General features: G+C 30.1%; 9 protein-coding genes across 13 annotated transcripts; 4 read left to right on the top strand and 5 right to left on the bottom strand.

The window, feature by feature from the left end:
* The first annotated feature begins 6,180 nt into the window (after positions 1-6,180).
* LOC126846185 (uncharacterized) lies at positions 6,181-12,098 on the top strand. The gene is made up of 7 exons (XM_050585427.1): positions 6,181-6,189; positions 6,449-6,521; positions 6,908-7,082; positions 9,450-9,618; positions 10,539-10,773; positions 10,865-10,959; positions 12,084-12,098. Exons 1-7 carry the CDS (start codon positions 6,181-6,183, stop codon positions 12,096-12,098), a joined length of 771 nt encoding a protein of 256 aa, XP_050441384.1.
* A 3,250-nt stretch (positions 12,099-15,348) lies between these two features.
* On the bottom strand, positions 15,349-18,135 carry LOC126846798 (mitochondrial genome maintenance exonuclease 1-like). Its single transcript, XM_050586596.1, has 6 exons — positions 17,794-18,135; positions 16,764-17,033; positions 16,467-16,697; positions 16,194-16,407; positions 15,989-16,121; positions 15,349-15,786 (listed from the first exon to the last, which is right to left on the bottom strand). Exons 2-6 carry the CDS (start codon positions 17,008-17,010, stop codon positions 15,637-15,639), a joined length of 975 nt encoding a protein of 324 aa, XP_050442553.1. The 5' UTR covers positions 17,011-17,033; positions 17,794-18,135; the 3' UTR covers positions 15,349-15,636.
* A 999-nt stretch (positions 18,136-19,134) lies between these two features.
* LOC126846404 (uncharacterized) lies at positions 19,135-22,360 on the bottom strand. The gene is made up of 2 exons (XM_050585767.1): positions 22,097-22,360; positions 19,135-21,024 (listed from the first exon to the last, which is right to left on the bottom strand). The coding sequence occupies exon 2, from the start codon at positions 20,971-20,973 to the stop codon at positions 19,957-19,959; it is 1,017 nt and encodes a 338-aa protein (XP_050441724.1). The 5' UTR covers positions 20,974-21,024; positions 22,097-22,360; the 3' UTR covers positions 19,135-19,956.
* A 278-nt stretch (positions 22,361-22,638) lies between these two features.
* LOC126846621 (RNA exonuclease 4) lies at positions 22,639-24,118 on the top strand. Its single transcript, XM_050586313.1, has 2 exons — positions 22,639-22,925; positions 23,235-24,118. Exons 1-2 carry the CDS (start codon positions 22,641-22,643, stop codon positions 23,808-23,810), a joined length of 861 nt encoding a protein of 286 aa, XP_050442270.1. The 5' UTR covers positions 22,639-22,640; the 3' UTR covers positions 23,811-24,118.
* A 965-nt stretch (positions 24,119-25,083) lies between these two features.
* On the bottom strand, positions 25,084-28,228 carry LOC126846518 (fumarate hydratase, mitochondrial-like). The gene is made up of 7 exons (XM_050586003.1): positions 27,979-28,228; positions 27,774-27,914; positions 27,206-27,409; positions 26,888-27,133; positions 25,827-26,223; positions 25,462-25,754; positions 25,084-25,372 (listed from the first exon to the last, which is right to left on the bottom strand). Exons 1-7 carry the CDS (start codon positions 28,087-28,089, stop codon positions 25,241-25,243), a joined length of 1,524 nt encoding a protein of 507 aa, XP_050441960.1. The 5' UTR covers positions 28,090-28,228; the 3' UTR covers positions 25,084-25,240.
* Positions 28,229-28,324: 96 nt separating this feature from the next.
* On the top strand, positions 28,325-30,319 carry LOC126846519 (histone-lysine N-methyltransferase KMT5B-B). 3 transcript variants are annotated; one of them, XM_050586004.1, is made up of 2 exons: positions 28,325-28,431; positions 28,631-30,319. In XM_050586004.1, the coding sequence occupies exon 2, from the start codon at positions 28,642-28,644 to the stop codon at positions 29,620-29,622; it is 981 nt and encodes a 326-aa protein (XP_050441961.1). In that variant the 5' UTR covers positions 28,325-28,431; positions 28,631-28,641; the 3' UTR covers positions 29,623-30,319. The 3 variants fall into 3 exon arrangements, with proteins under 3 accessions (XP_050441961.1, XP_050441962.1, XP_050441963.1); XM_050586005.1 differs by having other exon boundaries at positions 28,395-28,466; XM_050586006.1 differs by having other exon boundaries at positions 28,420-28,534.
* Positions 30,320-31,865: 1,546 nt separating this feature from the next.
* LOC126846977 (RING finger protein 207-like) lies at positions 31,866-40,884 on the top strand. The gene is made up of 14 exons (XM_050586894.1): positions 31,866-32,239; positions 33,523-33,671; positions 34,216-34,322; positions 34,382-34,543; positions 34,619-34,791; positions 36,447-36,638; positions 36,721-36,991; positions 37,098-37,358; positions 37,431-37,594; positions 38,141-38,418; positions 38,499-38,608; positions 38,673-38,760; positions 38,846-39,095; positions 39,484-40,884. The coding sequence occupies exons 1-14, from the start codon at positions 32,028-32,030 to the stop codon at positions 39,800-39,802; spliced, it is 2,736 nt and encodes a 911-aa protein (XP_050442851.1). The 5' UTR covers positions 31,866-32,027; the 3' UTR covers positions 39,803-40,884.
* Positions 40,885-55,405: 14,521 nt separating this feature from the next.
* LOC126846769 (neuropeptide CCHamide-1 receptor-like) lies at positions 55,406-131,113 on the bottom strand. Of its 3 annotated transcripts, XR_007686927.1 has the most exons (6): positions 110,384-110,689; positions 85,196-85,285; positions 66,507-66,825; positions 65,207-65,674; positions 59,133-59,743; positions 55,406-57,404 (listed from the first exon to the last, which is right to left on the bottom strand). XR_007686927.1 is itself a non-coding variant. In XM_050586557.1 (5 exons), the coding sequence occupies exons 3-5, from the start codon at positions 66,783-66,785 to the stop codon at positions 59,267-59,269; spliced, it is 1,224 nt and encodes a 407-aa protein (XP_050442514.1). In that variant the 5' UTR covers positions 66,786-66,825; positions 85,196-85,285; positions 130,825-131,113; the 3' UTR covers positions 55,406-59,266. The 3 variants fall into 3 exon arrangements, 2 of the variants coding, with proteins under 2 accessions (XP_050442514.1, XP_050442513.1); XM_050586557.1 differs by lacking the exon at positions 110,384-110,689 and adding an exon at positions 130,825-131,113 and having other exon boundaries at positions 55,406-59,743; XM_050586556.1 differs by having other exon boundaries at positions 55,406-59,743.
* A 10,029-nt stretch (positions 131,114-141,142) lies between these two features.
* LOC126846684 (uncharacterized) lies at positions 141,143-143,091 on the bottom strand. Its single transcript, XM_050586406.1, has 2 exons — positions 142,279-143,091; positions 141,143-141,409 (listed from the first exon to the last, which is right to left on the bottom strand). The coding sequence occupies exons 1-2, from the start codon at positions 143,026-143,028 to the stop codon at positions 141,320-141,322; spliced, it is 840 nt and encodes a 279-aa protein (XP_050442363.1). The 5' UTR covers positions 143,029-143,091; the 3' UTR covers positions 141,143-141,319.
* Between the last annotated feature and the right edge of the window lie 1,088 nt (positions 143,092-144,179).

Below are 144,179 nucleotides of genomic sequence, written 5' to 3'. Positions count from 1 at the left end.
TAAATGCCTACTTAAAATATATGTTTATATAATTCAAATTACACAATATATTTATATTGAAAAAAATATATAAATATTATAGGTACGTATGTTTGTATAAAAAAATATATTATTATTATTTATATGATAAATAGTATTTTATAAGTGTAACATTATTATTATTGTTATTTATTGTTACTTGGCTATGTTTATTTGTATAATATATTAAACCGTAAAGTAAAAAAAAAAATCACGGACTATATAACTTAGCGGAGTCTAAACGATAATAATTGTTTATTCGATATACATATATATATAAATTTGTTTTTGTTTCGAGTTGTTTTTTTTTGTTTTTATCAATTTTATAATAGAAATCGTGTAGAAATGGCTTCGTTGAATTCATTACTTGAGCGTTTGGCTGCATTAGTCTCAAGTGAGAAAATTATAATATCAATGTAAACTTTTTTTTTTTTTTTCGTCGTATAATGTAAGATTATATTAAAAAAAAAAATTAAATCGAACTGAAGATTGTTAGTAAACTACGGTATTTAATAAGTCGAAACAAAAACATGAATAATAAATACATACATGTGTGTACATTGTATGCATATTGGATTGATACATTTTTTCTGTGTTTTCTTTTTGTTTTGTTATTTTAACAAACAAATCATTATATTTAATTCCCCCAGGTAACGAACACAACGAACTGTATACACAGTTTGGCAAAGAGTTGGACGAATTACAACAGAATGTGTATGAGATGGCCAAAATTGTGATGGTGATTAAAAATGATAATGACCATAATTGTGATAACCAAAGTAAGATTAAAAGCAAACATGACAGTTTAGTTTTTTTTTTTTATACTTTCGCCAATACATTTTTAAGTTCAAAACTACTCTTACATTTTATCAGCGAAAATATTAAAGTCTTTTAAGTATGAAGTCGTTAATACACACCTAAAAACCGTATCAGGTTGCATATCATAATATCAAAGGCACTGTCTGGGTGGTTTATATTGTGTTTAAATAAAACAGTTGTAACTGATAATGTGAAAAACGGTTCACTGTAGTTCATCAATTATGTCAATACGCACAAAAATTAACTTGAGAGATAAAATTGTTCAAAAACACAAAGTACCTGCATGGAATATTACCATACTGTATGGGTTAATAATACATTTTTTAGGTATCAAAAACATTTTGGTTTTCACGTCAAGACCTTGTTCGAGTCTTAAATTTTATATCTTAAGTACATTTCATACCACATGTTTTAGAACAAAAATAGCTTAACAACGACATTGTGCTAGTTGAAAAAGCAAATATTAAAATGATGTAACCCTCACTTTTTTTCGATTTTGAGGTTATGTTTGCAATCGATTACACAGATTATAGTTTATAAATAATTTTAAGTGATCAATTATTTTAAGCCTCTTTAGAAAAATGCACCAATTTTCAATGGTTTTAATTACAATGTTTGTTCAAATTAAAAAAACGTAAATTTTTTGTAAATTAATATTTAAACAATTAATCTTTTTTTCACTAGTTCGTTATCGTAGATATTTTTATTCGAGATAACAAGTGTTTGTGATTACAGTTTTCTATTGTCTTTTATTATAGTTATAGTAGTTAAACATTACAAATATTTTGAACTTGTTTTCGGTTTTAGTTTATTGGGTTTTGGAATTATTTCTACCGTATTGCCAATATTGCAGTAAACAACACTAGTCAATAACAATATTATCCCACAATAGTTTTTATTCTGACAAGTCAAGTACGTGTAACCAACGAGTAACTTCACTTTGGAGTAAAATAAAGTAGTTAAGCTTTCTATTTACTTTTGCAAGTTGTACATACAATTATAGTTAAACTATTTTTAAATCTATTAAAACAAAATTAACTGTTAGTCCATAAAATCAATATGCACATGCTATTTTAGTGTCTTCTGTAAAATTGAAGTTTTGAGGATTACGTCAATTGACTTATCAACCATCGAATTATAGATTCCTCGTTGGCAGGACTCGGTAGTTAAAGCATTTTTACATTTTTCTTGGTAGATCTGAGAACATTCCAGGTAAGATACACACTTGTTTCACGCTTCCCTGATGTCATAAATGAACATTTTTTTTTTTGTTGCCGACTTTTGCATAGTTACCTACATGCATTTCCTTGGAAATGTTATTTTGCATATTTTCCAATAATTAGATGCTATTTATTACGTATATAGTACTTTAAAGTGTACATATCAATAGGCGGTATAATGTATTTTTTTTTAGTTTTGCTAGTGCTCTTACACATATAATACATAAGCATATGACTATGCAAATTTTAGCTTTACATCAAGTACTATCGTCAGACTTTACATTTTAATAAATAGGTTATGCGAGACGTTCCCGTGAGTGCTAATGTAATAATTCTATTTTAATATTCGCGCGGTACAATACCTTTGAGTGCAAATTTGAATCGCACTTGGCCAGCTTCTTACCGTGCTTGGATTATTTTAAGCTGTTTATGCGATTTTATATTCTGTAGACATTTTAGTTCAGCGCGCGAATTTTGTCGACCTTAATTGTTGTCTAATTTTGTGAAACGACGAAAAGCACAACATTATTAATCGAGTTTAGCAAGAAAAAAAAACAGAACCCAGTTGCGATCAAGTCACCGAACACGCGCTTAAGGGTTAGAAAAATTAAATTATGAAATAATTCGGTACTCTTACAAAATGTAGGTTCGCTACGTGACATCCGAGACTAGGAGAACATTTAATTATTAACGTTAATTTTAAGAAGGGTGAACGTTTTTTTTTTCAGTGAGAAATTCCCAGTTTTACAAAGTCGAATAATTAGTGTTTTTACGTTCCACAAAATATATACATTAAATGAACACAAGAGAGAATATAATAACTGTCGTTAACTGGTCAAAATATCAGATCTACTCGATTAAAATCAATTTAAAAAAAAAAGTAAGGTATCACAATTTGATATCCGACAAAGAAGTAGGTCAGAAAGTGGTACTCTGGTTATAGATATCACACAATATATCTCAATCATTCTCGAGTGTAGTACAAAAAGAGCAGATGGATGCATCAAAATAATATATTTTCTTGTACTTAAAAGTGTTGATGACAATCCGCTACGAATCCATCGTTTGATCAACTGTATTATCGTCCAAGGGTTGTAGGCTTTTTTATATTATTCAGTCATACAAACAGTCACGCAGCTAAAGGATAACTTGAGTGGGTTCAGATAGCCCTTAAATTTCACCTCAGGCTTTCGGGGCCTACCCACTCAAAGGAGCTTTTCTTTTCACAAAAATTTACTAATTATAATATTCCCTGAAGGTATTGTAATTTTGTGAAGAGTCAAAACTGGTTATCGACAAAGCAAAACTATAAAGCAACCTATGCTTTAAAAACGGTTGTCTTGATAATATTAAATTTTTTTTAAAATAAAAAAAAAATTGTTGACACTCCTAAATGGTCTGACCTCTACCAAAACTGTAATGAATGGTGACTGATGAAAGAAGAGGAACGTTCCCTAAAATAGCCCCGTATCAGGAACCCTAGTGTTATCCCTAAAGAATCTTGTGGAGGAAATTCCTTAAGCTGATTAAAAAGTTTTAAAAAAACCAAACTTTTGGCGGTTTTTTTTAAATAGAAAAAAGATCATATGTTTGCATTTTTAACTCAAATTTAAAGTAAACACATAGAGCGTATGTAGGCCAATTTTATTTATAATAGACAACAATATATTATCATGTATATTTGTTTGATCAGTTGTGGATATTTTATATTGCTTTGTCATATATGTTAAAAATTGACGGGCTAATGTGAAGCGTTGAAATTTTGACTAAAAACAAATTGAAACTCTTTAATAAGATGAATTAAAACGCATTTTTTTTTACGTTATGCATTGTTATATATTTTTAAAATTTTACAAAAAAAATAATATTTCTTTGACAAAAAATAGAGCGTAACTTATGCCTAAGCCTAAGTTTGATTACAAGAAAATAGTTTTAATTAATTTCGACCATGTCAATTTATTTTCAGAATAATTTCTTTAAGCTTCAGATTATTATTATTATTAATTATACAGTTTTTTTTCTAAGATAAATATCCGTTTTGATGGTAAAAATCCTTTTGATTCGGTTAGGCTGTGGTTAAAATAGGGACGCAATAAATTTAGTTAAAATAAATAAATAAATAAATAGGCCAACTAAATGTGAAGATAAGCCAACAATAAATTGCCTTTTAAATTTGTTTTTTCTTTTAAATAGGTATGTGTTTTTATGTTTAAGACATCAGTTTTTCTAATATACCTATTATGTTACTGAAAAAATGATCAAAAATCTTCTTTCGATGGCCGTTCTTACCAGTTTGGTTTAAAATTTAAGGTAAGTTTCGACTATAATTATTTTAATATGTTAAATTACTGTTATACATTTTTAAGCTATACTGTTAAGAACGACCATTAGTACTTTTATTTATGTATTTGTGTTATGTCTATTATTTTTAAATAGTTAAGTAAAAAAGTTTATAAATATTTCCATTGAATTAAATGATTTATTGCTATGAGTTCAGCTATCAGTTGACAGTTAAAGACTTAAAAATGATTGGTTAAAACTTATGGAAACATGATTAGTCAGTTTTACATAAAAGTTCTTGGCAACAGTAGCAGACTGTGGGTCTGTGTAAATTCCCACGACATACTTTAAATACAAAATAGCCGAGGCTGTAAACACATACTCCTATAGCGTTAAGAGGGTTATGTGTACTTAGGGTTTAAGTATTGTCATAAAGTGGTTATAAGCGGTACAGGACTATTAGCATGACCTTCGTAAAAACTTTATTCACCTACTGGTCAACTTCAGACTTAGGTTCGAATAATGTAAAATAGAAGATACGTTTTCTGTTACTATGTAACTTATCTAAAATGTTTGCAAAAATGTTAATATGATCGTTTCGTTTAAAATCTATTTATTTTATAGAACAACCAGCTTATGTCAAAAGTGAACAAATAAAGTTTTCCACCGCGTCGCATTCAAATACTTCCAAGTTAAATTGGAAAAACACCATTTTAAAACCTGAAGTTCAGACGTTTGGACAACTTGAAGACACTAAAACCGGGTCAAAGTGCGTTTGTGGTGAAATTAATTTTACAATTTTAAACAACAACCGATACTATATTTTAGACCCAAAACGCAGAGAATTAGAAATCACATTGAAAACATATTGTGCGAGTGTTTTGAAAATCAATCTAATTTTAACGCCGCATGTAAAAATAAAAAAAACAAGAAAGAATTTAAAAAAAATTCCAAAGTGAGTTGGTTTGCTTACAATGACATTATATGAACACTTGTTTCACTTGTATTTTAGTATTACAATATATAAGTAGCTATTACATAATAATAGAAATGTTGTTAAACGCTATTTATTCTAACTGTTTCATATCGGTTAAAACTATGTTTACATTTGCAGTGGAATCTTTTAAGGGATTCTATGATTAATGTAGAAGATTTATTGGAAAATAAAAATCAATATTTTCGGCGAATTATTAACGAGTTAAATGACGAAATCGAAGCGGCTCACAAAACAAATCTCTTTACGTTTAATTCCTTAGCTCATCATTTAAGGTAGAAGATTTATAGCTTAGCGTTTATACTAGATTTTTAGATATACTAGATTATAAAGTAGTTTTGCTCTCTTGTATAAAAAACACTTGTACGAGCAATTCTTCTTTTGACGTTTCATTATGATATTAAAACAAACTGTTCTCAATTAAATAAGATTTATCATATTCATATATTACCTAATTTAATTTTACAAAAAAATATTTTAGCAAAACTATGAACTGTGAAATGAAATTTAACTATCTAGAAGGTCTTTACAAAAAGTGCACCGATATGTGCAGTAAAGAAATAAGACATTTAGAATTGCTTAAAGAAATTGAAAGCACTATAGAAGCTGGGCTCCTACACTATAGTTCAACTAAATCGCTAACAGAAGAGCAATGGTAATACAACTTGGCGTTTAATAATATTATCAAACAAATTAAGTTATAATAATATGTAGTTTGAAATAAAAAACACAATAATTTTAAATATTTGTTAGATTCATAATTATGTTATAGGGCGTCGTTAAAAAACGATTTAAACAATTTCGAATTTATTTACAACAATATTACAAAAGACATATTAAGCAAAATTGATGAGGCAAGTATACTTTTATAATATATTTATAGGATTTGTATACAAATTATTTATAAATTACTGTATTTAACGCCTAAAGAAGACACGGTGTTACATTTAAAAAACTAATTCGCATTGAACTTTGTCATTTTGTAAACAGTTTTCTTTTTTGATTTAATTTTATGTTCAAAAGATAATGAATGGTAGTTTAACCACGTAGACAATTTTGTTAAGTCCAGAAGTGCTTAGAATTTTTAATTTGAATTAATTATCTTATAATTCAACAGAGCGTTAGCCTGGAGAAACTATTAGATGAATTCATTCAGCAACGAACTGCGAGACATAATGACATAAAAGAAGGTAAATTATTTATATTCGCAAAACTATGATTGTTAATTCCAAATTCCAGACATATAGTATTTTTTTTCTTAAAATAAACAAGAGTTCAGCTGTTTTAGCCATTTTTTTTACTAATACCAAAAATAAAAAAATTCTACAGAAAGTCTTTATAATATCATCAACTCAATCTATGTTTGATAAAGATATTGTGATCTCAATTGTATGTATGTGCATTATGCACAAGTTCTATATGCTTCTATTGAAACCATGCAATACAAATGCCATAGTAAATAAACAAAATGATTAAACTAGAAGCAATTGTTTTTATGAATATAATATAAAATAGAGTTAGTTTTTACGAAGGGGAAGAAAACAATACCTATATTAGTTATACTTTGGTGTTTTAGAAATTAAAATATATGACCAGTTAAATCAAAACATTACACTCGGCTTGGAGTCTGGCAAAATCAAGTTATCGGAATTGAATTCAACGCTTTTAGTTATAATAAAGAACAAATCATCTTTAGATGATAAAATAGCTGAACAATATCAGAAGGAAAAAGCTATATCAACTGCTCTAAGGTAAAATATGTATAATATACGTTTGCGCATGGTTTAAACATTTTTAAAAAAGTTTTATAATTTAAATAATGCGTGAAAATTAAAAAAAAAACATGAAATTTCCAAGACAAAAACTAGAGAGTTATTAGATTATAAAAAATGAAGTACTGATGCAGACTAAATTTGTTATTTTGGCTATGAATTTCTCTGGGGAAAACATGGTAGTTGAGACAATTTGTATTGTTTTTATACTGTCTGCTTAGGTCACTATAGCCAGCATCTATTATTGATCAAAATTGGATAATATTTCAATAATAAACACCGTTGAACTGCAAAGCGATAAATTTTATACGAGTAAGAGAAGAATACTAGAAGATGTAAACTTATTTATTTGTTTAGACTTTAGAGCTCACTACGTGATAAATAAAAAGTAATAAACCTTTTGGGAAAAAAAAAGAATAAACTGATAAAAATCTCGTGAGTTATTTTACGACGGTTCTTTTTATATCGAGAAAAGTTTTTTTTTTTAATGCAAAAAGGTCCAAAAATTGTTGACAATAGCAAAGTTTTAAAAACTTTTCTCCTTTATATTTATTTATTACACGGGGTTTGGAAAACTGCGATTTTTATATTAAAGCGAACAATCTTAAGCAGAGTTGAACGTCAATACATTAATTTTCACAGAAATTAGTAATTAAACTAATCGTTAGTTACAAAGAAAGTAAAATATTGTAACAGGAGTATTTATTGTCAACATAAAAATTGTATTCAACTGAAAACAAACGTCAAATGCTTAAACGATAATTATGAAAACTAAAATTAAATACTTTACCATATGGACTAAGCCGTTAATAAAAATGTTTCTCAACACCCATAAATAATACCTATGACTAAGATTTAAATAATATTCTTGTGCAACCCAATTTTGGATCAAAACCACCACATTTTTTTTTTCGCTGAATCCGAATATTTTATTATACAACATAATCAATTGTGTACCAAACAATTATTTATCTATACAATAATATTCAAATATGTTTACAAAAATACTTGACATTTTTAAATCCCAAAGTTGTAAACAAAAAATCAGCATTTTATCATTATCAATCGTGTTGAAAAAATAAAACCAACTCAACTCATAACTTTGCAATAGTTTAAAGGAAATATAATTAAAAAAAAAAAAAAGATTATAAAATGTCTAATTTAATACTATTTAATATGATATCACAATACATTTTTACTAATTTTGTGTAAAACAGATTTTATATTTACACAGCATAGTATGGTTAAGTAAGTACTACCGCCAGGTTGTCAGTGTAGATAGGTTAATTTGATTGGCAAAGTTTCGAAAACTTTAAATCGTCCCCCGTATCTTTAACCATGTAAGATGAAAGGCTTCCGAAACGATGGTAATCAAGTCAATTACATCACAAGAAATGCTTTCTTGCATGCAGCCAGTTGTGTAGATAATTCAATATGTCATACCAACGAGTCTGGGGTTAATAAAATTGTTTATTTTATGCGTTTGAATACTAAACTATTATTGCTCTCATGTTGAACCGATATTGGTATTATTTCAACTACTAATTGTTAATAAATTACTTTTGAATATTAATAACAAATAAAAATAAATTCTTGGATTAAAGCGATATTGATTTTAGTGCGTCTTAGGATACCCTATAGTTCGCCGTAAACGTTTAAGAGACATCTATAATCAAAATTTAAATATTTAATCAGAAGGAAAACTGTTTGGTTATTTCGTATATTTTTTTTTTCTTATAATAAATACACGTTAATATTTTTAAATCGATATTCAACAATTTCTACCATCTCATAAAAATAAAGAGAAAATTCTTGAATCATTATTGCAAGACCAATAGTGCTCGACAAAGATTTGAATTTTTTCATTTATGTTTTTTTTTTATTTATCTCTGTTTGACTGTAGAATTTTTATTTTTTATTTAAAAAAAAAGAAGCAAATTTGTTAGGCAAATTCAGAACTAAAAAAAATACAGCAATTTGTATAAAGTTTTTGAAGTTGAAGAACTGAATTATTTCCCCCCCCCCCCAACGGGTGGTCACCAGGAGGGGCGGATTCTAAACACATTAAAACTTAAAATTAGTGCTACATTTATTTTTCGGTGAGAGATTTATTGAAATAGAAAAATAAATGTAGCACTAATTTTAAGTTTTAAGGTTTTGAGATTCTCAAGTCCCCCCTCCCATTCTTATACTAAATATTAACACATTGTCCGTCTCTAACAACACACGTCATACCTAACGTATAATATCATGTGTAGCGAATATTTATGTTTCATTGGCATTTTTTTTTTTAAGTTTTTTATTTGGCAAGTCAGTATTCAAATGATTGCTTTTTTATATTTTTAGTGCGGTAAACAAACAAATCGAACAATTTAAAAACGATACAGTTATTGAAGCAGAAAACCCCGAGTGTCAAAATGATGATGTTTGTACTGGTAATTCAACAACGATAAATATACAAACAAATTATGAACTTGAAAAAGCCGTTGAGTGGGCTGATCAAATACTACAAGAAGTAAATACAAATAATAGTAGTACAAAGAGCGATTGCCATTTCAAGTAGATAAATATTTAATATGTTGTACCTACCCAGAGTTTAAAAGTTTTATTATAATTACGTTTAACTATTTTAGAACATACAAGTTCCACCTCATAGTGTAATTCACAAGTGTGTTTTGAGTGTACAACCATAATGAGAACAATTACAACTCATTGATAAAAATCATATTTTTAAATTGTTTACTTTTTTTGACTAGCGTCACACATGTGCGATTTAAATTTGAATTTTTACTCTCATAAAACGTTTAAAATTATAATTGTTTTTTTTTTTTATAGCAAAACCCGGTATTAAATAAAACTATACAATAATATTAGGTAGATATTCGTCTGGAGTAGAAAATAAAAATAAACAAGTGGAAAGAGGCTTTGGATTTCCACTGGGTTTTTTACTAAAATTATCATTATACTAGTCATGGAAAAATAAAATAATTATACATTTAACGAATAAAAATTGCAACTAGACTAGCACTTAAAAACATCAAAGACATAATAAAACTAGTTTTTTATCTCGAAATTAAATGAAAATTATTCAGAGAATTATTATGCGAATAAACAAAAACTAGGTGGTTATTATTATTATTATTATTATTGTTAACTAATTATTTATGCGTCGTTGGCTACAAAAAAAAAAAATGATCGATTCCGACAACGGTAAAGTATTAATTGTATAAAACGGCGCCCGATATAGGCAAAACCATGTACACGGCTGTGCGTTATAATAACAAGATAGTTTGGAAACCCTACGAACAAAAACATCTCCATATTATGGTCTGCACGCATCTTTCTTAATTATTTTCGCACGACTACTGTTATCTGAAACCAACAAACTACAAAAGCATACAATAGTGAATAGAGTATTTTTTTTTTCTTCTTTAGATAGACGAGAAACGATTGAAAATAGACGAGTGGCCGCGAACACCACATCCGGTGAACTACGACAACCGTCTTGAAGCAGAAATTAACAACATGACTTTGGAAGTCGGTGCAAAGCAAAAACTAGCGGCGTTGGAGTTGAAAAAAGTGCAAAAAATCCAAAGTATCATACCCGATTACACACATTTCCAAGAGGAAGCCTTGCAAGTCAACAACAAAATTGATGATTGTCTCAACGGTATATTATGACAACGTCTTACATGCTCTATGTACGCCTGCCGTTAAATTCGAAATTATTTAACGATAAATTACATTTTTTTCCCCACCAGTTTTGACAACGATTTTTCACAACCTCATGATTGACAACTATGGCAAAACTTTGGAAAATGTATGCGACGACGGCAAAGAGTTATATTCAGTTTGTGTGAGTAATTTTTACTTTCTGCAGCTGCATACCTTGGCCGCACGTTTATGTACCCAACAAAAAAGACTTACCAGATTTATCAAAAAAATTGTTTTTTTTTTACCTTAAACCGCTAAAAAAAAAAGGATTTTTTAAAAATATTAATCATGTTAATTTCAATAAAAAATACAGGGAAATCGAAATTTTTGTTTTAAACTTTAACGAAGAGATAATATTGTAAAAAACTAGGTTTATCGATTTTTTTTAATTTAATTTACAAAAAGTGAAATGTGATTGGATTTTGTGAACTTTGTAATTTTTTTAGAATTTTTTAACTGTTCATAAAATTATGAATTTTACATTCACACTCTTATTCAACAGATAATTTCCATATTTATCAAAATAAGAAACTCAAATGTGTTTACACTAAGAATAATTTAAAAATTAAATAAAATTATTTTCCCATAATTGGGCAAGCCGCATGTCTAACGTTTAACGGTCAATAATACTTATACCTACAAGTTGGAAAAATCAACTGTTACATGCTTACATTGTACTTAGTAAAAATTACATGTTAAAAATATATACCTATATGTATTTATAATATATCTATAAATATAATAGTTCCTCAAATAGAAATGTGGTTAACAAACTATAAACAAAAATAACTAATAATAATATTAATTAAAATATAGAAAACTGTGACATGACCTCTAATTACATTTTAGATACAAATAATGTACATTTTAAACATCTAACATGCATACTTAATTTTGGAAAAAACCCTGAGCAGTGGACAGTGGTACGCCTAAAATTTTATTAAGGAGCTTAAGATTTAATAATTGACCCACTTTATAATAGTCGTGAACAAAGTTTTAGCTAATAATAATTTATATATATTATTTGAAAAGCAAATCTAAAATATCGCGGAAAATCTATAAAATAAATTACCAGTAAGTAATACCTGCTAAAAAAAAAACTTTTCTACAAAGCATCAGCAGACGGCACTCTATTTTATTAATCATAAATCATAACCCCATCCACCTCCATAACATCGATCATAGTTGTATTGCACAAGACAGTTGTCTAATTTAATTGTCCCGCTAATGCACACAACAGTCATTATATTGTGTATATGCTTTTAGGTCTTCACTCAATAAAACATGATATGCCAAGATTAATGGCTGTAATCGTTTAAAAAAATAAAACATAATATTTAAAAGTGTATCTTACTTATATTATGCGCATCACAATTATTACTTACAAATAGTTCACTAGGTACTTAATTTTATTCAACACTTTACTTATCTACATTTTAATAAATACAACTACCATACCGTCGCTTTTATATGAAGTTTAATATTATAAAATTAAATCTAATATTTCATCCCATTCCATTCAAAGGCCTTCGATACAACAGACACAGACTGTACTAATAGTCAAAACGCACCATTTCTTAGGTGTAATTTTATTCAAAATGTTATTTATTCATTTCCCATGAACAATTGATGTATTGATGTATTTATAATACAAAATGGGGTATTTACATAAATATTATGCTAAACGTTCCTTTTCCCAAAGGTTCTATTTTTTCATTCAACTGAACTTTTTTTTAAAAATTAACTTATTCCGAAAAAAAAGCGCCTTTTTACCGAAAACCAATTTTTCAAACTAAAAAAAAAAAGTTACAAAAAACGAATGGTTAAACTATTGAACTTTTATTTTAAAGTTTTTTTTTTAAACTTACTAACGTCTATTTTATTTCACTTTACCAGAAACCTCGCTCTACTAAAAAACTTTAAAAATGTAAATTATTCGGATTCCGATAATTCTATTTTCAGTGAAAACTTCAAACCAGTAGTAAAAGTACCCCTAAAAACGAAAAAAAAAAAAAAAGTTCTCACCCCATTTGGCTTAAAAGGGTTGTTGATACACTTTCTGTCTTCTGCAGATCGGTAGGAATATAGGATTAAAAGAATGTCCAAAGTAAATTTTGGATTAATTAGAATACCTAATTTTCAAGAAACTTTTTAAGCATACCGCGCTTATAAATATTATAATTGGTAGCGGTTTTATCGACTTTCAAAAAGAAAGTGTTCACTTAGCAATAATATTGTTTTCAATAATTGATTGACAGAAACTAAATGTCTTACAAAAACGACTTATAAAATATTGAAAATAATTAAATATTAACAAAAATACTTAGTATTTACATTATTTACACACCTTGCGGTTACTCCCATTTGTTTATCTTGACTGGCCTTAATATTTACTCAATACTTTATAAGTAATTTTTGTAAGACATTTAATTTCTGTCAATCAGTTATTGAATTATTTATGATTAATTATTGTACATAAAGTATTATAACATCCATACATAACAACAACAAAATGTTTTCCAATAGTTTGTTAATTCTCTAAAATCATGTTTTAGTATAGAAATATTATCATTATACTTAAAATATTAGTAAAACATTGGAAATATTTTTATAATATTTGAAAAACGTTTTTTGTAATTTGTAAGTTGTAACATTTTAGCTTCTGCCAAAACTAGAATTTAAAATACTTTTGACAACAAGTTGGAAATATTAATGTTTTGATTGCTGCAAAATTTTGAAAATATTTCCGAGACAATAATTTATAGATGTAAAACATATTAAGTCATCTGTCATTACATTAATTAAATAGAATTAAAAACATTCCAGTAAATATTATTTTACATGTTTATGCATAAATTATAAAGCTATCGTACGCCAATATAACATATTCCACTGTATACTATTACACAGATAAAATGTATTTTATACTGAACGAAAATTAAACAAGGTAATTAAAACGTTATTATTTTAATGGTTTTATCATATTGATTGATTGACGTCAGACATTATATTATTATAGTACAAAAACATGGCATTTTGTTTGCTCGTATAATTTGTCAATAAAATCATTTTGGACATTATTGTACCAAACACCGATAAAAGAGCATCTAACATTCTAACCTAACTACTAGTTATACATGCATTTCATTTTGCAAGGAACTTTTTAGTTTTTGACATTATCATGACGATATGGAAGTAATCATGCCGTTCAATATTTGTCAATTTTATTCAAATAACTAAGTCCGGATCAACCCTTTCAGACCCACAAGCTATTTGAATGAAATAAGCAAATCGTACTTGCTGATGTCCCACTCTGTACATCAGTCCTATCTTCAGTCAAATTTTCGGACCCCAAGTCTCAAAACTACACTCGAAAAAAAAAAGGAAAAGTTTCCTACCCTTCTAGGGGGCAAGGTTTTTTTCGGTCAAGGAGACACTATCGTGGGTCGAGACACACAGAATAAGAAAACTCATCATTTTACAATATACCTCCACAGTCCACGTCGAAGCTAAACACATCTCGAACACTGCTAATGGTAATAAAATTTTTTTTTTTAATTGTACAACGTGTGACTATACGTGTATAAGTATCACAGGGTATTGTTATGTCCGATAGCCTCATTTACTACCGTACACAAAACTCAAACCATATATAAACTTTTTTCTGGCACTAGTCCAACACCGTAGAAGTAATTATAGCCCATGCCTCATTATAAAAACGTATCTTCGTCGAGGTACGTGCATATTTGTATTTTTTTATTTTTTTTTATTTGTATTTTTACACAGAGCACATACGAAAACGAGCTCGATAACTTGTACGACGAATCTAGAAAAATGGAAGCGCTATTGGAAGAGAGGATACAGTTGTTACAGGAACGAATGAAATCGATATCGGCTCAGAGACAACAAATCGAAGAAGCAAACCGAGGTTTGGAAGAAGAAATTAACAAGTTAGTATTTTGGAAAAAAAAAAAAAAATAAAACAATTGATATTAAATTACACATCACAAATTATAAATAAAAAAAAATATTCAAATTCTCAAAAAAGCCACAACGGCAACAGTATTGTAGTAGGTATTTTTTTGTACAAAAACACAAAGTACGCAAAGTACAAAATTAAGTTAATTATATTGTTAAAGTTTTTTTACTTTTTCTGAGCAGCTAAAATTACTTGCAAAACGTTTAACATTTTTAAACAATTTTCCTATAAGTATCTTGTTTGATAGTCTCAGGTTATCACTATGCCGAAGATAGTAATTAATATTATTCGACTAACAAATTACAAATAGTTAAAGCTATTAAGTTGTACAGTTTGATATATTTTTATCACCAAAAAAAAATCTAATCACAGAATAACCAAAACATTGTGCAGTCAGTCAAGGTATAATTATTTTATTCATTTTTAGGATTTGAAGTACACATTTGTATGTAACAAACGATTTAAGAAAACACAATTTTTTAGCTTTTAATTATTTATTTAAATTACATACTACGATATAAAATTAATTAACATAAACTATACTAGGAAATTACATTAATTATTTTATATTTACTTCCTTTTTGTAAACAATTACATAAATTGAATTATGTCATTCTCTGTAGTTAATACATACTACGTTTTTTACTATTGAAATCAGTACTATTAACTATCTGTAAGAAATTATCACATATATTTTTTTTTAACATTTAGACTCGGTAAAAAGTTTGTGGAAATGGCAGAGAAAGTCAAAGTACCCGAAGAGTCGGAAGAGAGCAAACCGGAATGATCGGTTTTCCTGTATACATTTATCTGTCTAAACTCACTACTACTATAATACAATCACAAAACATTATTACCACGACTTTGTTTGAATGTATTTAGTCGTTGTATCCAAGCGGACCAATAAGTAAGGCATAATTCTTTGGTCAGTTTAAATACATTGGCCGGATGACCGTCACTGTATGCGATAACGACTAAGCCTTCTTCAACCTACAGTAAAATAAAGTCGATTTAATACAATTTTAGTGTTTTTTTTTTTTTTATGTTTACTTCTTCCAATGACGTAAAACTTACTGAAAAATTGAACAAAAATAAAAATTGTATTAGCCTTTTGGAGGCTTCAAAGTCTCACTTGTTAACTATTACTATTACTACTACACCCAGTTAGTTGTTCCACTGATTTAGTACTTACTTTAAAACTATACGAAGGGTCGTTGTTCACGGCGCCCATGTACGCAGCTAATTGGATGGGAGCATCGAAGGTAGAGTACAAACTAGGTTTGGGCCGAGATGATTTTTTCCATTCTATTACCACTGGTGTGTTTCTATGTTTTTAAAAGCATATAATATATTGGAATCCAATATTATATTATTGTATATTAATACCAATTTGTTACCTATAAAACGCAACGCAATCGACTATACCCTTGTACTCGAGATCGTTGTGTACCACCATTTTTTCCACTAATACTGCTGATGAAATATTCGGAATGACGCATTCCAAACTTTTCCAACAGTTTTCAACTTCGGTATAACTACTAATAGAGGGTTCTTGGTCCAATAGGTATGACTGAATTTTACTATGCATCTGACTGCCCATGTCCATTTGTTCTGAAAACAATTTTTATATTCTAATATTCTAATTGTATTGTTAAGTTACGATTATGAACCTCTGTTAAATTTGATAAACCCTTCTTCTCCTAATTTTTCAATCATGCCCTTCTTCCAGTTTTCCAATGCAGCCCTCGACTTTTCTGACATTGTCTCATTAAGGATGTATGTAACGGAAGGAAATTTGTAGTTTGAAACATTTTCTCCTGTCGTATCACACAGCTGAGCAAAGCTGCAGCGGTCTTCTTCGATTAACAATTGCTTCGAATCATTTACGAAACTGCAATGGTCTAAAACACAATCATTTTTTTTTTTATACTGAAGTTAAAAAAACTAGCAAAGAAAAGTTACCTTACTTTTTAGATCGTTACTTTTCGAAATACTAATGTTTGACTGTATGTTCTTAAGGAAGTCGTCGTTTTTTTGTTTGTTATCGGTTTGTATACGACTTGTAGCATATATACGTTTCTTTTTTATTTTGCTAGTTTCCAAAAGATCTCCAAACATTAGCTTGCTATCTCTGTTCATTTTCTTAAACAGAACACCTAAATCGCTTTTGGATTCGGTAGACACTGGACGAAACAACACACGTACACTCTTCATGATGCATAGATATTTTTCAACACCTATAGGTATAATAATTATAAACTGTTAATCCTTAATAACTAATCCGGTAAAAATAAGCGTCAGGAATTTATATTCTTAATGCATGGTCGGACTGGCTCTTTAAAAGAAAATTGAGTTAATTCATTTTTTTTTTTTTTTAACGTTTAGTTGCCTTCAATTTTGGCCATATTTAGTCATACATTTATTTATTTATTTAGTACCTAACCTCAACAGAGTTGTTAAGTTTAATTCAATTAAAAATAAATTCCAAATTTTAAATGAATAGGTTAAATAGAATTTCCAGGGGAAATAAAAAAATTATGTAGTATACTTCAGTACTTGCGAGTGACTACTAGGACAGAGATGAGGTTCTAATTCCGGTGAGAATGTTGAAATTTAACTAAAACCATGATTGAAATATACAAGTTTGTTGCACATATGTATCCCCTCTTTATGGCAAATTATAATAATAATAAAAAGTCCTTATGAGGAATTTAAATATGTTTTCATAGTCCTTATCGCATTAGTAGATCAATCGGTAAACACATTAAAGTGTCTATGCGTAAGCTGGACAGAGGTAGAAATTACGGATTTTAAATCGCCTAATAATAATAATAGATTTGTCCATTCTGGATTTGAGAAACTCTTACTATTTCTTCGGAATTTTAATCATTCTGACGAAAGCAATTTAAACACAATCCAAATTATCAGAATAGAGAATCATAGATTGTACTTAGTAACGTTATTTAGTAGATATGAAAATACCAGTAAGATACTTACACAAAATTTAAATAATTATTGGGGAATAATTTTGACCACCGGAACTGAGTTGATTGAATTAATAATTTAAAAAAAAAAATTTCACATCCAGAAGGCTAATTAAATTAAAACGTATACTAAGCTAAATGGAAGGCATTCCTTGTTATTAATTTATTCAAGTCCGGTCTATGCAGAACAAATGTGAAAAATATACTCTGCGAATTATTATTATTTATCATATACTTCTGTCGTTACTTTTTAACATAAAAAACTTTGGAACTAAACAGTAAACTGCATTCAAATTTATTTGTAATTTGTATTGTAAACTACACGTGTCTAGTGTGATTTTCGCGCCCACAACAGTGAGCAGCTGTGATAAGAAACTGTGATAACAAGTTGGACAAATATTAGAAAATATTCGAACATTTAAGCGCTATGAAGGTTTGGTTTATAAACAAATAAAAAAAGGCCACATGAAAGAGATTTACAACGAAATTGTCAAATTGCGATTAAAAGTAAAGCGTATTTTACTGAACCAAACTTATGTTTAATTGAGATACATTTTTGAGAACTTTATATTATTAAATAACAAATTATTTATTATTTTTAAATTTGAATATTTTATTTTATAGCATTTCATGTAAGTAAATAAATTAACTAATTATTTACAGTTTCAATTATTTTTATTGTTCAAAATGAAATTTGTTGTAGACAAATATATATTTATTTGATTGTATGGTTTTAATAATTGTTTTTTACCTAATTATTATTTTAACTTGTATTTAAAGAAAAACAATATTGAAGTAAAAAAATGAAAAATGGATTTTTGTTGAAATTGTAAATAAAATTTTAAATGTTAAATATTATATTTTAAATTAACTTAAAAGATTTTATTTAAATATATTTTTACTTTTATAAATATTTGAATTTGTATTGTCCGGGTTTGCTCTTCCTTAAATAATAATTTGATAAAAATGTTCTTTATCGTGAAATGTAAAATTTTATTGGTAATGAATAGTAAAATAATATAAATGCAAAATGTCTTAAATTTTTTTTATATATTATGTAAAAATAAAACAATTACACCTTATTTTTTTTTAACAAATTTGTAGTCTTATCAAAAAAATATTTCCACAGCCACAGTTTGTAAGAACTAATGTATAAACCATTGATTATAACTATAGCAATATAGTATACGTATAATCAATGATGTTAACTAATATATATTAGTCTTTAAGCAGAGATCATTTAAAATAATAAATTTTTATTGATCAAATTAACGCTATTTTAGATACTCTAGTGGGAGGAAAAAATCAACACTGTATTTTTTATATATATATATAAAATATGTAAATATATTTGTATATAAAATATTTAACGTGAATGTGTCAAAAGTCATTACAAAGTCATAATCGTTATTTTAACGTAAGTTAGGTAAAAATCATTTATTTAGTTATGTTTTACAATCGATCGGATCGGCATCTGGCAACAATAATAAATAATACTGTAAATAATATTATAATAGTCTATAAAAAGGTAGTCTACTTGGAGTACATTTTAAGTACGTTTTAGAGTACTACTAAAAAGGTAGCAGCCTCGAAAATAAAATAATACTTTAAACAAAAAAAAGAATAAAAAGCTAATATTACAAGTGCGATTACGTACGGAAGTATAAATGCTCGAGCAAGGTTAGTACTGGCAAAAAATAATTTGATAATGTACATAACAAAAAGTATGTGAAACACATCTTATAAGTTTAAAATACAAATTATTTAAATATATGTATAACATAAAAATTAAAATGTTAATATCGCTTTTACTAATTATTGTGCTATCAACTTAAATGATTTGAATTTAAAGATTTTTTTTTAGTATTGTCTTAGTGTATAATATTTTTTTTAGTTTTTTTTTCTTTCGTTACAACGTTTAGTAATTGTATAAGTGCACTTGTTTTTAAAATTAAAAATATTTAACAGTAAAATTAATTTGCGTTTAAAAATTAATTTTAACTTCTATATAAAATTTGCATTTAGTTATAAAAATAATTTATCTTTTGCAATCACAGAAGTGACATGTACAAATAATTATACATTTTAAAAAAGTTAAAACAATTATAAATTAAAAACTATAATAATACTTTTAAACATGTAATAGTACAGTCTAGTGTTCATAAAAATATTTTTGTTAAAAAAATATAACATCTTCGCTTTTAGCGTTTTTCATCGCTTTTCGTTGTTCTTCAATTGCCTTTTTTCGAGCCGTGTCGTACTTAGAATTTGAAATTACTGGCTTTTTCACTTTCGTTTTTACTTTGACAACATTTATAGGTTTTACAATGTCTTCATCTTCAGGCCAACCCTTTTCACTGAGCTCTATAATTTTATTCATTTCTGTTTTTACCTGATCGATTTGGATTTTGACCATGTCCCAAAAACCCTCGAGATCATTGTCTTTAGGTCTTGAAACATCATCAAGCGCACACGATATATTGCTCTCACATAAACCCAGGAACTGTTTGATTTTCTGCGACATTAACAAATTTGATTTGCCAATGGCCGCTTGTATACGAGCTTGGCCGTATTCTGGAGCGATTGGTAATAAACAGTCTACTTGTAATATTAACTGTTTAATTAAGTCGCATTCTATATTCACTAAATTAATAAAGTAGTTGCCACCATAGACTACTTCGTTATCGATACTGTGTTGAATTACAGTGGGCTTTTGTTTCTTTGGCGACCCACATTTATTAATTGCTAATTTTGCCCGAAATTGAGGATTCAGAAGTTTCAACACAGGCAAATCAATATTTTCTGTTTGGCATACAACAGATGTTGGAATGTTATTTGATCTTATTTCTTTATTTGATATTTTTACAGTAGAACCATAAAGCCGTTGGATTGTATTAACAACAACCGAACTAGCTGATTCGTTTCTATAATCGACAGTGTCGGTTATCGTACATTTAGATACAAAGTTCTGTTCGTCCATATTGGTGTTGGCAGTGCGTAGGTTAATTGGACTACAGTCTCTCGAGCGGCTCTCTCTCTTTTTACTATCGTATTGTGTCAGTGAAGAAGTATAGCCATTTATGCACCTCGATATGTTTACATAAGACGGCGGTTTCACCTTGAACGATGGCTTTTTACCCGGTCGAATGGGATCGTCAATATAGCGGCTGTCGGTCGCTTCTCTGGTACTCATTACTGCAAGGTGACTCGATTGATAATTATTTGATCATCAGCTTCATAATTCCTGTTAAATGCACTTAATTAAAATATTATCTATATCTATTTTGTTAAGAATTTTTTTTAAATTTTGTTACTTTTTAATAATTAATATATAAACAAAGTATTCAAAAACAATGGTAACTACGGGATACTGATCAAACATTTTAGGAACAGTTGGACACTAAAACAATGTTGAAGTATTTGTGGGTCGTAACTATACATATAATTTATAATCAACAATATTAAATATTACTTTTTTTTTTTAAATTATTACTACACTTTTTTATTTGTTGTATTGTACCCAAAATATTAATAAAAACAATTTTCAAAAAAATGACAAAAAAAGGTCATAACTAATATCACATCAGATGTTTGAAAAATAGATACTTTTAAAAAACATTAAGCTGCAACTGTTCTATTTAGTTTATATTTTTACTTGAAAAAAAACAGCTATCGTTAGGATTATTAAAAACAGTAGACCTCCTGTGAGAAATATTAAAGGACACTAATATGACATAAACATTGACATTGAGCCAACAGACTGAGAAAAATAACGGGTTTTTATTTTTATTACTGGGCGTAAGGGCAGCTAATATGGTACATTTTTATAAAACGATTAAAAGGGGATATATTATTTAAAAAAAAACCAAGACACTATTGAATTTTCATAATTATCATTTGCTACGAGACAGGACAACACATTTTTGATCTGCAATATTTTACGGCATTCGGTGTTATCAATATCACATCTATGGCCACGGATCTAATAGTGATACTTATTTCGAAAATCATGTACTTTTAATAATATAAATTTAAATTTTTTGTTATGTAAAAACATAAACACCGATTTGTATGTCGAACAAAATGCCTACATCGTTTTGGTAACTGCGCCCACAGTTAAATACAAATGTTTTATAATTAAAATAAAGTAATATGCCTCCAGGCTAGGTATAGGTAATTCGAATTTCAAAACATTATTTAACATTAATATCAGTAAGGAAATTCTCGTAACGAGTTAACGGAACAAACTTTGACATAATTAAATCAAGCGAGGACACAACAGACGATTGTAAACAGAATGATATTGACCAACTTACCAGTAAAAGTGTCAATGCCCCACAGTATAATTTTGTTATACGTACACAGTGGGAATCTGTGGAGGAACAAACCCGGCGTTTCAATAAAACGTTTAAAAGGAAACTCGAAAACAAACACTACGTTGAGCAAATCTATTAAACTATGTCGGTATTGTTTAATTAAAATAATATATTATTATAATAGTAGCACCGTTTTGACGAAACGAACTACACTTAACACTTAAAATAGATTATGAAATTCCTATACATTTAAGCAGAATTGCTTTTTGGCCATCTCGATTGTCATTTCACATTGTAGGTTATGTTTTTATTGGTGTTTTCTTTTTTCCTCCAAGGAATTCCTCCATGACAAGAGAGACAGGTATACGCCGCCGACGTGTGATTGCCGCGGAAACCGGCAGAAAACCGGCGGCCATTTTTTGTAAGAAAAAAAAAACCCACAACACGAGTCCCCGGGCGTACCTGTCTGCTTTGCCGCGGTTACCACAACAGACGTTATCTGTTCTTATCAGAATCCGGAAGATAATAATATTATGTGATATCAATGTCCTGCTCGCAGTCTGCGCACGTGATGAACAGCCGCGATCTGAGGTGGTTTTCGACAGGTAAAAAATTACTAAACGAATTCATGGTATTCATATTCTTTCTCTGTCAATTATTCATGACGTACATGATCACGTCGTCGACCGCGGTTTCCGAGGAATTTTCCAAAATGAGCGTTAACGTCGCTTCGGCGGTGCACAAGAAAGCCAACGGGGCAAACAACTGGATGAAATTCACCAACAACACCACTCCATCGCCTGCCCTTCTCAACAAAACCGCCGTCCAGGTATGACAATAATATTTAACTTGGTACCTTAATATATTGCACGAGTCGTCCTTACAGCCTGATCGGTCACTTTGTTCTGGGCTTGGTTAGAAAATTAATACCGTGGACTACAAAGTCTAAGATCTTCTCTGAAATTGAATTCCATGGAAGTTCAGATGTTTTCAGCTATTTGAAATCTTGCGCATTCTGAATCTTTAATTCGCGCAGAATTTGCGATGTTAACATCATTTGTATTTATTGTGTAATTTGTTTAAAAGCAAAAAATTCTTGACATTGTTAAAAAACTGATGTTTTTATTTCTTTTTATAGAATCCGGAAAAGAAAGACATTGAGGTTGTGGCGATCGATTGTGAAATGGTCGGCATAAATCCTGACGGGCAAGGTAATATGTTGGCACGAGTTTCTATCGTCAACTCCAAAGGGGAAACCATCTATGACAAGTTTGTAAAACCTACACAAAATGTTACCGACTACCGTACCCCGGTTAGTGGTGTTCGACCAGAAGATATCGAGAATGGTGAAAATTTTATCAGAGTCAAAAAAGAAGTTACACAACTTCTGAAAAACAAATTGTTGGTTGGCCACGCTATAGGACACGATTTAAAGGTATTGAGGCTCACCCATCCTAAACACATGATCAGAGACACTTCGACTTATTGGAAGTTTAGACAGCTGACCGAAGGTCGCACCCCTGGATTAAAACGTCTCACGTTGCATTTTCTTGGTGCCAGTATACAGGATGGCGAACACAGTTCCGTGCAAGACGCTAAAGCAGCCTTACAATTGTACATGTTAGCCCGTAAAGATTGGGAGATTATCCTGAAAAAGAGGAGAAGTCGCCCAAGGAACGGAAATAAACCTCACGGCCAACAGCGTAGAAAATAGTAATAGTTGAATTAATTGGATTATTCGTTATTTTGCTAATTACGTTTAATAAGACTGCTACTATGTGTGGACAATGCCAATAAAGAATAAGAACATTTAAATTACATTGTACCGTTTGGTATTTCTGTCACAAACCCGATGAGAAACTATTTTTACTTCGTTCACTTTAAAATTTGTTTTTTTAAGTGATTTTCAATTAATACTGTGATTTATGTTAATCAATAACAGATATTTTGAAATGTTGTAAATTAAATTGTAATTTAATTTATTTGTAAATAAACAATGTTGGAGATTCTGGATTAATATTATTTACTATAGTTCATTTAATAACTACTAAATAGATATTGTAAAAATTAAAAAACTCACCAACTGATTTAGTATTGGTATATCCTTGTTTTTTTAGAAATTAATGTACAAATATTTTGTTTGTCAAACAATTTTAAGGAAAATCGTTGACCATATCACATGTATTAAAACAGCCGACTAATTGTTGGTGAAACAATTCTGTCTATTTTTGTTTTATCAATATTTTTAGTCCAAAAAGTATTAAGTAAACAAAATGTAAAATTATAATAAACATTTTTAAGTACAATATTGAAAGTGTGACCCCAAAACTTATAATTTAATTTTTTAAAAAGATAAAAATAAAAGACTATATTAATTTTTAAAATAAATATTATAACTTTATTTAAATTATCATTTTTCTCATCCAAGTCTGTATTTAATTCGTGTTAGGTAGTAGTTTTTCAAAATATTTTTGTAGGTTATTTTACATCATTCATTTTTAAATCGACCAGTCGACATTTTTAGTAGAATTATTCTCAACTTTTGAAGTTAAACATACATACGTTCTTTCTTTTTTTTTTTATTATAAAAATCTGTGGCAATGCTTTTTATTGACTAAACCCCAATAAATCAAATACACGATTATTAATAAATACATTTTTTACGAAAAGATTTGTATTTCATATTAATTGTTTTTAACATTCGGAGTTTTGCATCAGTGTTTATTTGAAACTTATTTTGACTATATCAATTTTATATATTATTAAATAATTACTATCAGTTAACATAATTATTTCATAATTCCCAAAAATGTGTAACCCTCCGTCCGTTATGTGTCCCGATCACATGTTGATTTTTTAAAGTTTTTATAAAAAAATATTTAAGATTTTAAATAAAATAAACTTATATGTAATTTTTTGGAAGACTTTTTTAATTGAATTGTAGGTGTTTTTGGTCATGTTGTGCTACATTGAAAACAAATTTTAAATAATAACAATGACAGCGTAACTGATTTAATGACTATATGAAAAATTATAATACAATATTTTGTTGTTTTCAAAATAAAAACACAAATATATAATTTTTAAATGAGTTAAACACACAAAGCTTAACTAATATTTAAAAAAAAAAGGACTTTTCTTAAATTATTTTGGTCCCAACATGTCTTCCGGTCGAACCCACTTGTCAAACTGTTCTTCGGTTAAGTATTCAAGTTTTAATGCTGCCTCTTTGAGAGTCGATCCGTCCTTGTGTGCGGTTTTGGCAATTTTAGCAGCCTAAACATAGTATATTATGTTATTCAAGTCATAATGGACATTTATCGTTTGATATAAGAAATTCAAACATAAACAAAAAAAATACTTGCCTTATCATAACCTATGTGTGGATTAAGTGCAGTGACCAACATGAGTGAGTTGTTTAGGAGATCCGAAATTCTCTCTTTGTTAGCTTCGATACCGACCACACAGTTATCAGTAAAAGAGACACAACTGTCGGCCAACAAACGAGCAGACCTCAATACGTTGGACACAATCAGCGGTTTGAATACATTCAACTCAAAGTGGCCGTTACTGCCTCCGACGGTCACAGCTACGTGATTGCCTATTACTTGAGCACAAACCATTGTTATGGCTTCGCATTGTGTAGGATTTACTTTGCCTTGATTAAAAAATTGTACAAATTAAAAATATGTTTTATAGATTATAGGTTTTAATTTTTTTTTTTTTTTACCCGGCATAATACTACTTCCGGGCTCGTTCTCTGGCAAGGATAATTCGCCAAGGCCGCTGCGTGGGCCAGACGCTAAAAATCTAATATCATTTGCAATCTTCATTAGACTGCAAGCTAGTACGTTCAGTGCACCCGACACTTCGACCATAGCGTCATGAGCAGCCAGAGATTCGAAGAAGTTTGGAGATTTTTTAAACGGCAAATTTGTCAGTTCACTGATTTTGACGGCACATTTTTCTGCAAATCCCACTCTTGTGTTTAAGCCCGTTCCAACGGCCGTACCGCCTAACGCCAACTCATACAGATGTGGTAGAGTGTTTTCGACTCGTTTAATACCATTCTGCAGTTGTTGTACGTAACCACTGAATTCTTGTTCCAACGTCAAAGGTGTGGCGTCCTATAATATACAAGTAGTAACATAATAGCGGAGAAAATATGTTCTTTTGACAAACAATATTTCTAAGTGTTTATGGCATGATAATGTCAAGTGTTAAGTTAAAGCAGCAAACTTTTCATAAATAATATTTAAACAATGATGTTTTTATTGCTATTTTTCTTAATACAATAATGCTTATCTTTAAAGAAATTAGATTTAGTGTGGATTAAATATCCTTATTAAGATAGATTAAGAATATTTAATTTATGGTTTTAAGTAAGACTTATTAAATTATAGATTCTTAATTATCTACTTATTAGTAGATAATTTTTATTAATTATTGATTTTTTTAATAATTGGGGTTTAAAGTTCATTTTTTTTAGTAATTAAGTGCATTTTATACATTATTTTAATTTTAAAAGCATTTTTCTTAGTTTGATAGAAAAATATGATTTTTTAAGACCTTTGGTAGTTTGGAATAATAACTATACAGGTTAACTAAAATCCAAAATACCTATAATAAGACTATGTTAGACTTTTTGACTTAGCACAAAAGATATGAATTGCTACCTTATTCATGAACTAATAGTTAAATTTGAATGAGTATAGTTTTTGCTTTTAAACTGAATATTGATTGCATGAATGTTCAAAAAAGGAACCTACAAAACGTTACCTACAAACTTACTTGTGTGTGAGTTCGTCCAATTTTAATTATGTTCGAAAACTCTTTAGCTTTCTTATCTAATGCACAATGTAGGTGTTTTAACGAAGGCAGTAATAAATTATTAAGCTCCAATGCGACAGCGATATGCATAGCGGTCGGAAATGTGTCGTTGGAACTCTGACTTTTATTTACATGGTCATTGGGATGAACCGGAGACTTTGATCCTAATACGCCACCCAAAATTTCAATAGCTCTGTTGCTTATCACCTAGGTGAAAAATAAACATCAAAAGATATACAATATGCTAAGTAATTAAAAAACAAAATTTAAATAAAATACTTCATTTGTATTCATGTTTGATTGAGTGCCAGAACCGGTTTGCCAAATAACTAATGGAAAATGACCCTCGTTGTAAAGTTTACCACTGATTACTTCATCGGCTGCTTGACTTATGGCATCCGCAATTTTGGCGTCTAAACCAAATTCTTTGTTCACTTCGGCTGCAGCTTTTTTCAGTATACCCATAGCGACAATCACAGGGTACTACACAAAAAAAACAAATTGTTAGGCACAGAACCCTTAAGGGTAGATTTAACGCCAATTTGACTTCTATGTCGATTAATGTTTCAGAGCAAATAATTCGTTCTGGAGCGTAATATAAATTATAAATTTAATATTTATTTTGTTCCAGAATGACAAAATGTTTGATTTTGGAACACCAAACAAGTACTTAAAATAGTCAAATAGGCTATAGTTCCGGAATTGACTCATGATCACAGCACAGAACTACATTGTTTAAGCAAAATTTACGGAATAATTTCACCATTATTTTATTGCTCAAATATATTCCATAATTTTGAATAATTTGTCTGGGAACTAGAAATACATTCATGCCAAATCTACTTACAGGCATTTGTTCTTTTTCGCCTCCAATACGGAAATTCATCGTAGACCTTACGGTTTGAGCACCGTAATAACGATCGTTCGGCACATCGAGTTCGCCAAACGTGTCCGATTCTTTGCGAATGCCGACTTCGGTGTTGGACGCCTGAAAAACAATTAGGAAAATATTTCAATTTGCACTATTGCAAACTTGTTTCCGAGTTACTTACCATACTTCTTATTGGAAACTTCAATTTTACAGAATTATTATTGTACTTAACGACGGTGGTCATTAAGGCCGGTTTGAACTGAAGCGTTCTGTACAACTGACACGCCCTCATGTTTCCGTTGATTATTAGGTACTTTCACTAATCGGAAATTTAGTATTTACTAATCCGTGTAGCGATGATAATATAATAATGGTATTTTGTATTATTATAAATGGAAAAACGGAAGGAAAAAAATGATATGAAAATAAAAAATTGTGCAACGGCCGCTGTGTTATCACATTTGATCAGCTGTTCGAAAATTGGTACACCGCCAGTTGATAACAGCTGCTATAGTATGCGTTACCACCGTACGGTTACCGCGACCGTGGTCGTGTTCTCGCTTGTTTTGTCTGTGAGGGGCCGTAACTTGAAAAAACGATTTTTATTTTTTACACACGAGAAGACGAAAAAAAGGTAAAATTTCCAATTATAATACTTTACAAATTAGAGTAAGTCAATTCTTTGTTTCACAAATTTTGTTTTACAAACTCAAGTGTTGGCCGGCAGCGAAACGCCGGTATTTTTTACTGTGTAGTGTAGTAGCTTTTTGTCTGTTGTAGCAATTAATAATCTAGAAACAATAAAAATTAATAGTAGAATTTTTATATTTTAGATAGACAAACAATGAAGCCCAGAGATCTGTGCGATATTGACGACTTAGCGACATCATTGGTCGTTGATGTTTATCTTGGATTCGTCACTCACAAAATGGACTTGAATTTTAAAGAAATGTACAAGAGTAAGTCGCGTCTAAAACCAGTAATTGACAATTTCATACAAAACCAAGACGTGAAAAAAGCCTTCGAGTCGTTATGGAACAAAGATTATATACCCGCTTCGTTGTACAAAGAATCGTGTAAAAAAATGGTTAAAGATCATTTAGAAAGATATATTGGAATGTTTTATTCAGATTCCGGCTTTCGAATCGAACCTTGCCATAGATACTCGTTGGAAAACAAAGTTGGCGCTAAGGTCTGTGCGACCAAACATTGGGACAAAGATGATGTTATTAAAAGGTTAGTGGGTTGCGTGGCCGAGCTCACTGAACAAGAAGAAGACGATATTTTGCAAGTCGGCAAAAATGATTTTTCTGTCATGTTTAGCTGTCGTAAAAAGTGTGCTCAGCTTTGGTTAGGGCCGGCGGCATATATTAACCACGACTGTCGAGCGAACTGTAGATTTGTTGCCAACGACAAAGGCACGGCCTGTGTTAAAGTCTTAAAAGATATAAAACCTGGTGAAGAAATCACATGTTTCTATAGTGCAAATTTTTTCGGTGAAAATAACGCCAATTGCGAATGTGTTTCTTGCGAAAAATTGTTCAAAGGAGCGTTCAAAAATATCAAACAACACATAAGGACGGGCCGGTACAATTTCAGACAAACTAACGATCGAATCAAGCAAACGTATCGGTCACCAGAGAAAGAAAAAGTGATCAAGGAACCGAAGACTCCAAAGAAAAAGAAAGACAAAGTCTTGGATCCGGTGACGCCTGAAAAACAACCTGAAGTCGATAGAGGCGAAGATCTACTCGGATCCCCATACACTAAAATTATTCAAAAGACTAGAGGCTTAGATTTATTATCTAAAACGCCAGAAAAATAATTTTGTTTTTTATTTTACAACGTAATGTATAACACTGCCAAATATTGTTCAATCTAATGTATATTGTATAGAAAAATTATATTTGTATCCCAAAGGCAATTTTTGTGGTAAAATCGGAACAGCCATCATTAGGTTTTACTCTTGATTTTTGGTAAACATAAAAATATATTTTCAGCGATTGAAAACTTTAACAAACATACACGGGAACCTAACGACGGTTGTTGTATTCCTCGTGTAAATTTGGTAAAGTTTTCAATCCCAAATAGAAAATATATTATAGTAAAAAATGTTTGGCTGTTTCGATATCAGCACTGTCATCTCAAGGGTACGTTATTTACTTGTCTACTTCATACACGATGATTATACTTAACAGTATTTTTGACCCGTATTTTAATACAAAGACTTATTTTTGTTTTTAGAAATTAGATAATTACTAGTAAAATTAATTTTGGAGTTATTTTTTTTAATTCAAAATGCGCAATGTTGTTTTTTTTTAATAGTGTCATGATATTTTCTCATAGTATTACAAACGTTTAATAATAATAAATGTTTTTTTTTTTTAATTTTAAATTTATACTTTATTACAAATTAATGTTTTTAAATAAGGTAAACAAAATGTGTGCACATAAAACAAATATGTAGTCTATTGGTATTTATATCGAATATAGGTTTATTGTCTGACTCTTTTTTCACCTAATATTGGTGTTGTTACTTTAATATTTTATAGAACACATCTTTCGCAAATAAAATATGTATAATATTTATCTATAAATTTAGTTTACACAAATCGACTGTTGGGCCATTATAAAAAAAATATTTGTGCATTATTCTAAACCAACACTAATCGCTAGTTATGTTTTAGTTTAAGTGTTGTTGTATAATTAGTTTGATCTTTTTTTTTCTATTAACAATCAACATTCAACTTGTCTTTAAGTCTGGCGGTACATTTAGAATTTCTGAAGCCTACGACGTTCAAGTTACATTTTGAATGGCTCAAACAAATCAAATTAGTCTTAATCAATCACCATTTAATATGATATTACTTTGAGAAGAAGTCTTCGGGTTGTTTGTTTATTTCAGTAATTACATTGATCAAACATTTATTTTAAAAACTATAGTACATGTATATGATTATAAATATCAAAAAAATAAAAGCACAAAAGTTTTTAATTATTAACAATTTATTTTTGAAAATGGGGGGAGGGGTGGAATGCCACAAACGGTAATTTTAAGTAAAGCAATATGTTTAAAAAATGTTTACATTATTCATGCAATTACTTTTAATAACACTAAAGTCGGTAAGTCTAAATTAAGATTTTTCAAAAATTGCCTATACTTTACTCCTTAATAAATGAATGGTGTAGCGTCCTCTACTAAGTTCTTAAGAATACTCAAATATTTCTAAAATCGTACTGTTCAAAGTAGAAGCGTATTATGTTTTTGTAAATACGAATAGAGCCTATATGCGTTATTAAAGTTGAGAAAAAAAATCAAAACAGACACCGATTTCTAGTGTTAATATAATATACAGGTAAGTAGGTAACGTGTTTACATTTTATCTGAATTGTTTGGTTTTAGTGGAAAATACTGTCTATACAATGCGCCCTAATAAACGTTAGTGTAGCGGAGCAGTGACGGTTCTAGCGTACGGGTAGGCTGGGCAGCTGCCCGTATCAAAATTTTGAACGAATTATAAAAATATAGTTTATATTACCTATAATTTATTATAACATTATATGTTTAACTACATTTTGCATAAAAAACAAAGAAATTGCCCGTACGAAATTTGAGTCCTAGAACCGCCCCTGTAGCGGAGGCCGCCCTTTTAGTATTATATTCGAAAAGTATTCGACAGTGTATATATAATTTAGTATGTAGTTATTACTTATTGATGTATTTTTACAACTTTGAACAATAATATATATTAATATCAAATTGGCATATCGCCATACCACAGAGTGGAGTAAATCAGAGCGGACACTTTACCCATTGGTTTCACTTATCACTTTCATTTAATCCGTGGCCATACCGATCACCAACCGGCTCGGATTTCGGATGATAAGAAAAAACCACGGACCTACAAAGATATTTCTTTATAGGTCTATGGAAAAAACCTTATCAGTTATCACAACAAATTGTAATATAAACTATTATTGTTTTTTTTTCTTCCACGGCCGAGACAGACATGCGCGCGTTTTTCCACAGCCCAATAATTTCTACGGGTCGATACAGATGCGCACCGTCCGTGTGCCTGGAGTCTGGACCTGCTAAGTTCAAACGCCTTACCGACGCTTTTATACACGCTGTAACCGCCGTACCCACCAAACTCCCAGAATATTATACATCCGATATTTGATCGGATTCGATCTATTGACTAACTATTTGTTTTTTATTTAAAAAAAATCATGGCCTCGTCGTCGAACAACGATCAGCAGCATTATAGCCTGGAGACGGAAATTGATGCGTGCACACTGGCGTCGAGTCGGAACCCGCTGTTGTGTTTTTTGTGCGAAGACTACTACAGCGACCCGGTAATATTGATATGCTTTCATTCTTTTTGCGCGAAATGCATCAAAGGCCGAAACCAGGAACACAAAATAAGCTGTCCGCTATGCGGGTAAGAGAATTTGTCATATTTTATTATTAAAAAACAAAACCAGTAAAATGTACCCACGATGGTAAAAAATTAATCAACGCGTGCCTGTAAGACGTATAAATTAAATTATAAACAATACAGAAATCGCGTTATGTTAATTTTTTTAATTAGTACTTACCTGTCAAAATAATTCATTAAAAGTTGAGCTCCACAACGTTGCTATTGTACATTTGTACTGATAGAAGGGGAAACATAATGAGATATTAAAAAAAAAAAACTACAAAATTACTCTTATTTTGGCGTCTCATGTACGTCCAGAGTTGTGGAAATTCTTATTTGAATAATTTTTCCACGATTTATTCGAAAAAAAAATTTGTTTTCCTATGGATACTGGGTTTATATAATTTGTAATACATATTCTAATATATTTTGCTATAAAAATATCATACATTAAATTTTATGTAACGTTTTTAGGCTATACTTTTAAGAGGACGTGATACCCCATATTTTTTAAGGAGTTAGGTGTAGGCAATTTTTTTGCAACATCCTAATTTAAAGCTTAAACTATAATGTTAAAAATTTTAAAGGTGTTGGTTAAAAGTTTGGTTTGCTGTTTGGGTTCGATCACTAAAAATCAATTTTAACTATTGGTAAACTACTGTTAAGATATTTGACTTTGGCTATTTTTTAATTGCAATTTATTAGATAGTTGAATAATTAAAAAACGAAATTTCAAGATCCTAGCGCGCTTTTTTTTTTTTTTGCACAGTTACTTTTTATAGAAAATTTTAATTAAGAAATACTGGAACTATGAGAGGTTTTCTCGAAAATAATTTATTTTATGGGGAAATCAATAAAATCATTTTTTTAATATATTTTAAAAAATCATTATAGGCAAATTACTGTCCAAATACCCTTGGGAAAATTAAAATATATTATAAGTACTTATAGGAATATTTTTGTCAAATAATTCCTACACAAAAGGTATTTAATATATAGGTGTACTTACTGTGCTCAAGTTAAAAAAAAACACATAATTGATTTACTAACCATATTTAGTATAACATTCCTTTTTGTTTTAAATATTTTCATTGTATGCACATATTTATGTAAATATATATAAGAGTGTAAAACTAAAGTAATAATTAATTTGTTTCGAGTTTAATACTGTCTACAAACTTTTGTTTTCACAAGTTTCAAATGGCATTTCCCTACTGATAACGTGTTAACTATTCGTATTTTAAAATTACAGCAGCTGCTGGTTTAAAGCTGTAATATTTATATTGTCCGTGTATGTAATTTAGAACCCAGACTGCATTAAAAGAAGGCGTTCAGTTGCCACCGCCGGATCATTTGATGGTGAAACTTATCGAAATGGTTAACGTGGAGAATCCACCTTGTGCTAATTGCGACAAACGCGATCCATCTTCAATGTACTTCTGCTCTACTTGTGGTAAGTTACAAAACAGTATGCAAATAAAAAGTAAATAATAACTATTAGTTTTTGGTTAAGTATTCAACACTTAAAGTATTTAAGTAGAACTTTTATGACGGCTTACATAATAATTTTGATTATATTATACAAACTGTTCAATGTTATTTAAATCTAACATTCGTATTGTAGTCATGTCATTTAAAAGAAAAATATATTTATGTGTATGAGAAGTAGGAAATAAATAAGAATAGTTGAAGGAGTTTTTGAATAAAAATAGCTTGAGCGGGTAAGAAATAGAAAAATGTCAAGTTAAAATTTTGTTATTAGAAGGCTTCGAACGGAAATAGGGAACCTGTTGTGTGGTAAACGGAGTAGAGAAATTTGAGTATTTAGGATCTGTTTTGCGAGAGAATGGTGGAATCTAAGGCGATACGGTAGGTAAGTGTGGTTGGATGACGTAGACAGAGTCAGCAGAGGTCATGCTATCTAACATGGGTTATAATATAATTAACTGATAGTAATAACATGATTAAAGTTGCCGTTATTGTGTTTTTGTTGTAAGGCCAAGCACTGTGCAAGCCGTGCCGAGAAAACACTCATCGGGCGAAAATGTTTTCAACCCACGATATCGTCCAAATGACTAAACGCCTAGCAGACAAAACCGAAATAGTAAAACATAATATTATTACTACACAAAAATGAACACCGTTTAATTTGTATTCTTTTAGTGTCCGAAGCACGACGAAAGGATTAATTATTTTTCAAACACTCAAAGGCACGTGATATGCACAAGCTGTGTACGAGAAAAGCCGTTAGAGAGTCGCAAAGCTTGCATGGACATTGACGAAGCGTACAGTCAAAACCTGAAGAAACTGGACAGAGCCTTGTTGGTATGTCTTTGTGCAAGCACAACGATAAGTCCGTTAAATGGACAACACCAATAATACAGCCTAATCATATTTTAGTCCGTGTACGATATGCAAAGCTCGATTCGCGAAGGCGTGGTCGCTTGTCACACACTTTTAGAAGAACTTAGGCAAAATACAGACACAGAAAAAATGACCATACACAATTTCGTGCAAACCCTACACGAAGCGATTAATAAAATACAAACGGACATGCATTTGGAAGTTCAGCGGTAAGTGCGCATTTTTAGAATATTATTATAACAACCGGGCATGGTCATGTCTTCTTGACTCTCGAACGACCTTCTGAATTCAGTTTCCAAATCCGTATTAGTGAAAATACTAAAGAATTTGCTGCAGCACAGATATATTGCCGCGACTTTATCATTTAAGAGGAAGTGTGAAAAGATATATATTTTTGTTTTAAAATTTGAATGCCAAACGGCTTACAGTTAAAACAACACAATAATAATTTTAATTTTTTAATAAAAATGTTTATAAAACAAGAAAAAATACGCGTAATAAAGAACACAGAAATGATCTACATACCTATTAAAAAAAAACACTGCTGTATTGCATTATCCTAGATAAAGGTGCATTATTTGCAAAATTAGTTGAAATTGATCAAGGACGCAACACCACCTATTTATTAAGAAGTAAAGCCTCGTTGACAAGAGTTGCTAACCTATCCTAATATGTTTTCATCTCTAAATATCCAAAATAGAAGCATTTCGACATGCAGGTCAGCTGACTATCTAAACATTCCGCACTTACGAGGAACACATAGGGAGAATTCTACTTCGTACTGAGTGTAAGCAAACCACTTATTTAATTTGTGTAGTCAGTAGTTTTAGCGGACAAGAGTAGACGTTGACAAACGAAAACAGCTATAGATATATTGGACATATTAAAGTAACAAAATAGATTAGTTTTAGATAGTTACGGAGTGCCTGTGTTATGATCAAAATAATCATGGAAGTATAACGGTTCAGTAAATGTTAAGATTTATAGGTAGCTTACTATTCTACTAGGTGAAATGAAATCACGAGCACGTTTATTAGATGTATAGTTGAAGAACTCCAGCAATATCAAGAACTAATTTGAATACAAAGGACTAATTTGGCAGGGTTTGCGAAAGAATAAGCAGTAAAATTGTTAAAGAAATAGAAAATTTTGGATTAAACGGAGTAGAAAGAAGCACAAGTATAAAAATAATAATATAATAAAAGGGCAGAAGGTATTGATCTATATGCTAGGCTGGACAAAAGATATATCTACTTTGGTTGTCGTACCAAAAACAATGTAAAATATTGTACAATAGTATTATATTTATATTATTATTAAGGAAATATTTTACACTAAAATTTGAGTGTTTCTTTTTAGATTTTCTGGATTTTTTAAAATTGTTTTCATTTGGAAGTAAAACTCACAAAACAAAAATGAAAAAAATCCTTTTGCTTAAAAAAAACATAAAATTCTACATAGACATTGGAATTCGCTTTGAACTCGGCAAGGAAAAAGTATTAAAAAATAATAAAATTAATAAAACGTTCATATCACGCTGAAAATGATGTAAAATGCTGTTTTATTTACATCTTTGGAAACGATCTTAAAAATTAACTATACCTATCTGTGTCAAAATTCAGATTCGGATAAAGTGCATGTATACTAATATCAGTCGCGCCCCACTGTACATTAAAACCCTAAAAATATGCCAGCCTTGTTAACTATACCGTCATTTTCTACTACAAAATACAATTAAAAGGTGAATTAATTAATACCTGCGAATTATTTAAGTCGTTTAACTATTGTATTTCAAAACTTAACCCATCCTTTATTATACTACCAATCGAACACAATACCCATGTATTTCCGTTTGTTTTTTCAGACAATATGAAATAAAAGAAAGGGCTTTTCGCAATCAGCTGTTGACATTGAGCGCAGTACTTCCAATTTTGCAACATCACATTCTCCTATGCAGAAACTTTGTGTCGAGTTCAAATAAATATTATTTTCTCGAAATCGTGTACCTGATGCTCGACCGTTTGAACACTATTGTGAAGATACCACAGCCAACAAAGTAAGAATCGTGCTTGGCATCTGCTGAAATGTAATAAATTGGAAAAAAAACCCTTACCCGAGTATGCGTTTTATTTGTTTAGGCCATTGTTGACCAGTACTATTAAGACCAATTACCGTTCGGAGTTTGCCCAGTGCTTAGAACCTTGGTTTGGCCGAATAGATACTATGGATTCTGGAATCTACGAGTCGTCGAGGAACTTGAGTAGCTTGACTGCTAAGTCGAAAGAAAATTTGAGCTTATCTCAGTCCTCGTTTCCATCCAAAAAACAACATTCCGCGTTGAAAGCCAAAGCGTTGGAAGGCGAAGGTCCTTTCTCGAACCACTGTAGAAGTTTCGATTCGCAAATCAAGGTGATTTTCATCCTCGACAATGTCTAGTAGCTAAATCGTTTTTGTTTATAGAAAAATGCAAGTGTCAGGCGTGAGCTTACATACAAATTGTATTATTATTCTTCAGGAACTGGGAACGCAATTGAGCTGCGTCAAAGACCGTCTGAACGAGCTGCAGAGGGAAGTGCGAGCCCTCCAAGGTACCAAGTCACCGGCCGTACCGCCTTTGATTCTGCGCCATCAAAATATAATCAGAGATTGCCTGCGCTTAAACGATACCTTGGAACGAAATCGCGTGGAACTAGAACGGTTGCGATCTGTGTTCCAGACAATTTGGCAAGAACAGTTGTACAGGATCCACGTGGAACAAGATATCTTCCATTCCCAAGTGAGTATTTAAGGACAACATAATGAACACCAAGACGTCTAATGTAAACATTTTGTCAACGTGTTGCTATAGATGTCCGATATAGTAAGCTTGCAAAGCGAAGTCAAACAATTAGCGACGCTTGCACAACAGTTGGATCCATACGTAAAGCGATTGACGGCTAAACCGAACAATAACGAAATGTCGGATTTGAAAAATTTGTTGGATCGATTGAGTTCCCTGCAACAGTCGCAAAGGTAATTTTTGTCCTCTGTCTCCGCCGATCATAGTTTTTAACATGCTAATGTAAAAACAGCTTAAACAAGCTGCGGTTAACTAAGAAAATTCGTAGGATTTTCTGCGAGACTATTTTTGTCATCTACGATTGGATCTTTGACTTACATAAAGGCATTAGTGCGAAATAGTATTTGTTCGTCATTACTAATCTAGGTTTTATTCCCGCATGTCTATTAGCGCATCACGTTTACCCGTAGGTATTAAAAATTGAAATTCGTCACTTGAAATGAATTACATGAAACTGCTTTGTCCCACCGCGATTATGTCTTGAAATCGGCATGTAATTCGTTTTGTTCTCATTTATTGATATACCAATTTTTTCCATCATATTGTTTGTAGTATTCTTTAGGTATTTTTTCTCTATTCTTCCTAATTTTTGCTTCTACACACACAGTCTTCATAACTGCCACAACGAATGGTCATCTCTCACCTGACTTTGATACTTCGTACACGTGCTCGAACAATTCGAATACAATACAATCTAACATGGGATATTTTAATACTAGATTTTCGATGGGATGTCACAAAATAGAGTCGCATTGTATGAGCAGCTCGTCGCCGTTGTCCGAAGCTTTTTATGCTAAAGACGCTCGTCCGGACACTCCAGTCAGGGAAAAAGATCAACAAATTGTCTACATTCAGAAAATGCAATCGACTAAAAGCGTACTGTCTCACATCGTGGACAAAGTATGCGTCCGGGACAAAACGTTCCAGGAATTCAGGGAAAGGAGCAAGTCCGAAGGGCGTATAAAAGATTGTCCGACAAGACCGAAATCCAAAAGCGGTAAATACATAATATAATTGCATAATTCCAAAACATTATGTTTCGACGACCAAGTATAATTATTACTTTGTTTACACCAGTCGGACCGGAATGTGTAAAGAACACAAGAGCATGTTCCTTGTACCAGATGGTAGATATCAGGGACATACGGAATTTAGCAGCTCAGTCCACTTCTAATATCCACGAAAAGGTGCCGATATAATTAGGCACAATCCAATGGAAGGGTATACTTAATATGTTTCGTTAATTTTTAGGATCTCAACATGGAAATGTGTGAAAAACTAAGAGAGTATATGAAAGAGCACCTGAAGAAAAAAGTGAACATTGAAATGTTTGATGACGGTAATTGTTATGAACTACCTAATTAACTAATTATTGATGTATGATTTTTATTTGCAATGAAAAACCGCCTTTGTTTTGTTTCAAGGGTTTTGCCGGGAAGATAGCAAACAGTTTGAATACGACGAAGGGATACTGGGAGAAGTTGAGACCGTTAGCTGTGATGGATCAAAAATGTATAAACCCCAAACGGTTAAGGTACACAAGAAGAAGTCATCGTCCGTCCAAGAGCCTGCAATCGTACCAGTAGCTGCTCCTAGAAAATATAAGCGGTATCCGCATTCAGATACTGAAGACGGTGCAATGGCCTCGGTGTGTCAAGAATCTATAACGTTCAGGTAACCGCCACAATGCCACAATTATTATTTAATGGTGGAACCAACGCTATTCAATTTTAAAATGTTTTTAAAACTTTGGATATTTATCATAAACATTGAAATAAGTATACTAAGATAAGTTTTCATTCCAATCTCGTTTGTCAACTTGACACTTTATCTCTGAAGCCCATAAAAAAAAATTGGTTTAGAGTTGAGACCGATCTTGTTTTAGTCTATGCTAGATTCCTTGCCTCGAGGCGTTTGATTGTGCTGAAATCACGTTCAGATTTTAAAATTTATTGCTTTGACCCAACTTTGCCGACTTCTTTTTTATACTCATTTTTACTTTAAGGTGTTTTATTGGCTCAATAAAAATTGCCCATTCCTAGAACATTCACTATTGTTCCAGGCGAATCTCCACTCCCGACGATAAGACAGCACGTACGTCCAACTCCGTTCGCTGTCGTTCCAAGAAAACCGGTCCGGTGCGCAAACAAAGGTCGTGGGAGACATTTCCAACTAGAAAGAAATCAGCGACTCCTGAGCCGAGCAAATTCTGCCACGATCCGGAATCGTTTCGCAGTCAATTCGACGTAAGCAATTTCCAAGACGGACTGAGGAAAGCCGACAGTTTCGAAGGGCACGAAGAAGCCGTTAGTTCCCTCGTCAGGGAATGTCAAAAAGTCCGGACGCTGGATAAAAAGTCAAAAAAGACAGATCAGGTGTAGAGCCGCGCCGTTTTAATTAAACTATAATCCTTATTTATGGGTAGTTACAGGTTAGGTTGGATTGGGTCATAAATCCCTTCAATATTAGTCCAGTTATGTAAAATAATAATCTAAGAACAAAATCATTTTTTAATGCTGTTTGTCAACAAACGTCAGACCTTAAAGGCAATTTGAACTTACGAGTGATGGCATACTTGCACTGCGTGTACATTATTTGCACAATATGAAGTAAACTTGATTTTTTGTTAAAACCGTCCACGAACACCGTCCGTCGTGATATTTTGTTATCTTTTTTGTTGTTGTAAAAAAAAAAATGTATAACCTATGTAAGATAGCGCATAGAACGTGTAAGCTGCAATTCGTCAAAAACGCTATAAGTTAATTCCAAGGTGATTCAAATTTCGTACTAGGGATCTACACCAACCGGATTCCTATCCAGTAATAATTGCACTCTTCTCCCTTATTCTTTTTCGTCTTATCTCACAAAAACGGATCCTATTTCTATTGGGTCGGTTAGCCCAATCTGTTTCATCTAAGGTCCACCCACTTCTCAATCGGTCCACTTATGTCCCACTACCGTGATCTCTCTAATTTGTTTTACTAACCCACTCATTTTTTCTGTTATTGACGCAGTTCCCAAATTTCCTCAATTATACTCATTCCTTATTCTGTCATTCATTTTTTCTCTGCTCTATTTAATCATAACCGGTTTTCTACTTCTTACTAAACTCTAAGTATTCCACTTCCAAGTATTTATTCTGCAGCCATTTTCCTCCAACTACTGTTTCAGTTACTCCTATGTATTTCCTAATGCTTCGGTACTCTCATGCACATGCCTAATACTTGAAATCACTTCGGAATTTTCTTTATCGCGAGTTTGACTAATTTCTAGTATTCATCGTTGGGTTCATTTTAATTCATCGCAATAACAAACGCTAACCGAACATAGGCAGTAAACTAGAATTAAAATAACTTTACCTTGTTTTTTTTTTATTAGTATATATGAATCTTAAATAAGTTGATTTTTGTATTTATAACTACCTTTTTGACAATGTGATCGAGTGTGATTTTCCAATGAAATATATCGTGTTGAATCAAACTATTTGTTTTGGTATTCCAGTATTGCACAATAGCAAATCACTAAATTGTATAAGAATTTTGCGTGTCTGTCCTTAATGTATGAGTGGTAAAACATATCATATTTTATGCTCCTTAAAATAATATGGTATTGGCAGCAAAACATACAGCAATTTGTTATCAAATTATTGCTGGCTAACTTCATACTGATAATAACAACTCATAATTTTCTTTTTTTAAAAGTACAACAGCATAATATCATTGTATTTAAACGAGTATGAAGTGTTAGTTTTACTTTTAACAAAGCGACAAACACACGGTTTTAGTTACATCCACGATTCGTGTAGTTAAACGTAAAATATAAACACATATTAATATTATTACTTATGGTTTGGATTTCTTAAGAATTGTGTCTGTAGGTATTTCAGTTTAAATATAATTTGGCAGTTCTAGTGACAATTTTCTATAATGGCAATATGAGTTACCGATTGTTCTTTTGCACCACTTATCTATTTTTATTTTTTAACCTATATTTTTTTTACCAATAAAAGATTGATGTCTTAATGTAAAAAATCGAAGCATTTTAATTGCCTTGAAATACATATGTGTATCCGAACACAACTTATTACTGATTTTTCAGTTTTGTTGTTATTGTAGGTATGTATACAAATACTCATGATATAGTTTTTGGTATGAAACCTGAATCAACAACTAGTAATTTCTAGTTGAAAAAAAAAAATAATTTATAAAATCGTGTCTGGCCAAAAGACACTATACTATTACTTTGGCTATACTATTAAATATTTACTGGTTAATAGTTTTATCCTTAAGGGGATTAAATCGCATAACAGACTTGTTCATTGACATATTTGCACCTACTAGGTTGGTTTTTAAAAGGTCATAACAGTTCATGGCGAAAATAAATTATGATCAATAATTGACCCTACAGCTACACTAGAAATTTAAGTAGGCTTAACCTATAGTTTAAGTATCGTCAAAACAAATGTTAGGCTAATTATCATGTAGACGAAAACATCCTTTGTATTGTGTGTGTAAAAAAATTAACACACAGCCTCGTGAAAATAAAATATTTAAAGTTCATTTGCCAACAAATACTGTGTCTGACCTCTTTTGATCCGAGGTGAGTTTTCCTATTTAGATTAGGTTAGCTTAGCGTTTAACTGGGATGGTATCACTTTCAAGTCTATTAATTGCCTCCAAATTTGATAACTTCTCACTGTACTGGGTTTAAACTGTGCTTGGTTTTTTATCTGTTTAGTTACTTAAAACATGCAATCAGTTTAAATATATATTTAAAAGTATAATATACCTACAGTTCGGTTCATACTAAACCTAACCTAATTTAGTCTACAATATGTTGACAACACCGTGTTGTATATATTTTATTATCATACTTCTAACGTTATTATAGTTCTCTAGTTGAAATGTGCTGTGTTAGTTACAGTTTTAACGAAACGACCGTCCTGTCGCACGTAAAAATCGAATTTGATGAAATTGACAAATGTCACTACGAAAGTCATTTAGACGTGGAGGAAACTCGGTGGTGGAATGATAGAAACCCCGACGACAGTACTGTTAAAGTACGGTCGTTTGTTTGTAACCCGTGCAACATTTCATTTGCCACCAAAAGCCAAATCATCAATCACTTATCAGAGTCCCACGAATGCAATTTAAACGTCGGACATGGCAAACAGAAAAACGCAATTGAAAATTCTCACAGGTTTGTTTTAAACGTATAGTCTACTATGCTTTAAGTGTTAAAGATGCATTGTGTATTTTTCATTATACGAGAGGAGTTAGGAGTGTTAGAATTAAAAATAATTTCAATATTATTGAAGTACATGGAGTGCTCCTCCGTTATGAAGTGCTTGTAAAACTGGGTGCCGTTATTTAGAAATAAGTAATGACTTTAATATAATGTTAACGGAATGGAAAGAAAAAAGATGACATCGGTTATGAAAGAGAAGAGCGTAGGAATGCGATAAAGTAGTCAAAGGTGATGCTTAGACCTTTTAGAAATTTCTACGATTGAGTCGATTATAAGGAGCCGTATCTAATCTTAAGACAGAACATAGTGTGTTCCTAAGATATGCGGCTTATTCTGAAATTTCCTTGTCCGTCGCATGACTTTATTGTCCGATTCTTTTAAAACTCTTAAAACTGCCCATTCTGTAGCATTCCCATAACGTTTACTCCTCTGTAATTTAATTTCCTAATAAATTGATTCATCTATTAACTACCTTAAAAATGAGCCTACCAATGTTATCTTTCGTCGTTTACTTGTAATTATTGGCGTCCATGATACCCTAAGGAGACTCGACGATCAAGTTTACTGTGCTCTTGATTGAGAGCACAGTAAACTAACTTCTTATTTCCCATGTTCCATATGGGTATCTCGTGGAAAAATGAGATCCTACCTGCACATTACAGGTACGAGAACTCGTAGCTTATAACACTTTGACGGTTAACCGAATAGGATGCTGTTTGGGAAAACACTATAGGCCTTCCAAGTGTAATTGGACGATTTCGTATGATTGTATTAATTTCCTGTATTGTAGTTTAATCGTTGGCTTGACTAGGTCAATCATTGTACTACATTGTTTTGTTGTAGTGTTGTAGTAAGAAATCTGTGTAAGGAGCAAAACGGTTCGAAATAAACTGTTATAACTGTCTGTTATATATTATACGCGATGTTATTGTTATTTTAGGCGTTAGAAAATAAATCTAAATGCGGTTGATTATTATGAGGAGGTGCTACTTTTTGTTTGGAACGCAAGAGAAAACCAACCACCATATATTATGTATAGCGTATACGTTACACAATCAACCACGCGTAAGTCGTTGACATCCAACATTTAAATAGTTTGAATACAAAAATGCCTTATTTTTTTCAATGGGTCCAAGTTCTGGAATTCTGTAATTTTTAAGTTATTATCTCTATCGCAGGCAAAGGCGAGCATTGATACTTTTTTTGATACAGCTATAAGATAAACGATACACGGACCGGGTTATGACTGTTTGAGATGCTTTATTTTCAGTTTAACGCAGACGTTAATTTCTAGGGAAATTATTGCATTTTTGTAGTTTTTATTAACGAATAATTAAATAGTTGAATGATTGTTTTTAGATCTATATTAGCGTTAGAACTTAGATTTAGACTTAGACTTAGACAGGAAGGGTGGTAGTGCGGTGTAGTATTATTTTAATATTCGTGCTTCAACCACTCTACCAATCTCGTCTAAATTTTCAACATTAATATAACTTGGATATGGAACCAATGTAAAAGGGATGTAAAATCGATAACATTAATAATAATAATATTAATACTATCGATAATAATTATTGATAACTGATAAGAGAGAAGATTTATCACTAAAAAAATATTCATATATTATTGTTTTTAGCTTTACCTAAAATGACTAAATAAGAAAACGGTATCCGTGTAAACCATCGCCGAGACCAACAGACACTGATCGAAAGCAAAGGCTAACAGCACACAGATGTGTATTGTACATACAAAGGCGTAGGCACACTATTCACTATGACAAAATCATATCTACAATAAATCATTCTCCGAAGCCGTTATACACAAAGCGGTACGTCCAAACGGATCGTTTTCACTGCAAAATTGTATTTCTTCTATATTTTTTTCCCCCAGGATTTAGTCATGTTTAATGTCTGTCTGCTTTCTCAAACGACGCCACGCTGTTATCATATATTAATTGTATACGTTTATTGATTTATTTCTTACCATAAATTATAAAAACCGTCGATTCATTTCCATCATAATATTATGAAACATTTGATGTTTGTTGATTTAGTTTTAGCTCCAAATGCGGTGCTCATAAGGTATTTTTTTCGTTTAAAATCGAGAAAAACACTCAGTTTATTTATATATTTTTTTTAAATCAAAAGCCACAGATTTGTATGGAATATTCTCTAGACATAGAATTATTAATAAACATTGACAAACACAATTACAATAACAATATTCTTTATCTCCAGAAGTTTTCTTTAGTTCACTTTTAAGGTGTAGTTTTAGGACTTAAGGTCTGGCAATTAAAATGGAAGTAGATCTATCTAAAGTAACATACGATGATCTAGAAAATTGTAGTCAATCCTTTTTTTTAACTATTAAAGAAATCCTACAAAAATTGAGAAAAAACACAGTGAATCAACTGTCAACAGGTATCTGAAGAATGTTGTTTTGTGTGGTCATTATGATGTATATGGGTAACAAATTTTAGTAGACAGACGATCAATCCTAATTGTATCCACCCTAATATTCGGAATACAATTTTATGCACGTTATAGCTTTTATCGACTTTTGTGTTTCTACCATACACAGATTTGCATCGAAGCGTTTATTCTAATGTGACTTTAGCGCATTCAGTTATAAAAATTCCTAAAGAACTATGACCTCATCCGTCCCACTATACTTGTCCTCGCTATGCTCCGATCCAACTGTGCTAGTTGTTTTCAACTTATACTGTCGTTCAATATAATATAATACAGAGTGGTCACTTTAACGTAAGACACTTATTTTTTTGGAAAATAATTTAAGAGCTTGGAGAAACAACCGAACAATTCCATTTTTTAATTGTTCAGGACGATCAAAATACAATTATTTGTCCAATCCACTACGATTGGTGGGAAAAATGAGTTTCGTATAATCTTTGAAAGTAATAGTCCAATTTTACTTATCGTTCCATCAAAATGTAGATCATTATCCCAAGAAAACCCAATTTTTTTGTTATAAAAATGGGCTTGTCTTGGTTGTTGTTCCAACAAGCTCTTCTATTATAACTATTATAGTTTTTCTTTGTGAAAACACTTTTTTTATGTTATTGTATAACTATGATAAAATAAAACAAATATTTACCTTTTTTTAATATTTTCCAGAATCGCTATCAAATTGATCACTCTGTATATTGTAATAATTTGTTTTTGAATTATTTCTAATACACAGCTGGAATGTCGAATGTGTGCATTTGTAAACAGCGCAACACATTATTATCGACACACTAACCGGTGTAGCGTAAATATTAAAACTGCAAAGCGACGGTAAGCAATAAAAAACATACCGGCAGATAGAGATTTATTAAATAAATATTACCTTACACCGTAAACATGAACAGTCTGCTCTATGCGCGAGGTGCACCACTTGGAAGGCTGTTATTGCATTTCTGGATTGTAGTTCAGAGTTAATAACCGCTGTGTCGGATATTGTTCGGTCGGTTTGCTTTTCAGTTTAAAAAAACGATTGTGGCGATGATGAACCTGACGTTTTTGTTAATCGTCGTCGTCGGGTTCGGGACGGCGGCCAAACCGTCTTTAAGAGAAATCGCTTCCGCAAAAGAATGGACGATGGTAAACAAGGAAGTGATTCTCACCGCCGGAGGCCAGATCATCACAGTCCGGGCAAACGTCACACAGGTACTGAAATCTCTGGAAGTGAACCCGACCCAAAGCAGCCGCGATGCGTACGACTGCTTTGTCTGGGGATACCGGAAGCGAGCCCAAAAGTACACGGCCCTGATCAGTGCATACGCCTACGAGATCATGTCGTGCAAGAACCAGGGAAGAACGAAGAACGAAGAAGAAGAAGTCTTGGACGTGGTCCAGGATTCGTTGGTGAAGTTCGACACGCGTCTCCGGATGCTCTCCGGCCACGACGACGTCAACGAGTTCCAGTTGTCTTGGACGGAGCTGCAGAGAGTCCGAACGGATCATGTGTCTTGTCATGAAAGTGTCTTGGAGTTTCTTTCCCAGACAAAAGACGGATTCCATCAAATCGTGGCCGACCAGTGCGTGCCCGAAGGCGGTGGTCGCGACATATTATCTCCGAAAACGCCCGTCAAACCGATTCAAGAGCCTCGCATTAAGAAAGCCGGTAATCTGACCATCATAGGTTCTACGCGGAAACCCCGAGAAAGTTATTACCCTAGCAGGTTAAGTAAATTTTTTCACGGAAATATATTTCATCGACTACGACACCGGAAGTCAAACCGGACATCTGCAAACAGCCAGTTAGACTCCAACGAAGGGCAAACGGTCACTCATGACGAACAAATATCAAAACCGGATTCGTGCCGAGGTGAAGTGTCAAAAGTAAGTTCAGGAACTTCGGAAGAGGTATCGGCTGCCGGTACCGACAAAACCATTGGAAATCGATGTGACTTAAGTGATATGTACGGGTTAGTTGCCGACAGTAACGTTTGGGACGTATTCTTAGAGAATAACAAAAAACCGTCGATTGATCTTAAACGGATTTTAGATGAACTCGAGCAGGCCTATTCAATCGAAGAAAACAATTATAGCGTTGCGTAGAGAAATTTCAACCAAGACGCACTACATGTGTACACATCGAATAAGGATTTTTCTGGTATTTAAAACTTTGTTTCAGTTAAAATTCCGTTTTACTTGGTATTTGTTTAGTAGTTAGTTAGATTAATAAGTCTTCGTCAGCAAAGATTTTTTTTAAATATATTTATTTTGAAAAATAAACGTCTATCATATGTATTCTTTATGTTGTCAACATCCCCTTTCATACTTAACCAAAATCGATAAAGGAGGTATTATTTTAAAGATTAAGCTCTTCGCTTCTGACTAGTTTTTAATGAGTGGTTTGGACAATTTTACGTTCATCCGCTGACCCACCAATATAATATACATTTTTTAAAACTTGCTTTTATGTTTTCGGTTTAGGCGTATACAAAAATATAAAATGTGGTATTGAAATATGGTAACTCTGACTTAAAATTAAACATTTCCTGTTGTAACATATATAAACGCAACAAAAAAACAAGAAGATTGTTAAGGGAAAGGTCAAAAGTTGAGAAAAAATGTGTAAATAATAATGTATTTTTGATTCCAAGTGCCTTTAAATTTTACATTCAATTTTTGATAGTTTGGTACCACCAGCAGAGAAAATAAAAGATAAAAGATTGAGAGGATTTGGTCTTGATGAAAGATGAAGGAAAAATTAAATTATACCTCTATTCAGAGGTAGACAGCTAAAAGCGTATAATTATAAGTATATAAAATACATGTATTAAATGATATATATATATATATATTTTTTTTTTTTGTTATCAATCCCACTAAAATAAATGATCATAATTACACTCTCATCACTTAGTAATGCGTTTGGGACTATCATACAAATTATTTTTCTCAGTTAGTTTTTGAAATACACACATTTTAAATACTAGCAGTTTTTTTTTTTTTTTATAAATGTATGTATAAAACGTAACGTAATTAGACATTTAAAACAAAAATTATAATAGTGTTTTGATATGGCGGAAAATATTGATTGAATATTTGTATAAAAAATGGCGATTTGTAATTAAATATATTTATAGGATAATTAGCACACAACTGAATGTGTATTATAATAATCTCCTAACATATTTTCTTGACCTTAATTCGTTTTGTTACATAATACACAACTCCATATTTTCATTATTTGTTTTATATAATATAAGTAGCCGAAAACGAAACAAACCAAGTGTTTTGTTTCTTTAAGCTTTTTTTTTTTTGCTTGTAAAAATAAATAGTAAATGCTCATATCAGCAGCGCACCGAAGCTAAAAAATTCATTTTAGTTTTTATACTTTTGATTCAGAATTATTAAAAAAAAAAAAACATTTTTTGTTGTTTTAAAAATGTTTCAGTTTTAAAAAAACCGAACGAATAAAGATCTAACATGAACCGTATTTTTTGGATACATATATTTTATTATATATACACCTATATGTATTATATTATTGTGATTATATTAAGTATTTACAATAAATTTGATTTTTTTCTTGTAAAAAGGTATGTTGTTTAATAAGATTTCATTCTAAGAATAAGAACATATTCGACAAACGTAAAAAACAGCATTTTTGACTGTACAACTTTTTTTTTTGAAAATTTGCGTTGTACCAAACAGTTAGTTTGACAAACTTCAGTCCCAAAAAAAAAAAAACATGGTTGCTATTTACTTAAACTACATACATTTGAAACCTAATTCTTTTCAATGTTTTCCATTTGCGGTCGCGTCGGTCTTATTTTATATTGCTTAATTTTTATGGTCTTGGTTTATTTTATTAAATAATCTGTTGCTTTTGACTGTTGTTAAACGACTGTTGCTTATCTTTGGCCATTCTTTTGATCTGAATTGTCCACTGCACCGATTAATCATTCCCTAAATTTTATATGTGCTCAGAACTTTTCTGTTTACACTAGCAGTTCATACCGACCAGTTTACAAAAGAAATTTCAATCTCAAACGTTCGGTTGTCGGTATTTTCAAATAACATGTTAAACAATAATAAATTTATTAATGTTTTAATCAAATATTTGTCCTATAAAAGACAAACTCAAAAATATTGATTTTCCAAAGAATTTGGTATAATATGTACTTTTTGACTACGACAGTTTTTTAAATATAAAATAAATAAAATATCTGGTTAGTATAATAATTGTTTTGTTTGGTCGTTTTAGATCAATCAACTTGATTGCTATTATATTTAAGCAACCAAATATTACTAAAATAAAATAATGGGAATATTTCAACCGTGTCCAGCGTACATAAGACAAGGGTCCAGACTCGATCGTCTAGAACCTGGAACGTCTCAGAAAATAGGCATTTACCGGCCCGGACCTGATGTTAATTTACTTGACGAATTTAGCGGTTACACCGATGGTCATGCTTACGGTTCGTTCAACTTATTGCAAAGTATCAAAATGAAAAACGTTTTGATTCCGTCGGGCCCAACCGATTTGTACAAGTGAATATCGCTTTATTTTTTTGTAAACAAAAAAATCACACTTTCCGTGGATATTATAGCGTCACGAAATCGGTCACGTTTGATAACAGACAGCAGCTGATAAGGGAATAGTGATAAGAGATAAGTGATAGGATATCAGATGTAATCCAGTTTTGACTATCCGGGAAGAAAAAGGTAAAGTAGATGTAAGGAGTGAAGGAGAAAAATGTGATGACAATTTGATGCTTACACTTAACTTGTTGAATTCATCAAACAACATGAATGTTGTTATTTTTTGCAGATTCCCACTGACAAGTAATATGGAGTACGGATGGAATATCGTGGAACCACCGTCGAGCAACTAACTATAATATCTACTAAATAAATTAAAAGTAGAACAAAAATCGGAGTGGGGCGTTAAAGAGAAACAAAATAAGATTATATTAATTAAAACGAATCGAACGGATACAATAAAGTGTAAAATTTTACAGGAGAGCAAAATCAAAATTGTATTTCCATTTTTCCAATTAAAAAAAAGCTCATTAGTTTTAACATTATCTACCTAAAAACTTCAAGAAAAATTGTCGTACAGGCAAGAGTGAATACATTTTTGTATTCACAAATGAGCAACAAATTTAAATCATCTTCAAAGAATGTACGCTTTCTTGATTTACTCATACAACTCGTATAGGACTCCCGTGCCACTTCTAAAAATAATGTATTCATTTTATGTTAAATCCAATTATTTAGTAGAAAAAAAATACCAAGCAAACTTTCTCAGCTTATATGTAGATGTTGTTTTTATCTTCCATAGGCATTTTTTCTCAAACGTTTCCGTAGGCCGTAGGCGGCATACTAAATACGTTTTAAGCAAAAACAAAAGCGCATAATCTATAGATATAAATTATGTATGTATCCCAGAGTATAGAAGCCATTGTTATCCGGTAAAATATTACTATGGTACGGTGTGACCCGTGAAGGTGTTCGCAATTCCGGTAAACAAAATATGATATGTGCTAAATATAAAATATATACCAAAAGTGAACAAAATAAACCAAAGAAAAGGATTACAAAATAACCTAAAATCTAGGTAAAATAAATAGAATATGAAATAGCATATCTGCTTCGCATCGAAGCTAATAATAAAATAAGCCTCCTTGTTTTAAAGAATACCTAATCGTTGACAAAATTTTCTTTTTAAAGTAGGCTGTAAAATTGTCAAAAATTAGACACAGGCTATGCTTATTGTTGATGAAAGTGATTACAAGCCAAATAAAGGACACGAGTGACGACTTTTCCTATAACTCGCTTTTGGTCACACATTATATTCATCGTACTTACATTTTCTTTATTTCGCAAATTTTTTGACTAGATATTTGAAAATTAAACCGATAGTAGATTTTGTCAAAAACACTTTCCATTCTAGTTTGTATAATTTTTTACTAAATATTTTAACTACGCTGAAATTAATGTCAAATGTTTTCACTTTTAAAATATAATAAAACCATTGCAATTACCTGAGACTAAGATATCAAGAAGTAAATAGTTATTTTTTAAGAATAGGTATATCAAAATTGTGGACCTCGTTTCAATGCTGGACAGAACAGAAGTTTACTATTTAGCTATGCCCAACTCAAATGGCCGCTTCATAGCGATTAGACGTTATGATAAGTAACCGCCATTACATAAATAACCTAAATAATAATACATTTATTTACACAAGATGTACACAGTCATGGGAATACTTAAGATTCAATGAAAAATATATTTACTTCGAATTATAATAACTAAATAAATATATATATTTTTTTTTTTTTGAAGAAAAAGCCCGGGGTTAGGATAGAGCCCCTGTTGCTGCTGCTGAGTGCCTTATCCCTAATGAATCTCTCTCCATTCAATTATTTTGGTGGGAATATTCGAAATGTTCACAACGTAAATCGGCACAAAGAGATGAGTTGTATGGAATTTAAATTCGATTATTGCGTATGACCTAAATTAAAATTAATTACGTTTGATTAACGGTAATCGAATAATCCCCAAGTCGTACAGTTATTGAGTTATGTATATTCAAAGTTCGAACTTTGGACAATTTGTATTGTTGACAGTCCATGCCTGTCAACAATAGTCTAGTCTGTCATCTGTCTGGTATAATATAGTAAATGATTAAACCCCAATTCATTGGTTTTGTGCACTGTACACTCAACAAGATAACTAGGTGACTTTTATTCTAGAATTTAAAATGGGGGGGGGGGGGTGTTCATACTTCTACTGGATAGGTCGTGCAACTATACCATGTTTTAATATTTACTACTTGCGATTTAGGACAAATGTCTTACACAAAAAGGGTGTTTTGGGCAGTTGGAAATAAAACGGTTTTATGTAATTAACCTATTCATTAATATCTTATACATATGTAATTTAAACAAGTTTTTTCAGACTATTCGATTGTTTTATTTTATCCGCTCTCTCTCTCTAACACTGATCGCTATTAATGTCTTCATCTACACACGTTCAAAAACAAGGATGGGCTAAAGCCGAAACTGGATGATCACGTTGTCTTACTGACACACTCTTAACACTGTTTTTCAATAAATATTTGATTTTTTGGCCATCCAAATAACCGTAGCGAAGCTAAACACTTTGAACTGAAAACAAGCCAATAAGTAGCTGACACAACACAATATGTTGGGGGCAAACGAAACACGCGCTACCGGTCACGTATTACACTGTTTTTGTTAAATGTAGCGTTATGTTTTTGACTAGAAATGAAAACGTTCTGAAAACTTGTGAACAGGATACCAGAAAATAAATTTGTTTGGTCCACAGTGTTAGTTTTTCATTTCAAATAATAAACACTCTGATTTGTGAAATCAACCCTAATTGTTTACAGCCATTAGGCTAAAATACAATTTAGAACACAATATTGTCGTTACAAAACTAATCGATATTTGTGTTTTTACCATGTACAGATTCGATTTGAAGCATTTGAAAGTGATTTTATCACTTTAAGTCATAATCATTTTCTGCAGACCGTTGTGACATTAGACATACTTCTCCCCAATATGATCCGTCCCCACTTAAAGACCTTCTCTCCATTTATCAATGGTTTTATTGTTTAGATAAATTTGGACATAACTTAAATTATTCACTTAAATTATTTTTATTATTTTGTTATAATAAACTGTAATACTATTTTTAATTAAAATTTAAAGTACTATGTATCGTTATTTAAAAGGGCTTGTTTTGTAGAAAATATAGGATATGCATATTTCTAAGAAATATGCATACTTATTAGATGAATGATGATTATCTGTACTTGTCTATTCTGGACGTTGAACTATGGGAAGCATTTCATCTCCTACGACTCCTCCAATAAATCTTCCTCTGTACTTAGGTGACAGGTTTGTGGTTATTAACATATTCCAAAAATCATCGTAGGCAGGTGTACTGAAACCAATAAATAATATAATGCGAAATGGTGATTACTATAATTTGTATACATTCTATGTATTAACAAAGATAAGTATTCATTAAAAAATGCATGTGGTCTAAAATTTTATTGAACGTTTAATAAAAAATAAATTTTATAGATAATTAGATACTACTATAGAGTACTTATCCAAATCTATCTGAAAAACCATTTGCTGACCGATTGATTTTTTTGTTTTAAGTACCATATAGTAGGTAGGCGTTATATTTTTGCTGTCAATTCCTAAAATAAAGTGGTGAAGATTTGACCCACAAAAATAACAGGTCAATCGTGTTTATATTATGTATACTGTGTAATATTAAAGTCATCAGGCACAACACAAAGTACAACATTGTAAAATTATAATAGGCTTATCTTGACATCAAAGCGTTGATAAGAATACTCACTTTCGTTTTATAACTCCAATCACATCTGTCAAACATAAACGTGTCTTACATAATAATATTAATATATGTATTTGTATTTATCTATTTACCTGATGGTCTTATACCCATTGGCTTAACTAATAATGGGTCTCTCCACAAATTGGTTCGAGGTTAAATTACAACTTGTTTTCACTTTGTACAAGTTAACTAAACAAATTTTTGTGCAGTCAAAGGATATTTGCCAAATTAAATAGGTTTAACTTTTAAATACCAAGTTTTCACTATCTAAGTTAAATTATTTTTTTTAGAAATTTTTATTTTGTGTAATCTGTTTAAAACCGTATTATTTTTTTAACTTTTTTTTTTTGTTCTTATAAATATACCTACAGAATTTTTTCTTTATCTTTGCAAAAAAACTGCAAAGGTCTACGATACTTTTGCAGCTTTTGTATATGTGTATATTACTTAAATCTAAATTTAAAAAAAGGCATAATACTTGAATTAGGGTTCGGATTCAATCCATCTGCAAGGGAAACTCTTAATTAGATTTTATCTGAGAACCTATACTATTATACTTTCACCTGAAGTCACTAACATCCAATAGGTATCGGTCGCTGAAATAATAAAAAAAAACATTTATAATTTATGTACTAACCAATCAACTACGATACTGATGATTAATACTAAAACTTGTTATCCGTCTTTGGTTTTAATGAAATACGTTAGATTGAAATTTCAAAAACTACCCACGACAAAAAGAAAAATTACCCTTTTTAAAAAAGGTTGATAATACTTGTTTTAACGCCGAGCGGTAAGGTACCGGTTATATTTATTCAAGTATAATTAAACTATACCAACATGTGTTATATTGACACGAGACACCTTATCGACTTTCGTTCAGTTAAAAAACGTATGGTTTACAATTTATAGTGTAGAGAATTTAAAATTAACAGTACTGAAAAAACACCATCATTTAAGCTAAATTGAAGAACGAGTCACTAATATAAAATCAATATTTGAACAACACCGAAACTGTCCTTGTTGTCGTTTCTTACTTTAATAAGACGGAAAAAAAATTGAAGCGTTTTTCAAAATTCGGTTGATTTGGTAAAATTTTATACATATATGTGTAAACAAAAATTGTTTTATAATGCTGACAAAAATATAATTACAATTCTCTTGTCCTTCTTTACATAAAACTATATCGTCTGTCTCCAAAATGCCTAAGAAAAAGGCATAGATTAAGTAGGTACACATGCATAATAATATAATCCATACATATTTGTGATGTAAATATTTTTTTTTGGTTATAATTTTCACAATACTATTAAATTACCAAATCGATCCGTCTACATTTTCAGCAGTAATCTAAATAGCTAATATTGAAATATAAATTTAAAAATTACAAGTTTAAAAACTGCTCTAATAAATATTAAAAAATAAAAACATTTTTAAATTTTTATCATCACAACAAATCTGTAGCTACCACCCTCTTTTTTTAAAAAACCCCACAAAAAAAAAATAATTTATCCTTTTTTGAAAAAAGAACATCAGATTATGGACATGTCTTAAGGCCTTGATCGCTTTGGTTCACTAATTTATTTATAACTGACCTATTGTTATCTACATTGAATTACTTATCGACCTCTAAGACCGTTACTATGTCACTCGTTTGTATTAAAATATTTGGTTTTCCCCTTAACATTTTTTTTATTAAATTTTTTTTACTGACCCCTAAACATATTTTTAAATTAAATAGTAAATAAAAATGTATTTTAAGTCATTAATTTTGGTAAATAAATTGTTTGTTAGTTCAATAATAACTGTCCAGGTATGCTGACTGCTCAATTGATTGTTTGGTAATCTAAAAGAAGTTGTATAATGTGATCCTATAAATGAACCTATATAAGGATGAATTTATTCAATATTTCATTTAGTTCAGTTTATAACAATTAATTGCCCCATGGCTTATATTCATGCATTACATGTTGACAAATTTACATTTCTTAAGTCTAAAATATACATTTGGAACATTGTAAATCAGCAACAACATTTAATATCATTTTTCTTAACTGCACGTAGGTACAGTTGTAGCAGTTCATATTATAATAATTAGGTATGTATAGGAATAGGTTGCTACATTTTATTTTCTATTGACACAACTTTCCTTTATTACAATTTACATTTTTAAAAAAATAAAATTAACAAATACCAATAATAGTAATTAACCATTAGTAACACTGGGGTTTTAAAAATAATTTTACAATCATTAAAAAAAAATATAATCACATGACAATATAAACTACACAGAATTTTTCCCAAAAGTTACCATAGTTTTCAGTTATATACAAAAAAATGTACTAAAAATAAATAAAGATTTAATTATAAATTATTACACACAATATTTTTGTTATAATATAATTTAAATAATATCTATATAGTCGTGTGTTTGAGGACACTTTCGTTGCAATCTAACTTAATAAAGGGTAATTTAGTGCTCATTATTTTATTGTATTTTACACACATCGTACTGAACATATTATGCGAAAAATTAAAACTAATTGAGCACTAAAACGATATTGAGAATTTTAGGGCTTCTCAAAATTTCATTACGAATTTTTTTTTAAACGTTTCATATTAAATATACATTTAAAACAATAATCTACAGTCAATTCAATTGACTGAAAATAACATTTAATATTCAATTTGAAAATGCTATTTTAAAGGAAAGCTTTGGAGGGTATATGACAAGAAGCCTTGTGTACAAACGGGTTAAACGGTTAACCGTTATCAGTTGGCACGAGGATAAAAATAATATTACTGTCTACCTTCCTCCCTTTATTGCCATCTCTCAAATTATTTTTAAACGCCAATCATTGATGATGTATTTTTTTTTCCAAAACAGGCTAATGGTTATTGCCATTACTGCGGTTGCAGTATAAACGCGGTAATTACATTCATCCCACACCATTGTCCCGTTTAAATTGAACTAATAAAATATGAATTCGAGATTTGAAATGTTTCACTCCAAATAATTGCCCTTTAAAATTTAATTTTCAGTGCAAACGTTAAAAATTATTTTAGTCAGTAATTATAATAAATCAACATTTTATACGAAACGATTTCGGTCGGAATAATTAATGAAAAATGCATAATATACATATATTATTAACGGTTAGGCTTACAATATTTACAGCCGTAAAATTGTACCAAAAAGCGCGTGGATGAAATTTCTCGTGGCTAAGTACCTAATAGGTTTTTATTTATCTTACTATTTTGGATCACTCGAAATCTATAACCGAATCTATATGTTTATTACACCTTTTTACAAAGATTATGTCCCAAGAATACAAAAAAAATAAAAATAATAAAACCACGAGAAATATAATTTGCTCACTTTTATATATGAAATGAAAAACACTAAAAATGTTAACCGCCATTAAAAACAAAATTACCTACAATAGTAAAATATAATACCAACGCAAATTTGAGCTAAATTTATGACTTTTTCAGCTTAGTAAAATTATATTTTCTAGAAAAATAATATTAAACTATAATGTTTCACTAGTGAATACTACTTTTTAATAAATTAAAAAGTTCAAATAAAACTCAATCGCCAAATGGTTTACCTATCAAAAGGCGTGTACACTATTATTATTTACAGTATAAGTTACAGTACACTTTTATTCGTAACAGCGTATAATATGTTCATACTTGTGTTTTGTCTACAAATTATTTCACACAATAATATAGTTAAGGACTTAGTATCAATAGAAAAAATAAAACAATGGAACTTTTCAACCATACAATACTTGAGTGGACCATTCATACTGGCGATCTCCAACGAAATTATACAGTTCTACACAATTTAACAATTACTTTCAGTAGGAATCCCCTGATACAAAAACATACACACAATAAATTAAAACATAATTTTTATTAATTAAAAATAACTAAAATATAGACTATTGTGGTGGACTAGGGTAATAATTAAATAAAACACTTTTAAACCTTAAAGGGGTAAGATGAGAGTAAAACAAAAGTGACTGAAACGAGAACGTCTTGGGCAATCTCAATACATCTAATGTGAGAGGCCAGATATAATTAGGAATGGTTATAAAGAAGTAGGGTTAAGTCAGGTTGGAGTTTTGGGGAGAAGAAATGTGAGAAACAGGTGTCTCTTCCTGGTTAGTATAAAATTTAAACGAAAAACAAGATAGGTTAGGTTATTCTTGAAATGTTTGTATAGTATGGCTTAAGTTCATGAACTTGAAATGAGTTAGATGAGGTTTCAGTAAAAATATTAGATAAGATCGAGAGAGACACAAAGTGAGAGTAACAAAAGGAATACAACACTCGTCTGGCCTTATATATTTGGAATGAAAAAGACCTTCTAACAAAATGTTTTAAGGAAACCCATAATTCGAAATTTAAAAATACTTATACATTATTACTGTAAAGGTAATATAAAGTAAAGGAATTTTCAACATGGAGTTTAATGTAAGAGTGAACAAATTTTTGGAGTGTTTCGTCATAAACTATAATAATAATTTTCCTAATTAAATTATTAGATCCCTTTCTGAGATGTTTTTAAATGAACCCCATCGGCTTGTTTATGTTAAATTAAAATCCAATGACTTTACTTGGTACTCAGATTTTAATAAACAAGTAATAATTGGTCGAAATTTCAAGATAAACATCAAACATGGCATACCAACGCACACAAGTACATTTTATTTTGTTTGGGTATCCTAGTAACTTGGTTGAGTGTAAATGAAATACTTGTAATAATTGAAAACTGTGTATTTCACGAGAATATACTTGTTGCAGTATCTTTGGAGATTCACCCAAGCCATTATTAAATTTTTATATTGTTAAAAATAACAGCCGCCGAACTCTTCGAATACTTTGATCAAATAGTTTTTCTTTTCAAATTTTTTTATTCGTCACTCGCATTATTTTATTTCCAGAGAACGATATTTGAACGTGCCGACAAGAAGAAGGTTCAGGACTAATTAGAACCACGAATGAATGGACAGGTGTTTGCCAATAAACAGTGAAGCGTGGAAGAACACTGTAGGATTAGGTTGACCAATGTTCGAAAATGGCCAATGTTCGATTTGGGGAAACACAATGAAATTGAATATTGCAATAATTTGTCAGATAATATACATATTTAGCATATTTCTACTTTACATTGAGAAGTATTGTTGTAACAGTGGTTGACCTCATTTGGTTGTAGTAATTTTGTTTTAAGCCATATTTTTACAGTAGTTATAGAAGACTATTTTATTTTTCTAAAATCGAAATAACGAAATAATATTTTATTTCGAGCTTATAAAACAGTTTTTTTTTTCCAACTAACAAATTTAGTTAACAACAAATAACGCAATTTAATAGAATGAAATTATTTTTTCTGCGCCCACGACTAGTGGTGTAAACGTTCCAAGATATGTTCCTTTCGGTTAACTACCAGACGTTTGATTCTTTTGGAATGCGACTTAAACGTTTATTTATTTTGAAACACGTTCCAGGAAACGTTTGAGGAATCCGTTTTTTCTCGACACCGAAAATCTCAGAGTCGAGCAGAAACCGAAAAAAAATACACCAAAAGTGCTCTCACCTGCGTTGTTGTGTAATTGATCGTACGTCTTAAGATGTATATAATTGTGTCGCGTCTAAACGTGTGGAATGTTTCGGCGGTGTTTCTGCGACAGTAATAATAATAATAGTAATAGTAATAACAAATATTGTCGTTTATATGCCGTTGACGGGGTCGTGCACCCCGCACGTGAGCACCGTTGTGGTGGTGTTGTACTCGGGCTGCCTCTTGAACGTGCTCATGAGAACGTTGGACGACGAACGTTCGTGTACCATCATGCGTTCCTTGGGCCGGGTGCCGTTTTTCCGGCGCATGTACCCGTTCTTGGACTCGACGACCGTGCCCGGCGACTTGACCAGCCACCAGAACAGCTGCCGGTCGAAGTGCTTGCGGAACGTGCCGCTGACCAGGTACAAGGCGATGGGGTTGATGCACGAGTTGCTGAAGCACAGGCAAAAGCCGACAATGCGGAGCACGTGCCAGAATGTGTTGTACTCGTCTTCCACCCGGGGGTTGTTGTAGAACCACAGCATGAACACGTGATGGGGCAGGAAGCAAACGGCGAACACCATGACGAACGCCAACACGGTCTTGGCCACTTTCTTCCGGGCTCGCACCTGCCGCAGTTGTCCCTGTAACACGCCCAAAGACGAACGGTGTTAAATGATAATACATTATGTTAAGAGTGTATTTAATAATATTTGGTGAAACCGGCTGGTGTATTAACATTGAAAATTTCCCCTGACCCAGGTGGCAGCCATTTTGTGTACCGATTTCATGGAAAGTAAAACGCTACGTTACTTTTCCATGGCATATATTATGAAAATGTTAGGTTAGGTGATGATAACACGATAGGCGTATTTATTACTAGATAGCCGACGTCAATTTTTCACAGAAGCTTGGCGGCCATTGCAGTGTGCTCAATGTTTATACTGTGTTAGCAATAATTCATTGTGGTAATGATATATAAGGTTTACTTAGTATAAGGTATATTGCTATACTAATTTTCGGTGTTGGTCGTTATCATATTTCTTATCATCTAAATCACACCAAAAACGTTTGTTTTTAAATACCACACCTCCATCACACCCTACCCATACACTTGACCCAGACACTACACTAATTAGTGTAAACTTTTTTTTTCAAAACGAACAAAGCTATAATGTAAACATTGACCACACTGAAATGTCTCCAAAAAGACAAATTACAAAATTGCAATAATTATTTTCCGAGGAAATGAGCGAGCAACGTTAAATTGACCACCCTATTTATTATATTCTATCATAAAAAAAATTATTTTTTTGTTTTTTGGAAAATTCAAAGACATGCACCAAGTCCCTTTTAGTATTAATCGATTCCAGTATTTTCTTATACTCAGGTGCGCAATCTGTATGGTGTTTATTTAATAACGGGTGTCCCGTTTAACCTAAGACTCAATTAACCTAATTTCACAGTGTCGCCTATACAATTATTTGTTATTTACCTTCTTGGTATTTTCCAGAGCGCTATCAACTTTTATAAATTAAACGAATAAATTTAAATTTAATTTTAAAAAAATCAGTAAATGTAATCGAAAATAATCCTATGTTTGATCAACTTGTTGAATCGTTTCATGAAAAACAGTAAACGTTAAAAAAAAATGTATTTAGTTTTATTTTTATTTAATTTCGCGTTTAGTATAATCATAAAATAGATAACACTTATATATTTTTTTAAACCATGTGTTTTAATTGTTAGTTTTGTACATCCGCTACATGGATTTTTTATTTTTGTAAGTTCAATCGATATTAGAAAACACTAAGCAATAAGCGCAGTTGTTTGTTTTCGAAATCCTGTTTTATAGGTCTTAATTAAAATCGTTGTGTTCACATAATATTATGTTTATCACAAACAAATGAATTATACTTTGATGAAAACTCGGAGTGCTCACAAGCCGGAACAATCGAATTTGATAAACGTCAACAATGATGTTGGTACAACAAAACGCAAGAGGCAAAGACTGTGTGTCAGATTTAATACATTTGAATCCGACAAATCTGCTAAATAATTATACAATAAAATCTAACAGACTCGACTTTTGAGCGTAAGCACCCTACCACTAGAGTAAATACAATTATTATCACATCAGCTAAAGATAATTTTCTTGATTGAAACAAAAATCTACATCACATTAAACATGTGGTAACCATTGGTACATTAAGTAAATGTGATGAAAACGAGCAAAACGGCAGTGAAAATAGCGTTTATGGGAAGACACTCAGCAGTACCTCCTGATTTAAATCAGTTAAATTAATGTAAAAAAAAAAAATCAACAAAACTTGCATTTCTAGATGGCATTTGAGATTTTTCCACGTTAATAGATTTGAGAAAAATTTCTTGAATTAAATTTGAGTTGTATATATTATGCAGCTGGATAAATTTTGATTAAGACATTTTTCATGAGTTTACCTTATTGTGGAACTTTTCTTATACAACTGACGTTTGCTTGATGTTCAATAAAATTGATTTTTACATGTTTAGTTTGCCTGAAACGGAATCCGAGATCTAAATAAAATTAATGTGTTATTGTGGACAATATTCGTCTTTAGTTTTGTTCAACATGTTTTCTAAAAATGTAAATACAAGTTAAAATCTTGAAATTTTTGAAAAAATATTCACCCGAAAAATCAAGTAAGTGTATGTTTTTTGGAAACTCCTATTTATCAAGTTTTCGGTTTTTAAGCAAAGGATATATAAAAACAATACCTCGACAAGAAATACAACAAGAGCCTATGTTATTTATTTCTTACAAATCACAAAGACTTGTGACAGTTAATTACGCTAATTACGATTTACCTGAAATCCAATTAAAAACTTAAAAAGTAATGTTGCTTTACAAATAAACGGTCTTCAATTAAAGATACGAATTAAATACAATTGTAGTTATGTTTTCTTTTAGATATAATATTTTTGAACATAACTCTTTTATTTTTTATTCTAATATTTACTTTGTAAAAGTTCTAACGACAATTAGTATGCTCAGACAATGCAAAAATGTTTATGACAGATTTTATTTAGACATAACCATACCTAACCTATTCCGAATTCTAGTGTGGGGCTAAACACCTAAAATTTTGCTAAAATTCTGTAGTCAAATAAGGTTAAACAGCTAAGTTTTCAATTAAAAAATTATACCGTTCGAATAATATTTATGATAAGTGGTGTATTCGTATAAATTGTTTCTGTTCACATTGGTCAACTGTGTTTTTTGGTAGTTATATTCACAATTTAATGCTGCCTATTATTCCTGCTCATGAATGTGATAACTTTTTCATGAATTGAAATTTTAAAATGTTTTATAATTAATTGCCGGATGTATCCATCTCTGAAGTTGATTTTACGCCGAAGACATCCGAAAACGATCCAATTGACATTAATAAAATATTAATTCGGTAAATAAACTCTGAACAAGGTCAGAGTAAATCATGTCAAACATTAGTATACCTAAAAAGTAACTTGTGTGTGCGAGGGTTCAAAGGTCCATTTATAGTTGGGAACTAACCGCGATTTTCCCGTTGGGACAGTACGTGCTCGTCATCAGTTTTCCTACCACAACTTAACGACAAACTACACTTACAACTGTGCGGTGTTTGCACTTGTTACTTTAATATCACAAATAACACAACCGAATGACTGAAATGTAATATAATCGAAAAATTATGCCTTTTAAAAATCCCAAAGAATATAAGCTTTGTTAAGATAATATAATATTTTGATACTGTACTTTTATTAAATAAAAATATTAATAATTAGTAAATTGTATTTTTTTTTTTATTCGTCAATTATACAATAATTGTATTTTATGTTATTCTTATCACCTTATCTCTTATCAGCTTACAATCCCTTATCAAACATTGTTGGTATCACTACAATATTCCTCATCAGTTGTTTTCCACTTATATCTTCTTATTCTAAATTTTTTTTTTTTTTTGAGGTAATTCGATTTTTGGATGTGTTTGTTAGAAAGTTGCCATTTCAAAAACAAATTATAATATATTAATATTAAATAACTATGCAAGTCTGATAATTTTACGCGGAGTCATTCTTTTTCTAATATTGTTTACTACCAAAATGGTTAAAACTAAAATAAAACGTACACCTACAAAAATATATCTTAAAGTTAATATAATAACATGAACATGACTTGAAATGATTGAAATTTATTTAAAAAAAAAAAAAATGATGTACCTCTTATTTTCTATATTTTGTTCCTTTGTAAATAAAACCACACGACTGGGACCCTTTTATAAATAAAATAATGTGTTTGGCAATAACATTTGCTTTTCAATTTACCATTTTAAACGCCAAGTCTCCCTAACAAGTGTACCCTAAAAACAGCCATTGTGAATAAAATAGTTCATAATTTTGTTATGACGACGTTGATAATATAATAATAGAAATTAATTGTAACGAAAAAATATTACAATGATCCAAACGGCTTTATATTTTCTAAAAACAAATACTAAAAGCAAATGAAATAAGTAGTAACAATGCGGAAAAGAACCTATTGAAAATTCACCGGATAAAATATGAAAGGCTAGCGAGACAGACAAAAGGCATAATATTATAGTTATTATATAAAAAAAATATATTATAGCACCCGACTAACATAATGTCGTATTGCTATGTATATTGAAAATTGATGTACATAAATTGTTATTATTATAAATAATAATATGCTTGCTAAGGGAATAGTTGATATTATTTATAGTTTTTGGAGGTTCGATTTATGATTTGTATCAAAATGTTTACCTTAGGACTACACTAACAATTTTGTGTAATCTGAGTCATGCTCGCAGTTTTTGAGTCCTAGGTCATCAAAATATTATTATTTGTCCCGTTCCAATATGACCTCTCTAACTGTTACATAATTGTTTATTTGCAAAAGCACAAAATAAATAAGAAGAAAATAAAAACATTAAACAATTTTTATTGATAGCATTTTCGTGTCAACATGGTAAAGTTGTATCGTTTATTAAACCAACCTAACCTGATTTAACTTATTTAACTAAGCAATTAAGTTGTCATATGTCTTCAGCTTTAATCATTTTGTCTAGTCGTTGGCACTTAATTTTGATTTATAATAAGCTAAAACTTAAAGTAAATAACGTCACTACTCATATCGTTTAACATCGAAATACATTTACTAGTAACATTCCTTTTTAATGCAACTGTAATGTATTAAAATTACATTTTAATTAAACAATTTTTTGAAGTTATTCAACCTTTTTTCAAAGAGTTATCGAGTATCCTACATTTTTGTTGAAGTAGGTTATATTACCTGTATACTTAATGAGTTCAATCATAAAAAGGAAATCATCACAAATAATCGGTCCGATGGTTAAATAAATAATGGTTCAGACACGAAGTTAAGACTAGTTAAAACAAATTAGTCTTATTAGAGACTTATCTAGAGTCTCTCAAATATTTAATCGATATAATAATTAATGTTTTGTTTAAGATCACTGGCACACATTACTTCAGTAAGATCAAAATATGTCCAGATGCGCCTCCTTATAACTCCTATTCACCTCTTATTATAATTAAGTGTTTTTAGAATATGTTCGGTGTGAAATGTTCAGTTAAGATCGGGAGCGGGTGGTTGTCATAAAACATACTCACGATTCGTTTCTTCTTGAAGAACTATTAAATAGTTATTTATACTTGATACAATATTTGGAAATGAATGTGTCTTATGACTGGGAGTCATTCAAAAATATGAGTCACGCGTCTGGATGCAAACCTAACCTATTCACACCTTCCCCATAGTGATAAGAAACAGCTTATAAAAGGTAAGTGATAACAGAATAGTGATAAGATACATCTGATAATGGCTTCTGATAAGAGATGAGTGACAAATGGATGGAAGGATAGGAGATTATAGATAGAAGAAGGAGGGAAGGGAAATGAACATAAACTTATAATTGACGTGACAGGGCGCGGTTCATCTGTTATATCCATCTTATACTTAGGTACCATAAGACATATGGCGTATGATCGAATGTTTTTCCCAGCTGTGACTTAAATAGAGAATAGAAGTCACAAACAATAAGTACCTTATGGCTGACTTGGACTTCGCCAGGCATGTTTTTCGTGCTTTGGATCAGATGTCTGGCCATCATGACGTAAAAGCAAGTGATGACGAACAGAGGCACGGCGTAGTAGACCAGGAACTTAACGAGCACCACCGTCTGCGGGTATATAGTCCCGAATTCCTCGGGATACGGATAGCAAGCTTCGAACAAGGTGACGTTGTTTTCCTGGAACGACCTGACGTAGGAGAACATGGCGGCCGGCAGGGCGCACACTATGGCCAGGCACCATATTGTAAGCGCTATGATGACGGTGAATCTGGTCGCTCTCCGCCCTCCGACGGACGAGTGAAGCTTTCGCATTGGATCCACAATGGCGAAAAATCTATCTGCGCTCAGAGCTGTCAACGTGAACACCGACACGCCGATGGATATGTCCTTGGTGGCTTCGGACACTTTGCAGATGATTTGACCGAACGGCCACGACGGCACCTGTAAACACAAAAAAAAACAATACATCTCAATGCTTCGATCGGTATAGCCACATAACCTGGGTAGAAATCCGAGTGTGGTAAGCCTTTACTAGTCACTTTTTATCAATTTTTTAAATGCTCTGGTCAGATTGACCCGACCTACCACGTTTTGGTTGTACAGTTCATTTCATTAATTTTGGTAATCGCAAATATTGGTGCTTTTTCAGCAGCTGATAAAAGCTGTTATCGTTAGACATTGACTTAGGACTATATTTTGGAGTTGACCTGTCATGTTAAAAAAAATATAGGAGACTCATGTTAAACAACTAATAGTTAGCTTTCAATTAAACTTGCACGAATAAATTCCTTTTTTTAAAGGTACTAGAATTTGAAATGAATTATTTTTTTCATAAAACAATATCCCAACACCGCCAAAATGGTCACACAACAATAAGTCTTCTTCAAATCCTTCATCCCCTCGTCATACAATCCATCCCGAATGGTTGAATTTCCATCTACTCTATTTACTACCCGCTCATCACTATAATGGATTCTCTAAATCTTTCTAAGCACCACTCATTACTAAACTAGTATACACTAATTATTTTTAACCAATGTAAAAAAAAATATCTATTGGTAATTGATTTGCACACGGATAGATGGCGTTGTGTAACAAATATACAATACTATTGCTCGCATTACGCTGTAGGAATTGCCTAGAAATATTCCGTTATTCCTATACCATTTCTATCCATCTCGTCCGACCGCATTTGCCACATTTTACCCACCACAAAGTACGTTGTTACTACAACATGGGCAGAACACAAAGATATAACGAATTGCATAATTACCGTGTAAACAATAGACGTAAAGGGAACACAGCTGACGATGACCAACAAATCGCCCAAAGCTAAACTGAGTATGTAAATGTTCGGCACGTTGATCATGTTTTTGTGTTTGAAGAAAATCATCACCAGCGATCCATTGCCGACGGTGCCGATGATGAAGATCAGAGCGAACAATATGGGCACGATATAGGTTTCCGGCCTCTCGACATAAGACGTGTAATCGTAAGTGTTGTTAGTGGGCATTGTGCTGTTGGCCGTGTCGTTGACGACATCTTGGATCATTTTTCTTCTAACCCGGCCTCTGCTAACAAGTGGAGAACATCTGAAACAAACCAATCATTTATAACGTACATACGTGGGTTACCAATATTGCAATATTATTTTCTTATATATTTTAAAAAATAGTCATATTCTACTTGACCAATTATTGTTATTGGGAGCTATTGAATTATACAAATTTTGGAAGCCAATTCAACAATCGAGGTGAGTTGATCTAAAATTTGGAACCAATTTAATGATCGCAGGGGAGGTGAGGGGAAAGAATAATGATGGAATAAGAAAGGATATATTTGGGATGCAGAGGGGAGTAATGTTAAAACCAAACCCTTGATTTAATGCTTTCGATCTTTGTGACTAATTTTAACTGTTTATATGTGTACACAATCGAAGCTGTGTAGACATCAAGATAAATGGGTTGGATTATAGTTTATAGTTTTTTATCAAAGGACTAATTTGTTAGATAGTAGTCTAACTGGAGGGCGGTTAAATAACACATGTAACATAAATAATGCGTTTGATCAAATGGTTGACTTTATTTTTGATATCATCTAATTGAATGTCAATTAATTATTTGTTTCGCAAGGAAATTACTTAAAAACGATACTGCTGTGCTTTCTCTGCTATGTAGCTGCTAACATTCATCCAGTTGACGTATTTCACAATTTTGTTTTTGTAGTTATAGCAGAAATTGACCAATTTAGATTTAAATCCGTTCTTGGAATTATATAGTACAAGTATCGTTTTTAATTTATATTTTTCATTTGCTTGATTTATTTAGAAGAGAAATCATTATTTGAAATATCCAAATTTGTGCACAATTTTTGTAATATTTTGGTATTTTTCTGTTATTTTATTTTTTACAATGGAAAAACAATTAAAGTATATTACATTTGTTGTTCGTTTTTTAAATTTTAAGAATAAAACTTTTAGATTTTTTAATAAAATATATTTTGTAAAACGTTCTTGTTAATTTGTATGATTTATAGCTATAACAAGTTGATTTCAGTAAAAGGAATTTTTATTAGAATTTTTTTACACGCTTTGGTCATATATCGACAAGAAATCGAGGAAGAAATTTTAAGACACATTTAAGTCATTTTATATCATTTATAACATTCGAAAGTAATCTTTATAACTATTTTCGGATCATCAATTACCAAGTCTTATCAACCGTGGCACAGGATTATAAACGCAATTGAAAGATGGTATAGTAAACTGAATAGAACTATTTTAAAACTTTCCCAAACATTTTTTTTCCTCTAAAAGAAGCAGTGTATGACGATGTGACGCAATCCGTTTAACTGCAACGAACTCACGTTTGTAAGGGGAAAAGATACATCTAATTAAAAGTATACTACTTCAATAATTTATTCTTAAAATACTAGAATTTATTTACACTGCAAATATTTAACTTTAGTTGGAATTAACATGTAACAAAAATGTACACATTGGACTTGAGAAAGGAAAAATGTGATGAAGATGAAATTTAATAACGTTCAGTTGTGTGAATTAAATCATTAACGGTTTTATTACAACAATTGCTTTTTAATTTGTCAACCTACAGAATACTTTTAAAACCATAATTTTAATAGTACGCCATAAAATTCTAAAAATACTTCAAGTAAAAACTCATTTTACCTTCAGACTAATTTACAAATGGAAGACAAAGCGCAGAATATTAACATAAAGAAATTCTATTAATTTCCAAAGGACTCGCTGGAAGTTATAAACAGTTTTACGGTTTCTGTAAAATTAAAACAATATATTAAAGTGATTGTCCGGTTTTAGGTTGCAATGAATACTGTAAATTAACACGCATTCATAATAAGGAAATTATAATTAGAAAAATAATAATATTGGTCTGAAAATATATTATAATTTAAGACGGAAGAACAACTTTCTTAGAAAATATAATTAAAAGGGAATTATTAAATCCAGATATTAATTTATAATCTCGAAAAGTATGTACGAATGCTCTTTTAGGTTAATCTGGGACAAAACGAGAACGAACCGTTGTGGATGTTTGTTGAAAAGGGATTAAACAGATTATGAGCTGCTATTAAGACGTCGTTATGACCGATGGGAAAAAGGCAGTAAACTTGGATATAAGTGTTTAGCAGTGATGATGATTGGGATACGCGCAGATTGGTAGAAAGCCATTCTCCGGATTCGGTTGAATAAAAAAAATAGGTACTTTCAGTGTTCGAAGCAACTAAGCTACCCGCGAACGGCCAGACTTGGAGTGCATTAAGAGGTGAACATAACATGTTATTTCGATGGGCGACCAATGCCTGATAAATTGGAAACGCACTAAGATATTGTAATTGCGATTCATTAGAGTATTTGACTGACATTGTACATAAATTCAAATGGTTTCCCATGACTGCTGACAGTCGGCCAAGTAAAATTCTAAGCTACAAGTAGTGTCAGCCAAAAGTCCGCCGATAAATTCATAGGAAGTAGCAGTAAATATAATTGCACCTCGAGGTTAGTTGGGGGAGTGTAGTGAATGCACATAGCCAGACGCAAAGCCCTTTTGATTGCGCTTGGATATGAAATTAACGAAAAAAAAAAAAAAAATCCAGCATACTTTTATAGTAAAACGGAGCGGAGAAAATTGCAGAAAAAAAAACTGCCGGTTACTTTGACCTTATAATAACGTCATTGAAAATTAAAGCGGAATAACAGTTGTCAAGTCACGTCTCAGCAAAGGTACGCGGTCAGTTTGATCATCCTAAAAATGTGACATAAGAGTTGATGAACCCAGAAGAGTTTAAGATAAAGCACAAATTTAAATTGCCATTTTTAGGGTAATTCCTGGTAAAATTGTTTTCCAAATTATTTAGGAGAGTTTTTACAGTAACCCAATACAATTTTAAGTAGGGGAAAGGTGGGTGTAATATATTTGTTTGTGAATTCCACAAAAAAAAAATACCTTGAAGGTAAGACATTAGACGATGAATATATCTTATAACCAGCTGATTTATCAATAATCGTTTAACAGTTATCTAGGTACTATCTATTTCTCCTTGTCGCCATTCCATTTCCCCCCTCTCTCCTATCCTGTTCTTCCCTACCACTTCCCGAATTTTGCCTTGCCGTCTACTTCAAATATACTTTGGTAAAAAAAAGTGTTTGACATTGTCCTCTAAACGTTTAGGAATTTAATAACGAAAAAAATTGTCCCCACATCTCCACTCCAGGTAAAACAATTTTAGGGACATTATAATACTATAGGTTTATCGCCTAAGGAAAGGAAACAGAATTATTACTTACATTCCTGTACTTGTTCATCTATTAAATGTTCAATACAACATTGATAGATTATTATTTTAATACCATTTGGCGATTACTGCAAATGATTAATGACCAACTAATATTGGAAATTATTGGCTTAGGACAATTTTCACTTAATCATTTCCACCCGAATTGCTTCCCGAATCTAAAAAGATGGACTATTGTTTTACTCAAAACCGCCTCGATAAGATTATAAGGACAAACCCACGATATAGACAGCTTAGAAATGATATATTAATATTACTAATTACATCAACAATACCAAACGAATATATTGAAATATCTTAGAAAACAAAAATAGTACCGTTCTTCATAGTTTCACGTCGAAATTAAAATAAATGAACTTAAAAAGGTAAATCAATTACAACATAATACAAATGTAACTCTAAATACTCATACGTAATGTTTTTTTTATTAATTTGTCATTACTTAATAATTTTGATAATGATTGGTGTATTTTAATTAGATGTTCTAGTAACTAGTTTTAATTTAATCCGCCCATCGATTAATATTCAGTTAAGGCCACGATCAGCTAAATAACAATTATTACCGCTAGAAATTATTATTGTTATCGTTACAAGCCGTGTACAAATATTTCAATGTAACACTTAAGAGTTTAGTCTTTATTAGTAATTGTACAATATGTACGATACTTATTAAAAACAAAATGGACGTTTCGCGGTCAGCATTATTTCGGTTATACAGGAAACGTTTTTTTTTTTTTTTTATGTACTCGGATAACTCACGAATAATTGCCTAGCCGGGTATAAACAAAATTACATTCTTTAATTATATTATATTCTTAAAATCTAAAGAACAAGACGTGATCATATTACAGCTACAACATTCCTTGTTTAGTCGGACCAGAATTTTAATTTTTTTTTAATAATATTTCACTCGAATTTTGACGGATTTTCATGTAAGGTTTGTGTGGCTTTTGTAATAATTATTATTGTAGTCCTTAAAACTATTTCTGAAATATATTTCTATCGAAGAGTGAACGCTATAAAACAGGCCTGCTGTATTATGTGGGGTTATAACGTACATGTACCGTGGATGTATAATATGTATGCCTTTACGACGGTGATTTGGGGGCTCTAAAAATGTAAGTCAGTAAATAAATCTCATTTTTTTCATTACATGTCCTTAAATATACAACGTATTTTATAAACCTGTTATTATAAATTATACTTCATATATTACAAAGAACCTGATACTAAAATATATATATATATATATTTTAGCTTCGGTGCGGAGCTGAGAAGTTATTGTTTACCTGATACTAAAATATATATATATTTTTTTTTGGCATTGAATCGATCATAAAAAAATTCACAAACGATTTATGTATGTTTTAAACAGTTGATATTCAGCGTTGAGTAGCATATTAAGTATACACATAGGTGGTAACTTCAAATTACTAGACAAAAATGAATAAAGATACTACTTACTGCTGTTATTCTAGCTAATGAATTTTGTTTATATAAAATATTTATTTAACTGCTAATTTGTAGTTATCGAGTTGATAAAAAAGGCCAATTTAAAAACAAATTAAAAATTTGTTTTCAGGTGATCGACAGGCAGATTAAAAAGAAATCGACTGGATAAGTATAATAATTCTGTCTACACATTATTATTATTACTTAGGACGTTTTTTACTACTATTACACCCACTCGAACAGCTGTTTGAACAATATGAAAATAAAAAAAATATACATAAACTAGCTGGCAGGTGGGAAGTGTAATCTATTATAGCATTTACTATCGTGTTATTCATCGGAGGCCCAAAATGTAATACAACGTGATTTTGAAGGGTCCGCCGAAATAACCAATACAAATAAGGGACGACATATTATTACAGTATGATTTATTATATAACGATGATGTAAACGATGTGGCGCACACTGACAATCTACAACAGCTATCCGTCTGCCACGAAAAACGCATTATTTTTTATTTATTTATATGCACGTATAGCAGTTCTATACATTACACACACACACACAGCTATTCTACTAAACAGTTGGCCAATATCAACACCCAAAAGGTATTCAATCAATCTGTAATTAAGTAAATAATGATATTCTGGAAGCGGATAGATATTTTGCAATTGAGTATATTGTGCGATAAGACCCATCATTTCCGAAATGCCTACCCCTTCCTCTCCCATTAAAAAAAAAATATATATACCAAAAAGATGGAAAACGCGATGCTTTTGCTTTATTTTTTTTAGCATTTTAATAGTATTCACAGAGTTTGAGCATTATTCTATTACAATTGTTACAATTATTCTATTACAATAAATCATCCGTATTGAATAAAATAGTTCAGGACTTGAGTTCCACAGCAAATGGAAAATTAATCCAACCATTTTTTTTTTTGAAAAAATATTATTACATTTTTAATAAAAATTTACTGACTATGTACAAGTATTGTAACAAAATTACTTTTTAATATTTAAATTTAAAAAAATACAATGTATTTTATTTGGGTGTTTTATAATTTAAAAACATTTTAACACTTCTTTGTTTATTTTTCATTCGTATTTTTTTAACCAAAAATTCTTACCTTTAAAAATTAACTAAAGAAATGTAAATGAAAAAATAAAAACAAAAATCGTTTATAATGAATATCTAGTTAAAAAAAAAAATTGAAACAAACATTTTGGCGTTGATATCACATTGGAATTTTTATCCCCTTTAGATGGTTTTTTTGTAGTAGTATTTAAAGAAAAGATGTTTACTCTAAAATAATAATATTTGAATTTATTCTATTATTTAGATAACTTGGTCAGTTTGTCTGCTTAAATACATTTTTGTGGTTTTTTTTTTGCAGGATATATTTGCACTAGATCTTTGATCTTTGGACATTCTTATATAGACATTCTTAAGTTTTTTTTGTGTGGCCACATTCAATCGCACGAAAAACTAATGAACAACATTCAGTTTTTTTTTCAGTTATTTATAAAGATCCCGTACTTGGTAGGACTTACAACGTGGACAATGTAAGTACTGACACAACAGAACAGTGTTTTTTTTTTGGCATATTATGCTGTACAAAAAATAGACAAACATCTAAGGATTGGGACGAACTTGAAAGTATACCGGATAAGTAACAACCCGACCTATATAATATTTTATTACGGTAAATATATTGCACAGCTTGGGTCAAGAGGATCTGTCAGATTTGTATACAAAATGTATGTAGATTTGTCAAATCCCCCTTGACTGACGTTGTATTGTTGTTTTGATGTTATGAATTTTCATAGTAGGTCTACCGTCGTCCAAGAAGTTTATTGTCTCTCAGAAAAGGGAGACACATTTTATTTTATTTTTTTTTATTGAAAATGTTTAAAACATAATGTTATATTGGGTTTCCGTTCAATACGGTGTACTGTGTTAACGGTCGATGATGGTAGAAAAAAATAAGCAGTGACAATAGTAGATTAGTTTGGGTTTGACTCTAAAACACATCACTTTTTCAAAATCAAAAACCTACACTATTACTTTCGGTCAGAGTGGGGCGTTTTGCGGATGACATACTATTGCACTGAAAAAATCCAGTTTGAATAATTGGAATTTGATACATTATTTGAATTATTATTTGTTCGAACGAACCGCATTAATAATATTATTCAAATGAAAATATGGAGCGTTATCAAAATTTTATACTACAGTGAATAATAATAAAAATAAAAAAAGGTTTCTACAAAATTATTTATTATTTTAGATATAAAAATTACATTTAATATTTAGTAAAAAAAAAAACACTTTTATTATCTTAAGAGCTGTTTTAAAGGGTAACTCTTAAAAGCCAAACAGCAACATGTATAGTTTAAGTGCCTTCCTATTAAGACCGTAATGGTGTACCTAATAAAAATAATGAAATCAGTTTTAAATGAAGACTTTAGGCTGTAACAATTTAAAGTTAAGGCAAGGATGCATACAAACAACATCACAGAGAGAGTATCCCTTATTTGGTCAATTATTATTTTCATTATATCATTCTGTTTTTCCTATTAGCTGCTATTTGACGTTTTAAAGTCACTCCTCAATATTACACTTTAAAATAATCTTTTTAATTTGAGTATTTTATACAACTTTTCATCGTTAAAATATATAAAGAGGATTTCATTGGACATTTCTTTTTTATCTAAAACAAATATTTTTTAGACAAAATTTCTTTACCGTGAAATTTAAACTACAATTAGTATTATATTCCACTAGTATATTGTTAGTTTATCCAAATACAATAATATTTATTTTGTGAGGCGTTTTTTTTTAATGAAACCTAACTAATTAAAAAAAAGTTTTCAACTTTGTAAAATATTAATATATAAAATTGTGGAGTGTTTATTTGAAAAGTTGTATATGTATTTTTTTTCCATGTAGTTTCGATTGAGCCACTTTATTTTTTATTTTCCCCCTCGAATTGGTATTTAAATTAATTATACATATTATGTATATAATATGAATGACTGTGGTGGCATTTGCATTAATTTCGTAAGTACATTATTAACAAAATGAAGTGTTATTGTTGTAAATAAATTATTGGCAAACGAAAATAACTTATTATAAAAAATACATTAATCAAAATAATCATTTTACTTGTACCACGGGTGAAAAAATAAAACGCCCTATAAGTAAGAAACAATGTTCTATTATGTGGTTTGACTATAACGTTATCCTTTTCAGATTGTGCCCTTCAAATTTGAAAATTAATTATTTTATACAGAATGGATGTCTCACGCTGTTCCAGCAACCTAACCAAAATAATTACTAATTAGTATTTATTATTAGGATACATTAGCAACGTCCATACAATAGAAATACCTAGAAATATTTTCCGAAATATCTATGCCCAAAATAATAATAACAACTTAAAAATTTGAATAAAAAAAAAAAATTACAAATTTACTAATCGCATACTTGGTTTGCTTTGAACAAACCTAAACAGGATTTAGGCAAAACTAAATTCACAATTTAACAACTACATTGAATGAAGTATTACTTGAAATAAGAAAGCTATTATTTTGTTGGAATAAACTAAGAATAACATTGGGTATTCGAATAGTTTCAAATTTTGCAATCAAACACTAATTTAGTTGTATAATTATTATTGCCAACTCTGACAGCTAAAACTACTTTTATTAAAGCTTTGATAATGTTTTTGAATTTTTGTTCGGTTCCGGTAAGACTTGTTTGGTGTTCTAGTACTTAGTTGCGCACTTAGACGTGTCAAGAAAATAAAAATCCAAAATCCGTTGAACCTGCGATTCGGAATAAATCCGACTTATATAATATAGAACTCCTTGTGGTTCAACGAGGGTCAAACAAGGTCGACCGAAGAAAATCGTAAATACATTTTTTATTTGATTGAAATGTAGGCACCTTAAGTTGCATTCTAAGTATAAATAGCTCTTGATATGACACAGATGGTTAGAAATCAGTGACAAATGGGGGGGAGGGAAAGAAAATGAAAATGAATACATATTTGAAGTGACATGGCGTGGTTTAGCTGTTATATTAAATTTCCTTCTTATATAGTCTTACCATAAGATTAATGATATAATGTTTTTCCTTCTAGGAAATTTGTTTTACCACTTTGTAGCTTAAAAATAGAATTAAAAAAAAACAAAATTGCACTCTTAATATGTATTTCTACAGTTCTTTTACAAAAGGTTTTCTGCGGTTGTTCCACACCAAGACTTTGTATAAAAGAGTTTGAAACGAAACGGAATATATTACTAAGAAAAATCACTGAAATTCCAAAAACCACAATAATCTCATACTCCCATTCCAATCAAACACCGAAGTCGGCCAAGTATGCAAAAACGAAGTTTTAAGAGAAAAAACAAAACTTTTACAAATATCTTCGCTGTAGAATTTTTCATACAGAAATGACTTTTAAAAAAAAAATATTTTAACTTTATTCCATTTGAAATATGTATAACGATTTATTGTACTTGTAACAATATCTTTTCATGATTCTCATAGTAGAGAATCATATTAATAACACATTAATATATTATTATACTTAAAGTATTTTCCGCCAAACCACCTTTTTTTGTGTGATTAGTAAAAAAACGCCAAATTTGTCTCGGTTTTACAGCAAAGTTAATTTGAATACGTTAATATTGTAATTCGCAATACTGTTAAGTATAAAAGTTAATACTGTTAAGAATCTCTTCACATAATTGTAATGGGACCTTCCTAAGTAGTCGAAATTTTGTCTCGCTTTTTGGTCTATAATAAACCAAAATGGCTTTTACTCATTAAAAAATTATTTAAATAAAAAATAATACCTTGAAGCTTATGCAAATTAACCGGTAAATTAATTGGCATCGTCGAAATGTATTAAAACCTTTTTTTTCTCTCAAATAGCACCTATACAAAACTCCTTCTAAACATGCAATCCTCTTAACACAATATTTATTGACACCTTACACCTCGAGCCGCAGGCGTGGTTCGGTTTAAGTAGGTGTTTCAGTCTTGATTAAAAAAAACATATATATACCTACACATTGGAATGTCGAAAATTATTCGTCTCTTCGATTTGATTTTTATTAGCTTTACACATTATTTTATCAAATTTAATTTTTGACCGGTCCAAAACCAGTCCGGTCGACAACGTTTGTGTGTTTTCGAGACACATTAGAAAAATACAAATATCAATATTTATTTCGTGAAAATTACTCAGAAAAAACTCCAATTAAGTACAAAACAAACGCGTTGGATAGTAATCGCTTTTGGTTGAAAAAAACATAAAATATAATTAATTTTTACACACACTGGGCAAAACTGGAAGCTGTCAACTGATGTGGGTAAAAATTAAAAATTGAAAAAAAAACAATTAAATTCGATGGCATATCTAATTACCTACTTCCATTAGTGTACACCACTGTGTTTGTTGACAGCTGTTTGGACCAATAAAAGAAACTCAACACGTTGTAAACGATATGCGATTCGGACAAATAGGTCTGACGTTTATAATAGCTTTCTGTATTGCATTGCTCGTCGGTACAATTGAACAAGTTCACACGGTAAGCACTGCTTCCACAAAGTACCACCGCGTTAAGAGTGGCCAAAAGTATATTTTCTCAAATTATAGGTTTTGAATAGGTATGATTATAAAATATATATCGAATCGTTGCACAAATCCAAACTATACGACTTAATGATGGAACTTTTCTTTTCACATACGTCTTAGGGTACTTGTAAAATGGCTCAATAATATATTTGTTTCGGTGAACATTCGTTAGATAGGCAATAGAAAATATTTACAAATTACTGTAGGAAGTAATATGAATATCTTGATTTGAAAAATGTTTTGTTTATCAACTCGAAAAAGTTCCAAGTAAGACAGTTGCGTCTAACTATCAAATATACAGGGTGATCCATTATTTGGGGAAAAGCCATAATTTTCACTTAAAATATCTACAATTTTAAAGTTATCCTTTTTTTAGAACTCAAATTTAATATGTTTTATACTTATTAGAATAGTAAATACTATAAAATATAAGTTAATAGTGTCAAAATGTTGTTTGGGTAAAAGAGGCTACTAAAAATTCTAGTCTTTTTGTATATATATATATGTATTATATACCTTAGGCTTTAGTCAAAATTCCAGCTTTCGAGTCCTAAACTTAAGCTTAATAATAAAATAAGAAATATAATTCCGCCTTCTTTAAAGTTTATCTAAATTTGGATTAAATCAATATCCGCTTCGCATCGAATCTAAAATATTTTAAATTTTAATTAATGTAATGAATCTTAAAACTTAATGGACTAAAAAAAAGCTGTTTTTTTTTTTTGGGCAACTTGTGTTATTTTTTATAGAATGGTTAAATATAACTGCCGGTTTTTATATACGAGCTTCGATACAGAAACACTATATTTTTTATGATCACCGGATTACCACTAGAGTAGATTAAAGTCAAAACATAAAGAAGACGTCTTATATTTTAAAGAAAAGCATGTTAATGTTTCTCTCGATTTTTGATGCGATAGCAGCAGACGTGCTTTCCATTTTCATTTGAGTGCTTTGGCAACTTAAAAACTATTTTTATTACGTATCGCAAAGTAGAATACAAAATTCGTAATAAACACATGAACTCGGATAAGTTTTCAACAATATTTGAAACTTATTTATTATATATATATTCGAAAATGGAGAAAAACCCACAATCTCCATAGCTGTTTGAATTGCACCTTGTGAATTATCACATCATTGATAATATATCAAACAATGCTACAGTCAAGTTTATGGAGATTTTTTTAAAACAAATTCTAACACACAACAACTCGCATTATAGACGTTGGTTCTTAGCTTCGACGCGTAGCTGAGAAGGTATTATTCTTACAATAATATGTTTTTATATTTTTTTTGCGTCTTAAGATGTAAGTCAATAGATCATAAAACAAATGTCTGCCTTCAAAATGCTCATGCTAATATTTAATACCATCAGTAGATTGGCATCGAAGCCAACTTTCTTTGAAAGCGATTTTGATTCGCTATTGGTTATTAATAATTCCTGGAACACCTGTGACTTTCCCAACTGCCGTGTGTCTTGGCCCGGATTAAAATTGTAAACAATGCGTTTGCTTGCTAATTGAACAAACAAGCTGCGATTTTCTAATCCCGGTTTGAAGTTTTGAGCCACAGCGTCTCCGAGGCACAATTACCGTAATGCCGTTTGGTTCATTGGCCGAATCGATGGAAACAACGCTTGTTTGCAACGTGGGTACTCACAAGAAGAACATTGTGGCAATTATATTATAACATGATTTCTATTCTAGGAACAGCTATCACGTGAGCAAGTCAACAGTGTTCTCAGTAAAGCTGCAAAAGCTGTCAGTGAACCGCTTAAGGCAGTCATATGTGCTAGTGATAAGTCCTATAGTTAAGAAGTCTGCTTTTGAGTACAGACTGTTTTGAATCGATCGAGCACAGAAATTGTGTCTTCTCCTTTGACCCTCCCCGTGACCGACTTGGGCTTTCTACAAACTCACTTGCGGCCAATACATCAGTCCTTTGGCAGGTCCTACCTATTGACTTCCACTGCACTCGGTATTATGGCTGAAGTTGATTTCCATGTTCCCATCAGTCCGTATCGTTCCTGGTTTCCCCTTTTTTGATATTAACAGAAATACACTGAGGGGAGGACAACACAGCAAGTGTTGTTATATAAATTAAAGGTTTTGTCAACTTTACCATTATAGCAAGATGTATATTTGTTAGAAGATAATATTTTCCTAGTCAGTAATGGTTTACTGGTGTTATTACTTCTTGCTGCCTTCGAGAATGAAAACTACAAATTGGGAAATTCACTTGAGTGCGAAAACAGCATTGTTTTGTCCAGGTGGTATATTAAATAATTTTGGAATTTTATCAATAAACAATTTTGACCAAGTTAATGAAAGGTCGACAATATTTCGATTAAAAACAATCCGACAATTGTTCATTCATATTTTATAGTCATACAGTATTTAATTTATACATCTTTAATACAATTAAAAATAAGTTTTTAATCATAAAGTATAATATATTTATGTCTATTTTTTTTTACGTTGATTTATCAAGGTGTATTAAAAAACAATGATGAACCTCACACATTAGCATAATATATATATATATATATATATATATTTATTTTTTTTTGATGGGTTAAAAGTTTGTTGAAAAATGTGAACCAGCTGAACTCGTGGACCTGTTTATGTAAACTTCTTACCACATTAAGATATCACTTTATTAATTACCTCATTACTACTATCGACGAACACATTGATCATGGGGTCACGTTATCATTTCTAATTTCACGTTTTGTAAGGTTGCCCTAATGGAACGGACTCGGGGTGTATTTGCGATAAACTAGAAAACGGATGCACCGATGTTAATGAGTAGTTTGCCCAAACCGTTTAGAACTTAAGTAATAGATGGGGACCTGTCCACTCCTTTGCGTCCCACGACCACCTCTAATGCAAAGCGACACGAGTGCTGCACAGTAAATACATTTTGGACGGTTTTTTGGTTTTACAACAAACAACTTTGTGACAGCTCTCCAATTGTCAAATAATACTTTTTTTCTAAGCTTGTACTAATAGATGTACTTCCAGTACAGTCCAAACCAAGCACAGTCCGAACCAGCACACTAAGAAAGTATTATAAGTAAGTGGGTAATAATAGTAAGTATGTAGTAGTAGTAGTAAATGATCTTTACTCTGTGCTCTTTGAATTTGTTTACCTTTTCAAAGGTCAGTCCCTTTTTTTATTGTTTACATTCTGCGTGTGATCTCTTCTAGGAGGAGTCGCAGGGGTTTATTTTTGTCAAATCCCAGGAATCGTAAGTTAGTCGGATATCAGATTGTTTTGGCCATTGAAAATACACCTCGGTGGCCGAGCGCACTTCAAAATGAATTATTCAAAATTAGTTGGTACAGTGCAAGACATAATAAAACGAGTGCGTTTAAAGGCCTGGCCGATTTTATGAAGTACCTTAAGTATAAAATTACATTTTTTTTTTGTTCAACAATCTTGATATTTTTTTTTATTAACGAAATAAGATTAATTTTTCGAGTCAGCAACAGACGTGGCGGCCGTAATGCGATCCATCACAATAACTATTGAAACGTTTCAAATGCATTTTGACAAAACATTTTTCGACTCGTTGAACACTTTTTTTCAGGCTTTTTATGTTATTGTCCTAACAATGCTATTATAGTTAAAGTGTTAGTTTCTGTAACCGGTAAACGTTTGTTACATTTGCGTACAAGCGGTATCTTTTTGATTGTACTTCTGATTGTATCTCATTGTATAATGAGATACAATTTAGAAATTGCATTATAAATTATAATACGATTATTACAAGTCTAAGGAAAGCAGTAACAGTTACAGAGCTGCGGTCGCATTGCTATTGCCATCGCGTCCAAGTAAAGTTAATTAATATCAATTACTTTATACCGACATTATAGTTTGAACCATTGTAACAGCATAGTTACCAGTTATAAAAAAATAAATAAAAGCATACCGTAAAGGGCAGTTTTAAAGTGTAATTTTTAAAAGTCAAATAGCAACATGCGTATTTTAATTACTTTTTTAGGAGCACTATGATTTAATAAAAATAATCACTGGTCGATAACCAGTTTCGAATGAAGACTTCATGAGTTACTATAATTATTATTTAACGTTAAAGCGAGAATAGAAAATAACGTTACAGTCTACTTTGCCCCTTTTCAATGCTAACAATTCAAGAAGTATTTATCCAAAATCGATTATCGATCAGTCATTATTTTTTTTTTACACCCTAATGCTTTTCATAGGCGAATTTAATGCACAGGTTGCTTTTGACTTTTAAAAGTCACTCACACAATGTTAAACTTTAAAATAATATTTTTTATTTAAATATTCAGTTTGGTTTTTTTTTTATTATTAACTAAAATACGGATTTTATTTGAAAATTGTGCAATAAATCGTGTAAATGAACTTACAATTCAATATCGATCTCATACTTGAATGTTTGAAATCAAACAATTAAAAACTAACTATTATGTTATAGCAAAATATGTGTTCTCAAAGAAGAAATTAATTTGAAAAAATTGAAAATTATTGTAAATAACAGCTGTAACATTTAAAACTCATTTTATCAGCAGTGAAACAGCCAAGGAATAACACGCCCACGTCAAACGTGGTATAAGAAGAAGAAGTCTTATACCACCAAAATGTAGTACGAATCCAATGAACTTACTTGATTTATTCAATTACTAAGTGCCCGAGGTGTGAAATGTATTTTAAATATACATTAAGACTCGTTTAAATAAGGCGGGGAGATCCGTAACATTTTTATTGCCTATCTTGTTTATGTATTTCCTCGGGTGAAAATTTAAAAACCATCAACAAGAACATTGGTTTCCATAGCAACACTTTGGACGGACGGACGGACACAAGTGAAGTGTGGGTAGGTACAAGGATTTTATGCAAACCAAAAATGAGATAAAATGTATACATTTTTTGTTTTAAGCTGATGTTTTGCCTGAAGGCAGTAATGATCTATCGTTGGACAAAGAACACAATACTGACTGAATTCAGACTGTATGAATATCACAGAATGGCATGTGACAATATTACAAGTGAGTATAATTAAGTACAAAATTAAAGTGAATTTCCATTGTAAAAGTGTTGCCAGCAATGAAGTCTTGTGCATAATCGATTATTTTAAAACGCTCTAGAAGAGTGTCCAGTTCCGAATTAACTGCTTAACTACATCACAAATCATGTAAACCAAATATAATCTTGTTCAAACAGAATTTTAGTTTAGATGTGTCTTAACATTCCACATGGAATCAGCTCCAGTTTTGTGTTATCAACGTTTCCGAAAATCTACTTTAAGTTATGTTACCCTCGTGGCTTAGATTGACCTTCATTTAGTACTTTTATAACCCCATTAAAATTACAGTGACTATAATATAGTTAACGAGATAGTAGAAAGTTAGACAGAGTTTTATCGTTAAGCACAGTTGGCGAAAGTCCAGTTACACCTCTCCACGTAATTAATAAACTAATGCATATTCTAGTCGCCTTTATTATTGTCAATTTTTTAGCTTCTTTCACCGTTTTTTTTTTTTGGTACACTATCTTTGTATGGTTTTCTCTCATTTTCAACTTAGTACCCAACCCTTTATCAATATAAGATGTAATCACAGATGTATATATAATAAACTAGATTGCTAACTAGCGATAAGAATTGAAGCCGACGGTCCGCCATTCTGGTGGGATTTATGTGTGTTATCAATGCATAATATATATATCTGTTATAAACATATATTATTCCCACGTGATAAGGTTCTAATTCCCACCAAGAGGGCGGAAAGTGGCTGCATCAATCTTCTCTATTGGTGGCATGTACAGTTAGCAATCTAGTTTATTGTATATATATATATATATATCTGTGGATGTAATCGATAAGAGATTACTGATAAGAAATTTGTGATAATGGAATGATGATAAGGGATCACTGATAAGAGATAAGTAATATCGAATAACTGATAAATATTAATTTTAATGGTTTCGGTTATGTACCATCGTTAGTACGACACGTGGTAAATATATTTTCTGATTTATATATTAAAAACTGTCCGGACCCGGCGTTGCCAGAGATTTAGTCTGCCAGGGCTGAGTAAAATAATTCCCAAAGTTTCAAGGCGATCGGATGAATGGTGTACTAATGCGTAAAGGACAAACGGATAGACAAGAATTCATTTATATATACATAGATTTCAGCTGAAGTGAGATTTTCCATAGATATTACCCCTTCAGAAAATCTGGCATTGATACCGTATTGTAGTCCTTTAATTCTAGTATTGTTGTAAATTGGGAAATATCGTGTAGTTCATGTACTTTTTTTTTTTTAACAAATTCCGGACCGGATAGGTCCTTCCGCTCTGGCAGTCTTTCTTTTGTTATTAATTTTGATTTGGTGTTCGTCACTCTTCGCTACACAGACCCTGTGTTGTTTTTGCTGTCTCAAAATGACATCCTATTGTTAACAAATTGATGTTGTCTAGAGTGTAAGACGGATGAAACGAGGTTTTGTACTATTGTTGCAACATCAAACAGCCTTATTTGCTCCTTTAGCGTTACTTACAGCGCCAAATATTTGGTAAAGGTGCCCGCATTAAACCTACGCTGTCGTCGTAACAATAATGCCGTTTTGGATATTATGTTGAATTCACCGCCTTTTACTTCCACCGACAACAAAAATTGATTAAACCCAAATATTTGAAGAATAGTGTGCATACAAGTAATGCTTTCAACTATATTTGATTATATTACCAAGTCTTATTCAAGTTAGCTGAGAACTTCCTGTAAATCTTGTGCTTAAACTTAGGAAAATATTGTTTTTCAAGATTTTGAAAATTCAAATTTTTTATTTTAAGATGTCTCAAAAAAAAAACCTAAACCCTATTGTTTTGAAACATTTTGGTTTGGATTTTCGAAATTATAATTCGACTAAAGATTTAGATTTTTGCAATTTTTTCTGCTGATAATGAATAAGGAGATACATTTTTATTTTTTTTTTTGTCAAATGTAACAAGTTACATAATATAGTAACAGTTTTAAATTACATAAAAATTAATAAAGTTGGTCACCTTAACGTCGCCATGGTTGGATTACCATAGTAGTGAGCACCATGTTAGGTTAGTTTAGGTTAGGCTAATTCTACCAGGATAATATTATGTATACTTAACTTTCCCCAAACTAAATAGGTATAGCTATTCTTCTCTGATTACTGTGAACAATTTACAATAATAATTCCAACACGAATACAATCGCAGAAACCTTGTCAAAACAAGTTTTGTTGGTCTCGAATCTTTTTGAAAGTCCGCTATAAGTAAATACTTGCGATTACCGATTTTGAATATTTCAAGTGTTGTAGTGTTGTACTTGCGGTTCCAAGGCCAAAAATGTTATGTGTGTTAGTTTTGGTAAAAAAAAACAAAAACACCCGCGATAAGAGAATGGCCGATAGGCTGGTTTTTATGGTCTATAAAATATCACTTTGCGGTTTGGCTGAAAGCCGAAAAGGTTAAGTGTTAAAACTCGGAATGTTTATCTTATTTCAGAATCAAAACGAATCAATAGCGCCCGTACAAGGTAGTTGTACAAATGCAAAACCAACCTTACATTTTTTTCAAAGCTTTCATTGTTACATATTATATTTGTTTTGCTCGGACAGACCAATATAATATTGTGGTAATATAATATTTCATTTTTATCAATACGTTTTTAATTCTGCTTTGCTATTATACTTGTTATTTGACGATAAAATATTAGTACACAATAAAAAAATCTATAGTTTTACAATATTGGTGGGGGGGGGAGCATATTAAATACATTCGATAGCAGCTTTTTGCGTTGTGGGAGTAAAAATTAGTCTAATTGATTGTAGTAAATCACTTTTGTAGCACGTCGATCATTGCGTATGACAACAAATATATAAAAGAATTATTCACATTTACCGTACATGTCATTTTGCGAATGGTCGTTTTAGTGGTTTGTTACAATTGATAATAATATTAAAAGTGTTCTCTGTATGTATTGAATATTATGTAGATACTTACTTTCCAGAAGAAGTACAAAACAAAATACACGTTTTTCAGGCCAATTTGATCTCGGCAATATTGTAATCCCGGCTTTGGTCGGGCTGCAATCTGAAATGAATAAAAACAATTGAATTGACATTTGTTGTTGTTGGTTTCGCGTTTAAAAGCTCATTAAACTTTTGGGGGGATCGTATTAAGACGTGTAATTACGATCCAAGTGTGTTCGCGTTGATTATTTTGTAGGCCAATTAAGGAGACCAATATTTGAACACCAAGATTAATAGTTTTGTTTTTCGTTTTACTATAATCTAATATGATTTGAGAAGTACAAAGACAGAGAGAGCGCAAGTAATAGCAATCGCCAGCCGAATTCTCATAAGCCGAGGTGTCAACAAAATATTATTTCACTGTTAGCAGTGTTAGCTCGGTTATTAGTCTTGAAGTGACTTACATATATATATATATATATATATTGACAATAATAGACGTTCCGTACTTAGGTGGTGGACAATATAAAGGCTGGCACATAAATGCTAGGGAGAAGCGGCTAAGGTATTAGCACTAAGCTTTGTTATAGGTTGTATTGCTATACGAACTGTCGTTTGCTATTAGCCAATATTTTGAATTTACATATTATTTTGTTTTATTTGCTTACAATCGTCCCCACTCGACTCTAATGGCGTCTATTAGGGTCAAGTAGTCTCCCCTCGACGGTGGAAAGTTAGAAAAATCGAAACTCATCAAATTGTACGACTAGTATGACATATGACTCGAAATCCAAAAAAACATATTTTATAAAATTCTATCATTAAACGAAGAGAGATGTCGTGTTATTTATATTTTTTATACATCTTGTACATACAATTAAAAGGGGTTATAAAAAAAAAATATATTAATAATGCGGTCATGTACATTTTAAAAAATGTATCGGATAGCGCTGAACTTCACTTTAAAAGAATCCCAACCGAAATTCCAAAACAACATTGTGTGAGCGTTATATGTTTACTGTATTACACATATAACCTATAAACTCACCACAAGCAAATAACCGAGCCGGTCATGTGTGTATTCAATAAAAAGTGTTGGAAAAAATAAAATAAAAATTCTAAAAATGTCCAAACACGTTTTACGGGCCTCGCAAGGCGATTGAGCCGAGAAAAGAAAAATTCTTAGATTTATTCGTTTATTGCTTAAGGGTTGATGTGTAGGAATTAGATACCTATACATATAATATATATTTTTGATATCGAATAAGTAAAAAACGAAATTTTGAAATTTCGTTCATGGTGTTCAATGCGTTTAATAAATCTTAAACAGGCAAAAAAAAAGTGTTTTTTAAAACTATTTTTTTCCAAATGTCTATAAGCTGCATAAAAAAAATTTAACAAGAACCATGATCGTATAAAATATTTTTTAGATTGCTTTTCTTGAACTAGAATCTGCTTTCTTAGTTTTAAGTCACTTAAAAGTCCAAGATTTGAAATTCAGATCAATATTTATTACACCGAACGTGTTCAGTTACCATCGTTATGGTTAATACAAATTTTAAAAAAAAAACCTGTTTTACATAAGACACGATCCGTTTCCGCGCCAATATTATTGAGTATTAAATTTAAATTTATTAATTTTTCTACATGCTGTCTGTAAAGTATAAAAATCGAGAACAATAAAAAAAACCCCAAATAGCTTTTGAGAGAACTCATTGTGACTTCTTATTACAACACAATTTTTAGCATCTTATTGAGCGGATTTTTTTTTAAATAAAGATTATATTGTGTTGCAATATAAAGTTGCAGCATCCCAGTGTACATATTTGTTCGAAAGACTTTTCGTGATACTAACATTTATTATTATCTTAAAGTTTCAATAATATTATAGTAACAACGTGTTTCTTTTGTCAGCGTTACAAACAATATAAGCAAATATAGCTCGATCAAAAGTGTAATGCGGTTTCAACCGATAGAAAATCCATATATAAGAAATACATTGGGGATGCGGTAACGTTTGGTAAACAATATACAATCATAAAACAAATTATATCACACAGATGTGTGTTATTGCAAGTAAAACAGGCCACAATTTATGCGACATTGTCTACAGTTGGTAACCGTCTTACCTGGTTCGAGACATTCAACATGACTTTGGCATTTTTCCAAAATACTCAACAAAAAAAAAAAATCGTTCTTTAGGTGTTTTTATTAGCGACTTAAAATTTCGGTATTATTGTTTCGTAAATGGTCTATTGTTTTATTTTAATGCTATTTTATGCAATCGTGTATTTTTTTTTAGTTAATTATAAATTATTCCATAATAAACTATATTAGATAGGTAAGTATCGCATAAATAAAAACGATAAAAAGTTTTAGACTTAAATACCTACTTAAAGTTTCAATATAAAAAAAAAAACAAACACACAATTTTTAAAATCAATACCTCATCTTAGTAGGCTTTGCATTGAAGCTAAAAAAAGATAATTGTTTGTATTTTTAATATAAATTATACAGTCGAGCTTAGTCGTCAATCCGCCAGCTTATTTTGGAACAAAAGAAAATAATCTAAAATTCATCAAATTTGGTTTGAATAGCTTTTACATTGAAATAATATAATCAATCAAGTGAGTAATGCAAATAACAAAAATAGATCGGTTTTACAATATTAATATTATAATTCTGAATTCAAACAACTATGGGTTAAATGAACAAATGAACAAAAATCCAAGCAACAAACAATTATTGAATGAATTGAAACGGTACAAGCGAAGCAAAATCAATCACATAATACAAATTATGGTATATTGTACTACTTTCAAGAACGATCCGTTATTGAGTCGGAAAATAGGTAAGTATCTATAGGCGATATTATAATAGGTAACATTGAGGATGTAAAAGTATTCATCACATTTTAACTTTAATATAGATTTCCGCATAATATAAAAAAAAACCTATTTTTCTTCGCAATAAGCTTTGAGATTTAAGTCCAGGGTTCCAAAAAGTCAATTTTATCAGCTCATAGCCAGTCTAGAAAACGTGAAAAATATAAGTTCCTGATGTGAAAAAGTGGAGGAACAACTTTTTTAATGTAAATTTTTTATTTAAAAAATTCTAGATGTGGTAGGAAAACAATAAGTTGGATTGATGGACGAAACCAAGGAACAGAAACAGAGGATACTTCGACAAGGCATAACAATCTTAGCTAGCATGAATACATTGTTGAATGTATAAAAAACAAATTGCATCGTTTTTTTTTATTCTAATAGTTTTGGCAAAACGACTAACAGGCATATAGTTTTGAATCATTTATAATATTACATTAAAGCCAGTCTTCAGAATAGGAGAAACGTAATTATTATATTTTTCTCATCCATTTGGAACGACACCCAAACGTAATGAGAGATTGAACATGGCAGATAAGGAAATGACCGTAACCAGATATTAGATAAGCCGTTGGAAATCAAGGTTATCGAGATCAAGAAAATTTTCTTCCACAGAACAATCATAAAGAAAAAAAACTGATAGATATATCGTAAAATTCAGATGGCTATTTAATATTTAGTGTAACACAAATTATATATGTCGATTCCTAGACGGTGCATTGTGTTCGCCAATAATGTGTTGCATACTAATGTGTTCAATAATACGCCTAAACGATAATGGTTAAAAAATAAATAATAAATAATTCATTATACTAAACTAGTACTACTGGTATTTAGTAAAAAAAACTTATATATATTACCATACTAATTGTGCGGTACAAAAGATAAACATGAAAAAAAAAAAAAAAGACAACAATAACATGCTGTATCTTATATTATATAACATTATTATAATATAGAAATTAACTCAAACCCACTTTATTTTTCCAACCATTACTTACTCAAGAATGAACCATTAAATTAAACATATATTATCTCGGCCATGTATTATTGTTTGCTATGTCTACACGAAACAATTTTATTATTATGCAAATTTAATAAATTACATCCTTTTTATTTGTTTTTAATGATTTTAACGCAGTTCAACGCCGATTACATTAACGTTTGAATATTTAATACAATTATGAAAAACAGAGGCTTTATCACACAGTTGAAGAAGCTCTCTCACTGTGTATGAAAACTGTAGTTGGCAAAGTGATTGAATTACATACCACACGGAACCAGATGAGTAAATTAACCAACAGTAGACCGAATGTCTGACTAGTTAGTAGTGTAATAATGTTACTTAAGTCATGCAAGCCATGAACATGATGTATACATTGTACAATATGGAAAACCCTTTCCACCGTCATGCTACGTTTAAATGATGCAAAAATAATAAATTTAATTTTGTGTACGAAGTCACGAGAACCAAAAGCATACAAGGGTAATATTTTTCAAAAACTCATTTTTAAACATTGTACCTAATCGAATATCGACTAATAGACTATAATATAATAACAATGAATAACATGAAAAAAAAAACTGTAATAACAACAAAGCTTCGACGAGAATGTATTGGTTTGTTTTTATGAACAAAACTTTTATAAAAACAATTTATTATTTCCGCTATTACTTTTTATTTTTAACGTTTTTGAAATAGTCGAGACATTTCTATTGTGGATTTTCAAAGCACTTGTACATATATGGATTGTTTAAAGCTGTATGGGGGTTGTTAGTAGTTTTTACATTATATACAAGAAAATAAATATGTTAAAAAATGGTTTAAACATGCATATTAATATAGTATTTTGGACATTTGAGTATTGAACGAGTTGAACATAACGTCAATTACACACCTTTATTTTTGTTCAGCTACTGGACAATTGATAGAGGCCGTGGAAATTTGTTAAAAACAAAAAAAAACCCGGATTTTTTTGAGAAAATATAAAACAGTATTTTTTCGGACTAATGTAAATGGTAAATCTTTGTCCGTCATAAAAAAAAACCAAATTCAGTAATTCCACTTCTTATTGCTGGTTAGCTTATTACATTCCGTTTCTGTGCAGTATCAGTTGAAATTATCAAAGGTCCTAACAAGTTAAAATTAACATTTATATTGAAAACGAGTGGTGTTTGTTTGCATACACTAGTGAATAGTATTTGCCGATGCCAAATTGGCCTTGGGCAAAATTGTTGTGAAAATTTTAAATTATTCATTTGTACGAAAATAACTGCCAATCGAAACAACCCGTTTTTCTAAACCAACATTTCGGCGGTTTTAAACGTTAAAATAATATGCCCTCACAGCGGGAAGAGTAGAAAACAAGATGAATAGCAAATGAGTTTGCACGGAATAAAAAATATTATTATTATTGCTCCAAATGGTTCGGTTCGGTTGCACAACCATCCTCCGTGTCGATACTTACAAGTACTCGTCTATAAAATACCTAATTAGCATTCCAAACTTATGTTCAACCTGTTATTATTTTATGTTAGTTAACCGCCAAATTCTTTATTTTCAATTTTATATAACTAGTTTGGCCGAAATAAAACTGTTTTTGTGTTTCAAGTTTGGCGGTCGTCATTTCGAACAATCTAAAAATTTAACATTTTTTTTTTTTTTCAAAACAGATTCTATATGAAGTAAACGCGATTCTGCGCACAATTATTTTTTAATTATTTCCCCGTTATTTTAATTATTAAATAACAAAAAAGAAGGTCACTATTTGGTGTATCTTAGTTTTTTTCAACTTGCCTAACTATTTAATGAGTTTCCGTTAAATTACAACAATAAACCATAATAAAAAAAAAAAAAAGCGTTTCTTTGAAAATATAATATTATCGAAAGGGTTCGAATAAGTTAGTTCATTATTGTATTTTGGAGTGTTGAACAATTTCCTGAAGGTATCATATTATATTATGAAACTCAAAGGTTTTATTACACATTAGTGTAAAATCAATATTCTACGTGCATCAAGGGACTTACATTAAATTATGGAAGCTGTTCGCAAAGCAATTGGGATTACTTCACTGACAAAGAGCGGTAATTAACTAATATTAATACTTAAATGTATTGTACAAAATTACATTATGGATTTTAGAATATAATATGAATTTGACATATTATATAACATTTATTAAACACTTTCTTCGAGTAGGAAGACTGGTAGGAAGATTGAATACTCGCATTACATAATATCATACTGCTTTGTACGGTGAACTTAAACCTACGGACTGTTCAAATTTAAACAATTAAAGACTAAGATACAAAAGCACTTTTTAAGAACATTTAACAAATATACATAAAAAAAAAATTTAACGTAAATCTCAACATCTCTACTAAGACTAAGGCTAAGAGATTGATTTTGAATTTTTTTTCAAAATTAAATTTAACTAATTAAAAAAATACTTTCATAATTTAAACTTTAAATTCTTAGATTTATATAGTATTTAAATAGAATGGTATTAAATACCCAGCTCTGGGATAGGTTAGTTTAGTATAGATCTAGTTGTGACATTTAAATTGTTAATAATAATCGATTAATACTCTTTTATTTTGTTTCACGTAGATCTTTATTGAAATAGACAGATTACAGCTATTTTTGTTTTACATAACTCTTATTTCTGACAATTTTCCCATTTTGTTTATAAGCCATTCTTTCGAGTGCGCTCTTCGGTGAACTCGAGTACACCGATTTCAAGCTCTTCCTGAAAAGTGCTATAAATCATAATAATAGACACATACTACTCAAATCGATTTTTTTTTTACCTTTTAGACCTTATACATAATGTATAATATTCATGTGCATAGAGATTGATAAAACCAATTTTGACACTTGATTGACGGACAGTTTATTTTGGTTAAACAATCCATTCTACAATGTTTTTAGGCGATAAAAATTTGCATTTTTTTAATTACAAGTGTCAGGTGTGTTATAATATATTGTTATTATCGAGGACATTAAGATCTTCAATTACCATTTGAAGGAAGTGACAAACTAAAGACGAGTATGTAAAAAATCGATCAAAAACTTAGTCAATAATATCATTTATTTAAAAAAAAAAAAATTGTGCAAATAAATTTTCGAGAATTTTTTTTGTTTGTATTAATAGCTGTGAAATTAATTCAAATAATCATCTGAATAAAAAATGAATCCAATCGATACCCATTTCAGACGGGAAACTGGTAAGTAGTTGAGGGAATGAAACTTAGAATCAGGAGATATTACCAATTTTAACTTTGACAAGTTAACTATTACTTTTTTTTGTAAAACGGTCGGATGAAGTGACTTGAACTTAATGCAAATCCACATATTTAATAGGTAGATAACAACTACAACTGTAAATGATTCAGGTGTCTTACAAAAAATATATAACATACACATTGGTTTTTAAAATATAAGTCTTAAGTGGTAACATTTTACCAATGTTTTGGGTTGCCGTGGATCGATTTCAAATGCTGTATGGCTTTTAAAGTGATTTTTAACGATGATATAATGTTGTACTCTCAAAGTTCAACTAAAAGCTATATGTTTCATTTTAACTAATGTATTTCATTCTTTGTTATTTTTATGAACTGCAATATTCGCCCAAATCATATTTTCCACTCATTCCAATCGTTCTCTGACATTTTTATTTTATTCACAACGATGAACAACAAACGGGCATTTCGCGTAAATGGTAATTATATCCATTATGTTGTATTATACTTTTTGACAACAATATAACGTTCAATTATTGTCTGCGAATTGCAAAGAATACGGTCGAATTACATTAGTTCTCTTAAAGAACGCTGTATTGAATCGAATGTCGACAGCAAACACCGAAACAACACAACCTTCCTTCTTAAACAAAGCACCAAAACCCCATTCAAGTGAAGTTTTTGACATCAGCTCAATCACACACCATGCCAAGTGGCAAGTGGCAAATTGTAAAGCTTGACAGATTGTGCGCTAACCCTTTTCAGCAGTAATCAACCAAATGCAGAAATCAAAGACCACGCAACACAACCCAGGCTTTCATAATAAGGAAACAATCGGCGATGTACCTTCAATTTATTTTTCTATAGGTTTTTAGATAAATAGAAAATAATTTTCTATTTGTCACTGTCATATGGTAAATATCGTAGATAACTATGGGTTTTTACCCGGGGGATTACTGCTGTTGTACTTATATTTTAATAACCGGTTTTTGTTAATCTATACAAAATCGTGATAAGAAGAATTCAACTGATAAGAATATATAAGGTGTAGTGCTTATGACATTGACTGGCCGGGCTGTTAAACACTTCTTCAATTGTAACTAATTCGAACATTGAACCAATATTGAAGAAGTTGCGTCGGTAACTTTCAAGTAACTCGTCACTCGTGTTATAAATAATTGGCCACTATTGTTTTCAATGTTTCAACCGGATTATTATAATATTATAGTCAGTCGAATATTTTGTTTACTAATTTCAAACGACGAGAATGTAACTGATAATTTGGTTTTCGTTTGCATTCGCCGACAGCAAAAATAATGTGTAATAAACTTTTGATTTGTAAGAAAATGATTAATGCGGCAAAGAAATACAATAGCATGTTTTCGCTCGGCGCTACCGTCCAAGATAAGGCAGTGATTTTGACAAATGAACCTACTGTACTAGCTTTTGCTTATTGCAACATTACCGGTGGCTTAGACACCACAAAGAAAAATAAGGCCTCGGATAAGCTCGAGGAACGGCCGGAAATACCTTTTGTGGGTTTTAATTTTTAATTTTTTTTTTTTTGTAAAATAAGTTTTCATTGAGAGAATTCCAACAAATCCGAAAAAACCTCGACCTTCCACACTCCCCTCCATCTATTTCTAGATTTTTTAAAAGGTGTACAATTATAAAAAAAAAATTGTAGCTGTTATTAAATGCGTGCAATTTATGCGTGTAGTTACTATGTAAAACACACTATAATGTTATTAAATGGTCAGCGAACTTCTTCCAGAGCCAAAGTAAAGTAAAAATATATTATAATGCAAAGAAATCATTTTTGAAAATATAACGAGGCACGACCGCCAGCAGTATATTTAATTTAAAAAGTTCTATTAATAAAATCATATAATTTGTTTTTAAACAATAAATAAAAAATACATAAATTAATGTTCTTTGAAATGGTCAAAAAATATGTATTACAATAACATATTACCTATTTAAAGTTATAAGTAGTGAAGTATTTCAAATAATTTTTTATATTATGAAACAGTTAAACAAAAATATATTGGATATAGTTAGTACATGCTCTAAATAAAAATAGATTTAAGGCTTGAGATTATTTTCAAATAATCGTATTTTATTTATTACATTTAAACGAAAAATATAATAATAAACCCAATAGTTTTGACTTGGACGTTGTTTCCTTTTTACAGCAACATAACGCCAAAAAAAACATAGAAGCCAAACAGAAGAAAAGATGCCTAACGAAACACATATTATTATTATATATCAAGACAAGTCACCTATTCGAAGATTGTCAATGCAAATAAATAATTTGACTACTAAAATTTGCATCGAAATTGTGAATCACACGTAGTAAGCGATAATAATTTTTAACGGTAATTATTTTTTTTTCATTCTTTTTAATAATATTATTATCAGCAAGTATTTAGGACCGCAAAAAAAAAAATAATAATAACCGGCGTGTCTGTCGGCATTTTCAGCGAAATGATTATACTGTACGAATTATTTGATCACATGCTGAATCGAGTTTTAATAAAGACTATTATTATTATTATATTATTATTATTCGTATAATAACGTCGCATAACCGCATGATTATTAAATACCTACAATTATTTATTCTCGTGTTATGATATATTACATTTTTTTTATTGTAAATGTCATAACTGTATTAATTAAACACGTTGTCACCTATGCGTGTGTGAACGTTATTTACTACCTTATATACGGACAGGGTACAAGTGTTGAACAATTTCTTCACCATAGACCCAGAAGTCAGAAGTAGTAGACAATCCGGTAATCTTCGGTCGACCGATTTTGTAACAATGTCACAAACACGATTATAACACGATTAAAAACTTGTAAAAAAAAAAAAAAAAAACACATATTTTTATATTCTCTCATTAATAGAATAGGCTTATTAAAATGTTCACAGTTTAAAGAGAAAAACCTTGCCAGTAATAATAATAATAATACTATCAAACTCGTTTGTTTTTTAAATTTATGTCTAGTTATATATATATAATAATAAAAAAATAATTAAAATAATAATAATTATCATAAAACTAGATATTATGTAAGTAGGCAATTGTGTAGGAATTCAAGTACTCGTGGGATGTTATTCTCGTGTTGTTGGTGTACACGCTCTGCTGAATTAATTAATTTAACAATAATTAACACGGCGTATGATCTGTTTTCAGGTGATAAGTATAATAATAATAATCATGATTTATGTGCACGCTACATATTTTTTATCTCTTGACAATAATTATTGTACAATTAAAAACAAAATCGGATAAAAACATAAATTGTTAATCATTTCAAATCAAGATAACTAACCCAATTATTCCGCTCTTGGAAAAGTAATAAACCTGGACGTTATTCAAACAAAACAACCATACAAATCCTATAGATTTTTAAACTTTTTTTTTTTTATAAATATGGTAACGTACGCTCTTAAGTTCTAAACGGCCTAATGAATATGTCGGCTAGTCGATTGTACTATTTATAATAATATTGTTAAAAAAAATACAAAATTACTATTCATCTACTGCCCCTCCCTTTATGTAATTAAAGTTGTATCTCTTTTAAAAACAAACAAAAATCAAAATAAGTAAATATCAACAGGTAGGTAACATTATTACATTTTAAAAGAATCATTGGGTTTGTAAGTTTTTTTTTTTAGTTTTTTCTTACTAAAAAAAAATGAACGACCAATCGCATGTAGGTTTATCCAAATTTCATGTTACAGTAACTTTCCAATAACATAATTATGTATGCTACATGAGTGTTTCTTAGAAAATTTTGTTATGTATATATTTAGTATACGTTAAAATATCATTTTCCTAAAGGGTAACTGTTGAAAGTCAAAATGCAACAAACATATTATAATAGGTAACCTATTAGTAGCATAATGATGTGTAATACAAATAATGACTAGTCGATAACAAGTTACAAATAAATATTTTTAGAATTATTAGGATTTAAAGTTTGGAAATGGAAGAAACTAGGAAGGAAGTCAATTAACATTACAGTCTTCTTCAACCCCAGTATGCTCACACTAGACCTAAGTTCAGTCTAATTTTCAGACCTTTTGCCCTAAAGTTACTGACATTAGTCTTGTATTTTTACTGAATTATTTTATATTTTCTACATTCGAAAATTTGTGATAATAAAATATACAAAAAGTTCTAATATATATTTCCATAGTATAACATTGTTCACTAAGCAATAATATCAAGTGTAAAAAAAAGTAAAACAAAAAAGACAAGTTTAATTATATTATTTGATTTTATCTTTCAATGTTTTAACTTTAAGTTAGTTGTATTGTAATTTTAAATTGCATTTGCAAGCGAACGCCCCGAATATAAACTAATTTAAGAAAAACAGCATTTGGAACATTCCTTTTATAAAAAGTAGGCATTCCGTGGAGAAAAAAAATCATTTTTACATTCATTTAAAAATAAAATACTATAATTGACAAAAATATATTTTTTTTTTGAGAAAAGAAATGATTTTTATTGTAATATTGTACAATTTATTAAAAATACAAATTATATTTTATTGCTACCATGCTCGCATATCGCCAGTGAAATCATAGATGTTTTATAAGAAAATTCTTAAAATATTTTTTTTAAAACTGTAAAAGTACTTTAAACACCTAATTTGACAGAAAGTCATATATTAAAAATATAAATGTTTAAAAAAAGAATCCTTAACATTATAGAACAGTTTTAATAATTATGAACTATCTTTTTTAAAACATTGGCGTTAATAATTTCCCGCCAAAATATGATTTAAAAATATGTATTCCAATTGCAAAAAAATAGAGCTTTTGTTTGTCACGACAAAGTCGAAATATGTTTGATTGAAGTTGTTCATTTAATTAAATTCCACAAATATATTTCTGTTCTTCGAAAGCATTGAATGACGCCAACTGTTCTAGAACTAGTACACCTTATGTGCTTCGTTAAACATCCCTTTTCTTTCTACTACAGTGAATACTTTTAAACGAGTTTATTGTATCGCTCTTCTAATCATATTATACTAGTTCTCAGACGAGTGGCATACATTTCATAATACACTACATTTTTGAAGTCATCTATATATATAGCAGCACATGAGTTACCTACACGCGTATCGTTCTTGACATAAGCTCCATGAAATATAAGTTTTTTTATGACATTGAAAAAATGCCTACCTACAATAAAATATAAGTAGGTAATACCGTGTTTAGTTTTCTAACAGGAAATGTCGATAGTTTGTTAATTGTTGGGTGATTATAAAAAAGAAAAATAATAATACTCATAATACTCTACTAATTAATTAAAACATGCTGCTGTTACTTTTTACAATGTTAGCTTATTAAATAGAAAATCGATAAGGACTGGAAGATAGATTTGGGCTCTATTGATTTTTTACCATTTATATTGATAACGATTCTAAACGAGGTCAATTATAATTGGTCATTTAATTTAATTTGATGTATAACAACGAATGCGGTTATCCGGCTATTATTCTTAAAAGTCAATTCCGTTTAAGAGTCCTTTTTTTTTCTTTCTATTTTTTCTATGACATTCTTCTGTTTCTGAATTATTCTCATTCCCATCACCTGTCAGCACGATAAAAAACTCTTGAATTTTGTTTAAATCTGCTGTCACGCAGCTTAATTGTATCTATACCTAATATTATCTCTTTAAAGTATATACCGTCAACACTCTATTCTAGCATAGTATATTATGTTAAATAAATAATATTTATACATTTTTTTTTTTTTGTATTTTTGCGGTTAACCATTTTTTAAATTGCAAAACCTAAACGAATAAGTGTATTTTTTTTTGTATAGAAATAAATCTCAAAGGGACGCGTTAAAAACTTTTTAAAAACAATTATATATTTTCACGCTAAATAAATAGCTCTCAAAATATTTTATCTGATATTTATTTTTTCGGATCATCGAAAAATCCCATTTGGTTAATTCGAAATAGCTTTTACAAACACAGAAACGATATTAAATAATTGACTAAATATGTGTACATATAATACATACAATACACTCGTTTGTCTTATTTAGACTAAACACAATTGTTGGGCTTTTCAACTTTTGTTGACATTTTTGATTTCAAATAGTTTATCATAATTTGTATTACCGTTTACACCTTATAAAATAATTCTGTTAAGAACAATTTTCCTTCAAGGACAACCATATGAATCGTAAAACTGTGTGTAATATTTTAATTGATTAAACGAACGTTAATGGAATGATTTATTAAACTCATTTAACGACTAAACGATTTCAACGAAATCATAATAAATTTAAACATCGTGATAATATTGTTAAGCTGCGAATATTTATTATTGAAGTTTATTAACATTCATTTCCACGTCGCAATAAACAGAAAAACAAAACAACACACATGACTGATTTTGATACTACCAAAATGTGTACTTTTGCAAGTTTTTGAACCGACCCAGCCACGAAACATGTTTATGTTAAATGGGAAAAATTAAATTGTGATACCAACAATTTGTATTATTTTCGTTTTTGTTTTTGACCATTTTCATAGCTGTTTTGCATCGAAGCGGTTCCTTGAAAGAGATTTTATTACATTCAGCCATAAACAGCATAGTGACCGCCCCAGGCCTATTGTGTGCTCCATCCCGGCAGCTGACCTTGCTTGTATTATACTTCATTTGATTTATGCGGGTAACTAATTTTTCAGTAATTTTGTTAACGATATTGCTGTCTTGTATTGCAAGAGCACCCAGGAGTATTGATTACTCAAATCGTGCACAGCGTGTAATAATTAATACAACCAATGTTTCTGACTACAGGAAAAATAAATTACAATATTCAATTTAAACATTATATTCGTTTATCCACCCTGGCCACTCTGAATAATTATTTAAAGCTTTGATCAGAAATTAAAAGTATATTTTTTCTCTCTACAGTTGGCCAATCAAAATGGAAAAAACTAATTTTGTTACATAAAATTGGATTTACTTGAAATTTCTTTTACGCTAAAACTTTGCTGTAGAAAAAATCGAAGAGGTTTATTTTTCACACGAGAACTATTTCGGCATATTTAAAAAACAGCATTTTAAGTAGATTTTTAGTTGTTATTAAAAAAATTGTTTAAAATTATTCCAAAGAAACGTTTTCCATGATTTTTTTCATAATAAAACTTATTGCATGATCGATAAATTGTATAAATATTTTTCATCACTCAATATATTAAAAATAAATGTTGTCTTTGAACATTTAACAGCGTTTTAGAAGTATTAATATATTAAATGAAATTCATTTTTGAAACATTTTTACGAGAATTGTTGGAAAATGTTATAAAGTTAATATTTATTTAAACTATTGTAATTAAAATAATGTAATTAATTCAAGTATAGTTTTCAAATTTATAACATTTAGAAAATAATTTTTTTCATGTCCAAATGTTTGATTTTCTGAACAATGTTTCCTATGCATCTAAAGTGATGTGTTATGCTTACCTATAACAATTTTCCAACAGACTTAAAGAAACATTGAAGAAAATGTATTAAATATTTCTGGATATTTCTAAATTGTGCATAATAATCCAAAAACGACAAACAAAATTATATGTTAGAATATTTTAGAAAAAATTCGCTGCACGTGAAAATTTGTTTTCCTCTTTCTTTTTTTTTACACTTTTGTTATTGTGTCAGTATTAAACGACCGAATGAAAACGGGGCAAAATGTATTTCTGTGGAATAATCATCAATTTTGTGAGATGAGAAAAAAATAAGAGTGACCACATAGGGTTTCAATGTCAACACATAACGTATTTGTTATTTACAAATTTTAATCAGACCGCACACTCGTGACCTCTTATTATTTTGACGCGAGCAACTGACATGGTGGGTAAAAAGAGAATAAGAAAACAAAAGTAATAAAGAAAAAAAAGAAGAAGAGTCAGATGAGGTCATCGGCTAACGTTTGAGTGATAAATTGAACTATGCGTTTATGCCAGACCGCGATTAATCGTTATTAGAACTGATCAACCGCAATAATTCCAAGGTCGTCCATTTACTTAACACAATTTTTTTTTTATGTAACACACACATTTCATATATTATATAAACTGCTATTGTCGCTGTCTTTAATGTTTACTACGACTTCTCGTCGTCATAGTCGACTCGACAGAATGGGAAAATACAATTGTACTAAAGTGGACAAATTTGAGAAAAACAAAACACAGGATGATATCTCAATATTGAGTATTGTGTATTAGAATAGTTAATTTTAGTAATATCACTTGGAAGAAATTGGTTTTTTGAATGTATACTCATCTACTCGATTGGACAAAAGGAAATTCATACATATACCAAATTAAAACATCTCATATAAATAATAAATGTTTGTTTAAGCTAAGTGAAAGTACATCACTTCAAAATATACCTAAACAGACTGTCAGGGTTACTTTGAAAACGTTTGTGGTCTGCTAAATTATACAGGTATTTATGCACCGTTTGCGTTAATAACCTATAAAAGGCCGGTCGATCATTATTAATGAAATATTCATTAAGTACAACGTTCTTGTAGAAGATTACATATATTAATCTGACCTCTAAAGACCATTGCAAAACTTTTCCGTACTTGAAATTATGTTTAAACCAAATAAACTTATTAGCAAATAAGAGCAAACAAGAAAAACAAAATAATTTATCTTTTTTTTAATTTTCTTTTTGTGTTAAATTCTACCGTTAACTGAAAGAAAAGAGAAAATTTAGCAAGAAAATATTTTAAAAAGCCAGATTTGGATTCAGCGACAAAAATAGATTTCTTTTTCGTCGAAAAACAAGATGTTATTATTCAAAATAAATGTTTTCGGTTATTATTATTTGTTATTTATTATTTTTGTGAAAATATAAAATGTCTGATAAAAATAATTTAAAGACACGTGGTCGTAGGTATACACAAGAAAAAGTTTCAGCGGCAATTAAACAATTGATAAATTGCATATTTTCGGTCGTGCAACTGTCCGCCTTGTAATGTTGATATTGTTCCCATAATATTTACAAGAATGCTTGTGAGATATTATTGTTCTCTATTTGTATAGAAATTATAATGTTTTTTTAGGTGTTTCGATTCCGTGCGGTTCCTATGATTATAGCCGGTAAAGTAATATATTTTATTGGTTTTTTTTTTTTTATTCTGAATATTTTCATGTTTATATGCCAATTGGATTTACATTGTACACAACCGGAATCGGCCTTGAAGCAGATCAAGGACCTTCGTCGAGAGGGAAACGTCGACAAAAAACTGTTACCTATTATTATACAGTACGCATAACTCACGAACAGACACTATATTGTCAAATTTGATATCGATTCGAGAAAAAAAATCGCTTCAAATAGGCAACCTTGTGATTATGCGGATTGTTGTACGATATGATAAAAGAAGCATATAAATCTGTTTTATAGATTCTGTACTACGTGCCACGGCGGTGTTACATAGGTATGTAATAAAAAATAATAATATAGTTGTCTGTTATTGTTTTTTTTTTTTTTTTGTACGATTATAAACGTACTAGTTTATGCTAATCGTTTGAATTCTATTTGTATATTATATTTTCTTATGATAATTTCGTACACGTCGTTTTTATTACATAAACTATAAATATTAATAACATCCCCCCCCACCCCTCGGACAAGGATAATCTTAAAATATAAAGAAAAAAAAAATGTATGTTTTATCTAAAATTAAGGGAAGCGAACATACTATTTTTGTTTACAACGTTTTTTTCTTAAGACGGTCAACGCCCAGCTACGCTTTTACAGTTAATTTACATTACAATATATTATTACGATAAAGGTCAATTTTATGTTTATGAATAGGATAGAAATAGAACAACTTTTATTGCAAAAAAAAAAAATCAGACTTTTTAGTTGCATAAGATAAAATCAATATGATCATTGCATAGTGTAGCTTAAACATTAATCATTGACCATATTATACAAATGTTTATAAACCATTTTTTTTTCTCTCATTATTTTCGAGTAATTTTTTATTAAAAACTTTCTTCGTAGGTTTTTATAAAAAAAAAAAAAAAATTAGAGTTAGAGAGGTTGTACCTCTAAAGCTCCAGACCATAAATCTTAAGACTCTTCGGTTTGTTTTTTTTTTGTATGTAAAACAATCTAATTTATACCTAGGTTTTTAACGATAAGTGATTATTTTTGTGAGTTAAGAACTAACCCGGTTGATTTCTATTGAATTTCTTCTAAAGTTGTAAGTCATAACAATAATTCCACCCACATTTACTTGTATTATCATTTATCGTGTAATTTAAAATTAGTTTTACTCTACTATTCGGGCAAAATGGCTGTTTTTAAACAAGTAATAAATAACGATTATATGTATTACTAAATCCATCAGTTTCCTTCAAAACCGCAGATACCTAATTTCTTCCAAGCTAGGTAGTGTGTGGGACTTTCTAAAAATACTTTTTAATATATTCGAATGAAGTAGAAACGACGATAATCCTCTGAGATTCGCTAACGTCATGTTATCATAACACCATTTATCATATTTTGGATTTTATGTTTTAAACGATATTATGTTGTTTTTTCCGTTTAAAAACAAGAAAAGATAACTTTACTATTTATTTTATAAATGTTTTGCAACTGAAACTTAAGAAAAATATTCAATTTTACCGTGTTTACCGGTTTGTAATATTTCGTATAATATATTTATTCACTTTATTTATTATTTAAATAAAAAATAACCACTCAATTCATAATAAAACCGATTCCGCATGTTTGTTCCTTAAATATTGAAACTTTACACAATATGAGAAACACCACATTTTCAGTAAAACTGTTCGAGTATCATTAATTTAAATTGAAAGACCGTTTGAAAGAAGTCACTATAATTAATTATTATACGCCGACAACTTGTCGTTTGCATGTGTACTGCGAGTAATGTTGGTTTAAAAATATTATTAAAAAGTCATACTGGTATATTATTTCTTGTGATTTCATCTAATGTCACGTGTCGCACGTTTTAACAATTCACTCATGACAACCAGCTATTATGGTAAGTCATTTTTGTAGTATGTAAAGTTTTAAATCCGAAACACATCCCTCACTTTAAAAAAAAACATTTACCAAAAGTCTTCAAGTTTGAAAACCGAATATAATATAAAAAAACATTTTGTCGTGTTCATTGCTAAGGATTTTATAGAAACCGCACAAATGATACAGCCACAAAAAAAACTCTCTAAAGTTGGATTTTGGAATACAATTTTAAAAAATATATTTGACATTATTGATTCTTGTTATAAAAAAAATGTATGTGCTAAAATATTTGTATCAACAACTATTACAAAACAGTAACCACATTGATTTTATATTTCTAAACATAACATTTACATATGAATAGGATTGGTTAACGGCACTTATGAGCTGGGTGTAATTTTTTTATTTGTTATTCTCAAAATAAATGTTATTCGAAAACACTGTCAGACCAACAACTATACGTCATGTAGGATTGAAAAATAAAAATAAATGTTTTCAAATTAAGTACTTTTATTTTTTATTTAATAAAATGCCCGTTTACGATAAACACGATCGTGGTAATATTGTTTATAGCGTCCATTTATTTATCATATTTACTAACAAAAAAATAAGCGATTAACACAGCTTAACTCTCTTAACATTATTAATTCTAAATTATAATCTTCGTTTTCTATGCACATACGATTTGTTTTAATCGCCAACACTATTTACGGAATCGACTTGTTAATAGCTATATATATTGCGATTCGCAATGAAAGGTCAACAAATAAGATAAATCTAAATCATATTAATTATGAAAAATATTAATAACAAAATAATTATAATAAAAAAATCCAATCGCACGTGTCAACCTGACTATCGGTTATAGCTGTTAATAGGCAATGAATCACTATGCCAAACGTTTATGTTCAAATATAATTTATTCAAATTAATTACACCGTTGGCCAAGATTAGATCATATGGCCGTTTTTTTGGCTTATGTTCTGTTGAGGCTAATGTAGTCAAATGCATAGTGAATTGGTTACTATTAAATTGTCATCATTAATACATTTTTTTTTTATATATAAATAAACATAAGTAATAGTATAATATCTATGTAATATCATATATGAGGCATATAGTTTCAAAACCAGCTAAAAGACATTTTGAAAACGTATTTAATTTTTTTGGTTTTTAAGTAGCCACACTGTATTACATGGTGTGTAAAACTAATATTGAATATCAAATAAAGATTACAACTAACTCAAACTGTGTTGGGAAAATCTTGGTTTGAAAATTGGTCATCTGAAAAAATTAATTGCTTTTTTGTGGTAATGTTCAAAAATGTATTTTAACTGGTTTTGAAACTAGATACCTCATTTTTATTTTCATTCTGATGAGAAATTATGTAATTATATAGTTTTTTGACCATTCGTTGGCCATTTGATCATTAATGCGATTAACACCGCAGAACATATTCACGGCCTAATGTTTTTCCCATCATGGGAAATAAACCAATGGGAAAATTGTTTTATTTAAATTTTAGTACTTGTAAAAAAACATGTTACAAAAAAAAAAAAAATGAGACGCTGGAACTGCACTTGAAGCACTCAAGGTTAAAGTAAATCACAGATAATATTTTAAAGTACTTTGAAAATAAGTATCTAACTAACCAATTAGTTGAACGATTCGGATATTACACTAGCAAATAAATTAAAAAATGATTATGTGTAACATATTCAATTATTAGTACATTATATCCAATTATAAACTAATCCGCAGCTCTTCATCGAACCGTTTAATTAATAGACTGATATATAAAGCCAATTAAAACGGTGTATATTTCGTCGCGTTATAAATTACTTTGAGATAAACTTGACTTTAGAATTTTTGGATTCATTTGTTTCGAAGAAGAAGATCAAATCGAGTTAGTTAATTAGGTAATTTATCGAGAAATTAACACGTTCGACAACTAAATTCTAACTTGTAATTTAATCGATAATGTGTGTATTATTTAACTGAACTCGATGAAGGTAATACGAGCCATTAACTTAATCTCATACTTGCGGATTAGTGTTTTGTAAGAGGTATAAAATCATTATGTTGCCGAGAAAAGTGGAACCCGTGGATAACTTAATATTATGTTATAAAGAATAACATAGTATGTATATTCAACCCGGAATTGGTTATTTTTCTTTTCTCAAAACCTAGACATTATAATTATTTTTTAATCTATGACCGACTCATCCAGCAGAATGATTAGTTTTTTTTCTATTCAGGATAACAGTGCGGGTAATAGTGTCGGCTATTAATGTCAATATAATGCCTAGAATTATAACTCGAATCGATTACACACACACACACGACCTAGGAAGACTTTAATTCCCAAATGTATTTACAGTAATAACACGTTTGGTAGGTCAGTTGTTATGGTAGTTATTCGAAAAAAACAAAAAACGGAACACCAAAGAATAACTAACAATTTATTGAACATAGTTTTTACAAAACCCAACCCAAGGTCACTCGGGTGATAAAAAACAATACAATTAGATAGACAATAATGTGTATGCCATAATTATGCAATTATTATTCCCTTTCATCTGCGCCTCATTCTAACTACACATATGTGGTCACTGACCACTTGTTGCCAGCCATCCTATAGATCTTCTCTCGCTTTTTATCTATAATAAACCGATTACACTATAGTATAATGATAATAATATATTATATAATAATAATTAACCGACTATACAGAGTGATTGGTTAACTATGGCCCAGTCAAGTTCTTTAAAGATATTTAACATTTTAAAATTTGTTTACCTTAACTTTTTTAAATAAAAAAAAATTCATACGGTTTTACCACAAAAGGGACGAGGTTATATTTTTTAAAAATATATTAAAATTGGCAAACGTTAATAATATATAAACTCTGTCTAGTCTTCCTGCTCGTTAAATTGCTTCGTTCGCTTCTTGCTCGGTCGGTTTTCACGCTAACGTGGAAACTTTCAAAGCTCTGATAAACTGAATCTAAATGTAAATCAAATATTCGCATTTATCTTTATGCTGATCATTATGTATTACTTTCACCGAATCCTTTCATTAATTTACCGGGACAGATTTCATTCAGCAAATCTCTAATCGTAGAAGATTATCTAAGACGTGAATACTACTCAAATATGTTTTCTTAATTAACTTTTTCCGTCTAACTTAACGGGTTCGCCTTCCAAAACACATAAGTACCCTTTTAATTATTATCATTCATTTCCCCCCCAAACACCTTTCTTAGAACTTATATTTATATTTTTTCTATACATATTATTAAGTTTTTTTGTCCCGAACAGTTTGATAGTTCACATGTGTATTATCTCATTCGCCAATATTGCCGTATTACAATTTAATTACATTATAATATTTTAATGATAAAACATTATTCAACATGTTGTAAATTATATATTCATATTGTTACAAGAACCACTGTAATATTATAGTATAGAGGTACGGCGCAAACACCAAATCTACAGCTGTTATTTTTGTGCCCCCTCTTATATGTAGACAAAACAATATATTTTTAATTACAAAATATGAAAAACATTATTCTTGAAAAAATATTTATCTCTAAATAATATGCTCAATAATTACTAACGAAAGTTACACACAATACGGTTCTTCTTCTCCTTAGCCTCCATCACAACTATTTGGAGTATCTCATTATTTGTTATTTCTAAAATAATTAATACTACTATCACTCTTAATAGACTTGTTGAAAAACATGGATTAAAGTGCAATATTCCATATACCTCATAAATTCATACTTTTTTAGATGTACCGTGTGCTGCTTGTGTGTAGGCCGTATGCTGATGCGATCAAAATAACAGATAAAAAAGATGATAATAATATTCTAATGTGAGAAAATTAATTTAAACGTTATCGAGTTGGTTTTAATTAATAACGTTTTATTTGCCCGTGAGATGTTGACTACAGTGCAAATCATTGCAATTCATTGTGTCTATACACAACAAAGTATAGGCCACAAACATCTCGTTTCATTATCGTCTGTTTGTAATTATACCGTAATTACTTTCAAGCGAAATTAAACGACAAATCTCAATAATTATTGTTACACGTTTGATTTTTAATCTGCGTAAAATTGTCGACTAAAGGATTGCGTTTAAATTAACATCAGTCGCATTACAAAAGTGATATACAATCAAGTACATAATATTTATTTTTGTTACAAGAATGTAATGGTTAATTAACACTTGAAGGGTGCCATTGGGGTAAAACCACTTTACAGCACAAATTTGAAAGTTCCCCAAGTGAATGAAAGGTTTGAATTCGAGGGTTTGATTATGCATAAATAGTAAAAACTAAACGTAGGAAAAAGTCAACGTTTAAAATATTATAATCATACATCTCATTGTGCCCAGCAAGTTTACAACAACATAAACCACTAAAAAAAAAAAATGACTAGATTACGGTTTGGGCCTAGGGAATTGTTTTTTGCCACAGTTAATTTCATTCTCCAAAGCACACGGGTTAGCCAGAAATATGCTTAGCAGTTCTGAACGATCGTGTTTACTCTTATTTGTATTCGTGCAATCAAATAAATTACATGCAATCCGTATGCGCCATTTTTAGTAAATTTTCTACTCTGTGTATATAAAAGCACATTTCTAAAACAAACACATTTTTAGTCCTCAGCTAAAATGTCCCGTCTTAAAAAGGGTGCTTAAGTACAAAAGGCCGCATTAAAACGTTACTTGGATGATAATAATTTTAACTTTGCAGTCACGTCGTACACGTGTAATTAAACATTTTAATGTAAGTATATATAAATGAGCAATATTTTTATAATTTATTCAAACAAATACTATTAAAAAATATGCCCTGAAGTAATTTTAAATCAATAAACCCATACAAATTATATATATCAAAATTACTCTCTAAGAATATTAATATAGGTGATTCAGTTCAGTTTATCTTTTCATTAAAACATTTTCAAAAGTTTTATATATTTCACTTCTTCTTATCCCCCCTTCAATAAACCTACATATTATTCCAATATGCTACAGATCAGGCCAGCATAATCGCATGCAAAAGAAGCTTTATAAGGCCAAAAATTGAACAAGTTCTATATACATATATACAAATCAAGAAAATCGCCCAAAAAAGATAAATCTTTCTATAAATATAAACCTTACCTGACCTTATCCTAAGGATTAAGTAACATCCGATCGTTCCAGCCTAGGTAATACATTTACACATAATTTAAATAATTAATAATTTTTTTTAACCGTTGTATAACTATAACAATTGTTTTTTGAACTATTTTAATTTTTTGTCAATTACACGATTTTGTAGAATCCATTTGAATTAATTTTCAATTATTAACTGTCAAAACTAATATCATTTCAACACTGCATTCAAGCAAAGACATATTAATGATTATTATTATTAGCTCTCTGTATTTGTATTCGTAAACAAGCGCTAAATGAAAATGTAAAATTAATATTTTTACCAGTCACCGTCGCTAAGGTAATTAACTAAAAATATCTAGAAACAATTAAAAAAATGAAGAGAATATGTCCAAATAAGATGATATCAAGATAACAAACTCAACCCGCCAAATATGCTAAAATATGCAAAATACTGTTTCTAAAATAGAAAAATTTTAAAATATTAATTTTTAAAACAGTTAACATTATAATTATAAGCCATTTATCAAAAATTCAATGACATATAATGAGACTTTTTGGTTTTTATCCAAAATTAGTAGAACATCTTATTTAATTTTCAAACATGTTTTTTATAATGTTTATAACATTATTACATTGATGTAGCTAAGCGATAATTTTTAAACTAAATAACTATCAAATTTGTGTTGAGTCAAAAAAAATATCATAGACATTCATATTATGACTCCTACAAAACTTAATATGGTTATTTTTTACTTGACCAAAAGCGAATATTTTAAAATTAAATTAGCTCAAATAAGATGCAATACACAATAATTAAATTTAATCCACTAATTACTGAAAATAATTAGTTGTTCTCGATTTAGTAATTTTATTTATTTAACTAATGCCTATATTATCACAATATCTTTTTAACTAAATACGTTTTCCAGTCGATGGTAACTTGTTACTACTTACACAAAATTGTAGTTTGACAGGATTTTTTTGCATACGATTTTACAAACAAAAATTATGAGAATTCTCATTAGCTGTCTTCAATATATCTTTATAAAACGACGAAACATTATAAATCAAATTTTAGTCGAAAAACGTCATTCTAGGTTATAATAATTTCATATTATGTTTAACAGTTGGAAGTATTATATTATCAAAGGTAAACAGACGTGGGCATTATTTTAATAAACAAAAAATCAAATAAATTTTGAAAATAAAAATGTAACTTTAAGAAATCTCGAATATTAAATATAATTTTATTTTTATTTGAATCACAAGATCCATGTAATAATAATTTTAGATACATTTTAAATTAGTAACTTAAATAAATCTGTGTTCACACAAAAATTGCCATAGTCAAATTTTAGAAACAAGTAGTAAGTTGATAATATTTTTTTTTTTTTAGTTTGTTTTTTATTCCAATCAAAACAACGTTAAACATTCGCCGTAGGTGTAAATAAGTAAGATTGTGTAACCAAACCATTCCTTGAATAATAATTTTTTTATTTATTTATTCAATTTTATAATAATCACACACAGCAAAAGATTTTTTTTTTTTCATTTTAAATATCAAACATATTTTAATTTACAAAATATTCATTTTAAAAATAAATTTATTATTTTTGAAACATTTAGTAAATTACGGTTTGAAGTGTATTTTTTTTTTTTTTAGTTTAACAGATATTTTGAAACAAATAACAAGTGTGTTTCTATTCAAAACTTTTATAAAATTAGGAACAAAAATGTATTTTAATAATTTACAAGCTATTTGCAATATTTAAATACAAATTGGAAGAGGCCAAAGCGGGTCTTCCCGTGTAGTTTTTTTTTCAAAATATAATTTTTTATTTTAGTCAGGTACTCACTTTTCAGGCGCTAACCGCGGTACGCCTAACACGACGGTATTCTAATAATAGGGTGGTCTTGCTGCGAAAGCGCGGACAGACGGCCCCGTCGGTAGAAGGAAAAAAATTTGCAGATTTCAAAAATTGCCGCACTATTTCTATCCACGTTCCAGGACGGCGGACGTCTTCGGACGATCTCGTTCGCACACCTTCAATATACGACGATAATAATAATAATAATAATATATTATTTCAAACCTATATTGAATCGGCAACGCGGTATAACCGAGCCGTGTAAACTGAGCATCGAAACTACCGCGTGTGTATTCTCCGGTTATCAGACAACTGACCGGAACGCGCCAAACGATTTCGCTTAGAAACGCCGGAGGCACATGGTACACCCTATATGCAGTTTTTTTAAACTCACTGTCGTCGTGGCTACCATTTGTTTAGGTTTAAACGCGGTGCGATCGCCAATCGAGACACCATTCCAACGAAAACGTACAAAAATTCAAATAATATTAACAATGTAGCAATGCCTACACGACCACGTTCGGTGTGATGTATACAGATGGCAAATTCATCCAAGCCAATTTGCCATTTTTGGCAAATCTCAGTTGAAGATCTAAACCAATGCATACAGGGCGATTCGCATTAGAAAACAAGACGCTCGTTTTCTAACGATTGCAATTGTTTGCGGTCTGACGTGACAATGATTTGCTGAAATTGTCAACTGCGGTCGATAACCAGTTTTAGATAATAATTATTCTTGAAGTCGTTGACATTATAAAAATGTACTCGGATGCTATTTCATTCAAACTCAACAACGTACAATTCATTTTAACAAATTAATTGTGTAAATATTGAAACTAATTATTGTTTCCTGCGAAATACAGCTAAAAAAAATAAATAAATAAAAACGTGACGTTGTAATGTGTTAAGCATTTGGTGCTAGCCTAATGTTGTCTGCCAGTAAAATGTGTTCGGCTTAGGTCTTAGATTTACGATGGCAAATCCTCATTACATTATAATAATGACCGGTAGTTTAAGGGGTTTCACGCCTCTTAATGTGTCCCAACCCTTCACACCACACGTACACATAATATATTAATTATGGTATCTTTTGTACACTCTGAACAAACAAAAATCGTAGTGTCAACTTTAATTTTCAATTAAAATAATTACAACTGGGGCTTACTTGATTAGTCTACTTTGAATGTCCGTCCCGATTAAAAATACCGTTAAAGTTACCTCTTCAACAGCGTTAGTCTTAAGTTAATAAAAATTAGCTATACATGATAAGTTATAATAAAATTAAAGCTATCGCCGAGATAATATTGATAAAATAACTATAGTATTTAGTTTTTTTTTTTTTTTTATTATCTAAAAATATATTTACAATCTATACAGTGAGTACATTATATCCAAATTCGAGGTATAATTAAGTTCACATTGCATACAATTAAGTTTATTAATAACTAATTTGAGATCATAGCGAAATATACTGAAATAATAAAATCGTTTTTAACCCTTTATGTGTTAAAGTGGCCTCTATGAAAACCACTTTTATTCGTACGGCAGACGCGCAGAATTATTTTAATGGTTCGGCTGTGGCATATATGAAGGCCACTTGTAAAAATACCCTAGATGGGCAGAATTATTTTTTTCATTAAAACGTTCTTTTAGAATACTATTACCATTCTACTACTTATTTTTAACATATTTGAACAACAGTGTAACTTTAAAATTAAGTCCTGTAGATGGTGGCTGAAGAAATAGATGCCACTAAACTATAAAGGGCTATGCATTTTCCTTGACTTAGATTGATTATGTACTTATTTTATACCTACATAATTGTAGAAGTGTCGATGTATCATTAAATGAAATTCAATCGCAACCATTCAATGAAAATTACTCTACTTAGCATAAAGTTCAGAGAAAATGAGTGTCTTACAGTTAGATGGATCACCCACATTTTTGGGATCTATAGATTTAAACCGTTTGTGCTCCTAAATCTTCTTTGCGCATAAAGTTACATTGATAAATAATATACTGCTAAAAACTACAGAATATAACGATTTCAATGATGTATAATTTAATAATTTTAATTTACTATAACATTTTATAAAGAACTAAACTGTGTAATTATTTGAATTGTTTTGCTTAGTAAAAACCGACAGTCATAAAATCACTGATATTAACATAAAACTTGAAATTACAACTATTTTTATGAATCAGTGGCACGTGTACAAGCCACTTTTGATAATCACGATTATAATACGGTTACATTGATAATATGTTATCGATATTGATAAACATAACCAAAAACAAATTAATTTTACAGCTGTTTTTATATTGATAAAAAAGTGGCTTTAATTTTAATTTAAGATCTGCGCGTTAAAGGGTAAAATGTTATTTTACATTTAATTTATACAATTTATAATTATAATAATTAACATAAAATATGTATAGTAAATAGTTAAAAAATGTTATTTTAGGTATTTAAAAAAAACTGCATAGCTAGATGCGTTAGGCATTAATTGCTAAATTTTAAATGAATTTATCATATCTATCAATAACTGATTAACCACACTAAATATTTCAATAATTATTGTAATATTTAATGTTATCGGCTCTACACTGTAATCGTTGTTTTGAATAATTATTATAATATTATGTATGTGTTGTATTTCATAATGTGAACAAATTTTCAACCTTCGTCATTAATGGACCGAAATGTAATCGGCTAAGTGTTTGATCATAATTCATCAATCGATTAGTCGAAACAAATCTATCAGCAATAATTGAATCAAAACTATTAGGTTTGTTAAAATTAATAAACTGCAATAAGCTCAAAGTGTATTGCGAGGTTTTTTTTTAATTCCACGTGTTATTTTGCCACGTTCCTGGATCTTAACTGTAATTAAATCCAATTAATTGCTAATATAGGTACACTAAAATCAAGATTATTAAAAAGATTAGTTTGAACAAAAATATAAAATCCATCAGCATAGTTAAAATTTATTAATGGTATTTAAAATTATTCTTATCCGTTGTTTATAACTAAAATAGTCCTAATATGTTGTATCATAAAGGCGAACAATAAAAAATGAATAAATAAATTGCGGTCGGATGAATTATTTTTAATTAAGTATTGTTGATTATTTCTTTGATCAAAGCTTAAAAGAAATTAATTTTGCCAAAGTTCTTTGATATTCTCGCACTTTTCAAAAGTGGGTATAATTCTGAAACGTTTACCAATAATTAGGTGACAAGTATCTTTTGTGTAAGCAATAATTGAAAGTACATAAATAGACAATTAACTAGTTGTAAAACTCATTATTTCTGGGTTGCAATGTGTGAGTGAATCAACAGTCAACAGATATTTGAAAAATATTTTTATTATATTGTTAATTCAGATCAACCTTAATCTTATCCACTCTTATAATTAAAATAATATAATATTAAGCATTCATTACAACACTTTTATCGATATTTAAGTTTTTTTTTTAAATACCGATAAATGCTGTTTTGCATTGATGTAAACCTAAAAATGTGTTGGCTTTAGATACACTCAAGTGCTTTTATTTATTTTTGTGTACCCAAAACAAGTCTATAGATCAGAAGTCATACCCAATAAGTACTTTTTAATGCAAAAAATTTTTAAACAAGATTTACAATGGCAATGGGGATCGGCTTTAAAATCAAGAAAAATATACACATATTTAAACTTAAAACTACTAATACTTTTGAAAAAAAGTAAATAATAATATGTTATCTAAAAAGTTCATTGAAGAAGGTCGATTTAAGTTGAAAGTTGGAACCGAAGAAAGTTTAGAACATACTAGATTTAGTCATCTTTTTTAGAAACAAAATTAGTTAAGCTATATTATACTTAAAAACAATTTTTTAACTAAAAAATAAATAGTCTCATTTCTTTCACTACCTAATGTCACACATATTTTTTTTGTGTACGATTGCATTGCCATTAAATAGTCAGTGTTTATTATAATTTTAGTTATTCATTTAGTTTTTAACTATTTACTATATATGTTAATTATTATTAGGTATTATAAAGTTTATAAATAAAACGTCTACCATAATTTTTTTTTTTTTTAAATACATTTAAAAATTATTTTGTTATTTCAGTATATTTCGCTATAATCTCAAATTAGTTGTTAATAAACTTAATTTTACCTTGAATCCATAATTAGGGAAGTAAGCAATAATGTCTTTGTGTAATTTGTATAATTTATCATACAATTATTTTAATTGAAAACATCATCAAGTCAAAATTTACTTTGTGTTAGAACTAACACAAATGTTGCTTAAAATTATTAATAATGTAAATCTTTATTATTTTAACCGAGTTTAAACTTAAAAAAAACTTCAACTAAAAATTGTTTTAAGTTAAGTTCTTTTATCACAATATAACATCAGGAACAATATTTTATATTGTACCAAAAGGCATAACTTAACTCTACTATTTAATTGTAATTAATGATAATTATAATCAGTACTATTTTAAACCTTATTTTGATTGTTGAAACCTTGTTTAGTTTTTAAGACTTGTAAAAAAAATCTGTAGAGCTTGTGACGAGTATAAAGTTTGGTGTCACTTTTTCTACCATAGCATTATTTTTTTTTAATATTAAAATGCATCCTTAAAAACTTTAAAAACCGTTATTCCTTACAACGAACTTGACTATCAAAAAAAAAAAAATATTTATTATATATATATATATCTGGTTTTTGATAATATAATGTTTGTAAGCACAAAACTTTGTGTTTTTAATTTACATAAAACATCATGTCTATTAAAATTTATATTTTTAGATTTACACGGTAATAGAACATGACAATTATAATGATGATTGATTATACTAACATAAACTATTTTAAAATCAAGTTAAGTTGTTAATATTACTCCAATTTAAGATATTATGCACATTAAAAAAATAACTCATACAAATTAGGGTATACCCATATTATAATAATATTATATTTGTGACAGCTACAGCCTATAAAAAAAAACTATTTTCTGCGCTTATAATTAATGCAGTACAAGAATACAGCAGTAGTTTTACATAAACGATCATATGAATTTATTTATAATAATTTAATCTTCATTCGAAAACGTCTTTCCATTATATAACTGAATTTAAATACATAAATTGATGTCTTTATACATCAATTGACAATTTATGTATAAACTAGTCTGGAAAATTGAAAGTGAACAAAATTAATAATAATAATAAGTATGATTTTCTAATGGATAAAAATTTCGTCGTTTGATTTTTTTTCCAATCAAGCGGTCGTTATAAATAAACGCAAGGTCATTTTTGTATAATATGTCTATTTTTAAGGAACCTATTAACCTACCTTACCTAGCTCATAAAAATGTATCTGTTAATAAATCGCCATAGTCGAAGTTTATTAAAACCCCTTTTTTCTTAAGCCTATATTGCCTATGTAAAACTCCTAAAAACCCGTCGGCTTTCATTCCCCTTGATAAAATATTTATTTAATAAGATATTTAACAAATTTTAATACAATTTTAAAAATTAATATAACCCGTTGTAATATAATATAGTAAGCTGTTTGCATTTGTCAAACAATAGCCGATATCTGTACCGTTAAGATAACAGTAAACAGTTTAGTTTAGTATTATTGGAAACACATACACATCACACTGCTCGATAAATAAAACGCGTATCCAGATTGAAAAATGTCCCGACTTGGGAGGCAGCCATTTTGTGTACCAATTTTATAGAAGGTAAAAATGTTACATTTCTTTTCCATGATGCATATTAAAAAGTTAGGTTAGGCGATGACACCATTATGGTAATATTAAAGAATAGCTGATGAAAGCAGAAAGGTCACTTTCAATGTAAACAAAAAAGTGACGGCATTTTTGTGACGACCTATTTAGTATTTTATGTATACACAACGAATAATACAAGTCTATAAATAAAAACTTCATTATAGTTGTGTTGTTTCAAGAAGATGGCCGACGCGTTTTCGTGTGATAAGTACCATTCCAGCGTTATCAGTGTCCGGGGCCTGATAACATGATGATAACACCGTCGTAAATTTGATAAATCGCGGAAGAAACAATAAATATCACGGATTTTTACAATAATTATTCACAAAATCACATAGCTACGATGGTATAAAGCTTATATATTGTCTACTTATTGTTTGTATATTATATTTTTCTATTCGGTCAAGATCAATTGTCGACGTAAGCGCGTCACCGTGTGTCGTTTAATAGAGTAAATATTGTTTTAGATTCGGTATAATGACAAGCCAAATGTGGTAGGTAAATTATTATCATTATCGTTATCGACGGATACAAACATGTTATTTGGGGGCTATAATTTGTCTTTTATACTCATACGTCTGTTGGACATTACTGGATGACGTAAATCGGTGGAATCGCGTGGGAAAAAAAAATAACTTTCAGAGCGTACCTACCCGAATTTATGTTAAAGTATGCTAATTCTGAATAATCACTTCATCTAGACGCACAAAAAGTCGTCTAGACCGGCATATATTATTGTTATTATTATAAAACGTTTCCGTTTCGATTTGGGTCAGTTTTGTTGGAAACACACACACACACACACAGATAATATTATTATTGTGAAAAAAATAACGCTTTGTTTATTTAACTTAAAAACACTATACTGGTCTCGTCGACCACAAACATTCGTCGCTTTGAGTGAATTATTATTATTATTATTATTATTATGCCGTACCGACGCTGTAAATTTAATGCACTTGTGTGTTGTTGTTGTATTTTTTTTTTTTTTGCCAACTAGCAGAAAAAAATTGGTCGTATTTCGTTTTGTATAGGTACTCTCAATAATGCACGTGGAAAAATGTATTTTGCATATTTTACCATAATCGAACCTTGGAGCTTTAGTTGTGGTTTTATTACATAATTGTATTAAGACGTTGTATTAGTTGTGTATAATTTCGATTCAGTCCGTCTCGCGGTATGGTTTTTTTTTTTTTTTTAAACAAATATTTTTCAATTATTGTTTTTTGCTTAGTAGCACAGCACTGTAGACAAAGACCAGACCAACAAATAATCGGTGTCAAAATGACCGATCTCGCGTAGTTAGCAACCGAGCAATATGAGCAATAAAGTTTTTGTTTTTCACAAGATAACCAGGTAGAATTACAGACTATTGTTTTAATTAGTTAATACGATTATTTCATGGGAAAAAAACCGGATCAAAAATGTTAACAACGAGTAATTTAACCCATTCTCACCTACTCCCTCCGTAAGACAAAATATTGATTCTTTCGGTATGTAAACAGTGTGTTCATTATTTGGAAAGTAAATAGATTTAAATAGTACATTAAAAAGATTACATAACATTATAAATCAAATTCCATATGAGCTTCATGGCAAATATATATTACAGCAATTATTACTAATGTTAAAATTATGAGAATATGTTTGTATTAAATTAAGATCTATTGTCACCCCATTTGGAAATTGGTCAAGGGTTTTTGGAGATGATTGAGACAGAAAATCAGTCGACATTCTTGCAAGGAAAAGATTGATTTTTTAATTTTCTAAATACGAATTAATTCAACCCCCAATTTAAAAACGCCTTTACAAAGTAGATACCAGCTTTGTAGACGACCTTGCCGTAAACGAAAAAGTCGAATTCAAATAAAATTACATTTTATGCATTAATAAAAGTACATAATTAATATTATATTGTATCTCAATACTTTGCTTTGCAGCTTAATTTTAATTTAAAATATATATATATATATATATCAATGACGGCTCGTTTTACAGTAGGTATAATCGTTTTTAAGTAATTTAAAACGGTTTCTTTATAGTTACATCCATTTGTGATTTTCACCAAGTAAAGAATGTTTGATTAAAAACCGTTTTCAGAACTTTTTTGGGCATTTTAATTATGACGCATTGTGTACACGAAAGTGTTTAACACAACCCACGCCCAAAGCATATTAATTAAACATACTTAAGAGTTGCTTTTGAAAACAAATCACACAAACAGAATTCAATTTAACCACACGCGCTGATGTATTTTGTACACCAAACTTTTATTTAACTTTAACTTTATTTTTTCATTAAGCAAATCGTTACAATTAAATAAAAAAAAAAAATTAGGTTCTTTTATAAGTTGATATTTAATAAGTGAAGCTAGCTGTATATGATACCATATTGTTTTTTGTGTGAGCTACATTGGTGTAATAAATACACCGCCAGTGTAATTATTGGGAAAAAAAACTTGTGGAGTTAAGGGTTAAGGACAAATAATTTACAAGAGTGTCTACTTTTACAGTATCTTGTACAAAAACAGCGTTCTTGCTTTTTTTTTTTAACTAAACAGTAAAAAAAAGCGAACATGTGACTTTTAGATGTAACTGAAAATAAACTATTAAACTGTTATTATTGAGATGTACAATCATTCAATTTTAAAAAGATAAAATAATATTATATATGTACATTGTACATATTTTTTTACTTATTTAATTTTTTTTTTTTTGAGGTTTCCTGTAAAGTACATTTTTGGAAACTATTCTAAGAAAAAAGGTCTATGTAAACTAAATATTAAAAACTGAATAATTGAAATAACTACCAGAAAAAGAATAGTTTATTATATAAGTTCCAATGTTTGACAGACCATTTTTAAAAAGATAAGACAGAACTCAGATGGTCATATTATTTTAAAAAAATACTCATTTATATAACCACTTGATAAACGAGTTGTTTGAACTGTGTAAAAAAATAAATTAAAACTATTTGGAATTCTGAGTTCATTTTCATTTGTTTGATTAAATTTAAGAACCTAATTTGTTTGATTAAAAAAAAAATTCCAATAGTGATTCATTGAACGTCTTGGCAAATGAAAATTACAACATTTATGCAAACAACGAAATTAAAAAAAAAAAAACATTTAAACGTGGAATTGACTTAAGTTCGTCTATAGAAATAGCCGTGATTTATGCGTGTTCGTCTTATTTAATATCATCTCCGTTTTGTTCAAGATACATAATAGTCATGCTATTAAAACAAACGGCTCTTCGGCAGAGTTAACAATACAAATTGAATATAATGGAACAAAGGAACTCGTGCTATATGTAGGCTTTATTGAAATTTGTAATTAATACAAAAAAAAAAGAACCAACTGGGAAGTTCGATTTCGCCGAAGTTCACCGACCCTTGTAATAATATAAACTTGCATATTTGATCATGATTGATTATAATAGCTTACAGTCACGTCACCGGTGATGTTAAATCGTAAACGGGTTTCAAACTTATTTACTTTACGGACATCCAGATTGCAAAAGCCGCTACAATCAGCATTTGCAGTGAAAAATTGTTAATTTTATTTTTAGCAACGTTATACTTGAAGCCAAATTACAGAGGGACATGCTTGCACGGATGGTTCATTCGAAAATACCTACATGCTAACAGAAACGCCTACATTATAACGTGTAATTCAATCAGGAACTTTTCAAATTCTTCGCTAATTGAAAAATTATATTTTAATGCCTGAAAATGTATAGATACACGTACACGATCTCGGTGGTGATAATTTTATAAATAATCGACGAAAAATTGATTTATGAAATTATCGGCAGACGGTGATTTTTTTTTTTTTTTTTTGTATAACAATAGTAGTTTTTAACAAGGCTTTGAACTCCGAACAACCAGATATCCGTTGCCATGAGAAAAAATAAATAAGAAAAATGGAAAAATCTTGAAACCTAATAACGCCGCTGACTATAATGTGAAAGCAGATAACTTAATCGGTCGCGAACGAACTACTCACGAAGATGATATCAGTGTAGCCGCATGAATATTTTACAATATCACTACATTTAAATCATTTACATATCTTACCAATCATAAGATTTAAATGATAACCGGCTATATTAACACAGCTATTAGAGCTAATTTCTATTTATCTAATCTGTGATGTATTATATGAAATTTTAAGCTTGAATCTGCGGTCACACTGATTTCATTTTGAGCCATGTGATGTCACACATATATATATATATAATAAACTAGATTGATAACTATTGATAAGAATTTAAGTCGACGTCCGCCATTATTGTGGGATTTGTGAGTGTATAAAATAATATATATGTACATATGTTTGTGATTCTGTATCATCGACTTAGGTATAATTGGTATAAACATACTTTCATGTGATATATGTAAGGTTCTAATTCCCACAAAGATGGCGGAAAATATTGTAACTCCAGTTGTCTCTATTGACGGCATGTGCACTTGGCAATCTAGTTTATTATATTTAGGTATCAGAGTGTGACGTCATGGTTTTTGTTTACATGCCGAATGAGCTATCTGTTTTTTAAAAGTATATAGTCGGTGATAATACGAAAAATATGAAAAACATAGCGACGTACACAGCTATCGTATACGATTATCTCATGTGATTTATTTGAAAACAATTTTATTGAAAAAAAAATTGAGAATTCACATTATTTTTCGTCATAATATATTATATCACGTGTTATGGATTTTTTTTTTAAGGAAGCGAATCTATATATACCTAAGAATGTAATGTGTATATGTATATATACACACATTACACTGACACGTTTCCTTTTTTTTTATGTGTAGGTACTGCAATACGATACAGCGTAAAATATTATTGTATCGTAAGTTGTTATTTTGTCCTGTTAAAAAATGCTCGATTCGTTTATATTTCAGACACGTTGTGATCGATGCTAACCTTCATGATAGTGTTGGAATAAGTTTTGAAATACGATTTCCATTGCTAGCAAAATGCATTTATTTCAATATTTATAGTTATTCCCGTGGACTGATGCCGGGCGTCATAAAATAACTTAGTAAAACTGTGTAGGTAAGTAAAAACGTACGGAAACTTGTTTTTCCACAAGTACAATCGATACGACCGATGAAAAAAATAAATAGTTTTTTAAGTTTACAACTTTTGATTAGTTTAATGCCTACCGGCTACTGTATTGCACACGCGATGGTTGATGTTGGTTTTCAAACTATTGTACAACCCAACAGGAATAATTATTCTGTTACCAATGATAAAAACTAAAATACTTTCATCAATTTTCACACAAAACAATTGCATTTCAAATAAGCCACTAAACGTATTATCACAGATTAAATAAAACCAGATAGTATAACAATATATTTTCTACTAACGATTTTTAATTGGTTTAACTTAATGCAGTAGGACCAAATTATAGTGCCGAAAATATTAATAATAACATTACCGATGTGTGGTCAAATTTCACAGAAGGATTTTTTTTTCATTTTTTGGTCACATTGACCTGAGGTTATTAAAGTATGTTTACATATTTTTAATTTTTTTAGAGTGCACTATCTGGTTTTATTTTATCTATATGATATTGTTCGGAACAATTTGGTCGTTAGTTCTTTGGAATAAATTTGTACTTAAATCAGTTTGTTTGTGATTTATTCGAATGAAAATATCGTACAATTTCATAACATGATTTCTAGTTTGTCGGATCTAAATGATTTAGGCTGCAATTCGAATCGGGCCGCAATGCCAGATGGGTTCTGTAATCGTGTTCAAAGGGCCTCAGATTTGTTGAATTAAGCCAATTTATAGGTCATCCGAGCGGATTAACACGGATGTCTCATAAATTGTATCCGATATTTATAAACCGGATGTGTTATGTAGATTTGTTCTGGCGACATACATTTGATTGATATTGACGGTTTTAACGTGGTTTTCAACTTGCCCAACATAAAATAGTTATACAATTATTATTCGTTAAATAAGAGAAAGTATAGTAGTTCAGTAAGAATAGTTTAAAAGAAAATGTATTTTTGTCCTTATACCAGGTAAGGTTATTGGTAATGAACGCTCGGGGTTCTTTACTAATTAAAAAAAAACCAACACCGCATTCTGCTATAACATTTGTTTTATAAAAACTCGAGACAACGTAAAAGCCAATTCGGGCTAGCGGATTCTAAATACTAATACAAGTAGGTTTCACTTCAAAAAAACTCAAACTACATTCTAATACTTAAGTGAAAAAAAAAAAATTTTAACTGTTAAAACATAATATTATCTTTAATCAAATTTTATTTATTTTAAATTTTGCACCTGGTTCCTCCTCAATTTTATTAGGTAATACCTTTAACAATTCGGATGCCTAATTTGCTCGCTGTAAAACTATTTCCCTTACCATTGCATTATTAGCCACATAAAAAAAGTATAAAAATCATGAAATAAATAAAATGCCTTTTATTATTAAATAAAAGGAAGAAAATGTATTCCCCTGATATAGCAATTCGAACGGATAAAATTAAAGCATTCAAAATCAGTTTTTATAATAATAATCTTTATTCGCCCAGGAAAAAAATTCGCCTATTTTTTTTTCCAAAGTCTTTATTAAATTTAATTTAATACTACATTTAATTTATTTCGGTTGCTAACCTTAATTACCATAAATATCAATGAAATATAAATATAACATTTAAATCAAATGAACCTAGAAATAGAAATTCAGGGTGAATTCTCTTAGGTATTTGGGTAAATAAAAATTGGGCATACCCGATTTATTAAAAGTAATAAAAATATTGTACCGGAACAAAACATTTTTTAAAAAAAGGTAAACCAAGGTTTTACTCTACATTACTTAGGAAGGTGAGAGCGAATGTTATACAATTTGACTATTTCTTTATTGATTCATATGCGGTACTCTATATGACTCCTTAGCAATACATGAACATAAAACCTAGTTATAACATAAGTTAGTTAAATTAAATATAGTTATAACATTGATAATATAGGTAAAAATTTAGGCGTTCTCTAGAACATATAGACATTTGATATGATAGCCATTTTTTAGCTTTCGTTTATGGTGTATTGTGAGAGTTGTAAAAAATACGCCTTTTAATTCAAAAGCAAAACGTCTAGCATGCTGTCACTTATGAAGTCCATAATATCACTTTTTGCAGGTACGGTATAATCAAAATCGACAAACCAAATTAAGTTATAATTAAAGAAAAACGATTTTGACGACGAAAGTGATAACTTTAAACTTTTTTCCAACAATATACGTTTACCGGACTCGATTTGCTTTTTAAAAGATAAAAGCATTTAGGAGTAATGACAGTAGGAGGTGTAGTGCCGGTGAATGGTGTCCGTAGTTAGGGATAATATTACACTCCACCTTTCCCACCTCCCAGTCTATAAGCTCTAAAAAACTTTTATCTCGAGCAATAATTGTTCAAAGCTGCGGTAATCGACTATAAAAAAAATATGTGGGTAGGTTTCCGTTTAAAATTGAAAATTAATCATTTTAATGCGTCAATACGACTACGCAAACAGAGGATATTCATTTTTAATAAACCCAGATCACAGTGTGCGCGAATTTTTAAAAATAGAAACCACTAAAGCCGCAGAAAGAATTTATTGGCTTGATGATAATAATATTATAATAGGCAACCGCCAGATTAATCACAAAATCCGTTCAGCGGTAAAACAAATATAATATTATTTTGTGTGTTCAGACCCAAGAGTAAAAATCGTCGCTTAACAAATTTAAAAAAAAACTGTACACATACAAATTGTCCAGCTCTTAAATTTGACACGCTTAAACTTTTTTTAAATTATAATACAACCAAAGTAATTCTTATTGATTGTTTTAAATTAGGTACCTAATCTTCAGAACACGATAGCTAAAAACAATGCATATAAATCGCCTATCTATTTCGCCGTATATTCCAAGTAACCGCGTTAAACATAAAACGAATTACCGATTGTTTACAACAAAACGGTACAATAATTTATATCTTTGAAATACAAAATACAAAATCTAAATTATTTTTCAGATAAGGCTAAATGGCGTTATTTTAAATAAACGGGGAAAACGAAATTCAAAATTATTGTGATTTATTTGACCATGTTATATACCTATTTAAATCTTACAATACTTAAGATTAAAATTAAAAATTGAAATTTATTTTGTTGTTCTACATTAGCTCTGTTTCTCCAAAAACGCCATTGTATTGTACGCTGTAATAACATATTTTTTATGTTTTTACTTGGAAGCAATAGGTCTTTCCGTTACACATAAATTCATTTACAAATAAAGCCTTCAGCATATTAGCTTTCGTTTACAGAACTACTAAAAGTGTTGAAAACATTATACTTCTTAGGCCTCACCTAGAATTTTGCTCAACAGTTTGGTCGCCAAATTATGCTTTATATATAAGTCGGATTGAAAATGTACAATATAAATTCCTGAAATTACTTTGTACTTTGTAGTAAGTTTAATATTATGTCTGTCGACAGAGACTCGTATAAAAATTGTAGGTTGCTCAATTATGGATGAATTTTTGCGAATTGAGGAAAATAGTTGCTGATTTGTTGTTTGATGAGCGACTTATTAAATGGTAATGTAGACTCCTCCGAATTACTTTCAATGACTGGTTTTAGTTTTCCCAACCATTGTACAAGGTTGAACAATTTGCTTTACGCTCCATTTTATAATAATAATTATAATCCCGCATCATTTTTTACCAGCGAGTACACTCTTTGGCAAACAAAATCAAAGATTATGTTGATTATTTTTTTTATGTCAAAGAAATATGTTTAAACACAATGTTTATGTGGCTTTCAGTTGATTTATGATTATTCTCTTTGTAAATAAATTGTTAGGACAATCATTTTTAGTGTACGTTTTCATAATTATTTAGCATTTTCGTTTTTTGGCCACTAGAAGAAGCTGTGTTTGACTGTAAGAAATCTAATTCGGTAATTCAAGTATTCGCAAGCAGCAGCGTTTTGCTTGTTAAGTATTATTTATGTGGTACAATTATACGTGATATATGTATATTTTCGCAGCATCAACACATTTATTAACTTGTATATTTCGAGCAAAGTTTTAAAATTATATTGTCTGCGCGCCCAGAACTTTAGATTGCTAAAAGAAGTTATGTAGTTTGAAAAAAAAAACATTTTACGTTTACTCGACCAATAAAATGTTGAATAAAATATAACAAACAACTTTGTTATAATATAACGTGTCATTGTTGCGGTTTTCCTTAATTAATTTAGCTGTGAAACTTAACTGACTTATACTAACTACTCTTGTAAGTATTTCTCATTGAAACAAAAATACCCATCGATGATTTCGTAACAATTATTATTTTATTCAATGTAATACTTTATTTTATAAATAACTAATTATCCCTGTCCCATTTTGTTGTGACTAATTAGTAATAAAAAAATTATGCAGATTATTTTTTTTTGTTCTAACCTTTACAAATTGCTGAATTGTTTAATTAAATAATCCGAAAAACGGTGTTATTGACAATAAAAAACAAAATAAAAACTATGTTGTATTGCCAAAAAAAAAAAAATTCTTCCAAATTGTAAACGTATTACATTTAAACTGCAAAAAGAACTCAACGAAGTACGATTTTTTATCTACTAACAGTTTTGAATGATGTACTCGTTTTTTTACTACTTTTTTTTAATAATACGTTTTGGGTTGTTTGTAATATGTAAAACTGAAAAAGTTCATCTTATTCCAATACTGTTTCCTAATCTGGTGTTATATAAAAATACAGTCAAGTTTCATGTCAATTAACTATTATTTTTTAATAAAAAATAATTCAACTTCAAAATGTGTTTTCACATAACTTATATATATATTGTATTAACTGATTACGCGCAATACAAAACGGTTTCATGATGATGCTTATCAAGTTCTATAGAATTCATAAAACACAACATCAAGGGGGAGGGGGATGGGGTTAAACATTCGTATCTGATTTAACAATAGAAATTCCCAAGTAGACAGGGTTTTAAAATTATTGTACCTACTAGGTGAACCAGTATTTTGTTTATTCGTTTTTGTTTTTTTACAAAAATCTTTTACCTGGCAACAAAAAAACTTTTGTATTCAAATTAAAAATGTTTTTTTAAAAATAAGTCCGGTATGAAAATAGGCCATTTCCAGTTGGCGTGCAATATATTATACGGCCTGGAAGTCTTAACTAAAATGGATTTTTTAAATTGTCTTTTTTTTTTAAGTACCTATGCAATGTTTGTCAAGATATTTTAACGAAACTATACGAGTAGGGTTTGCTAGCGCCCGTGTATGTGACAAAATTATATTAAAAAAGCATCACGTGTCAACTGTTAACCCACATCCGAAACCTGCCACTATATCATAATGTTTAGGAAAAAGAAAAGAGAAAAATTGCATACAAGCAAAAGTTTAAAAGCTTCTACAAACATCATTCGCTTTATTAAAAAAGTCACTACAACAAAATGGAACAAACTTGAATTTAAAAATAGCATTACAAGTAAAAATTATATATATATATATATTTAGTGATTTTACCTTTAAACGAATTGGCATAATTGAAATGCCTTTTAAGTACATTTCGATCAAATATTCTAACCTAACCTCATCCTTTATAAATAGAATGTCTCCTTCATTATAGTCCTTTAAGCATTTACACTAATGGAGTTGGATCCCGAACAACTTAAATAGTAAATACAGCTTTATTTACTTTCCTCTTTCGATTACATAGGTTCAAGAAATTATTCACAGGTACGAGCAAAGATTTATTTGTGTATACAAAAATAATAGGACTTGTTTAAGTATGAAAACTTGTTGTACATAGTTTGTTAAGGTGGATTGAATGAATTTACCGATTCCGTGGTATTTTGTACATGTTTTTCGGGGTTTGTGTTGAAACATAATATATAATTGGTACACTTTTTGAAGACAATAAAAAACGCCTTGACATTTTTGTCGACCAAACTGTATTTTTAAACTCGAATAGTGAGTGACACATACATTGATAAGAAACGGTAAAATAATAATGGAATTCTAACGCAATGTAAGACAGACGACAGTTGTATGATAATATGTACTTTTAAAGAAAACATTAGTCTCACAATGTTTAGAGTTTTTATATATTTTTTTTTATGCAATGTATCAAAACTCTTCACGAAATCAGCATAGATCATAAATTCTAAACAGTTTGTACTGAAATAGGTAAAAGATTTAAATAGACAAACGTTATTGTCTTATTAAATGCGTACCGAAGAGACAATTTAACATTTTTAAATTGCAACATAATGGAATTATTATTAAAGCGAAAAAATAAATTACTTTACTTTGACCAATACAGACGTTAAATTCTAGTTAATATGTTTGGAGGGTCTGATTAATTTTCGTTAAACCGAATTTGTTGAACATATGAAATGCATTACATTGTGCCAATTACAGTGGTAGACTTGTTTCTGGTTTATTTTCAGTTTTCACTGGATCAGCAGTCCAAAAATATACCGCTTTAAGGCTATTCGTTATACGTTGACAGTATGTTAAGCGAGAAAAATGTCATCTTGTCAGTGATTAATGTCACCGTTCACCTGGAAATCTGTTTCACTGCTTTCAATCACGCGAGTCCTAGTCTTTTTTTGTTATCTATATTGATGATGTTTAAAAAATGTTAACAAAAGTCTTTCTTTTTGTAATACAATTATGTATATTGCTACTTTTATACACCAAACAAAATGTGTTCGTTTTTATGAATACATATTGTTTTAATTTTATATATTTTATTGTCTTAATTGAATAGAGAGTTTTCTTTGATGATAAAAAAAAAATAGTTTGACCAACATTTTCAGCCCTAAAACTTTGCTTGAAAATAAGTTTATATAAAGAAAAATTGTCTATCCCTTCTAGAGAAGAGGGTTTACTTTATTTTTTTTGGTTTGTCAATGTTTATGGGCGGTACTATGTTAAAAAATAATTCTACACAAATTTGGAACTAATTCGAAAATTATTAAAAAAAGTTATAGAGCGTCGTAATTTGAAATTGAAAAATATGTAAGTTTTTTGGGTAGTTTTCTCGATTTTGAAAAAGAAGGTGTGAATTGTTTTAATTGTTGTCCCATTAAAGTACCTTTAGAGTACGAATTGTAACCTGTAAAGTTCCTAAAAAAAAAAATACATCATTGTAAATTAAACACTTTCTCAGCTCCGCATCGAAGCTAAAACATGTTTACTGGTTTTATAAGTAGGTAACTTAAGTATGATTGCATTTTGTAAACAAACCTCCAATTACTGCAACCAATGTATTAAAAATGATTTGATAGTTGAACATCCCTAACGATCTTCTTACAAATATTTGTATAAGACCACAATAATTACTGGTTATAATTTTAGATTAATCAATAAACTTACTTATTTTTTACTGTTTATCGTATTGGTTTACAAAAATTTGTTAAAACTTTTTCTTATAACAAAAAAAAAACCTAAATTGTAATTACAACGTGTATTATATACATAAAAAACATAATATTGATTACAGTTTACATCCTATCGATTATTGTGTTATTTTTCTAACATATAAATTAAGGAAATTGAACTTGTTCAACTAAAAAAAATCGAAATAAATGGCTACAACTATTTATTATTATATAGTAATGATTAGGTAAAAAGTATTAATGATATTATTATAAAATCATTAGAATGCCATTACGGTTTTTTTTAAACTACATTTAATGTTATTAAACATATTATTAAAACGATTACAATTATTATTAAAATATTCCAGTTTATGTGTATTCCTCAAGGACATAATATTCTTCAAAAACTATTAAATAAAAAAAAACGACAAGGATTTCGCCGAATTAAACTGCACGTGGCCATGGTTACTTCCTACTTACAGTTACAAGAAACGTTGCGTTCTTACTTCATGCTAATATAATATTTTATAGAGAAATCCGGTTTAGAGGAAAAGCGTTATTGCTTTCAGATGTCGTACCGTGTCTCTGCATTTTATTTGTGTGTTACATTTGAACTCTAAGCACAGTATTTGTTTTTACTGGAGATTTGAACATGATGTATTTATTATTTTGTGTTCAAAAAGAAACAAATTGGATTGCTAATTATTGTTATTAGGTTTTGTGCGCACCTGAGTCGCGATTAACGGTAAAATAACAATAGCATGTAAAGCGGTAGAGGTTAAAATAGACTCGACGGGGGGCGAAATCGGTCGGCGACAGTATTGCCACATAAAAACATTGAAAATTGCATACTTAAACGAAACAAAAATTCAACAAACGTAGGTAGGTGTATATTTCGTCGATAGCGGTTAAGGAAAAACCTAAAAAAATTATTAGCAAATCGATTATACAGAAATTCCAAGTCAATTATAATAAATTAAATTCTATGACAGATCCTAAAATAGCTGTTATTAGGCGGAAAACGGAAACGGCAAAGAGATTACTAATAGGCACGAAAACACGGCAAAAATACTTCAAATAGTTTGATATTATAATAAATTATGCGAAAAAAGCAACAAGTCATAAGAAAAAAAAATTTGAAAATCCCGCTACACATCTATTACATTATATTTAATTATGTAGAACGTTTTTCTTGTATAGGTTTTTTTTTTTTTTTTTAATAAACAACAACGCATAAATTAGTATTAATTATGTCATCGATTTTTTTGAAAATCAATAGTTAGGGCCGGATTAAAAAATAAAAACCGGTCGAATCTAAATATAGTCTTACGCAATCGAAATATTGGATACACACATATACAGGGTGTTCATTTTTTCGGGAACCACTCAATATCTCATTGGGTTTAATTAATAATTGAATTTTTTTTTTCACAATGTTTTTATATAATGTGATCTCAATATTCCACAAATTTGTATGTTTCGTAATTTTATAAGTTTTAAAAGTTGACATAAAAATAATTAGTCAAGGAGGAAGTACAAATTGATGAAAAATTGAGATTACACTGTATAAAAACTGTATGAAAAAAAAATGTAATGGTTCACGGTAAAACGATCTCCCTGTACTTACATATACATATAGAATATCTAGTAGAACAAGTAGTAATGTATAAATTAAATAGAAACAGTTTTTAGACTTTTTGTAGAACAACAATAATAATAATCATCATCATCATTAGCACTTGACCTAGACCAATTATTTCATTTGAGTAAAAATACTCAAATTAAAAAAAATAAAGCTGTTATTAACCTTGTCGGATCGACATTTTTTTAATGCTATTTCCTGGGGATAGAAAAACAGGGAATTTTCTTAATACATTTTTTGGACAGTTTTTTCTTGGAGTCTAAAAATTCGGCTAAAGTTTTTTAGTTAAGCAAAATATGTTTTCATTTACATAACTGTACCATGGCGGCGAACCGGATTTTTTTTGTCTAATTTATTTACAATGTTTTTTTTTTTTTTTTTTGTTCATTATTATTAATGTTATGTTACGAGTTTATATTATACAGTACACATATCATATAATAATATATTAAATGCAAATAATTTCATTGACATTGTACATTATACAAGACTGTATCGTGTAACACTCAAGAGGGTAAAACAACGTTTTGTTTGTAATTTTTAATTTTAATTTTTGAACTCACCTACCGATGTTCACGGTCGAATGCCACTGAAAATGTATATTAACTACTGTAAAAAAATATATTATATTATGTAAAGTATAAATAATTTATAAACGCACAAAACGCCGCACAGTCGGTGGAATAAATGATTTCTCGAAATGCAAATTATTCTTTTATTGAATTTTCTTCTTATGGAAATGCACCAAAATTATTTTATCAATAATATATCTATATTATTATAGTATATATTTCGAAAATACTAAAGCGCATCTACAACTTACTGTGATAACTTACAAATAGTGTTACCACCGTTAACACAGCGCACAAACTAAACACATATTTTCATAATTAAAATAATATACACTACCCGCCGCCCAGACAAGGTTAAGTCTATCAATTATTATTATTATAGCTTTGCCTTGTCTGTGCCATAATAACCTGTACACTCTCAAAAGTGTACACGTATAATATTATGAAGGTATTTATAATTATGTATTTTTTTTCCTATTAAAATCATATTTTTGTACATAACTCAATTCGACAATTAATTATATATTATAATGTCTTTACTACGGTTTCGATACTATTGATTATTGGTAATCGAATTTACCGCCGCACAGGCCTCAAACACATATATCCGGTTGTGTGTATGTATACTTGTTTGGCGTTTTGAACATATTTTTATTACTCTCCTATCTCACCGACTTAGCAGTGTGTTTCATACAATAATTACAATACCGGGTGATACCTTAAAACGCTACACGCTAGTTTACTCTTAAAATTATTGCAATTCTGTAGCGTCTCTTTTTGGACAAAAAGATGACAACAACTTGAATATTGTCTATTATTCTACTCTAACATATAATTAAAAATGTTTTCAAAAACAAATACTACAAAATAGCAATTGTTTTAAGAGTACACTGGTGTACTGTGTAGGGCATTAAAAGAATCATCCGGTACAACAATATAATGTTCATTCCAATTGGATGCCTAAAAAATTACAAAGTTCGACACTGCGCAAATTAATAATTACAACTAGCCAACCGAAACAACTTAATAATGTTGCGCAACTAAACGGAATGTTGTCGATAGCTATTGACAAAAATGTCTACCGGTGACTATCAAATAAAAAAAAAAAAAAAATACATTTATTACAGTAGGCATGAACAATTACAACAACAAACGACGAAAGTTAATTTAGGTGCTTCGCCACTGTGATAAAATTGGCAGTTAACAGACGCTTGGCATTTTCATCATGTGTCTATAGTTTGTTCAAAAATGTATGACCCTTTATGGGTTTATACAAGTTAAAAAATAATGGAAGAAAAAAAATTAAATATCAAAATAGCCCCTCTTTCCTGTGTTAATAAATATGTTGCCGAATTCTTAACGCCTCGCATTATATTATATCAAACGAAACAATTCATAACGACCTTCACCTTCTTACTGTTAGACAAACTGCTATCTGTAAGTGTAAACACTTTCACAGCCGTCTCGTAAATCATCCAAACCCTCTTATTAACAATCTGTACCTGCACGATCCCAGATAACCGTTCTCGTCGTCTAAAATGGTTCTGGTGTATAAATGTAATATATTCGTAACTGTTAAGTTACTAATTCAGAACGAGTTCCTTTTTTCAAAACAAAATTCATACCCCCATACAAATTGTTAAATTGACTAATTTCGACACTTTATTTTCTACAAATCCATTTGTATATAAAACTCAATTTTGAATTTTTTGCGATGGGTTTTTGTCGGTTTTAATAAAACATAATTGTTATATTATTGTCCGACACTGTTTTTAATTTGTTTGCAATATGTTATGGTTTAAACTAGAATTTTATATTGTGACTTGTGCACTTATTTGAGTTAAGACGATTGTAATATGTGATTACTGTAGTACTGATTTACATGGGAAAAATATATATTTTTCAGTGGGAAAAAAATTCAAGATAGGTTTTTATGTCAAATGTGAAAATAATTGTATTATTTATTCACCCGTGAACCGTATAATAAAGACTTTCCTGCAAAGCATTTTCCATGGCATCCTCAGTTGTATTATAATGTTAAAATGACATTTTTTTATTTCTGGCAGGAAGTCAAAATTGAAAAATTGATCAGCAAAAAGTGGAATTGCTATCATAGGGACTCCACTCGTTATTACCTCGTCGAGTCCCTTTGCTCCTCCATGCGTAATAATAACTCCTTTGATATTTTGATGCTCTCAAAGAAAAATAAAAAAAAAAAAATTAGTAGAAGTATCATAATGTAAAAGGATTTAATCGAACTACCTTTAAATTATGACAAAGATTTTGAAAAAAACCTTACACAAGAAGTGATGCATTCTTTTCCAATTCTCTGACACTTGGTGACTCTTGTCCAAAGTATTTTTAAGTGCGATATCTTAACCTATAGACTTGCTACATGAAGATATCACGGGTACCACGTGATAATAAAATCAATTCCTTCTCAGCTATAATTAAGTTCATAAACTTAATAACTTTTCATATTCAATGTTTACATTTTTTTTTTTAAAACTTCAAATACAATATAATAAAATGTATTATTTACATATTTCTGTGAAATTCAAATTTTTCCAACCATTATGATTATGATTATACATACAAACACGTTTTCTTATGTAATTATGAATCTTTAATAATGGTTTATACTATTCCCATCAAGGTGAGCAGACATGTCCGCTCACAGGTTTAACCACGACCACGATTATGAATATTTTTCCATAAAATTGTTTACTTTTTTTTTTTAGAAAAATGTACAGCTTCGATGCAAGCTGACAATGAGATTAATTTTTTAAATTTAGATTTATGCGTTTTCATTACGTTTTAGTTTTTATACACAAAAGAAAATTCTGATTTCTGTTGTCTGCAACTTTGAAAGTGTTTAAAAAAATAAATTGACATGCTAAAGGAATGGCTAAGGCCAGTTTGTTGATGTTCACAAAAACTTAATATTGTTAAATAAGATGAAGATATTATACAATATAATTTTGATTTCTTATTCTATAACACTAAAGAAGTTACTTTGCCGTCTGTGTCCGACCCCGTAATTAGTTATAATTAAATGTATAATTATTTTACACAATTTAAGCATCCATATAAAAGGAAACAGTCATCCGCAGACAAGGTGAGCCACGTGAAAATAAACAACCGAGAAACTAGTTGTCATCTTTAAAAGAAACTAAAAACTCTCCGATGGCGATTTATTAAATAGTCAGTACCTCCTATAGTAGCAAATAGTTTTTTTTTTTTTTAATTTTTAAACAAATGTATGAATTAAATTTAATCACTGAAAACGGCATTTATTGAAGACTCGACAATAAAAATAAATATATTATAGGCATGTCGATCAAATGTAGAGTTTAAGTGACAGGTCGTATAATTGACAAGTTAAATGCAATACTAAAAAGGATGCTAACGTTTGACTGACTGACATTTTATAGAAATGATGATATTTTCAAACGTAACAATCGTAGTTACATTTTGTGGCCTAAAACTGAATACTAATATGAAATATTTAATATGCTGCGTTGCAAAAGACTTCATTGGTTGGTCAAAATCTGGTTTGAAGGACCAATAAAGTTTTGTGCAAATCCGCGTTATAAATGTTGTTTTATTACAATATGTTAACAAGTTCGAGTAATTGTATAATAGTTAAGAAAATTATTTTATTGGGGTAAAATTGATATGCTTCTGAATAGTAAATACAATGGATCTTTGTACAATAATGACGGATACCAGCTAGATATCACATGGTAGAAACTGTCATATCATGTGGTATGTATAGCGGCCTCTAGCGGTAAGAAATACATTGTTGTTGACTCTATTTTGTTCTTGATGGCGGTATATGTACAATCGGTCTTGTACCAATGACCTGTGGAAGAATTGCAATTATTACTTTTCAACAGACAGCGAATTTATGTATCAATATCAATTGTTTGATATTATATTTGACACTCTTTAATATTATTATATGATGTATTAAATTGAAATATTTTTGTAATATTTGATAAATGCTAAACTTTGTTTTAATGAAAAATGTTTTGGAAGGTAGTGCAAGTGTGTGTAGTGTATAATAATGATAAAAATGGCAAATTTGGTTAGCTCACCTCTTGGCTTTTTTGTGTGGACAGAAAGGCAGATAAGAAAAGAGAATATCTTAAATCGTTTTGCCAAGTGGAATATTCTATTGGTTAAATAATAATGAATTAACTTGGAAAAGTTAAAGTCTTACGTTGATTTCTTAAAAAATTGTTATAATGTACATTTTATTACAAATTTTATGTTGATATAAGATATTGTTCTCTATATTGATTTAATATAAGATTTTTCGTATATTTATAGTACATACATTTGTTGCCATTTAAATGTTATATCAATATCACAATGTTCATAAATCAAGTTGTAAAATATGTAATAAAAGAAAAAATTAGTATCGAAAATAATTGCAATTTGTATGAACAATACATTGTTGTAGAATAAAATTGCAAAACAGAATTATTTACTTATGCTTTTAATACAATTTAACACTATGATAACGTTTATATTTAAGATTTAGATGCAGTTCGATTGAAAATGTACTACTTTTTTAATCTGTACCAAAAACTAGAATGCCCGAATGATCAAGCATAGTGGGGACGGCGAGGTCACAGGTCTATAGGAATTATTGTAAGGGTAATTCTTCCAAAAGTATCATTTACAGCCCAACAAAAACCCAAAAAAAAAAAAAAAATGAAAAATTGGAAGCTATTTACATTTATTAAAAAATATTGTATGAGGTTTGATTGATATATCATTATTTATATAACTATAATATTATTTCGTCATGGCTGGGAAGGATTTTAAATTTTAAGGATTTTATCGCGCATGAAAGAAATTGCCATGCCAGAGGAATGACGAATTGTACTTTTGATAAAAGAAAATTACATTTGCAAGGTTAATTTAACTTCACAAAGTATGGCAACATTTTTATACCCACAAGCTTTATTCCAGAACCTTCAACTTTTTTTATTTGATTATAAATGAAAAAAAATAATACTTGCCAGAGGAATGATGTTTTGTACTCTTAATAGGGAAAAATTACATTTTCAAGGTTATTTTAACTTCGAAAAGTATGATAACTTTTTTATATCTACAAGTGTTGTTCAAGAACCTACAAGTTTTTATTTTTTTTTTTTAAATGAAAAAAATAATACTTTCCAGAGGAATAACGCTACAGCTCGTACATAGATTTTTCGCTCAGAAGTTTAAAAAAAAAAAATACCAATTGATGAATAACCTGAGATAAATGATTCTGTAAGTCGATGAATCAGTTGTCGCTGGCACTACTGCAATACCTATTACTATTCCCACAGTCATTACTTCTGAAAAAATGTATTTTTTTTCAACGACCATAAAAAAGCGACATTTTTATTTCAGAGATATTTTTTCATATTAAAAAAATCTGTGCAATTAATTTTTTATTAAATTTCACCTGGCAATATAACCACTTACCGCAATGAAGGACTCTTAATAAATAAATTTAAAAAAATGTTTAAATATATTTTTAGCTCGTTACAAAATCCCATGTGTTGAACGTGCCAGAGGAATGACGTTTTGGGATCTAAAACCGCAAATAATTGTTTAAAAAGTTTTTAGTTTGAACATTTTTTTGTAAAATATGGGTTAATAATATATACTTAAAAAAAAAACCATAAAATTACAGTCGATATATGAGAAAAAGTTCATTTCATGCAGAATGAGTCTTTTGGAAGAACTACCCATATAAATGAAAATGATAAAACCACCGTCAGATAAATTCTGAAATTGAGGGTTATGATTTATAATGCACCGAAGTGTTTATTCGAAAGTGATTTTATCACTTTCAGTTTAATAACTATTGTAGACCTGTAACTTCCTCGTCCCCACTATACTCCGGCCTCACTTATAATAGAAAAACGTTGATTTATTAGTGTTTTTTGTTGTATAATATTTTATTTGTGTAATACTGTGTCTAATAAGTGTCTAGTACGTGCTCTTCTTACTTCTTATTTGAATATTTGTTATTAATTATTGCGATAGTGTATTTATAATAGTAATTAAGTTGTACAAAACTCAAGTATTTTTTAAAGGAAATTCTTTTGTATTTTTATAAAAAAAATCATCTGGAAAAAAACACAAGCCTTTTTTTATTTAAGGTTAGCCAGCCTGGTTTACACGTAATAGAAATTCTGAGCTTGCACATGTGTTCATCATGTAGCATTTTTGCTATTTGACAAAATATTTGAGTGACAATTTTTTAAAACTATTTAATTTAAGTACATAAAATAATAATATAGTATATACTGATTGTGTAGTGTACAGGTTTTTTTTTGTAAAATCGAGTATTGTCTAACAATATATTTTTAACAGTCTATTACACAATTTAAATATTAAAAATATTAACTATATAATTAGTTATATGAAATATACATTGCTAGTAGTCATTTGAGATGAATAATATACCAAGTTATTCGTAGTTATGGAACTTAAAGGGATAAAAGAATACAATAAAATGCAATGAAAGTTATTAAAAACATTCTATATGTTTGAAAAGCATAAAATCTATTGTTTTTGAAATGTTTAAACACTTTTCATGAAATACAATTTTTTTTTAATGTGAGAAAGTGGTTAGACTTTTACCTCTATGTTTGCGACTACTCGTCATCTTGTCATTACATTAGTCTCATCTGACGCCGGATCGTATGCAAACCCAAAAGATCCGTACGTTGTATCTATGAAACGATTTATGAATTCTTTGAATACATCTCGGCGATTTATTCTAGAATTTTCTGAGATGGTTCTTCTGGACAGCGGTGGATTCGTCCAGCAATTTTTACCGAAAAATTCGAACAAGGGACCAAACTTTTTTGTCAGCAACTCCGTTTTCCATGTTTTCAATCGCATCGATACAGCTGTTTTTGCAATCCAGTTTTCGGGCAGAACAACGGTATCGTAATAATTCTTAAGTTCTCCTAAGATTTCGTAAACACCTTTTTTGTACTCAATTTTTGAGGACAAGCTATAGAAATATAAAAGTGCCCCTTGCATGTGCAGCACCATCGGATCAATCTCCTTTACAATAATCCAAAATTGTCTCCAACATTCCAATGAAGCGGATACGCCATCTGTTTTATCGCACTCATTCGCTATACCTGTCAAATGATTGCAACAAGTCTTCATCTCGATAACATACTCACAGCTTAACATTAGGTGGACATGAGGAAGTTTTTCACCTACGTTTTTTTGGTTTAATATCGTTCCGTCCGGACTCTTTTTGAGCACTTCCGATGTATATAACCGACGGTTGTTACCAATTATTTCATCTGTGTCCATCTCTGACCAACCCGAAAACGATAAAAGATGATTAATTTGGTAAATGTGCGGCACCATGTCTGAGTCATAAACTATTCCGGTAGTGCTCAATTGCGAATTGTATTTAAAACCTAACAACTCATAATGCGCTTTTATGCAATCGTCTACAATTCTTCTGACTTCTGTTTTCCAAAAGTGCTGTTCGGAGGTAGGACGGTTCGAATTTTTGCCGCTTTCAACATTTTTCCTCGCTGTTGAAACGCCGTTATCTTCCGGGATAGGCCGGCAATAACTATTATAAAATGCGCTCAAGAGTTCTACAGTGTTCAACATGTGTCGTTCGATGGCGTGGCTTTGGGCAGCAACGGCCACAGAACCAGTTTCCGACGTCGATGCTTCATATTGTTTGGCGTTGTAATAATATGTAAAGTCTTCCAGTATTTTCGATACATCTTCGTTGTGCACAACATTGGGGGATAGTTCGTATAGGAACGAAAGAGCCCCTCGCATACGCGGCACTAATCGATTATTGTGCTCGATCAGTTCCCCCAAAGCGTTTATGAAGTACTCCAAAGATTTGGAACTATCTATTCTTCTGCACTGATACGCTATACCTCTTTCGTATTCACAGTACTTTTTCATGAAGTCGGCATATTTACAGCTCAAAAACCGATGAGCCATTTTGACCTTACAATCAACGTTTTCGTCGGTCACTATCTGTCCATTTGGACTAAGTTCAAGTAACTGGCGCATTTCAAACCACTGTTCAGTATTCGTCCACCGGTCTAGAACTCGAATGGCATCACAGTGGTTCGAGTTAAACGCGGGCCAACCGGGATACGAAAGCAGCTCGTTCATCGGGCCAACGGAGTCTGCGTCTGCTGAGTCCAATAGCATTACACTCGAGTAAAATATTATAAGACACAGGCAAAGGCGTGCCATTTTTTTTTTTACTTTTCACAAAACTTAAAAAATCACAAACAAGTTCTTGTCTACAACGCAGTAAAGAAAGTATTACACCGTTAAGATTATTTTAAACGCTCGAGGCGAAATAGTGTTTGACTAACGGCCAGAATAGTATCAACTGCTGGGTTTACTTAACAAAACAAACGTTGCGTTGTACGACATCGGATGGTAACGCACAATAGAAATTGGATTTTGCCAAGCCGTTTCGCTGTGTTTGAAGTACATTCATTTCAAGGTTATTCAAAATATTGATTTTCGTTCGTTCTTTTGTTATGTTGGATAAATATTATTTTTTTTTTTCTAAAATAAATGCGAATTCATTAATTTTGTGATTTGTATTTCTAGAAAGGAAAAACACGAAACCGATTAATTATTAACCAAAACAATTTTAATATATAATTGTTTTTATACTAAGTTATTAAATGTACAAAATTATTTCATTTTACCGTGAAATATAATCTGCATAAATGAACAGACAAAAATAAAAGCTACGATCAAAATTCCTAACATCCTAACATAACCAAACTAGCACTGGCGGTGATAAATATAAAAACATATAAAAACTACGTTTTTATAACGTCGGGCGCATCTTTCTACCAAGATATTAAAACCTAAGCTTTCATGCTCCTTTAAACATAATGCTGTACTCTCTCTAACGGACCGAATCAGAATGTTACAGCATGACTCTTAATTGGGAATTAAACTTAATAGACTTCCGGGCAACTAGCGGTAATTTTAAAAGCAATTTGAAAAGATATAATTGCTATCCTCTCAAAAGTTTGTTTTAGGTAGATAGCTTCAATTTTGTTGACTAAGAAAGTTATCAACGAAAAAAGAATTATTATTATCTATTATTTAATTATGTTTTTAAAATTATTTTACTGTTCATAAAAAGAATATTATTATTATTATCTATTAATTATTATCTATTGAAACGTGTTAAATAGTAAAGATGCGCCCCGCGTTTTTCGAGTTCACCTGTAAGAATGTATGTGTTGATGATGTGTGTTTGTCCTCTTGGGTAATCAAGAACCCCGGAGGGTTATTTTATTCTTTCTAAGGCGCATAAAACCGTGTTTTTTTAGATTTTTTAATCTAGCTTTTGCATTTTCCTTAATAAAATAAGTTAAGAAACTCTTCCATAATCCCTCTGTTATTCTCCATCATACTCCTCCGCCCTCCATAATTGTCCATAATCCCCTCGTACCTCAGAACTCCTCTATAATCTTCCATAATCCCCTCGTACTAAACCAAATCTCAAGTCATACCGATCCAAACCTAAACCAAGCCATAACTAAACCTAAACCAAACCTAAGTTTGGACAATGTTAAAAATCACTTTAAAAATTGTAATTTTAAAATTTTTAATTTAAATAGTCTGAATTATAATATGTTCTGGCCAAATAAACAATAATCTTGTTGCTTAGTTATTGCGCTACTTTAGTGTCGTTTTCGGGCTAGGGGACTAAGGCTAAAGTATGTTCCATGCTAAAAAAAAGGAAACTTCTTAGATATCGAGTGATTTACGGTTTTGTAGACTGCCATTTCATACCTTCAAACCTACTAAGTGGCCCCCAAATTTTATTTTATTTTTTCGCTATTAAGGAGTGAGTTGCAAATTTTTTCAAATTGGTTGCAATTAGTTGCAAATAGGCTGCTGAATATTAGCAAAAATCCGGAGTTGATCAGACAAAGTGGGGGGGGAGGGCAACTTCACGTACGTCAGGGGGCTCCGTGAATTTGGTCCCCCAAAACAGTAGGTATATTGGTTATAAAGCCGAAAAAAATGACAAAATTTTGACACCAGTTTGGAGTCGATGCGTTTAACTCGGGGGGCTCTGTGAATTTGGCTCCCTAAAAAATAATTTTGGAAAAACATGTAGGAAAAATTATTTAAAAATTCTGAAAACAAATTTACAATTAATTACAATTAATTTACAAAAGTTTGACACTAATTTGGAATTGATAGGATAATGTAGGGGGCCAACTTCATGTACATATATAGGTGTAATGCGATGATGCCCATTTTGGTATATTATTTATTTTGGTATAACTTTTATTATGTATTTTATAAAATCATTTAATGAAAAAAAAAAACAATTATTATTACACATAATAAAGTTATAACATATTAAACACGGAACAATTAAAAACATCTATTAAATGGTTACTATTTGTGTGTATAAAATCAAAATCCTCTACCAAATCCGCGTGTACATCAAGACTAATGTAATGTAAAGGTAATATTGTACTGGTGTTGCTGCAACGTCAATGTCATCGTGTCTATGCTAATATGTTAAATAAAATACTTTAGTTTGATAGCTTTTTTTTTTTTTTTTTTTTTTTTTTTTTTTTTTTATTATTTTTTAAAAACATTTACAATCTGTACATAAATATTATACAATAAGCAAATATGTTAACAAAGTAAATATGTAACTTGGAGACTTTGGGTAGGGAACCTATCCAGTGATAGGACCCTATGACATGTTACGGCTAGAAATTAAACGGTAGCATTACAAGTTAGGAGGTCCCGACACCAACGTCTTTTAAGACGACGAGGGGGGTTGTCCGGGATAGTAGCTGTGTGCTGGCTTGCTATTAAAGGATTTGAGTGGAGCAGTAATCTAGAGTGGAATTTTTTATAATGAGTCTTAACTAAATTTTCAACTGATTCGATGTGTAAGTCATTGTGAAGGGTGAGGTTGGAAACATACCATGGAGCGGACGTGATTGTACGGAGGGAAATCGATTGGAAAGCTTCTATTCTTTTTAGTTGGGATGGTTTGGCACAACCCCATATTTGAGCTCCGTATGACCAAATTGGTCTTAACATTGACTTATAAATAAGAATTTTGTTATGAAGCGGGAGTTTGGATTTCAGTATAGGACGTAGTAAGTGCGAGCGAGTATTTAGAGACTTCCTTTTTGATTTTAGGTGGGGGCCCCAGGTTAGTCTTTTATCTAAAATAATACCTAAATATTTGACTTGAGACAAGGAAGGGATAGGAACTTCTTGGAGGGTGAGAATAGGCGTATTTTTTTTATTGAGTGTGAAAGAAACATGTACAGAGTTTGATAGCTACGATGAACAAATAAACGTAACTCGGCCCGTATCCACGTCTTCGCGGAAACCCATATTGAACAAATGAACGCTTACTTCTTTCAAGTAGTATTCCATGTTGTGGGCATAGTAATCGTACCTGTTGGCTAGGGGAAATCGCGTTTGATGTTCGTTCGTTGATTCGTCGATGTTCAACGGCGGGTGCTCCGGTCGGCAGCCAGAAGACAAGAACGTCTCCAAGTTAGCGATAAGTGTTTCCACCAGCTGGAAGTAATTGAGGCCGTCCGGCAGCACGACAGTGCATTCCGCGACGCTATGTTGGCCGAGGAAATTTCTGATCGTCGACAAATGTGCGTAAAACCCATCCAAGTCGGTATCGTAACCGATAGTGGCATAGATGTACGCCAACGAGCGCATCACGTACAAAACAGTATCGGAACATTTCCGCAGACATTGCCCGAGTGTGTTCCAACAATGGCCGGTGCTGTCATGATGGTGTTGCGACAAACGCGTACACTCGTCAATAACGCGGATGGCCAGCGACAGAAACCAATGCAGTTTTGCCCCGTACATGCATCCCATTATCCGAGGCATCAAGCGCAGCTTCTTCCACGGTCCGGGTCTACACGCCGGGTTGGACAAACGACTTACGACCTCCCATTCTTCGCCGTCGTACACCGAGCTAAACCACAAATCGCGCCAATGCTCTTTTTGATAAACACCGACGATCAGCTGTAATTGGTGCCGTGTCAGCGGCACAGACGTCGCCGGTGGCATGGCCCTTGCCCTCGGTCCATTGTGTACAGTCACAATTATTGAAATTGCAAATATTAAATGGCCGTACATTGTGTTGACGGTTACTACGATTAAAGATGTACAATTTCAACGAGAATCGTACTACTCTGCGTGTGATCTGTACCGAAATGTGTCAATGTATATTTGTAACGTGCAACGCAAACAATTGTTTACTAAATGTCTAGACATAAGAATAAATACGATTTTTTTTTCTTGATTCTTTTTTAAAAATATTTTTTATAAATTGTCTTGATCCTAAGATTCCATTGGTATATGTTGACAAATCGACTGCAGATTAAAAAAATAATAATAAAAAAACAAAAGCCAGCACAGTGGGGTTGGGGCATGGTGGGGGAAAATCATACACCTACTACCCATAAATACTATGCAAGCTGTTAAAAATGTATATTACAACATATTATTTATGGGATATATCATGGCATAATTAATTCGATTGTGTATAATAATGAACAATACAATAACACTTTATTTTTTAATTTGGTTATAAACGAAACATAATTTTTTTGAATTAATATTTTCGTTGAACATTTTTTTAAATCTTTTTCTATAATTAACACATTATTTTCAAATAATGATATAAGTCATCCTCTTTTGTTTTTATAAAATAAGTCGGGGATAATAATAATTTGATATCTTAAATTTATTCATGAATAGTGAAATTCAAATTGAATTTCTTGTTTAAATATAAAAAAATAATAATACAAAATTCTATAAACAAGACTACGAACACAATACTAACGTACTTGTATATATAATTGTTAGAGGAAATTTGGTTTTGGTAAATTAGTGGTAATAAGTCCATTACCATTTTGACTATTATAGCGTAAATATTAACTATATTGCGATAATGGAAATTGAAACTCCAATAAAGATTTTATTGGACGATATTTTCGTCGTATATTTAACAATATATTCTTAAAGCTCAGCTCGTGTAGATTTAAGGTCTGTTATATTACCACACATTGGCGTACAGTTTCCGTAATAGTATTTATAAATTTTAATTAAATTTTTTAAAATTATTTATAAAAAAATTAAAATCATAATTTAGCCATCTTCATATATATATATATATTATTTATATACCTTATATACTATAGACACAATTACTTCTGCTTTATTTAAGTCCCAAAAAATCATAATTGGATACAACCATTTTATTAACATTAACAGTATTAAAATAA

Source organism: Adelges cooleyi, unplaced genomic scaffold (genome assembly GCF_023614345.1).
Source record: "Adelges cooleyi isolate 19-005CV unplaced genomic scaffold, UGA_ACOO_1.1 ACOO_flye_CR_arks_rails_tigmint_CR_PRNA_9, whole genome shotgun sequence".
Lineage (NCBI taxonomy): Eukaryota > Metazoa > Arthropoda > Insecta > Hemiptera > Adelgidae > Adelges > Adelges cooleyi.
Note: the sequence above shows the minus strand (reverse complement) of the source record. Positions and strands in the feature narration are given on the sequence as shown.

Bases quoted from the DNA above. Each gene is read 5' to 3' on its own strand.
- LOC126846185 (XM_050585427.1), top strand. The intron at 6,522-6,907 runs GTAAATTATTTA...TTGGTGTTTTAG, and splicing joins ACATAATGACATAAAAGAAG to AAATTAAAATATATGACCAG. The intron at 10,774-10,864 runs GTATATTATGAC...TTTCCCCACCAG, and splicing joins AATTGATGATTGTCTCAACG to TTTTGACAACGATTTTTCAC.
- LOC126846798 (XM_050586596.1), bottom strand. From the start codon at position 17,010: ATGAAGAGTGTACGTGTGTTGTTTCGTCCAGTGTCTACCGAATCCAAA. The intron at 16,408-16,466 runs GTTCATAATCGT...AATTGTTTTCAG, and splicing joins GTTTATCAAATTTAACAGAG to AACAAATGGACATGGGCAGT. The intron at 15,787-15,988 runs GTAAGTACTAAA...ATTTTACTGTAG, and splicing joins ACCCTTCGTATAGTTTTAAA to GTTGAAGAAGGCTTAGTCGT.
- LOC126846404 (XM_050585767.1), bottom strand. From the start codon at position 20,973: ATGAGTACCAGAGAAGCGACCGACAGCCGCTATATTGACGATCCCATT.
- LOC126846621 (XM_050586313.1), top strand. From the start codon at position 22,641: ATGTCCTGCTCGCAGTCTGCGCACGTGATGAACAGCCGCGATCTGAGG. The intron at 22,926-23,234 runs GTATGACAATAA...TTCTTTTTATAG, and splicing joins TCAACAAAACCGCCGTCCAG to AATCCGGAAAAGAAAGACAT.
- LOC126846518 (XM_050586003.1), bottom strand. From the start codon at position 28,089: ATGAGGGCGTGTCAGTTGTACAGAACGCTTCAGTTCAAACCGGCCTTA. The intron at 27,915-27,978 runs GTAAGTAACTCG...ATTGTTTTTCAG, and splicing joins AGTTTCCAATAAGAAGTATG to GCGTCCAACACCGAAGTCGG. The intron at 25,755-25,826 runs GTAAAAAAAAAA...TTTTTAATCAAG, and splicing joins CGGAAGTAGTATTATGCCGG to GCAAAGTAAATCCTACACAA.
- LOC126846519 (XM_050586004.1), top strand. From the start codon at position 28,642: ATGAAGCCCAGAGATCTGTGCGATATTGACGACTTAGCGACATCATTG.
- LOC126846977 (XM_050586894.1), top strand. From the start codon at position 32,028: ATGGCCTCGTCGTCGAACAACGATCAGCAGCATTATAGCCTGGAGACG. The intron at 34,544-34,618 runs GTATGTCTTTGT...ATCATATTTTAG, and splicing joins AACTGGACAGAGCCTTGTTG to TCCGTGTACGATATGCAAAG. The intron at 38,419-38,498 runs GTAAATACATAA...TGTTTACACCAG, and splicing joins AAGACCGAAATCCAAAAGCG to TCGGACCGGAATGTGTAAAG.
- LOC126846769 (XM_050586557.1), bottom strand. From the start codon at position 66,785: ATGATCCAAGATGTCGTCAACGACACGGCCAACAGCACAATGCCCACT. The intron at 65,675-66,506 runs GTAATTATGCAA...TTGTGTTTACAG, and splicing joins TTACGTCTATTGTTTACACG to GTGCCGTCGTGGCCGTTCGG. The intron at 59,744-65,206 runs GTACTTATTGTT...GGCGTGTTACAG, and splicing joins AAGTCCAAGTCAGCCATAAG to GGACAACTGCGGCAGGTGCG.
- LOC126846684 (XM_050586406.1), bottom strand. From the start codon at position 143,028: ATGTACGGCCATTTAATATTTGCAATTTCAATAATTGTGACTGTACAC. The intron at 141,410-142,278 runs GTAAGCGTTCAT...TTAACATATTAG, and splicing joins TGGAATACTACTTGAAAGAA to CATAGACACGATGACATTGA.